Source organism: Sarcophilus harrisii, chromosome 2 (genome assembly GCF_902635505.1).
Source record: "Sarcophilus harrisii chromosome 2, mSarHar1.11, whole genome shotgun sequence".
Classification (NCBI taxonomy): Eukaryota; Metazoa; Chordata; class Mammalia; order Dasyuromorphia; family Dasyuridae; genus Sarcophilus; species Sarcophilus harrisii.
The window spans coordinates 17,232,145-17,376,323 of NC_045427.1; the positions used below are offsets into that span (position 1 = coordinate 17,232,145).

Below are 144,179 nucleotides of genomic sequence, written 5' to 3' on the forward strand. Positions count from 1 at the left end.
TTTCATAAATTTTTTGTAATACAAGTTATTTATTTTATCTTCTATGATCCTCTCTGTCCTTTGTTCACAAACATTTCCCCTCAAGAGATCTAAAAATTATTTTCCCATGTTTCTCTAATTTGTTTATGATGTAATCTTTTATTTATATGTCACATATCTACTGGGAACTAATCTTGTTAGACAGCATGAAATGTAAGTCAAAATCTAATTTTTTTCCATGTTGCTGTCCGATTTCAGATTGATACCTAATCAGGTTCCCCAGAATAATATGTAAGAAGTACAGTATCTTTCATCAACTAACAGATGACAGAGTCCAGCAGTACAAATAGCAACCATACCCTTCAAAAAATATCCTTGCAGTTCTTACAAATAAGTTGTGCTAAAACCAGAATATCATCACAAACAAAAAATGGTTCTCTTGGTTATATGTGCATAATATGGATCCATAAACATGTAAACATATGTTTTAATACAGGGCATACTGAATATCTGTATACTCCAAACTATTTGGAAACAAAAGCTTGAAAAATAGGGATCTAGGAGCAGGGGTCAAAATGAAGTGCAAAAGACCCCTTTTCATGCCTTCTGCTACTAGAATTGTTCTGATGAAGTTTTCAAGCACCTATATTGTATCTGCCAAAACTCATTCATAATACAAATGTAATTATTCATTGAATACTAAATAATTAAATAAAAACAGAATAATAAAAGAATAGTCTTTTGTCCTCATACTATTTCTATGTGATCACTATTTTTTAAAAGAGAATAAAATAAGAGTAATAATGAGGTTAATGATGATTCACACTTCTAGGGTGCTTTAATATTCTTAAAATAATCTTATAATTTTATTACATTTCATTTTTGTAATAAACTTGTGGCAGTAAAACCACTCTTAGTATTCCTATTTTCTAGATGAAAAAACTGGATCTTGAGGAACTTGTAACATATCCCCAGGCCACACAACTAGTAAATTCCTGTTTATAGTCATCTTGCGTCTTTTCAAAAAGTTATGTTTTTATCATTTAAAACAATGTTCAGAGGTCATTATTTTCTATGATCACAAGTGTGGAATGACATTATTAGACAAGTGAAATTAAAAAGAGGGGCTGGACCTGACGTGAAATTCTAATTTCATGTTAGCACATATTTCACTTCATCATATTGCCTCTTATAAGTATAGTATTAATTAATATTTTAAATTGAGTTTAAATAAATTGATACAAATACATTGAATTGAATTGCCATTTTCAAATGAAGGAAACAACCATTTGTTAAGAACCTTATATGTGCCAGGCACTTTGCAGATCCCTTTACAAGTACCATGTCATTTGATCTTTACAATAAATCTAGAAGGTACATACTATCACTATTTTTTTAATGGTTATGGAAACTGAGGCAGATGGAGCTTAAGTGATACAACTAAATAACTTAGTAAGTGTCTAAGGCTACATTTAATCTCAGATTTACTGCAGCAGCTGCATTCCTCTAAAGGCTGCCTGTCCTGGCTGAACAGTTGTTACCTTTATGGGATTTTTATTCCAATAGGACTTCAGACCTTCTCAGAATGGTTGCTTCATTTCCCTAACCCCACTGGTTAGATGTCTGCTTCAAGTGGACAGATACCTGCTTTGGCCCTCAGCTAGAACATATCAAAAATTATGAATATCTGTATAGCGCTCTAATTTTTGCCAAGTATCCATGTTCATTATCTCATTTAAACCTCCCCCTGACCCTATGAAATAAAAGTTGTTATTTCCCCAACTTTCGAGATGAGAAATGAGTCAAAGATTAAACTATTTGCCCATAGTCACACAGCTGGTAAGTGTCAGAGGAAGATTCTACTTCACTTTTCCTAAATTCAGGTCCAATACTTCAATCCCAGCACCCTCTAGAATCTCTTAATAACAGACCACCATCTTCTCAGTCTTCATTATCTCATTTATCTCTTTTGGGTGGGGGGGAAGGAGGAGGGAGTGGAGACCCCAGACTTAAGAGATTTTGCCTGCGTTTTCAATTGCTCCTACTTTACTTTTTCATGTCACTTGTCAAAGCAGCATCTGAAGAGACTCCATAGATGGATTTCATTCTTGGAAACGAGTCTCCAGAGACAGCTGCCAAGTTTATGTTGTGGTAACACTGGCGGTTTTCATGGTTCCTCATAGGATCTTTGCTGAACACATATCACTGTCGCTTGATTTTATAGCCCTTCTAAATCACTGTGTGTTTGTATATTTTATTGAGCTGTATTCCTGGAAGGAACATCATGAAACACAACACTCCTCAGGATCAGAGTTGGTGAAAAAGAAAAGTGTTTATTCTAAGAAAACTGCATGCTGAGTGCAGCCGACTGTCCTAAATAGTGGGATACTCTTGATTGCCATTCCCAAATTACAAACCCAGAGAACGGTGAGTCAGGGACATTGCCAACCAAGAGAATAGCTCAAGTGTAAGCAGCAAGAAAAAAGAAGTCAAAAGACCCCCTAACCCACTCACTGGATAATAAGATTATGTGTAATTGAGATTGGACTCATTTTGAAAATTCAACTTCACAGAAGTAAGTTTCAGTGATGGGAGGGAATATCATGTCTTACCTTATCTCAAGCATAAATTCTTGCCAGGTGTATAGTAAGAGCTTAATTGTCTCTGCTTTGTTCCCCATAATATTCCTCCACAGTATTTGTGCAGTCTACTTAAAGAATTCTAGTGACTGAGAACTCATTATCTATCAAGTTTTTCCATTCTGGTGTCACAGATCTCTTATTAGTAAGATGCCATATCGAGCTAAAATACACTTCTCTGTCACTTCGATCCTTGGTCCTGAACATGTACTCTAAAAACCAGAATATTCAGTAACTCTATCTTTGATGGTCAAACCTACAGCTCATATTGTGATTATATTTTTTCCTAACCTTTCCCTTCTTAAGGATAAATACCCCTAGTCCCTTCAACTGAAACTCTTATAATATTGTTTCTGTTTGCACTTTGGCTCCCAATGATAATTATATAACATTTGTATCAAGGCAAAGAAGTATAGATTGGCTGGTTGTTGCCATTTATTATTGGACAGGCCTAAAATGACATCTCTATGTCAGATCAATGGTCATTGACTTTGGCTAATCAGACCAATTTGAAGTCAAAAGCTCTACACAGGTTTGGCACAAGTAGTCAAAAGCTAGATAGATGATAGATAAATAGATACATAGACGATAGCTACATAAATACATAGATAGATGATTGATAGATAGATAGATAGATGATGGCTACATAAATACATAGATGATAGATACATAGATGGATGGATGGATAGGCAAATTGTGTCTCTTTTGCTGCTCATCATGGCCCTATGGGGTGGATGTCATTATTATACCTCCCATTTAAAGGAAGTGAATTTAACAAATAAATGAAAAAATTAAAGGAATTTAAAAGAAGCTGAAAATCAGAAAGACTAAATTAGTTATCATAGACCCTGTACAGTGAATGTTGGGTAAAAGATTTGAACCCAGGACTTTCTAAACTCTCTTTTTGCCTATTTAGTAATTTTCTTTTGGGATAAGATGAAGACCATCTGTCTGAGGAAAGAGGGGAATTTGAAAAGCACATTCATATATCAAAGAAAAGAAATAGAGTTTCTTAATATACTGAAAACTACATATTTGTTGGGTAGTTTAAACTTAAGCATGTTTAAGAGAAGAAACATATTATGTCGATATAAAGAATTTACTGTTAAGTTAGAAATTTTATTATTGTAAAAAAGAATGACAGTACAGCTCCTGCAAGGACAACAATATCTCAGAAGGAAAGGAAAGATGGCAGAAAGATGGGTTATAGTAAAGTTGAGATTTCTTATGTGATTTCAGAAATTGTCAAATTATTCAAATGGCTTTATGATCTCACAGATATAACTGCCACAACCAATAATTTAATCTCCTCATGTTTTACCACCTTATATGACTTGTTCCAAATCTTTCATAAACTAACAGGAAAAGGTCTATTAAATATGTTTAAAAAAAGGAAGAATCTTCCTCACTTGTTGTGTACTTCTCAAAGATACCAGTTTAACACATGGATTGGCCTGTGTTATCCAACTGCTGTATTTATCATAAACATCATTGTTGCTGTTATTGATATTTAGGTCATCTCCCTGTTATCCCTTAAACTCCCAATGTGAATTGCTCATATCTGTCTTACTTTTAATCAATCATGCCAGTTATGATTAGTATATGATGTACTTTCCTTGTTAAATGGCTAGAGAGCTAACCATATGGGTTCCGTGAAGACCAAGTTTCAAATTCTAATTTTAACACACACTGACTTTGTAACCAAAGCGAGTCACTTAATCCCTGAGTGCTCTAAGCAATTAAGAATTTAATTACACTGAGGAGACTGAGCCAAGATGGCAGAGTAAAAGCAGGAACTTGCTCAATTTCTCCCCCAAACTGCTCCAAATTCTTTTAAATAATGACTCTAAACAAATTTTAGAGCATCAGAACGCCCCAGAAATAGAATAGAATATTTTCCAGCCAAAGGCAACTTAGAAGCTCAGCAGAAAAGATCAGCGAGACAAAAGTGGGAGTCTCGGGGAACACTCCAAGACAGCCCCAACCCAGTTGTAGCTGGACTCAGTCTCACTGGGCAGTACTAATGGCTTCCAGACCTCTCAGTCAAGAGGCACCAAAAAGGATCTAGAAGACCAGCAGAAAAGATCTGTGGAACCATGGTGGAACCCCAGCATAGTCAGACCTGTCCTGGGCCCTAGTGTCAACAAGGTGGATTTAGGGGAAGGGATTAAAGATTTTCCATATCACCCATATCATTTTAGTGCCAAACCCACATCATATCTCCTGTATTATACTATGGCATCCTTAAGAAGAAGCATTTTGGGGCCTTTTTAATATCTACATGTCTTAACATAGCACATGGTGCTTAATACTTGCTTGATGATTGACAAAATAACTACTTAATAAGCCTGAGAGTGACTCTGTGTTGTGTGTGGTTGTCATTATTGTTGTGCTGGTGTCATTTATATTTTGGATTTATTTAAAAAGTTAAGTGACTTCCTGAAGGTCCTAGATGCAACCTTAGAGGCAAGAATTATTATTGTGTTTTTTTTGTTTTTGTTTTTGTTTTTTTTTAATTTGGGTTCCAGTAAGCTATTTACTATGCTTGTCTACATAGGAGCACATTTTCACTAGCCACACTCTTCTTTTTCTTTTGCTTCTACTCCCTCATTATTCTTCCTTTTCTATGTTTTCCTATACATCTTTGCAATTCAACAATCTATACATTTAATAATCAATATGTGAAAATCACTATACTTAGTAGTAAAATGATAAAGCCTCCCCTACAGCAATGTCCTGAAGGACACAAGTTGATAAATCAATTCAAAAACAAACATTTGGTAAGCCCTTCATACACATGCCAGGATAAACATCGAGAATATAATACAAATAGAAAGAAACCTGAGATTCCAATACAGGAAGACATACTGCATATAAAAAAAAAATTGTGGAATTAGAACTAAGTAAAGAGCCATGGATTTCTTATCCTCATTTTTCCTTGTTCCAGATTCACATTTTTTTCAAATGCTTAATATAGTCAGAATTGTCTTTTTTCTTTCTCATAGTGAGCAGTTATTGATGGATTTATTAACTATCATTTCCTTTCTTACATGACTGGTAAAGAATTCACTCCCAATTTATAGCCATAAAAAAGAGAGTTTCTTATTCTCCTTCTTTATTCCTATTAGTTTTCATCATTCTTGATGTTCTAGAGTTAAAAAAATCTTCCATATGTATGTTGATATTTTTTTTATAATTCTCAAAACTAATTTCTGGGAATTTTAATGCATATAGCATTACATCTATAAATTAATTAAGGTGACAATGTCATTTCTAATATATTAGCCTGTCCCAGTCATGAACACTGAATTCACTTTATTATTTAGTTCTTTATATAGCTCCATTAGGGGGAGGGGGGGTGTTAAATTTTTGCAGCTGTAAACATAAATGGAACCTGAATGCCATATAAAATTAATACCAAGCTACTTACTACATTATGCTGCTAATTTAAGTATTATTTTTCTGTCTGTTCATTTTCTTCTTTTATTATATGGAAATACTGATGATTTGTGGGTTTATTTTATGGTCTGCTACTTTCCTGGAGCTATTTATTATCTTAATTAGTTTTTTGTTGATTCTCTGGAGTTTTGAAAAGACATGATATCATCTGCACAGATATTTAACCCTCCTTTTTGCCAATGTTTGTTGCTTTAATTTATTTTTATTTTATTATTACACTTATAATTTCTAGAATTACATAAAATAACCATGTAAATAGTAGTTAGTTTTGCTTTATCCTGCTATAATAATAGAGAGGGTCTACTGCTTCTCCATTAAAATAAGGCTAAATCTTGGTTTTAGATAAATGCTTCTGATAATATTGAGACGTTCTTTTCATTTCTCTCCTTTGGACTATTTTTAATATAAATAAATGCTGGTGTGTTGAAGACATTTTTTCCTTTATCTATTGCTTTGATCTTTTGTTTTACTATTTTGTTATCATTTATGGGTTTCTTGAAGTTGGAGCTGATTTTTGTTTTGTTTTGGTTTTTGCCTTTCTTTGTATCACCAGTCCTTAAACATCTTGCTTGGTATGAAATAGTAACCTAAATGAATGCTAAAGATATCATTAATATTGAAACATCTTTGCATTTTTTAATTCAATTTATGTATAGTTTTTCATTCTATTACTACTGTATATTTTTATTTCATTTCTTGGCTATATTGGTATGCAGTTTTCTTTCTCTGATGATCCTTCCATGATTTTGGTATTCAGACTAAATATCTCTTGATTAGAGGAATTGGGTAGAACTCTTTCACTTTCTTCCTTGTGAAAATAATGTTTATACCTTGAATCAGAAGCAGGATTGGTACTCCTGTTTTGATGAGTTCTAGGGTATCTCTAGAGACACTATTTGGGTTCCAGATCACTTAAGGTTGCCCTGCACCAGACAATTCCCAATGATGAGAAGCTCCATAGGAGGTAGCAATCTGCATTGGTGAAGAAAGTTTTTTCTTTTGGTAGTATTCTCTATCAATGAAATAACAGGTCTAGTCTCCAAACCCTATAACATATAATCAAATTATTTGTTTTCCTATTACTGAGTAGAATTAAGTGATGAAGCTCTCTGGACCTGGAGCTCACTTTTCCATTCTTCTGTCACAGGTCTTTTATGATATATTTATTTTTGCTTTCTGATATTGGATTCTTTATGTTAGCAGTGAGTTTTTCTACCTCCTTTCCGGTTGTGCATTTTTGCTTTTTAAGGTATTCTTCTGTTCATTAGTTTTTTGTATTTCCTTTTGCACTGCTCACAATTCTCTCCCTATTTTTTTCCTTTCTCTCTTACTTGATTTTCAAAGTCTATTTTGAGCTTTTTTTTATTTTCTTGGAAGCTTCAGATATAGGCTCTTTGACTTTATTATCATTTTCTGAGTGTGTGTTTTGATCTTCCTTGTCACCATAATAACTTTCAATGGTCAGAAACTTTTTTTTTTTTTTTGCTTATTTTCCTAGCCTATTACTGGACTTTTAAATGTTTATTAAAGTAGGGCTCTCTTTCCAGGGTGGAGGATGCACTGTCCCAAGTTCTTGGAGTTTATGCAATTGTTTTCAGAAATCCTTCTAAGAATCTTACCACGAGCATTCTTTACTGCCCTGGAGCTGTTAGTTGTGTCCCTGCCCCTTGTGGAGTTGTAAGATCTCGGGTCCTAGCAGGACCTGGGGCTCTGCTAAGCCAGGCTGCACTGGGACTCCCACCTGGTTGCCACAGACCTTCTCAATTTCCTTCTGAGTTATCCCTGGTGTCCCCAGACTGAGAGGTCCAGAAGTCTCCAGCACTGCTGCTGATTCACCAGATGATGGTAGGCACCAGAAATTGGGATCTGGTCATGTGAAGGATTCACAATGCTCATTCTCTTTGGCAAAAAGATAGATTGGGGAATTACAGATTACAGAGGAAGAAATACAATAGATACCAAGAATGGTAAATATGAATTAGAGTGGAGAGCATATGACAGACAAGTTTTTTGGTGAAATTCATAATTATCCAGTAGAAAGGGAACACATCATGAGGTTGGGAAATGTCCTTGGCAGGCAGGCTAAATCTTGAAAGGAACTTGGCACCCTAAAAGAATTAGCTGTAAGGAAAAAAAGTGAGTTTAAGAAGCATAATAGAGTTTTGGGAGAAACCACATGGCATAGGGGATGGGTAAGGAGAAAGTCATCAAGAGACAAAGTGCCATGGCAGATTGACCCAAAGGAGGGCAGCAGCCATAGAATGGCCCATAAGTAAATTTTATAGGGAAAATTTAACCTCAGGATCATGACTGGAATTTCTAACAGGATATGGCAAGGTAAGACAGCTGGGGACTTGTATAGTAATTAGATCTCAGGGTTTTGACATAATTTGGATTTTAGACTGAATGAGGGTGGGACCATGAAGCTAAAGTGATTTCTATCAGTGCCTTCTCCATGCTTGCTTCAGGGATCAATTTTTTAGTTTCTCTGTCTCTGTCTCTCTCTGTCTCTCTCTCTGTCTCTCTGTCTCTGTGTATACATATACATAATATATATATATATATATGATATATATTATGTGTGTATATATATATATCTTTATATATATATATATATATACAATAAATTAGAGTTAATCCCAAAAGAAGATACTAGAATTAAGAATGATTAAAAGAATCTTTTGAAAATGTAAGATTTTTATTAGGACTTGAAGGAAACCAGGAAAGCCACAAGGCAAAGGTGAGAAGGAAGAGCATTACTGAAATGTGTAGTATCCAGTGGAAATGTCCTGAGGGAAAAGAAAGAATGTCTTGTTTGAGGAATAGGAGGAAGGTCAATATCACCAGATCACCTTACCTTCCATGATCCCTACTCCTAACCACATACAAAAAAAAAAAAAAAAAAAATCCTAAGGACTAATATAATGTTTTCAACTAATTAAGATAAAGAAATACATAATAATTAAATGACCTCTGAGATTCCTTATAACTCTAAATCTGTGAACTTTTGTCCTAGGATTTGGGTTCAGATTTCATCTCTGTGTGATGTTAGACAAGATACTTAACCTCTGGCTATCATTTTTCTCATCTGTGAATGTTTGGAAAGTTCTCTGTCAACTTGGAATCACCATTGAAAATCCTGTCATCATTGGTATCAAGCTGTGGCAAAGCAGATGGCAAACACAACTGGACAATAGACCTTTTAAAGTTGATGAACTTGGTGTCGATTGCTTTCATCTACTAGTCAATATTTGGTAGGAGATTACATGCACACTCAGGCAAAAACATTTTTTATGACATTGTACTTAATGGTTTATAAGACTGATGTTTTTGTTTATTTTATTTTATGATGTGTTTTATTTGGGGGGTTGCTGTTTTGTTTTTAATTCAATTTTGTTGTTGATTTTGCTTTTCTTTATTTGGAACGAGATGAACATAGAATCCTTTGATTGTGTCAGCAAAGGTTACAGGGATAAGGGGGATGAAGCAAAGGGAAGTAGAATCTCTTAACTAACATTGATCATAACCTGACTATGAGCTTCATTCATTCATGCAAGCATGGAAGAGGCACCTACTACCAAACAAGGTACTATGCTTATTTCACAGGATACAAGATTCATAGAATGATATGATTATAAACCTAAAGCCAGAAGTGACTTCAGGGTTCATCTTGTCTAACTCCCTTATTTAACAAATTAGGAAAGTAAAGCCTCAGAGATGATGTGACTTTCCTAATGTCACACAGCTATTTTTGAGCTGGTATTTGAACCTCAGTTCTCTGATTTCCTAAATGTTTGTGTCCAAAGAAGTTAAAACAAAATGTATCAATTAAAATGCAAAAAAAAAAAAAAAAATTCCAGTGCCAAGATGACAAAGTGAGGAAGGAATACTCTTGAGATCCATCCAAATTCCCCTCCAAACAACTAAAATAATGCCTCAGAATTGGTCTAGAAGCAGACAAGCAGCTTATTAGTCTAGGAGGAAAGGTCTCTCTCACTGGTATGAGAAGACAGTGAGGTCCAAGATCAGTAGCATCAACAACAGCAGCAGCAGGGAATCTGCAGCAAGGATCCAAACCTGGGGCAGTCCATCAGTCAGCTTCACCCTCTTGCAAACCAGCAGTCCTGTAGGCAAGTGAGCAGTCTGTGCAAGGCAGCAAGACCCCACCCCAGTAATCCCATCTCCAGCATGAGGGAAAGGTGATATAACCATACCAGATCTCAAACTGTATTATAAAATGCTAACTATCAAAACAAACTGATACTGGTGAAGAAACAGAGTGGTAGGTCAGAGAAATATATTAGGCACAAATTACATTAAAGCAAATCACCAAGTAATTTTGTAAATGATAAACCCAAAGATCCAAGTTTTTGAAACAAAAACTGCTGGAAAAACTAAAAAACAGTAGGGCCGAAATTAAATATAGATCAACATTTCATACCATATACTGAGATAAGCAAAGTAGATACATGGTTTATGGGTAAAGAGTGATACAAAAGCAAATTAGGAGATAATAGTTGATCTGTCAGATTTATGAACAAAGGAGAATTTGAACCAAAGAAGATATGGAAGGCATTACAAAATATAAAATAAATAATTCTGATTAAATAAAATTTAACAGTTTTTGCACAAACAAAATCAATGCAACCAAGCCCACATGGAAAGCAGAAAAATGGGGAATTTTTTGGCAACACATATTTTTAATAAAGGCTTCATTTCAAATGTTTAGAGAACTGAGTTAGATTTATAAAAAATATAATTCTCCAACTGATAAATTGTCAAAGAATATGAACAGACAGACAAAGAAATCAAAGCTATCTAATAGTCATGTGAAAAAAAATGGTCTAAATGATTATTGATTAGAGAAATGAAAATTAAAACAACTCTGAGATGCCATTTCACAACTATCAGAGTGTCTAACATGACAAGAATGGAAAATGTTGGATGTTAAAGGGATGTGGAAAAACTGGGACATTAATGCAATATTGGTGGAGTTGTGAACTGGTCCAACCATTCTGGATAGCAGTTTGGAACTTTGCCCAAAGTGTTATAAAGTTGTGTATACCTTTCAATCCAGCAATAACACTGCTAGGTCTACATTCCAAAGACATTCAAAAAAAGGAGAAAAGGATCTTTTTGTACAAGAAGTTTTTATAGCAGCTCTTTTCTGGTGACTAAGAACTGGACATCAAAAGGAATGCCATCAAATAACTAAATAGGCTGTGGTATATGGTTCTAGTGAACTATTATTGTGCTATAAGAAATGGCAAGCACGATGATTTCAGAAAAATGTGGAAAGACTTAGCTGATGCATGCTGAAATGGACAGAACCAGGAAAATGCCGTACACACTAATAGCCATATTTTTTAATGAATGACTTGGTTACTCTCAGAAGTATAATGATCCAAGACAATTCCAAGGATTAATGATGAAGCAAGCTATCTACCTCCAGAGAAAGAATTGATATTGATTGAATACAAACTGAAGCATATTATTTCTACTTTTTTTTTCCTTTTATTCAATTTTTCTTATACAAAATGACTAATAGATAAATGTTTTACATGATTGTACATGGATAGCCCATATCTGATTACTTACAATTTCAGGAGGGAGAAGTAGACAAGGGACAGAGGGAAAGAATTTGGAACTCAAAACTTCAAATAAAAGTCACAAAAATTGTGGGGGAGGAGGTAATTAGGGGAGCATGTAAAACTGGTCATATCCATGGATAAGGGATGAGTTTCTGTCCAAACTAGATAAGTATTTATGTGAAGTAAAACAGATAATTTTGATTAGATGTAATGAAAAAAAAATTGCACAAATAAAAATGCAAAAGAACAAAAGAAAAGAAAAGGGAATTAAATGTCTATATTAAAATCTAAATCCCTTGAGGGCTGGTTGTTTAATTGCTTAAGTATGAATTAGACTAAATGTCCCTAATTAGGAGAATTCCTAATTCTTGTCTATTGCTTAGCACAGTGCCTGACAATAGTAGGGGCTTAATAAGTGTTTATCAATTTGACTGACTGACTTTGCTCAAACAATTAAAGATATAGTAACTAATAGGATATGGTTTCTGGTCTCATGCATTTATTATCTAGTAGGTAAACCTCTAGTTAAATAGAGTTTTGCAGGACTGCCTCCATCAATGTTGCTGGGAGGTATTAGTATTATCCCTTTTCTTGTTGCTTACAAGTATGTGATGTCATGATGTTGACAAACCATTTCATCTCATTTGGGGCTCTAAATAGCTTTAGGAAGAAGATAAGGCAATTTTTGTTAGCAGTGTTAGAATTGGCAACATGGGAAAAAGCCATGGATCTGGAGTCAGGAAAACTTGTTATCAAGTTTCTAAGTATCAAGTATTTAAGATTTTCTTAAATGCCAACAAGTTGAGGGATTCTATACAGGTCACTTTATCTTGGATGGGTAGATGGATGTCAGATAGATAGTTGGATGGATGGATGGGATGGATGGATGGTTGGATGGATGGATAGATGAGAGATAGGTAGGTAATGATAGCTCAGGATTACAAAGCAGAGCTATATGGTAAAAAAGAATGATGGTTATAATCAAGAAAAGCACATGTTTGAACCTTGTTTCAGTCATTCCAAATATGGATCCAACAGAGACAAGTCACTTATCCTTCCTTAGCCTCATTTTCCTCATCTGCAAAATGAGGACAAACAATTCTTGTGCCTTCCTCACAGTCTTGGTTAGTGCCTCAAATGAGATTAAGTGCTTTGTAAACATTAAATAAATGTATACACATGTAAAATTCCTCTTTGATTCCTCCTTGGAGTGCAAAGTTGATCTTGGATCATTGAAATGTCACTGAAACATTTGCTTTGATAGGTCCTACTCATGTGAAATATTGGCACAACAATGCACTCTGAGTACACTATAGAAAGTCAGTCCAGCTAGGCTCAGAGTCCTGTCAGTGAGTTGGCTGCAGGATTGTAAATTATTTGGCCATAATCCCTTTTAATGAGCTCTACTTTTCTTGAAGGGGACAGGGAGGGAAGTGAACCCAAGATCTCTGACTTTAAATTCAATGCTATTTTCAAGAATACTTAGAGAAACTTTTTTCTTTGTGTACTGAAATATTCAACTGAATTGTGACATGCTTTCCTCAGTGATGAGAGTCCCCACATTTCCAGAATCATTGATCCTCAGACTATTGAAAACTTGCAAGAAGAGTATCCATCTAACAGGAATGTTGTTTAGCTCTGTAGCATAAATGGAATTAGTGTAGATATTTTTTCATATTTTTATTATTATTTATTCTGTTTATTTATGCAATAAATAACACATAATAATATAAATAACAGTATAATAAAAAGATGATTGCACATAAAAGTGTAAATCTATTGTGTACAACTTGATATTTCTTTTAAAATTCATAATAAAGTTATCATGTACTTTGTTTTTCTCTCCTTTACCCTAGAGACAGCTAGTATTAGACACTAATAGGGTGTGTGTGTGTGTGTGTGTGTGTGTGTGTGTGTGTGTGTGTATGTGTGTGTGTGTGTGTGTATGTGTAAAAGTACTTGATACATACTTCTGTTTATTAGTTCTTTCTCTAGAACAAGAACACAAAGCAAAAAGCCAAGAATCCAGATATGTATCAACCTCAGTGGAAAGAAAAATTTGGATCTTGCTCATGATATAAAGATTTTTCTTTATATTAATCTAATGTTTAGATAAGAGAGGAGTGACATTCCCACATTCTACTTCCCTACCACTGTTCTGTGGTTTTGAATCATCACCTCTACTTCTGTAGTTCAAAGTTTCCACAATTGCTAGACTGACTCTTACCCCATCAAGATTGTGTAAGATGTCTGGGAAAGACTCAGAAAGCAGAACTGAACTTGGAACCCATGAAAAAGCATTAGAAAATCTGGCCTTGTCTCTAAAACATTAGGGATGTCACCATCCCACAAAGTCAAAGGTGTCCATTTCATGCTCAAAGGTCATCTGGTTTTTCTCCAAAATTAGGGTACAGGCTCGGGATGTTGCTAATGTGAAACTTCTACTCAAGGATTCACTAGTCAGAAGTCTTTAGTCAGGAATTGGAGTCCAATGTGAAATCAAATCAGTTTGCAACCTCACCATTCAGTGACCAGCATTTATGAACTTTCTTAAAAGTCAAACTAGACCCTGGAAAAAACCAAGTCTGGCTTGATTTCAGGGGAAGGGGGAGATGCAACATGTACAGAGAGGAATAAATGCAAAGTAATATCAATGTGGAAAAGACAGCAGAAGAATCTGGTTCCAGTCTTCTCCTGCCAACTAATTTACCTTATAGCAAGACAGTTCAACTCTCTGGTAATTATTTTCCTCATCTGGAAATAATAATAAAATTGGGATTGGGTGAATTGACCTTAAAATAATCAACATTAGAACCAGAATGTCATAGTCCTTAGAGTACTTTACTTGGAGTCATGAAAGCATAATTTCAAATTTGGCCTTAGATACATATTAGCCTTGTGATTCTGGGAAAGCCTTTTGATTCTTATTTGCCTCAATTTCCCCATGTAGCACAGTACCTATCTCTGCATGTTAGCATGAAAAGCGTTTGGCAAACTAGAAAGGGCTGTATTTTCTTGGTTCTGATTTATTATTTCGTCAATATACAGAGTATCTAGTTAGGAAATTCTTTCTATCAATAGAATGACAAAGAACATCAATAAAGCACTTTATGGTTTAAAAACCATCCCATTTAGTCCTTACAAATAACTTGCTATCCCCATTTTACAGATGAGGAAAATGGTCACACAGTTGGTAAGTGTCTGAAGTCTTCTTTTAACTCACCTTCCTGACATTAATCCCAGAACTATGTCCATCATACCACTTAGCTTCCTCTACAGTTTTTGATAGATAAATTTAAGTTATAATCCTCAACCATCTGGTCCTTTAACCTCATCATATGTAGGTGGAGAAAATATGGTCCAGTGATATTAAATGACTTGTTTATGATTCTATAGCTAAGAACTAACAGTTGAAATCTGAATTTAAACCTATGGCTCCATTGATGTGTTCTTTCAGGGTAACATCATGGGATCTATGATTTTTTATAAGATAAATTGACCTAGAAAATATAAATAAATCTTCAATAAAAAAATTCCAGTTTATAACCTCTCTGCCAAGAGTAAATTCAAAATTTCTAACTGCTGGATATTTCTGCATGGGTATTTTACTAACATTGAAAATTCAATAAATCATTCATCAATCTCTTCCCAATTGTGTGCTCCCTAACCAGTTCCCAATTCCATGATTCTGGTTAATGGTGCCCATAATTCAGTCACCTGTGCACCTTGAAGGTCCATGGGTTGTCTGTCTCCTTAGTCACTTTTCCCCACATTCAGTAATTCACCAAGATATATAGATTATTCACAATATTCCAAATTTAGGTCTTTATCATTTTTCTCATCAACTACCACAATAGGAAGAATTTTAATTAATTTTCATGTTACAGTCACTAGGTACTGCAATCCAACACAAAGATCTTCCCAATGTACGTCTCTGAATATGTCATTTCCTTTCATGGGGTGCCCATTGAACATGAAATAAATGGAAATTTTGTTTAATATAACTTAAGTACAGTCTGACTTCAACATATTTTCCAGTGTCATTTCACACAGTTCACTTTCCCGTCAATGAAACTGGAAAGTTTGCTCTTCCTAGGCCATATTTCATATTTTATTTATTTGATATGAATCTTTCAGCTTAATAAGAAAGGAAAAGGAAGGAAGGAAGGAAGGAAGGAGGGAAGAGAGAGAGAGAGAGAGAGGAAGGAAGGAAGGAAGGAAGGAAGGAAGGAAGGAAGGAAGGAAGGAAGGAAGGAAGGAAGGAAGGAAGGGAAGGAGGAAGGGAGGGAGGGAGGAAGGAAGGAAGAAAAAACTGCTGAACAGTTCAATGGGATGCCCAATAGGAATGCTCTATTCACAGAGGTCATTGATTATCCTTCATTCTCCAAGAAGATCATGACATAAGGAAGGTGATGGCAAAATTGCAAGTGAATCGGATATGAGGAAGGATTGTGCAAAGTCACCAGCCTTACTCTCTCCTCCAGAGCTATCTGGGTTCAGTGGCAAGACATAAATCAGGATGACTATGAGGGCCAGGAAGGAAGGGACAAGGGATTCCTCTGCTTTATCTATATGACTTAAAGAAGGCCCATGAATAAAGGGTGTTGACTGAATAATGAAGTAGGTGAATTATCTCTTACTCTCCCTCTCTCCTGTCCTGGGCTCTTGTCTCTGACCTCTTTCCTCAGTGATTTGTTTTAATTCAAGACTGAATCTCTAGTGGTGGAATTTCTGAAATATGTTGGGTTCATGTATGTGTGTGTATGTGTGTGTGTGCACATTGTGTGTATGTTGAAGAGTGTAACTTACCCAGGATTACACGAGTTAAGGTTAGAACCCAATATCTCTGACTCCAAATCCAGCACTTTTCCCTACCCTCAGGAAAACCTGGATTCACAAAGTACCCCTAGTGGCAGCTAGGTGGTGCAGTGGATAGAGCACCAGCCCTGAAGTCAGAAGGACCTGAGTTCAAATCTGACCTCAGACACTTAATACTTCCCAGCTGTGTGAAGCTGAGCAAGTCACTTAACCCCAATTGCCTCAGGAAAAAAAATAAAAAATACTCCTGACTATTCTCAGCAATTGGGTCATAGGCAAATCTTATCTCTATGGCTCTCACTCAACTTATCAAAACTTAACTCCTGAGATCCAAATGGGCAGGAATTTCCCTGGGTACCATTTGATGCTGATGAAACCACAAACATGAACTGCATTTGCGCATTTGCCTTGGAGATGTCACACAAGCTAGGCAACAAGGCAAAAAGATGATGAGTCTAAAGACAGGAAGATCTGAGTTCAAATCAAACCTTAGATAATTAGGGTAACTCCGTTTCCTCAAATATACACCTAGGCTTTTTTGAGGATCGACTGAAATAATAATTGTAAAATCCCTAGCATAGTGCCTGACACATGGTGAGTGCTATATAAATGTTAGTATTATTATTTTGTGTAAGTTTGCACAGGCAAAAGAAAAACAAGACCATCAGAGAGACTAACTATCCCAAAGAGCCAGATGAGCCCTGCCAAGAGCCACGACCCCCCTGAGAGCTTTCCTAAACCACAAATTCCATTATTTCTGACATGTACTAGGAAGAATAAACAAAGATTAGTTCCTCTAAATTTTTCAGCCTTTCACAATCATCAAAGCCAAGTTTTCTAGGCATAAATACTTCACAAGTGCCTACTAAGTGCTTCAAAGTTTTATTTATTCTTTGAAACTCAAGCCATAGTTCACTTGACATTTAAATTACTAATATAACCACCTCCCATTTAGAAAGGGTCACGATTTAAAACAAATTTGTTGTTTTGTTATTTTTCAGTTGTGTGGGACTCTTTGTCACCCTATTGGGAGTTTTCCTGGCAAAAATGCTGGAAGGGTTTGCCATTTCCTTCTCCAGATCATTTTACAGATGAGGAAACTGAGGCACACAGGACTAGGTCACACAATTGATAAGTTTCTGAGGCCAGATTGGAACTCAGGATGATGAACCTTCCTAATTTCAAAACCTGTATTCTATTTACTGAACCACCTGGTTGCCCCCTTTTTCAAAATTTGTACCAAATGATGAGAAGCAATAGGATTTGGAGGGGACTGAGGGACAAACTTTTAGCCAAGCAACACAGTGTAGCTGAGAAAAGAGCACTTCGAATCTATTTTGGATATACTTTCTCTGTGCAAGCAACAGTCCCAGTTACAGTGGAATAAGAGGCAGATCATGAGGCTTTTAGTTGCCAAACAGAAGGATTTTTATTTTATCCTCAAGGCAATTGGGTGTTAATGAAGCTTCATAGGAAAGGGAGTGAAAGGACATAAGTACTTTAAGAATATCAATTTCATTAGCTATATGGAAGATGTCTTTGAGATAGGAAAGACCAAAAGCAATGAGATCACTGAGGAAGTCATTTCAATAGGCCAGATAAAAAGTGAGGAACTCATTTTGAATGACAATCATGTCAGTGAAGAGAAGAGGTAGTGTGATGGGAGATCATGGAGGTAGATATAGCAGAACTGGATTGGACTGGACATGGATTGACTGGAGATGGAGACTGATGGGAAAGTGAGGAATTGTAGACTCTGAGAACCAGAAGGTACATCTACTGCCAGGCGGGCCTTTCAAACATCAGGGAATCTCCATGATACCACAGTTCAAGGCTCAGCTTGAAGTTGCCCCAGCTCTTAGTCAATCCATTCCACTTTGGATAGTTCTAATTGCTAAGAAGTTTTGCTTTTTTAATTTTGCCTTAAGCTCTCCTGGAATCCAGACTCAGTTTTATCTATTGCTTCTTGTATTGCTCTAGGGGGTTAAGCAGAAGACTTCCTCTGAATGATAGCCCCTCAAAGGCCTCTGGATTGCTCATAGATCTGCTCCCTCTAAGCCTAGTGTTTTTTGTTTTTGTTTTTTATCTAGGCTAAGTATCCTGCTTCTCCAACTAACCTTTCTGTAAGGGAGTTGGTATTTTACAGAATTAATCATGGAAAATAAGTTAACCATAAGCATTCAGCTACACAGCTCATACTATCCCTTACAACAGAACTAATATATACCATGATTTCCCTACCCAACAGGGGCAACTTCCTTGCTTCCTGTGACAGATTCAAGATTTTGTCAAAAAATTTCAAAAGCACCCCAGGACTTGATTGTCCCATTTCCCTGGCTGCTTCCTGGGCTCCTAAGAAGGAAGCTGGGCAGTATAGCCAATGCAATTCTGTGAGTTCAGATCAAATCTCCTAACTGTGTGAGATTGGACAAGTTACTTAAACCTCTTTTTGTCTCTGTTTCCTCATCTGTGAACTGTGGATGCTAATAGCAGCAACTTCCTGGTAGGCATATATCAAATGAGCTAACATTTGTAAAATGCTTTGCAAATTACAAAAGAACATATAAATTCTACTTATTATAACTACCATCATTATTATTATTGTTAAAATTATCTAAGGGCACAAGTCCGACCCTTATAGAGTTGGAATCCCTACTTCTTCCTAGATTTCTGAAAATCATACAAGTCACCATTTCTACATCATCTCCTGTCTTGATAACCTACCTCAGCTAAACGTCAATGTCCTACTGGGTTATCTCCAGGGTCATTCTGTCATGGGATAAGAAAACTTTATACCTCCTGCTGCTTAGAGTTTCTTTCTTAGAGAGAATCTGAAAACAGGACATTCCACCTTTCCTCCATGCCCTTTCACTGTTTCCATTTCCCAGAATCCTTTATGGCCTCACCATCACCTCCTGCCTTCCCCAGCCTCTCTCAAGACTCAACTCCAACTCTTCCTTCTGCAAGACACTTTCCCCATCCCTCAACCTCAGAGTCTATATTTCATTTTTTCTAAAAATGACCTTCCATCTACTCAATATGTATCTTGTATATATTTTCCATGTTCTCTCCCTCATCACACGATGAGATCCTTGAGGCACAGCACTATATTTCTTTTTTTTTTTTTTTTAATCCATGATTCTTAACACAGTGCCTGACACTTACTAAGTGCTTTATAACTACTTATTGATTTGACTAGTGAGTAGCAACAGCAATAGTGGTATTCTTACTACTAATTATTTATTAATAGCTTATACTTAACATTTTAACAGTCTTATTTAGTACAATAATTATATACATTAATACTTATTCATGAACAATGGTAACATACATGAATGTGTATTAAAGGTATGTAAGAACCTTTCGTCTCTGTCTCTCATTCTCAGTCCCTGAATCTCTGCATTGGTCTCAGTTCACATCTTTGCTTTAACAAAGGGATATTTATTGAAGAAATATAGCAAGAAATGAAGTTGACTTAGTGGATAGAGTGCTGGACCCAAAGTCAAGAAGACTAATCTTTCTGAGTTCAAATGTGGGCATAAACACTTAGTTTTCAGACCCTAGGCAAGTCACTTGGTTATATTTGCCTCGATTTCCTCATGTATAAACTAAACTGGAAAAGGAAATAGCAAACTGCTCCAGTATTCTTGCCCCCCAAATTCCAACAACAGACCCCAAAACAAAACAAAACAACAATAACAACAACAACAACAACAACAACAACAACAAAACAAATATGTTCATGAAGAGCTGGACATAGCTGAAAAATAAGGAAATATAATCGAATCCCCAGTGCCTGGAGTTTGGGGAAACATATTCCTGCCTGGAGACAGGGGGTTTAAAATAGTTCCTACATAGCATTCAGGCAAATTAATTTCCAAATGTGAAGAGATAGATATATGGTCCTTCATATCTTTTACCAATCATCTGGGCAATTTGCTTTGGCCCTCAGATTTCAACATTTAACAAGTCCCAGCAGGACCTCAGGAGCATGATGGGTTTATTCTCTTGACTTTTCACAATTGATAAGATTACATCTTCAATCTCTTTCACTTAAAAACAGGAAAGTATAAAAACAAAGAAACAAGGGCTTAGGATATTCACTGGCCACATCTTGGTCCCAGACAGAGAGGAAAGGCCCAAGTCTACTCCCCTCAGAGATTGTCCCACTTATCTAAATAGCCACCTCTTCCTGTGGGCAGGAAAGAGCTAGAGCTGGATACCTTGCCCCTCCCCAACCTTCATAATGTTTTATACCTAAATACTAGATTTAGATATAGATAAAAATAGACTCATTGGGGTTTGAAAAACTGCCATTCAGCAAGATAACAAAAGCAAATACATTTAAACTAAATTTTAGAACCAGACAAAATCTTTGACTATTTGGGGCATTAACATCTTACTTTCCTGTAAACTTTCATACTCATCATTTTACATAAAATGTGATAATTATTCATAGTATCTGAAACTTAGAATTATAATGTAAAATCTCACTCATTCACATTAATTGAAGGGAAAGCTGATTTAACGAACTGTTGATTCTACTCTTGGGTAATGCATGTGTATTGGGAGACAATATAGATTAATGGGAAAAGGGTAGGATATGGCATCAGAAGGCATAAGTTTGAAACCGATTCTGCTCATTGCTCTCTAAGCTTACTCTGGTCAATTGACTCAAGTCAATTCAGTTCAATTCAATAAGCATATATGAAGTCCCTATTATGAAACAAATAGTGTGTCAGGGCTGAGAATACAAAGTCAAAAAGAGAAACAGTTCATGCCCTTGGGGATTTACACTTCACTAAAGGGAAATCATACAAGGAGAAGCAAATATAAGATGTATAATGACAAATACAACAATTTCAAGGGAGAGAAAGGGCCAATAAGAAGAGGCTGAAGAAGGCCTAATGTAATAAGTAGCACCTGAGCTAAGCTTTGGAGGAAGCCTTTGAGGTAGAGATTGGAAGTTCAAATCCATTAAATTTTCTGGGTTTCAGTTTTCTCCCCTCCAAAGTGAGGGTGTCAAACTACAGTGTTTATGACATGATCAGGTCTGAAACATTGGCTTTCTGTCAGATTGCAAATGTCATCTCTAACCATGGGCTAGCCCTCCAAGTTCATTTGACCCAAGTTAGGAAGCAATGTGCAGAAGTCAACATCAAGAACAACAGAGATATTTTTTGGTTATGCTTTGTTTTTACATTCAGCAGTGTATAGTGGAGAGAGACCTGTCCTTGATCTGTATTCAAGTTCTTCTTCTGAAACACCTAGGCTATGTGATCCTGGATAAATTACATAAGTTCTGTGCTCTAGGAAACTTTTGTTAAATTATAACTTTTTTAATTTTTAAAATATATACATGGATAATTTTTAATATTCATCCCTACAAAATCCTGTGTTCTAATTTTTTCCCCTCCCTTTCCCACCTCCCCCTTTCGGCAACTGATCCAATATGTGTTAAACATATGCAGTTCCACTATGCATATTTCCACAAATAGCATCCTGCACAAGAAAAATCAGATCCAAAAGTAGAAAAAAATGAGAAAGAAAAATAAATACAAACAAATAACAACAAAAAGAGTGAAAATACTATGTTGTGGTCCACATACAGTTCCTACATCTTCTCTCTGGGATGAAATGGCTTCCTTTATCATAAGACCATTGGAATTGGTCTGAATCACCTCATTGTTGATGAGAGCCATGTTCATCAGAATTGATAATCATATAATCTTGCTATTGTCGTGTATAATGATCTTCTGGTTCTGCTCATTTCACTTAACATCAGTTCATGTAAGTCTCTCCAGGCCTCTCTGAAATCATCCTGCTGGTCATTACTTATAGAACAATAACATTCCATAACATTCATATACCATAATTTATTCAGCCATTCTCCAACTGATGAGCATCCACTCAGTTTCCAATTTCTTGCCACTACAAAAAGGGCTGTCACAAACATTTTTGCACATGTGGGTCCCTTTCCCTTCTTTATGATCTCTTTAGGTTACAAACCCAGTAAAAATACTGCAGGATCAAAGGGTATGCACAGTTTGAGAGCCTTTTGGGCATAGTTCCAAATTGCTCTCTAGAATGGTTGGTCAGTTCACATCTCCACCAACAACATATGTGTCCCAGTTTTCCCACATTCCTTATCTTTTCCTGTCATCTTAATCAATCTGAGAGATGTGTAGTGGTACCTCAGAATTGACATAATTTGCATTTCTCTGATCAATAATGATTTAGAACACCTCTTCATATGACTAGAAATGGTTTTAATTTCTTCATCTGAAAATTGCCTGCTCATATCCTTTGACCTTCATATCCTTATCAATTGGAGAATAACTTGAATTTTTATTAATCTGAGTCAATTCTATCTATATTTTAGAAATGAGTCCTTTATCACAACCCTTGAATGTAAATATTTTCCCAGTTTATTGAGTCCCTTCTAATTTTGTCTGCATTGGTTTTGTTTGTACAAAACCTTTTTAACTTAATATAATCAAAATCATCCACTTTTTATTCAATGATGTACTCAGATTCTTCTTTGGCCACAGATTTCTTCCTTCTCCATAGATCTGAAAGAAAAACTATCCTTTGTTTTTCTAATTTGCTTAAAATATCACTCTTTGTGTCTAAATCATGAACCCATTTCAATCTTATGTTGGTATAAAATGTTAGGTATGGGTCAATCTAGGAAACTCTTTAAGATTTTTATTGGCAGAAAAAAAAAATGCTGACCTGGTTTAGTGAAGGGAATTTACTCACCCAGGAATTCCCTATACCAGTGAAACCCCAGGTTCATTCTCCATTCCTAACTCTTCATTCAAGCTTTAAGTATTATCACCCTCTCCCATCTCTTGTGGGCCAGGAAGCCAGCCAGTCCCTTAAATAAGCAGTCCACTCAATGTCAGGTTCTTCTATTTTGCCCTAGTTTTTTTTTTTCACCAAAAGGTATCATTGTGGAGCATCATGATAGTCCCACCATTGTTCCATGAGGGCATATTACTCTTGAAGATTGAATGTCTACTCTACTAAGATCCACCAGAATATTGATCCTGAAAAACGAAGGTCTTTTCTTCCATCCAGATTCCTGTCCTATCTTCTGGATTGTTCACCCATCCTTGTGCAGGTGATTCAAACTTTGGGATTTGTGCCCTAAAAAAGAGAAGGCTTTGGCATGAATATAATAAGTAATTATCATGTGAATGTTTTAAATAGAAATTAATAAACCTGAGATCCTTATAAGAAAAATGGTAGTCAGTATCACTGATTCACTTTGCATACTATATTTTGTAATCCTTTCCTTACTTATAAGGAAAGAAACAAGATTCACATCACCAATAAAATCCATGAGAAGAAGAGTAGAGATTTAAAGCTAAAATCCACTAGGGAATCCCAGAAAGACAGAGAGGGAGTTGGCCAAGTGAAGAGCATGCTAAACTTAGTGTCAAGAAAATATGGTTCAAATATCATTTCTGACAAGTTCTTGACTGTGTGACTATAATTTCCAGGCTAGCTTTCTGGAAGTCCTCCAGACAGGTCTTGGTCTCAGCAGAATAGTCACCATGAGGATGGTCAGGAATAGAGTCTAAAGACTTTATTGTCTCCTTCACAGTCTGAGTCTATCACAGTGTGTGTCTGTCCCAGTCTGACTGACTGTTCCCCCAATTCTCTCAGTCCTTAAACACCCTATTACAATTACATCATTATAGTATACTGAGTATGTGTGAACCAGAGAACCACTACATCACCATACCAAGTACTAAGTATATGTGAACTAGAGAACCATAATCTCATCAATCACACTGAGTAAACACCTTGTTTCAAGTATACTTCTTCAGAGTTCTGGCCCTCTACATGTGACCCTAAATAAAAAACTCAATCACTTTGAGCACGTGTTTCATCATCTGTAAAATGCACCTTTTCCAGCAGACTTTAAACTACAAATGTGACATTATAGAGGTGTTCCCTGGAGCCCATGTAAAATTGTGTTGACCATTATTACAGTTGTGGTTATTCAAAATTATCAGAGGATGGAGAGAGTTGAATCCAATAGACAAGAAAAAGTGATTTTTTTTTCAAAAGCGTGTAAATTAAGATGGCAAGCCCCCTAAACATAATCTAGTCCAAACTTTTTCATTACTGGAAAAGTTAGACAGAAGAACCACGCAAGTGATCAGTTCAAATCTAGGTCTCTTCTCAGGACAAATACTGTCTCAAGTGAGTGCAGAGAATGTTGACTCTGAATTTAGAGACCCAGAGTCAAACTCTTATCTCCTTCAACCATATTAACTACCAGTGCTCCCTAAGAAAGTCACCTATTCCCCCTCAACTACAGTTTCCTCATCTATACGATGGGGTCCTGAATTAAGAAATGCAAACCATTCCAGTGTTTTTGCCATGAACACCCCAAATGGGGTCGCAAAAAGTTAGGATTAAAAATGAATGTATAACAACAGCAGCAGTGCATGGAAGAAGGATTCAATTTGTTCTGTTTGGACATATGAGGTAGGACCAGATACAATGGGTGGAATTATAAATGGGATAATTTAGGCTTGGAGTCGGGAAAAAATCCATAATGACTTTTGATGTTGCTCAGTCTTAAGTCCTGAACGTATCAAGTTAGCACTGTCCATGGAGCTTTTTTGGAAAAGGGGACTAGAATGGAATTAGGCAAACAGGGTCCAGGGTCACACAGCCATTTCCTGAGACTAGATTTGAACTCAGGTCTTCCTAATTCCTGATTCTAGACCCAGCACTGAACTAGCCATCTCCGTGACCAGAGCTATCCAAAAGTGAAATGGGTCACTGAGAGATGGTGGACTGTCGCTCTTGGAAGTCTTTGAGCAGAGGTCAAACAACTACTCTTCACATATGTTATAGTGGAGATTCCTTTGATCATTGTCTTAGTGGGGTCACTGAAGCTTCCTTCAGCTCTGAAGCTTTGTTTTTCTATGGTTCTTCTCTTTATAATAATTAAAGGGACAGCCAGGACATGCATAACATAGCTAAGCAAAATGCATACTAAAATGTGGAAAGTGCATGTAGAGAAGGAAACAGTACTCTTATTCTAAGTTTGGAATAAACCTACATGTGGCCCTCAGAAGAGGAATCATGCAGAATCACTTGATTAGTTACTTACTCGGGGGACAAATGAGGATCTAGTTGTAGGAATCAAAGGTGGTGGAAGATTTGGCTTTATAATTAGCTAGAGAAAGAGAAGAGTTTGTTAGTTAAAGGATTTAACTACCAATTTGAACATAATGAATGAAGAACATGAGTCTTCCAAGTAGTTTTGTTCCTAAAAAAGGATAGCTTCCAATGTGATCTGTTATACTTCAAAGCTCAGACTTTAATTGAAAATTTATGCCTTTAGGCCACCTCTCTCCTGATAAAGAAGTGATGGACTCAAGCGATGAGACATGAAATTTTGGAAATGATCAAAGAACTTACAATGTAAAGGCTGAGAAAAAAAGTATATAAAGAGGTCTAAGAATGATATTAGGGAAATTAGAAAAGAAGTTGAGTGAAAAAGGAAAGAAGAGATTTTGTTATACTTACAAGAGAAAGTGGTGGTGTATTACTTTCCATTGAAGGTGTAGTCATAGTTGAACTGATTGGACCCATCTAAATTTTTTAAAAAGTATGTCAACAAAAGGAAACAATAAAAATCTATTACATGCAGATGAATGTCCTACTCTTTCAGAAGCAACACTGAAAAATCTTGAAAGCTCCAGGACGAAAAAAGATTCTGAGATCAACTTATAATTCATAGTAATTAGTTAAGCTATCTGCAATAATTTACCAATAAGCAATTATTAAAATGACTTCTCTGTGTCAGGAGCTTATTATACAAATACAAATTTCAAAACAATCCCTCATCTCAAAAAACAGCTTCCTTTCTTTCTTCCCTCCCCTCTCCCTCTTTCCTTCCTTCCTTCCTCCTTCCCGTTTTCCTTCCTTCCTTTCTCTTTTTCTTTCTTTCCTTCTTTCTTTTTTCTTTCTTTCCTTTGTTTCTTCTCTTCTTTCCCCCTCCCCCCCACTTTCTTTCTCTCTCTCTCTCTCTCTCTCTCTCTCTCTCTCTCTCTCTCTCTCTCTCTCTCTCTCTTTCTCTCTCTCTCTCTCTCGAATATTTAACACCAGTCTCCTGGATCCTCTAATGCTCAAACACAATATTCATAATTTTACTTTATTTAAATAATATATTGGTATCTTGACATCTAGGCTAATATCATGAATGCCTTTTCTCACCTGCTTCTTACTCTAATGTTGAGAACAGTAATCATGTTAATAATACTATTGGTTCTGGAAAGAAAATAATGATGGACTACTGAATGGTTCTATTCATCATCCCTGTAACTCCCTAGATCAAAATAATTTTTGCTGTCAATGATTGTCCTATGTGAATTACATCTCCAAATTACATTCTAAGTGTCCTGAAGGCAGACTTCACTGGCTCCTTAGTACCTGTGTAATAGAATCCAAAACCTTCACCTTATGCTCACTGCCAACAAAAGTCTTGCTCCAATTCATTCCCCCTATTTCTCTTTATGAGCCCTATATCTTAGCTAAAGTCATCTATGTTTTCCTATCTGTGTGCCTTTGATCATGTTATTCTTCCTTCCTGGAATATTTTCTCTCACAGCCTTACTCATTAAAAATCTTTTTAATCCTTTAAAGATAATGGCAATGCTACTTCCTTCAGGAAGCGATCCATGATCACCCAACCTAAGCATGAGCTCTCCTCTGTCTTTTTAGCCTTTTAGCAGGTTGTGTCTGTCTTCAGCTTCTATTTTTCCTTTTACCATAGTCCTTATATAGTTACAAAAATATACATATACATTCATATACTACATATGTAAATGTATGCTTAACACATAATGTTTTTATTGATATCTGATTTGGATAAAAGATAGCCAAGGAGGGAAAAGGCAGGGCTGAGGAACTATGAGGTGGAGAAAATTGGGGAAGGACAAAGGAACTGTAATACAATTGATGGCTTACCTCATGGGAATGAGTACTCTGTAAATCCCGTTGTCTCTTTGATTTCCATTGCCTTGATTTGGAGCCTGAGGTGGGGCAGGATTGGCTAGGGTTAAAAGTAGTCTGTTATTCAACTTTCAACAACAATTGTACATAATAGAATTTATGTCCAATAATTCTCAGAATTTGAGATCCTGGAGGCCAGGACCAGTTTCTCTTTCGAATTATATATCTCCACTGGCTGGCAAGATGCCTGGTACATAGGAAGTAAGAATTGGCTTACGATTTCATTGACAGAAATTTCACCGGTATAATGAGTTAGATAATACAGTGCATAGATGGATCTGGAGTTAGGAGGATCTTAATTCAAATCCAGCCTTAGACACTAACTAGGTGTATGACTCTGAGCAAGTCACTTAACCACAGTCTGACTCAGTTTCCTTATTGGCAAAAAAGATTAATAATAGCACTTACCTTTCAAAGTTGTAAGGATAAAATGAATATTCATAAAAATATTTTATAAAACTATTATTGATATAAGGAAATTATAGATGAGGGATCTTCTCCTACTAATGTAAGTTAGCACCTTCTCTATAACATAAGTCTTAGTTGCTTAGAACACCAAAATTAAATGACATCCTTGGAATCAGAGCCAGGAGTTTAAGAGATGGAACTTGGATCCAGTTCTTCCTGATTTTAAGTCCAGCTTTCTACCCACTACTCCACATCACTTCTTTCCAGTACACAATTCACATTTGGAAAGCTCTCCTGTGTTCTGTCATTCTGGTGTCCAGTTAAAACTAAATGAAGGAAATGGTAAGAATGCCAATAAGCAATCTAAGTAGAAAGTGTCTAAGGCCATTTGATTTTTCTGTCACAGAGACCTGAACATCGTTGGAAGTCATTTAATATCTTTCCTTTACTTTTCTCCTCTGTAAAATAATGATAATAACATTAATCCTGTCTACCTCTCAAACCTGTTGGGGAAAATAAGAAAAATTTATAGAAGCATAAACACATTTTATTATTTTTTACTATAATTCTTTGCTCCTTAGGAAGATGTAATCTAATTTTTTTATATCACTTAGTTTCTCTGTGCCTTAATTTCCTTCACTATGAAATTGGGATTCTAGTACTTGGACTGCTCCCTTGAAGAATTGCTCTGAGAATCAAGTAAGGTAATAACTGTGGAAGATAATATAAATAATAAAATGCTGTATTTACATTGTCAGCTTTTTCAGTAAGATTATTTTCCTCTTTGTATAGAAAAATGCTTTATGTAGAACAAGTCTTTTGGAAGTTGTCTTGATACCATGGTTTGACTTTGTGATATTTTCCTCCTCCTCCAATACTCAAAATACTTTTGAGCACATTTCTTTATTATTAAAAATAAAATAATATTTTTTTTTTCTGTGAGAGTTGTGGGTCCTCTCTCCATTTAGATAACCTTTCAGAAAATCACAAAACTGGAAGGAGAATCTCTGCACAAGGGAAGCAAACTTACCTCTGAACTTTTTTCCTCTTAGCTGTGCTCTGGTGTCGAACTATAATTGCAGCAATGATGACTATGATAGAGAGTGCAACCAGTATGCCCGTCACAATGGAAATATCTGTAATGTTAAGAATATAAAGCAGAGACTTCAGACACTGATAACATGATGGAGTAGTTTACAATGTGGAGGACAGAATGAATAAATCTACAACATTAAGAAAACAATGAGACTACAATTCTCCAACACTGAGAAATCTGAGGGAGAAATCTACAATGTACAGAAAATAATGAAGATTTCTACAATGTTCATGACATAATGGAAAAAAATCTACAATTTTGAAGACAGAATAGAAAAGACTTTGATTTTCAGACTAAGTGGAGAAATCTACACTTTTCAGGACACAATGAGAAAATTGACCACAATGAGAATTCAGAGTATAAATACAAGATATTGAGAACATGATAGAGAAATCTGCATCAAGAACAAACACTGAATCAAAAAAAAGGCACAGGTGGAATGGAGCAAATAAATCCCAGCTTTTCTCAAAAGCTTCACTCCTGGTCAAACCCTAGTATCTCCTTTTTAATACGGCTGTCCTTTGAGGATCATGCAGATGTAAACTTAGAATTGGAAGGCACTCTGAAAAACATTTAGTGCCATTTCATTTTGCAAATGGGGAAAGTGATGATTAGGGTGATAAAGTATCCTGTTTAAGGCCAAACATCTCGAACAGATTTAAAATAGAAATTTGTTTTTTTACTGTTCAACACTGCCCTTGATTACACAAGAAAGTGAGGCTGTTTGCTCACAGAATGCTGGATTATATCTAGAGAACGGCAAGGGCTGACTAGGGAGGGAAGGGGTAATGTGGCTACATGAAGACCTGGGGGCTAGGCTCATCAGGCTTCATCAGACTTTCAAAGGGAGGGTTTCCTTGGTGCACACACACATACACACAAGATTACAAGTCCCCCTTCTAGTCCAACTTCCTCATGTCACAGAAGTTGGAACAGAACTAAGGACAGTCAAGTAATCAGTTCAGTTTACACAGGCAATATTTATCGGGGGGGGGGGATTTGAAATCCAGTCCTGTGACTCCAGAGATAATACTCCTATTATAACATGCTATTTTCCCTTTGTTACAACATTAATAGAATGGTAAGGATGTAATTACTATTTATGAAATCTTTGCCAAATCACTTAACTTCCCAGGAGATCAATTTCCTTCTCTACAAAATTAGGAGTTGAATTAGATGGTCTCCGAGATCCTGTCCACCTTGAAATTTGTAATCTTAAGAGTTTATGAATCCCCTGTGCCCCTGTTTCTTCATCTATAAAATATAAGTGTTGGACTAGAAGACCTTTGGATTGGATTTGATCAAAAATCAATTTGAGCCCATTGATTTTAGGGCTCAAAATCTATGATTCTTTGATCTCATATTTAAGTAATCCTATTGCCAATCTAGATGATAACTTGCCCTAAATTACCCCAGGGGAAAATCAGTGCCACCTGTGGGAGGAGGGAGGAGCAATGAAAGGTCCTTAATTCTATGTCAACCACAAGGCAACTCAGAATAACAGAAAACAGTATGAAAGACCATCAACTTTGAACTTCTAAGTGACAGTCTGAAAAAGGCCATCAGTGTTGTTGGGCTTGGAAACTAGGAGTGGCAACAGGAAGATTGTGTCTGGCAGGAGGTAGAGCTCTGAGCTTCTGCTGGGGAAATGCTTGTTCATATCCATGTGGCACAAGAGCATTTGAGTAAGAGAGAATAAGCCAACCCAGGAATGGCAGAGCTTCCATCACCCATCACCTGGAAGCTCAGAAGGAGCTTACTAAACTGCAGGAATCCAAAGGACAAGAGAGAAGCTTGGGCAAACTGGAAGAGAGAGGTCAGGATATCAGGAAAAAAGTAACAAGACACCTTGTAGTATTTTTCAACAGTAATGACTGTCCCAGGCATATACAAAATGCAAGATGTTTATGGATATATATATATATATATATATATGTATATATATATATATATGTGTGTGTGTGTGTGTGTGTGTGTGTGTGTGTATTTTTTATTACTATTATTATTTTAGTTTCTGTTTGCCCTATTTTTGCTACTGTAACAGAAAAGAATATCCAAAATGTATTTGTCCATTAAGGGCCCTGTATCTGAAAATTAAGTTAAGCTACCAATCAACAGTTACTAAGTACCTACAATGTGCCAGGTACTATGTAAAGCAATAGTGCATTTTATTCAGCCATTTTCCAGTCATGAACCACCCTTCATGATCCCACTTAGGTTTTCTTCACAAAGATATGGAATGATTTGTTATTTCCTTCTCCAGCTCATTTCCCAGATGAGAAAAGTGGCATAAGGTAAATTGCCCATATTCACACAACTAGGAAATGTCTGAGACTACATTTGAGCTCAGAAAGACTCAACTTCTTGATTCCAGGCCCAGCTTAATATATTCTTGTTGCTTAAATTGAAGAGATTGTTTTCCCCTGAATAATCAGGGAGATAGAAAAGGATTTGTAAGTTAACATTCCCAATGTAGACTTAAAAGAAAAGAAAAGGTAGTTGGAATCACCCCAAATGTGGACTGAGAAATGGGATGATTTTACTGTGGAACTTCAAATTCTTAGTACCTCCATTATCATGGAAGATTCAATAACTGGTTATTAAAAGGATGTATTTTTATATTGTATCATGACATATACAAAAGTTTGATCGTGCCAGCTCAAACTAGTTTGTCAGGATTAATTGTTAAATTTTTAGTGTCAGTGCTTACACCTCAATAATTGATAAACAAAATAAGTCAAAGGTTCCTTCCTCCCTCCCTCCTTCCCTCCATCCCTTCCTTCCTTCCTTCTTACCTTCCTTCCTTCCTTCCTTCCTTCTTACCTTTCTTCCTTCCTTCCTTCTTACCTTCCTTCCTTCCTTCCTTCCTTCTTACCTTCCTTCCTTCCTTCCTTCCTTCCTTCCTTCTTACCTTCCTCCCTCCCTTCCTTTCTTTTTTGATTATGTAGACTTAAGAAAGAAATGAAAAAAAATGTTAATAACCTTGCTCAGCATTTTGCTTGGCATATATTATTTTGCATACATATTTTTGAGAGCTAATTGTTAAATATTCATCAGTCTAATCCTGCATGTGAAGGAGTTTACAATTTTAAAGAGTATTCACTTTTGCTTCAAGAGTTAATTTGTGTTCCAAGAATTAATTTGTTTAAGAATTTACTGCTCCTTTCTTTAGTGAGTTGCCAAGTGCAGGAGACCTTGAAAGATGAACAGGCTTCTGCTTGATGGTGTTTAAGAAAGAAAGCTAACCACTTCAATGAAGGAGTCAATGAAGGGAGAACTTTCGTGAAGTCTTCCAAACAAGAACTGGGACCTTAGAAGGTTATAGATTAATGAAGAAGGAATGTTATTTTTGATGGAGCATTTTGCTTGGCAAATACCCAGTTTATTTGTCCACAGTCTACATTTTATATAAATATAAATATTTGTATACTTATATGTGTGTGTGTGTGTGTGTGTGTGTGTGTGTGTGTGTGTGTGTAGTTTACTGGCTATATTTCTTAAGGACTAGGCCTTAAACCAAAACCAATCTGATTCTAATTAGCCACCAATAGATCCTAGGCCAAGCCCGATTTAGTATTGGCTAACAAATAAATCCATATCAAATATCTAAATTTTAAGAGCAAGAACTTACTGTTTAACCAAACTTTCTGGGAAAAATTGAAAACATTTTGGCAGAAAACAGGCATAAGTAAACATTGCATAAGGTGTACCAAGATAAGGTCAAAATGGGCATAAGATATAAAGAGTGATATCATAAGAAAATCAGGGAAGCATTAAAAAATTTACCTATCAGATCCATGGAAAAGAATGACGTGGCCAAGCAAGAGATAGAGAAGCTCATTGGAAGTAAAATGAATACTATCAATTTCATGAAATTAAGAAAAGTTTTGCACAAGGAAAATCAATGCACTCAAAATTTGAAGGAAAGCAAAAAAAAATGGAGGGGGGTAGAGGGCAGTGTCAGAAAGGTGCTGGAATAGACTTACAAGTTTCTCTAATAAAGGCCTCATTTATTAGACATATAGGGAACTGAATTAAATTTATTTTTAAAATATTAAAAGTCATTCCCCAATTTAGGATCAAAGACTATAAACAGGAAGTTTTCAAAAGCAGAATTAAAAGCTACCAAGAATTATATCAAAATATGCTCAAAGTTACTGTTGATTAGAGAAAGACATATTAACATAACTTTATAACACCTATCAAATTTAGTAATATGACAGAACAGGGAAGTGGCAGATGCTGGAGAGATTGTGAAAGAATTAAAACACTAATGCATTGTTGGCAGAGATGCAAACTGATGAAGAAGAAGAAGAAGAAAGATAAGGAGGAGGAAGAAGATCAAAGAAAAAACTATATATAGCAACTCTTCTTGTAGTAACAAAGAACTGGAAATTGAGGAGCACTTATCAATAAAAGAATGGCTGAACAAGTCATGGCATATGATTGAGATAGGATACTATTGTCCTCTAAGGAATGATGAACAGGATTATTTGGGGGAAAAACATGAGAAGATTTATAAAAAACTGATGCAAATTGAAATGAACAATACCAGGGGAACATTGTAGACAGTGACAGCAATATTGTATGTTGATCATCTGTGAAAGATTTAGCTACTCCAATCAAGATAATGATCTAAGACAATACCAAAGGATTTATGGTTTAAAATGTTATTTACCTCCAAAGAGAAAACTGATGAACTTTGAGTTAAGGCTGAAGCATGCTTTTTTTTCATTTTCTTGATTTTTTTTTTTACCTTTATTACTTGGAAAATATGGGAAAATGTTTTCCATGATTTCAAAAATATATTGGGAATTATATTCTCTACCTTCTCAATGGGTAAAGGAGGAATTGGAGCATCATAACTCAAAAAATTAAGTAAAAAATTAAAAGAAAATGTCTCTAAGTGTCTATCATGCAGCTACACAGGATGGCTATGACCCAAAAATAAATAAGTTGATTTAATATAGTTTAATCAGCAATTAGTTTATCTATAGAAATATTTAACTAGATTCCTTAGGAGATATATTAGATTATGCAAAATTAAAATAATTAGGTTAAGTTTTGTCAAATTTTATAACTGAATAAACCATGAAATTGTGAATTTGTCTTTAAAAAAAACTTTTTGTGATACTTACGGCCTATGTGTGTTCTTTCAATGTCTGAAAAATCTCCTTTTATTGCATAGTATATTTATTTCCTTGTGCAAGTCTAAGTCCAATTTGTTCTCCAGATTATGAGTTGTATTAGTCTAATCCCTAACCCTTCTTAAAAAGATTCTATAGAGCTTTTGAGATGAATAGTGAAAAGATGTCTCTTCTGACTCAATTATTTGACTAAGAATCTTATCTACTTTTATAATTTAATTGAACTTTTAAAAATGATTATCTCAGGATATAGGTCATCCTAACTGGAAACCTTATCTTATTGAAGATTATTGCAAGATATAGATGGAGTTTTCTCCTAGTATAAATCTCAAGCAACCCATATATAGACATATATATATATATATATATATATTTTTTTTTTTTCCTGGAAACTGTTTCTGTATTGGTCAGTCAGCAACTATTTCCTTGTATCTTTTTTTGAATTTAATATGATATGTAAATTACAGACACTCAGGTGGAGTGAGCCACCTTTTTTTTTTTTTTTTTTTTTTTACTCTCATCTTACAGATACTTTAACAAACTTTTAAAAATTATTTCATTTCTGGTTTTGTTCTCTGTCTCATCAATAATGGTTTCGGAAGTGACAAATATATTTGTCACTGCCCTTCACATGGTATTGAGCTGACTCCATTCTGCCCAACATGCTTAGAAACTTGAGGTTCAGAGCAGTAGTGAGTAAAACTCATTGCAAACTTAAAAGTACTATAAAAATGTGGGAAGTATCATTATTACTTGTGAAGCTGATTTATTACAAAGGCCAATCAATAAAATTCTTACTTGATTAGCATGTATACCTTAAAGACACACATGAATACCCACCCAAGCATATACTTCTCCAAAGAAGAATCAGAATGGATATGAATAGTCACACATTAATAGCTACAATAATAAAGTTAATAATACCCACGGAAAACAATGGTGGAATTGTCACAGTTGGGAGGTAGCCATCCTTCTTCACACTGACACTGAAGCTCATGGTCACAGACCTAGAAGAGCAGAGATATGGTTTATTAATATTTCCCATAGTTTCTGTCACTTATTGGGGATTTTAACAAAAGGATCAATGACAGCTGCTGTCCTGTTAGATACTCCATTACCCTCCCTGGCAGTCAATAGGTCATTCACATTACCTATGGTTTCTGAGAGATTATTATCAACTCAAGCATTAGATCATAGGATCATAGATTTAAATAGGGAAGATTCTTGAGAGATCATATATTTCAATCATTTTATTTTATAAATGGTGAAAATTGGTTGCCTTAGGTTGTACAAGTGATAGAATAGAGATTTGAACCCAGGATCTTTGTCTCCAAAAGCCAGTGCCTTTTCTACTGTGCCATGTTGCCTCTTTAAAGGACAGGATCGTATCTCTTCTCCAAACAAAAATAAATTGGAAATTGAGAAGCTGTCCCTCAATTGGGAAATGGTTCAATAAACTGTGGTATGTGTTTGCGATGGAATATTATTATTGTTCTATGGGAAATGATGAGCAGGATGCTCTCAGAAAAGGAAAAAAAACCCTGGTATGTTTTTTATAACCTCAAGCAAAGAGAAATGTACTGTATACAAAGTAATAGTAATGTTCTAGGATGACCAGCTATTAATGGCTTTGCTATTCTCAAGGGTACAATCATCCATGACTACTCTGAAGGACTTAGGAGGAAAAATCCTATCCATACCCAAAGGGACTGATTGTATGTGAATACAGATTGACACATTCTCCCTCTATCTCTCTCTTTTTAACTTAATTTTTCTTGAAGGTTTTTATTTTCATTGGTAACCCATCTCCCAAGTTTATTGTAAGGATGGAATGGGAAACTATTTAAAGTGCCATGAAAACCCTAAAGTTCTATAGAAATGATAACTAATGCTATTATTGTTTTGATATCCTAAGATTTATCTTAGTCAGATGATATGAAATGAATCAAGAGCAAGTTATATATCATTTCATTATTCCTTTATTTATCTTTTCTGTTGATTCCCAGGATCCCAGGATAAGGACTTGAAGAGTTCTCATAAATCCAGACCAACCCCCATTTTACAGAGAAGGAAACTGAGATCCATAGAAGATGAATGATTAATCCAAAGTCACAATGTAGTCATCATTAGAGGTAGAATTTGAACTCATGTCCTCTCCAGAATTAGTATTCTTTCCATATTGCTTTCCCAATAGACATTTTTTAATTCTCCCCTTTCCAATCCAAAAACCACTCATTTAGTTGGACAAATAAAAAAGAAGAAAAATGACAATTGAGAGACCCACCCTTATTTTCATAGTCAATTGTCATTGTCCTATAATCCTTTGTTTTCCAAATGTAATAAAAAAAACACCTCCTATCATTCAACTAAATTAGATTACTTCTTCTCCCTGTACCTCCCCAGTTCTCCTATTTGCAATCTTTTTTAACTCTGAGTGTTTTACTGAAACATCCTTCCTTCTCTTTCTCACCTCCACAATTTCTATTTAACTCTTAAAGCCAAACTCTAAACCTCCTTCAGGAAGCTTTCCCTGTTTCTTCCATCATCAATGATCTTCCCAGGGCTTACCTAAAATTATGTTTCCTCCTCTCTAATTGTTTTATCATGGTATATTGCCTAATTTTATAGGCATACCTTGTCTTATACTACCACTATTCCACCTCTTTGTAAAATATAAAAAAAGCTGAGGGCAAGGAGCATTATTTTTTCCAAGACAATTAGGTTTAAATGATTTGCCAAGGATTATACAACTAGTAAGTAAACTGTCTAAGGAGCATGATTTTCCCCCTGTGTTTACACAATGCATTGCATGCTGTAAGCCTTAAATAAATGTTTGCTGAATTGACTTAAAGTGACTTAAAATTGTCTGGGATTCAGGAAGTTTTAGGAATCAATAATCTGAACTTACCGCATGTCCTTTGCACTTTGAAGAACAGTTCGATGACTTGTAGGCATCCTCAATGTCTATACAATCTCCATTGATGCATACCTGGAGGGGTAGGAGGAAAAAAACCACAGAGGAATAAGACATCGCTCTCTTCTGGCTTCCATTCAGTTCAACATCCCCAGAAAAAATTATTTGCTAAAAGAATCACAACTTTCACTGATCCAACCATTCTAGAATGAAGTTTGGAACTATGCCCAAAGGGCTATCAAACTATACATAACCTTTAATCCAGCAGTGTCTCTACTGGGCCTGTATCCCAAAGAGATCATAAAAAGGGAAAAGGACCCACATGTATAAAACTATTTGTAGCAGCCCTTTTTGTAGTGGCAAGGTATTAGAAACAGTAGATGTCTATCAATTGGGGAATGTTACAGTATATGCATATTATAGATTATTCTTGTTCTGTAAGAAATGATCAGCAGAATGATTTCAGAGAGCTGGAGAGATTTTCATGAATTGATGTTAAATGAAGTGAGTAGAACCAAGAAAAAATTGTACACAACAACAATAAGATTAATCAGTGATCAATTCTGATGAACTTGACTCTTCTGATCCAGGTCAATTCAAATAGATGTGTGATGGAAAGAGTCAACTACATCCAGAAAGACTATGAGGATTGAGTGTATTTTCCCATAGTATTTCCACCTTTTTTGTTGTTTGCATTTTGCTTTCTTTCTCATGTTTTTTTTTTCCTTTTTGATCTGATTTATCTTGTGCAGCATGATAATTGTGGAAATATGTACATATTTAACAAATATTGAATTACTTGCTGTCTAGGAGAAGGGATGGGAGGAAGAGAGGGATGGAAAAAAAATTGGAACTCAAGAGTTTGCAAGGATGAATGCTGAGAACTAGCTTTGCATAAATTTTTGAAAATAAAAGGCTATTATTAAAAAAAAAGAAAAGAAGAATCTCAACTTTTAGCATGAGGGTGAATGACATAGATCACTCTTGGACCCTCCCTTCTCCTCATGTTACTGTATACATGTCCATTTTATTTTTAAAATGTGCTGAATACAGCCCCCACAAACCCTAACCCTAACCCTAACCCTTTAGAGTGTGCAAAGTGGAATGTAAATCCTAAGTCCTGACTCCACTTCCAGAATTCTACCCACTATTCCATGCTGACTTTCTTCCAGAAAAAGAATAGGATTTAGATTGGTAGATTCTATGACAAATGGATGGGCATTTGTTTGGTTTCCACAGTTGTGACGATTAAGTTGAAAAAATGATTTGTAGGGTTGAAACCTACAGGGACATTGTTGGCTGGAATCCTGACACCTTCTCTAACCAATCCTTGACTCCTTTTACCACAGAGTTTTATTACATTGGAAAGTTTAGGGAGGCTTGATTAGGAAGCTTTTCTGGGCTAACAGAGTTAAAACAAAGCCTTAGAAATAAGATCTGACAGTTAAAATCTACAGAAAACTCCAGAAGAGGAAATACCCTCCAGCAAGGTGAGTAGCCACCTCTGTAAGATGCAACTTTAGACTGGAGAAATAAGAAGGTAGTAATCTATTTAGAGTCACACAGATAGCAAATGATAAAGGTAGGTTGTCAGTTCTAAGGCTGGCTCTCCACCCATTACATTATATTTAATGCATTATTTAGTGTATGATCAGTGGATTCATCATTCAATTCACACATTTTGCAGCCCATACACATACATGCATAGAAACGTTATCCCTCTTAAACAAGCCATTCTGCTTATGGATATAAACCAATAACTAGGAATCAAAGACTCCTTGGAGCCAAGACCATCAATGTTAACATACACTCTTGTCTCCACATTTGGTTCCATTGGCCACCATAGAAACCTCTTGGTTGCTGTCTTCTGGTGAGAATGTTTTACAGGTCAGGAAAGACATGATCTTTCCCTTCCAGGGCAAAACATCTGATCCTCCATAACAGTATAATTTGCCACACAAAAAACTCCTAGGAGGAAAAAATAAGAAAGTTTTAGCAATAGGGAGAGTGAAGATGATGACCTAAAGCTGAGGTGTCAAATTCATTGGCTATGCTACCTCGATACATCCCAGTATGGCCAACCAGATTAAAATGCAATTAAAATAAGTTAATAAAATATAAAAATACATAAAGCATAGGTCATGTTAATTTGTGATTTTCTAAATCAATATTCAGCTCTCAAATATCCTTATGTATAGTTTAGTACTTTTTTTTTTCAATTTTTTAATTTAGTTTAAATTTTTTTTAGCTTAATTCTAGTGTATTTAAATTTCATACCACCAGTTTAAAGAGTAATCAGTGAACTGCAAACTCCTTTAGAGAGAGGTGAATAATCTTTGTTTTGTCTTCGTATCCTTAACATTTTGCATACAGTAAGTGATTGATAAATTCATATGAAATGAATGGGTAGCATGTATTAGATTCAACCACTTTCTGAGGAGATGGGGCTATATGTGTTCTGGTTCTTCTCTCAATGAGTCATGGGTCCTGTGTCCCCATGCTAAAGAACATACATGGAGTGGCCAAAAAATTCTTGTCAGCCACTTTCCTTAAGTTCCAGTCTAATTCCATCCTTACTCCTATCCCCTAATCTCTGTAAATGGATTAAATCAGGATCAATCATAACTTAATATTGATTGATTGACTGATGTTCATATACATCTTCATTTCCTCCTTCTGAGTCATTCCTTCTATCCAGTCAATTGCCTCATCTTTAATTTTCTTTTGCCAGAAAATCTCTAGGATCTATTTCCTTCTCTTTATTCAACCAAATACATTTTAAATTCATATCCTCTTTATCTCTTACTTTTACTACTATAATAGCCTTCTAATGTTCTCTCTTAATCAACTCTTTCCCCCCTCCAATCCATCTTGTACTCAGAGACAAAGGGATCTCTTTAGGATGAAATAGAAACTGCTTTGTTTGGCACTGAAAGTTTTCCCAACCTATCCCCTTCATTCCTTTCCAATTTTCTCATATATGACCCATATATACATACATTCTTTGGTTCAGACACATTTCCTTAATTGCTTTTTTTTTCACATATGCTATTCCATACCCCATCTTTTTGCTTTTGCATTAGCTGTAATTGATTCCTGGACTGTTCTCCTTTCTGATCTCTGCAGCTGTAGCTTCCTTCATGACATGGGTCACTCCCACGTTTTGCAAGACACCTTTGCCAGTCTTCCTTTTGTTGTTGCTTTAAATATAAGTTAACTTAAGAAAATGGTAGCCAGCTGAGGTTAAGTAACATGTTTCAAGAAATACAGGTAAATGTGAAAAGACGCAGAATTAGGACCTAGTTTCCCTTAGTTAAAATATGGGAAATGGGATACTCTTAAAAATTCATAGAATTGATGAAAAGAAATGAGGAACAGGAAAATGATGCTTTCTAACTTTATTCTCCACTTGCCTCCTCTCAATACCATTTGTTTGACTCATTTCCAAGTTTCTCTCTCCAAATAAGGGCTAAACCAGAGTTATCAAATAGCCATGCAACTGTCCCTTTATTCTTGGAACCTGCAGATGGAAAAAGTCAAGGTCCTTACCCTGCTTTACAAGGAATGTGCATGTCATCCACCCTTCGGCAGTAGCCATAAGTTGAACCAACATTGTTTATGTCGAAGCAAGATCTCTCAGCAGCTTGAGCCCCTGGTATCATGCAGTTTTGGGAGACAAGTTTGGAGAAAGACTGTTTACATGCACACATGTATATTATACATATAAACCCAAGTAATGTAAACTACAAGGTGCCCTACTCCTTGCAGATGAAAACACATCTTTGCAAAAATGAAAAAGAAAAGGAAAAAAAAGAAAAAGGAAAAAAAACACAACTTTGATTGCTTCATGAATTCATTCAATTAAAGACAAAAGCAAATCCTTACTCATTTTGAAAGGGATAATACATTGAATGTTCTGAATCATTAGATGAAATTGCATTACTCTGTTTATGAAATGTATTGGGATTTTCAGGAAGAATTAAATACACCTCTTGGCTTGTGTATATATAAGGATAGGATCGTATAAGCAAAAGCTAGACAAATTTCAAGAATTCTTAGAGGAGGAAGACCCTTGTATCTATAAACAGAGAATAACAACAGCTAAGAGGAATTAATTAACTCCCTATCCCTACTCTGGAGAAAAAAACATCAGAATGTACGTTGTTTGCACATCATCTCCCTCATTACAATGTGAGCTCCTTGAGAGTAAGGGTCATGAGATTTGTTGGTGGTAGTAATGACCCTAGAGCAAGAACAAGTAGCCTCAGAACTCTGCAAGGGCACCGACACTCAGAGCTAACAAAGCATTGGACACGGGGGGATTTTATTTTTATTTCATTTCATGAGAATTTTGGAAAGAGAGAAAATGACTTCCTTAAATCAGAAGCTGTGGATCCCTGCTTTAGCATATGTGGAAAGAGAGCTTCCTCTCTTCCCAGAGAACTGTTCAGGGCAGAGAATATGCCCAAGTTTAAGAGATTGTTTTTGTTTTTTTTTAATCTCTGTTCTTACTGTATCTTGTCAGTATATGTTGTAAAAGCTAATTAATATCAATTGTTTGATCATTATTAAGGAGAAAATTAGATGGGGAATCCTATAGAATTGGATTATAAACTCTAACTCCTCTCTGTGAAAAGGAATACTTACTTTCTGGGAACCTAATCTACCTATGAGTGATCAAGAAGAGAAAGTGGTCCTTGAAGGCTGGTACATACACACAAACACACACACACACACACACACACACGTATACATGGATTGTGTGTATATCTATTGACATGTGTTTGAATGTGTATGTGTGTTTGCATATGAGTATTAATAGGTACTGTACTAAGTAGGGTCATGGGCACCAGGTTTGTGATTCCATTGGTACAGGGATTGGTACAGGGAACTTTCAGATGTGGAAACTGCCTCTCTAATTGTAAGTCAGTACATTCTCTGCTTCTTATAGATTTAGAGATTGACAAAGTATTGAGAGATTCCATTATTTGACATATAGCCAATACATAAAAGAGAAAGATGTAAACACTGATTTTCCTGGCTTTGAGACCAACCTTCTAGATTGATGTATGCTGTATTAAATGCAAAACATTATATATATATATATATATATATATATATATATATATATATATATATATATATCCAGGTTAGACAGAGACAGTAGAAAACTCCAGGAGACAGCTAAATCAGCCCCTCTGCCATGACACAGAAGCCATTTTGCCCAAATATGAATTAAAATGATTCATCAAGATGTTCTTTTAATGAAATGCTGAGTATTTAAATCTTTAGATATATCTGTTTGGAGTCCACTATTTATCTAACTGTCAAGAAATAGTCCCTGAAAGATAGTATAAGCCCATTGCCATTAGAAATCCAAAGAAGAGTCTCCTAGCAATGGGAGGCAGACCATATATTACATTGAAAAGGCAACTTGGTTTGCTGATGCTCTGGCTTCAAATTATCTGTAGAGAATCACATCTTCAACCAGCCTCATGAGTCTCCTGCCTTCTTCACTCTTCCACTAAGACCAAGGACTCGGGCTGGTCCCAAGATCCTCCAGAGAACTAGACCAGATGGTATATTTTGGTACTCCAGTGTGGGGGCTCTAGAAAGCATAGAATATTTTGGCACCCCAATTTGGGGGTTCTAGAAAGCACATTACTTCATCTGCTTTAACTTCAGTTTCTTAGGTATAAAAGGGAAGGGGTTGCTCTAGTTAATTTATTAGGTCTTTTCTGCTTGAAATCTATGATTTTAAGACCAATCAGTGTAGAATGAGGAACATTTAAGAAGACCAGAGTCAAACTGTCAGTAGTCTATATAAAAAACAACAATTGGCCTATTTGTAAATTCATAGTAGTTGAAATGAATAGAGAAATTTAAGATTTCTAAAATGGTTAACATAGATTGTCTCTTTTGGTCCTCACAACAAAATTATCTAGTGGGTGTTACTAATATTCCCATTTTACATGTGGAAGAAACTGAGGCTGAGGGAAGTTAAGTGAGTTCACCACATGATTTGAATCTAAATCCTCTGTTCTAGTCACTGTATCAAATTGACACAAGGTTCTTCCTGACTGATTATCCATTTTTTTCAGAGGATTATGAATTCAGATCAGGCAATTTTGTGCAGGAAAGCTAAGTTTTCGATAAAATAGTCATAAAAATAGCTGGGTGATATAAACTTCAGCATGTCAATGACTATGAACCAAAAGTCAGCAAGTGGTTAGGTGGTGCTATAGCACATGGAGCACTGGGTCTAGAATCAGAAAAAATCTGAGTTCAAATCCAAACTCCCCCACTAAATGGCTCTATGACTCTGAACAAGTCATTTAACTGCTCTGTGACTCAGTTTCCTTAACTGCAAAATGGGATAATGAAAATAGTGCCTACCTCCTGTAGTTGTCAGAATCAAATTAGATATTTGTAGAAGAGCTTAGCACAGTTGTTCAGTCTTTTTAGTCATGTCTGACTGTTCCTGACAGTGCCTAGCACATAATAGTCACTTAGTAAATACTTGTTTCTTCCATCCTCAATAAATCAATAAACAATATCTACAATAATAGTAGCTAGCACTTTAAGATTTGCAATGTGCTTTACATATATGTTATCGTAGTTAATCCTTACAACAATTTTGTGAAGTAGACATATAATTATCACCATTTTTTTTTAATTTATTCTTGAGAGGTTAATGTATACAATCTACTAGAAAATGTATATGAGAGGTTAAAGTATACAACTCAAGAGATAAGGCCTTTGGGGGCTGAGGAATTTGGGTGCTGATGGTGAAGGGAAGGCCATATTACCATCTTTTAGATGAAGAAACCAAAGCACAGACATTTTAGGTGCCTTTCCTAAGGTCAAACAGCTAGTTAGTTAATATCTGAGCTAGACTTGGAACCTAGATTTTCTTGATTCAAGAATATTTTCTCCATTGCCCCACCTAGCTGCCTTTTGGTGTGCTAAACATTGTGTACTAAACATTAGGTATATAAAGACTAAATGAAAAGGATCCTTGTCTTCAAAGAGTTTACAAGGTTATAAACCTCAACATCTTTCAACTCTTACCTTCTCCCCAAAGACTGACACACTGGTCCTGTAAGGTCGGGCATTGTCCCATCCGACAGTAACCTTGCCCATTTTGGCAGGGAAATCCATTGACTCGGAATCGATCTTTGGGACAGCTCCCAGACTTGCCATCACACATTTCTGGCAGGTCACATTCATCTTTTGCTGGCCTGCACAATGTTCCAGCCTTTTTTATCTAGAAGAAAAGTTTAAAAAAATTAAGAGGAAGTTGTCTCTATTTCTGACCCTGCACCCAGGTAGCCATCAGCATGGTGAAGTGTTGAGGGAGAGGCAGCTGGGGCCAGGACACCTGGGTCAAAATCCTGTTTCTGCCACTTTTGATTTTTTTTGTGACTTTGCCACCTCCTCTGCTGCTTTTCATCATTGAGAATTGCATGGTGATGCTGTAGAGTTATCCATACATATAACCTGTAAATAAAAGGCTATTAAAATTAAAAAGAGAGAGAGAGAGAATTGCATGGTGCAGGGCAACCTTAAGGGATCTGGAACCCAAAATAGTGTCTAGAGAGATACTCTAGAACTCATCAGAACAGGAGTGCCAATCCTGCTTGTGACTTAGGCTATAAACATTGCTTTCAAAAGGAAAGAAGTGAAGGAGTTCCACTCAATTCCTACTATCAAAATATATTTAGTCTGAATACCAAAATCATAGAAGGATCACCAGAGAAAGAAAATCATATACCAATATAGCCAAGAAATGAAATAAAAATATACAGCAGTAATAAAATGAAAAACTATGCATATATTGCATTTTAAAAATTCAAAGAGCTTTCAATATAATATAATAAATCTACAGGGTCAAACTAGTATTGCTGTCAGATGGACACTCTTCCTGCAAGCTTTCAATAGTTTAAAGATCAATAATATGGCAATGTGGGGACTCCCTCCTTTGATGTAAGCACCTCACAATTCAGTTGAATAATTTAGCATATGCAAAAAATAAAGTTTCTCTAAGCATTCTTGGAAATAGTATTGATCCAAAGTCAGAGATCTTGGGTTCACATCCCTCCCTGACCCCTTCAGAAGAAATAGAACTTATCAGAAGAAATTGTGGCCAAATAATTTACAATCCTGTAGCCAACTTGCTGACAGGACTCTCTCAGCCTAGCTGGGATGGTTTTCTGCAAGTATACACAGAGTGACTTGTTGAGCCAATATTTGACATGAATAGGACCTATCAAATCATATGTTTCAATGACATTTCAAGAATCCAAGATAAATTTTGTATTCCAAGGAGGAAACAAAGAGGGATTTTACATGTGTGTGTCCATCCATGCATCCAACTATCTATCTGACATCCATCTATTTATCCTATCTAACTATCAATCTATCTTTTTTATTATAGCTTTTTATTTACAAGATATCTGCATGGATAATTTTTCAGCATTGATATTTGCAAAACCTTTTGTTACAACTTTCCCCCTCCTTCCCCCCACCGCTTCCTCCAGATGGCAGGTTGACCAATACATGTCAATCTATCTTTCAATCTATCTTATTTATTCAACCATCTAACTATTCCATTTTTCTAGCTCTCTACTATATTTTCTATCAATCTATCTTTTGATCTATCCTATCTGGTCTATCTATCAATCTACCTAACTGCTAGCTACCTACCATCTACCCACCAATCCACCTAGTTATCCTTCCAGCTATCTACTATCTGCCTATCTCTCTAAATATAAACCTATCTAAAAGTGCACATATTAGATAGACCTCTCTCTCTCTCTCTCTCTCTCTCTCTCTCTCTCTCATATTCTATATCCATAGACCTATATCCCTTCAATGGTCCTCTACTCCCAATGAAGTCAATTGCAAATTCAGTTTATTCTAGTTCATATATAATCTGGTCCTAGCATATTTTCCAGTTCTCTGCCAAAACAGCTCTCTTACATTCTAAAGATCTCTCAGCTTTGCAAGCTCCCTCACTGATTCACCCTGTTGATTTCCTACAATTCCTACAACTAAAATACCTGTGCCATTCAGTACTATGAAATTATGACTTCCCTGAGGGCAAAAACTGGTTTCCCTGCACTTTTCTGTATTTCCAGCATTCACCATAGAGATCATGCTGACACATAGTAACTATTTTACAAATTTTATTTTTATTTAATTGCATTCATTCCTTCATTAGATGTAACCCCCTCAATCATAGATATTGTATCTCTAGATATGACAATGGCTAAAGAAAGCCCCTTGGAAGTCCAGCTCTTTGATCCTCTCATCATCATATTTAGATCACTATAATTGGCTGTAACTGTTCTGCATACAGAACAAAATAAACATTTCAACACCAATCACAAACTTCACCACAGCCTTTTTAAGAAGTAAAGATATCAGACAGAGAAAGGGACACCCTGAAAAAGGAAGATCAGGAAAACTTCTGATCATCTCTATCTCACAAACAAAGAACATGCAAGCTGGAACGAATGAAAAACAGATTCCTTGATGTTGAATTTTTTATGGTTTTTTGGTGTGCTCTTTTCATGCTTTATACCACCTTAACCCATGGACTTTTGCTTTCAATGATTGATGCAAGGAATCTAGAATTCTGAACATACATTGGCTGTTCTTGTTATATTAATTATAATTATCATCATTGCTTACTTTGTTGGCCTCATTATTTTTATGAATGCGGGATATTGATCACCATCTTACCTGGCAGTTTTCACAGCATTCTCCAAATGCACACTTAAAATTTGGCTTGATTTTACATGTTACGGCATCACAGCAAACATTGGTACACTCCTACAAAAAATCATCGAGGGAAAGCATTACCATGGCTTCAGCTTTTTTTTTTAGTCCCCTCATCACATTCTGTTAGCTCATTTATTCTCAGATAGGCATGGAGATAATTGAGACCAGGTACTACATATCTATTTTATTTATTTATATCTATTATATCTATTCATCTTTTGTATTCATATAAGTATATAACTAATATTATAAATTAGATATTTATATAATATAATAAACATGTTAAGATACTTAAAATAATATATACATATATTTGTATTTTATTTATATAGTTCTGTTATATATTAATATATGTATATAACTAGTATAATAAAATTTGTTCAATATCGATATAATTATATAATCAATATATTATCATAGATACTATTATTATTTCATTTATATTTATTTTTATCTGTTTGTTTTTATTGGTATCCTTCTGCTATCCATCTCATTAATTATGGACCTTTTCATATAATAAGATAATATTTAGATACCTGATTCTATATGTACAGGTTATTCTCAGTTGAAGAAAATCCCTCCATCACTGCATGTTGGCACTTTCTCTACAGATAATGCTCCAAGAGAGTTGCTTAGAGGTAAGGGACTTGTCCACAGTCACACAATCAATATGTACCAGCCTTGGTTAGATTTGAATCCAGGTTCTCCTGGCTTAGAGGCCAGCCCACTCTCCTCTATTCCATAGTACCTCAATATATTACTATTTAGTTGAATTAAAATCAACTGAATTACCTAAACAAACTCCTTCAATTACTTTTATTACTAAGACTTAAATTGTTATTCATATAAACTCTCCCTTCCTACCCCACTCTCTCCTCCAAAATTAAGCAGAATATTTGACTTGTTCATCAAGGATATATTTATTACTAATTACTTTTATTACCAATGAAATCAGTAAAAATCAATGAAATCAATAATTTTCAGGGGCCTCAGTTTACACACTTGCAAGTCTCTTCTATCTATGTCTCTTCCTAGTTATTTAGTTAATTCCATGTTCCTATATAATCTTATTGAATTCCTTTCAATCAATATTTACTTAAACATGCAGAATATGTATTTATAAAATGGGATGGTTAAAGCACAGAAAAGAGACTTTTGTGAGGAATCAAAGAAAATAAACAATATGAAGCTGTTTGCAAATCTTCAACTGATATATTAACTTCAGCCATGATTAATTTGCAAATGGGCTTGTTCCTTAAGATTGTCTGGGTTATAAACTTCAGAGAAGGTCCTGACTTACACTGGTAGGACTTTCTTGATCTTGAAATTCCCTACCTGAAAGAAATCACATGATCAATCTATTTCTGTCTCTATATCTCCCTCACTTTTGTGAAGAAAAAGTCCCACCAACATGGAGAAGATTTGGTGATGTGCCTGCTTTGACTGGGGGAGATAGTTGCAGAACCACTGTGTGATTTGACTGATAAAGACTGTTCATGCAATCATGGAGGCTTTGAGTTCAGATCATGGCTCTGAAATCAGCTGTCTGATTGAGTAAGTAACTAAACCATCCAGTGCTTCTACATGATTCTTGAAATATGTCTTTCTTGGGGCAGCTAGGTGGTGCAGTGGATAGAGCACTGGCCCTGAAGTCAGGAGGACCTGAGGTCAAATTTCAGACACAACACTTCTTGTCTGTATGAGCCTGGGCAGTCACTTAACCCCAATTGCCTCAGCAAAAAAAAATTATATATATATATATATATATATATATATATATATTTCCTCCTGGATGATGTGAAGTTATAGAGAAGGGAATTTGTGTATTGGATTTTCAAATGTAAATAGAACCAAAAGTCCAATCTGTCCTCTATAATAACCATAATAAGTTAACATTTAAATAGGGAATTAAGATTTGCAAATCACTTTACATTCATTTATTATATCATTGATAACCACAACAACCCAAGAAAGTAGATGGCTTATTTTCATGTCCATTTGTACAGATGGGAAAACTGAGGCTATGAGATCCAGAACTCTCTCTACTGAACATCTGTTATATGCTACATTATATTCTGTAGCTTTCATGTCAGTGACAGTGATGAATGCTTGATGGGAGGGAGATGATATGGATTTAAATTACTTTTCTCTCCTGAAGTCTACATTATTATAGATGATAATGATGATATTTTGGCTAATAATAATAATATTGACATTGTCATTGGTGCTGTTATGAGCTTCAAGAATTGAGCATGGCCAAGGACTCTTGGGGGGCTATGGGAAGAGTGGAACCCTGCAAGGAGGAGAGGGAGCTGCAAGATATTTTCTCCTTCATAATTTCATAAAGCACAAGTCTCATAAGGAAGATTCAATTGGGAAGACAAAATAAGTGAATCCTAAGCAAACCAGATAATGAGGTCAACATTTCCAGAAGTCTTCCCACAGTATGAACAGAAAGCAATCATAGCAAAAACAATATATACCATCTTCAGGTTTGCAAAGTACTTCAAAGATATTAGCACAGCAGTCTTCAGAAGGAGACATTATCATTATTTCCACCTTACAGAAGAGGCCAAGGGAGTTCAAAGACTTCTCCAGAGTCACACAGCAAAGTAAGCATCTGAAGCCACATTTGAACTCACATCTTCTGACTCAAAGTCCAGTGTTCTACTCACTGCCCTGCATAGCTAATTCTAAGCAGATACGCTGTCTGGGAAATAGAAGAAGGAGTTTTTGAGTACCTCTGGGGATCCACAATCACATTCTTCTCCAGATTCTATGAGCAGGTTCCCACAGATGGGGGTGGATATTATGTCAGTAGGTAAAGGGACATTCTTCAGGCAGCTTGGGGATGCTGTTCTTAGAAATTTCTCAAAGCTGTTGCGACTACAGGAACTGAAGTCCTTGGGTATGTAAAGGCTGGTTGGATTAGAAATAAGAGTAGGATTATATACCCATGTGTGTGACCCTCACTACATTACAAACAAGGAAAGTGAGGTCCAGAGAAGCAAAGTGGCTTATTGAGCTTTTAAGAATCTAACACAAGATTATAGGATGACAGCTTCAAAGTTCAAAGGGATATTAGAGACCATTGAGTCTGTCCCCCCTCATTTTATAGTTCGTTAGGAAACCAACATTGGCCAAAGAGAGAAATGATTTTCCTAGATTAATGCATTTAGTAAGCAGCTGAGCTACAATTGGAACTCAGGTATTTCTTCTTCAAATTCCAGCATTATTTAATGTCCCTCTCCAAAATCATCAGAAATACTCTCCAGTGCCCCTACTTCTTGTGACAGAGTGTGCCACAGAATGTGGTTTGAAAATCAAAAACTCTGATCAGATTGTGTTCAAATTCTTACAAGGTGCTAAATCAATGGAATTGAGGAGACAATGGTTAAATCTAATTTAGCATTGATTTAATCCTACAACAAATAATGGTTTCATAGTGATGTAACGATTGGAGTATATTCAGTGTGCAGCATATAAGCAAGAAGCTCTCGGGGCCAAAGGGAACTCTGGAAGATTGAGAAGCCAGGATTCAGTTGGGCAGAATGAAGGATTCAGAGAGAGCTGGAGGCTGAAGCTGGCAGAGGCAAAGGACTAGTAACAAGAGCTCTCGGAATCAAGGAAAGCCAACCAGGCTATTTTGGAAGAGACAATAAAGGACTGGACTTCAACAGTTGGCTGTATTTGAGGTGATTATTACTCAGAACTAAAACAAAGGCTGCCCCTAGAAGCTCTGCAAGAAATCTGCTCCCAGAGAACAATTATATTTTTGAGAGAAAAGAACATTACAAGATTATGAAAAATGGAACCAGTCATTGGTATCTACCATGTCCACCCCCTAATGTGTGAGAAATATAAAGTGGGATGTGCTACAAGGAAGCCTCCCTCACCTGAGTGCCCGATCCATCACACATATTGAAGAAGGGCACTTGCACACATAGGTGTCATGGAACATTCCAAAATTATGGCCCATTTCATGAGCCATTGTTCCTGCAACCCTGAGGAGGTCGTAACTGTGGTCCTAGGGACAAAAAATGAACAAAATCAACATCAGGAAGACAGGTTAATTTTCTGTATCCCCCAGCTAGGCTATCTTAGGGACTAGGAACAAGAATCAAGTAACTGAGTTCTTAACGTATTTCTGAAATCTTGGGCAAGGACCTAAGGGAACAACCTGTAAACTTCCACAGCATTATCATACCTTTAGTGCTTAGTACATTGCTATCCTATGGTAAACCTTTAATAACTTGCAAACCACAAAGTACTACAAAGTGCTAGTTATTATTACTGTCCTATATTATAGATTCCTTAGGATTGGTTCATGAATAATTCATTAGGAAATAGTATGACTCCTGCAAAGAGTTTAGAAGGACTGAGACTGTACACCTACCCATTATTATGCAAAATGGGGTAAATCTCTTTAGAGATTAGAAATCCTCTTCTAAAAAGTGAAGAATTTGGAGAAAATGGTCTCTAAGATCACATTGATGAGGCTGTGACTTTGTTGAAGTTAATTAAGGGCATGGAATATGATATAATTCTTTCCTCCCCTGTTCCTCAGAGAGCCTGACAGGACTGGAAAGGATAGGATAAGATTCCCAGTGAAGAAAGCAAAAAAAAAAAAAAAAAATCAGGGAATGTATTAACAACACAACTCAAATACTCTGGTCTCTGTGGAGTAGCTTTAATCCTTATGAACTGGAGAAACAAATGTATACAACTTCATAGTCTCTACATGCACTTTCTTTGTCTTAAGGAAGATTATATAATAAATGGCAGAAAACCCCAGTTGATTTCCCAGCCTACCTGTATAATGCCAACAGAGTGGTATGGAGAGCACATTGTCGACATGAATGCCAAGCCCACAATGGGTCCACTGAGGTCTATCCCACTGGAAAAAAAAAAAACAATTATGTGACCTTGAGCAAGTCACTTAACCCCAAATGACTCAGCAAAAAAAAAAAGTGAAAATGTCACATTTTCAGTAAGTAAATGTCTAGTCTCATGAAATAATGAAGAAGTGGTCAACACAGAGGCCAGCAAAAAGAAGCTTCCTTGATGCTTCCTTCTGTGATTTCCTCCTGGGAAAAATCACTTTTCTGGAAAATGTTCCCTATTTTTACACCTCAGTGATCCCATTGTTCTTTTCAACAAGTTCACTTCAATTCAATAAATCTTACTACATTCCACATAATATACAGGTACTTGAGAGACTGCCCTTAGGGAACTAGCATCCTATGGATAATTGGAAATTCTCCCTTCAAACTCTTCCAGAATCTCATTTTCTTCTATCTTTTTAACATTTAAGAATATTCTTCATAATATTAATAAATAATTAATAAACATATATTATAATATAATATAATAAAAATAAACTACATAGCCATTTCTGGAATGCCTCCCTCACTCCAGAGAATCTTTAATTTAAAAACAAATGAAAATTAAAACCAATCAGGACATCTGATTTTACCTAATGACATGTGTGCAACATTGCACACTCATTAATCTCCATCTCTCCAATAAAAGAAGAGAATCATCATAATAATCTTCTTCTTCCTCTCCTCCTCTTCCTCTTCCTCTTCCTCATCCATCCTTCCTCTTCTCCTTCTTCTCCTTCTCCTTTCCCTTCTTCTCTCCTTCTACTTCTCTTCTCCTTCTCCTCTTCCTCTTTCTCCTCCTCCTCCTCCTCATCTTCTCCTTTTCCTTCTCCTCCTGCTCCTTTTCTTCCTCTTTTTCCTTTTCCTTCTCCTCCTCCTCCTCCTCCCCTCCCTCTTTAACCATTATATAACATTTTAAAGCTTATAATGGTTTTAATTACATACATATATATGTACATGTTTCTGTGTGTATGTATGAATGATCTAATTTGAACTACCAGCTACCTTGTGATGTAAGCATTTTTATTATCCTCACTTTGTGAAGCTAAATGACTCTACCAGTTTCAGCATTCTATCCACTGTGCCATCTAGCTGTCTCAATAACAACAGTATTTCTATAGCTAAAAGCACCCACAATTGGAGGCCTTTTATGTAATTATATTTCTGAAGCCTATGTAATAGTGGAAATATATCTAGCTCTTTAATATTTACTAAGAGCTTAGAATATATTTCACTGGTTTCTAAGAGAAACCTGGGAAGTCAGTTCTGTGGAGGTATTATTATGCCCATCTTCCAAATAAGTGTTAAATTTTAGTATTGGAGGTAGAATTTTAGCCCAAGTTTCCTCTAACTCAGGGCACTTCCCACCATTCCAGACTCCCTCTTACTCTCCATTCATGTGTTTGATAAATACATCCATAAATCCAAGACTCAATGAACATTCAGAAGAAGCCGCAGATTCACAGTCCAGGAAAGAAACATTTTTATGACTACCCTTTTGCATTTATGTGGGAGGGAAATTTTAAAAAAATACATAAAATTTAATGGACTAATTTTTTTTTAAGATTCCATGTAGAGACTCTGAACCATTCCTTCCTCAATCAGTACTCTGAATTTATAGTAAGTTAGGGACCTAAAGAGTAGGTTTCAATGAGCAAAAATTCTTTCCTTGCAAAAATTCAGAAAGCCATGTGTCAGATGACTGAATTTGAAGACTTGGGTTCTCACCAATTAATTTGTTTTCTCTCAGTCAAGACCATTGCCTTTATTTTTTTTTCCTTTTATTTTATATTCTGAACTCAACAAACATGAAACAAATTAGATATTTTTTCTATACCATTAGGAATAGAGAGGACCACATACAATCACTATTATAAATAGCTTTCTTTTCTTTTTACATATATAAATAATTCAACATGTAATACACACATACAAAGAGAGAGCGATACTGTTTTGTAAACTTTAGAATTATATAAAATTGCCAGCACTTATTAAATAATTATTATGAAAAAGTTAAAATTGTTAAATTATCCAGATATTCCCCAAATATCCAGGTACTAAAGAGTTAACTGACTGAGTAGTTGTTGCGACCCTTTCAAACTTACCTGATGAAGACATTAAATACTGTCTGTAAACATTTAAACACAACTTCTTTGGGCAAGATTTTTGCAAGTTTCTTTTTTAAATGCCTTGGGCAACCAGATTTATGCAGTGGACAATCGAAACTTACGTGATTAATTGGGCAACATCATGGCGCTTCATTTTAGGGAGAATGCCCCCTCGCCAATTTGAGAAATTCTCCAAAGTCACATTTGCATTAGGGCTTATTTTTATCTTATTTCCTTGTGTCCATATTTCCATCCCCACCAAAGCCACTTGGATATTGAGCTTTTTATACAGCTGTCAAAAGAAAGCATACTTTAGAACTAAGGAATTTAAACTTCTGATAACAGAGTAGTTATTCAGATTTGCAAAATTTTGCAGAAACTTTTATAAAATTGTATATCTTTCCATACATCCTTGTAAGATACATACTCTGAGCAATTATTTTGTTTATTCTTTGGTCTTTTAATGGCCTTATCAAAAGGCAAAAAGAAAAGACCTAGAGGAAAATTCCCAAAAGGTGCAGAATTTGCATGATGAATAAATGAAAAGATATGAACAAGACTCAAAAAGAATGGAGAGATGCATGGTTAGTTAATGGTTGGCATAGCTTAGAGAAGAAAAAGAAAGAAAGGGGAAGGAGGAAGGGAGAAGAGGAGGAAGAATAGAAGGAGGAGAAGAAAGAAACAAAGAAAGAAAGAGAAAGAAAAAAGAAAGAAAGAAAGAAGGAAGGAAAAGAGGAAGGAAGGAAGAAACAAACAAAAAAGAAAGAAAGAAAGAAAGAAAGAAAGAAAGAAAGAAAGAAAGAAAGAAAGAAAGAAAGAAAGAAAGAAGGAAAAGAGGAAGGAAGGAAGAAACAAACAAACAAAAAAGAAACAAAGAAAGAAAAAGGAAGGAAGAATAACAAGAACAAGAAGGAAAAGGAGAAGGAGGAAGAAGAGTAGATGAAGAAGATAGATTTGGAATTTATTGACAGCCCATATATTGTCTCTTTATCACCTTTGAATTTGAATAAATCATTTAAATTTTTGGATTCTCTATTTTGTTATTTGTAAAATCAAGTTGCTGGACTGGGTTTCCTCTGCCATCTCTTCCAGCTCTAAGTCTCTGATTCTCTAAATCGCTGGCTCTCAATCTCCTAGTTGAGTGAATGTGTGAGGTCCAGACATTCTACTTCCATAAACATCATTCATGAGATTGGCTAACCATTCGTTGAAGATGTTTGATGGATGCATTACTTTGGTTAAAAAATTGGACATAAGTCCTAAAGATCCTTACAGCTCTAGGAGTCTTAATTCTTCTGGTCACTTTGATGGAAGAATCAAGACGGGAATCTCATTAAATAATCAGTGTGGGGGACAGGCAGTACCCTAATTCAGTAATGTGCTTTGTTAGTCTATACCTCAGAGTTGTGCTATCAGGTTCCTTTACTAGTATAACTTTTTTTTTTGGTCAAAAGGATCAAGCAAATGAGGACAGTTCAATGAGCTTTACTTTACTAGAATGAATGCAAGTCAAAAAGCAAAGGATTATGACCGCCATTTTTGAATCTCTGATTTTATTATTACAGGATGATAAATCCACACACATATTTCCAGTTTCATTGGAAGATTGACATGGTCCTTACAAGTAGAAAATGAGTCGAAGAAATTAATTTTCAAAGAATCTTCAGATTTCATTAAGTCCAACCCTCCCACTTTGCAGAATGGGAAAACAAAGGCTCAATTTGGGTCTTAGATCTAGAGTTAGCCAAGACTTTAGATGTGATCTAATCCAATTATTTCATTTGAGGAAAGACTTAGCCAAGACTTTAGATGTCATCTAATCCAATTATTTCACTTGAGGAAATTGAAGCCTAATAAATTCAAGTTATTTATGTCAGATTATGCTGGTAATGAGAATTCAAGACAGATTATGAACCCAAGTCATGAAAATTTAGAGTAATACTTGAAATGGACCTTAGGAATATTAGGACCTTAGGACACACAGGTAATAGCAAATATCAGAGGCAGGATTTCAACAAAGTTCCTCCATCTCCTGAGTTAATGCTGTTCCTATTGTACGTCTTTGGCTCTTAATTCACTGTAATATCACCATGGCTGCTTAAGACTTAAGAAAAGAGATTCAGAACTTTAAAAAAAATCCTATTCTACATTCCTCCTTTAAAAACTGAGGCATGGAAAAGTAGCAAATACCCAAGATAAAGAAGGCCAAGCTTGGATTTAAACCAGATGCTTGACTCCCAAAGGGCAGTTTCCCCAATCCTATATGTTTCTTCCTTGGACATTAAAGTACAGAGTACCTGGTGATATTCCAATAGAAGTTTTCAAGGTAATTCAATAGTAGAGGCAGGTTTAAGAATCAGACCACAAATGGTTTGGGAATTTTTGTGGGGGCAGTATCTTGCAGATTGTGCTTTGAAAAAGATGGCACTGAATTTATGTTAGATTGACTATCAAACCACAATAACATTAACTGGAAGTGTCCTTTAGAGGCAATGAATATAAGATAAACCAGAAATTCCCTCTCTATCAGTGTTCATATGATGATGAATATGTTCATTCTGCTTCCCCTAATTGAACAGCAATAATGGGTATCCCTAACCTTTCTGAGAAACCATGAAAATGCCCTGGCAAACTGCATTCATTTTGACTTAAATAATACAAATCATACCATATTTACAAAGTTGACCATGTCAAACACCCTCTGTCTTATTTCTTCTGGATTTCGGTTGTACTTTCGGAACTGAAAAAAAAAAAGGAACAAGAGTGTCAATTTCAACAGAAACAAAATGGTGGACTCAACGTACCATACTTTGTGCTACATATACGTCTATCTATCCATCTCTTCATCCATCATCTATCTATCCATCTATCGGCAACAAGATGATATAATGAATAGAGATACATCGCCATGAGTTCAAATCTGTCCTGAGACACTAGTGTGACCCTGGGCAAATCATTTAACCGTGTTTGACTCAATTTCCTTATCTATAAAATGATCCAGAGAATCAAATGGCAGATCACTTCAATGTCTTTGCCAAGGAAGTGTCAGTCCCAAAGAATAAGAAATGTTTAAAATGAACATTATCTATCTATCCATCCATCCATTTATGCTTCATCTGGTCTTATAAGATTGTAAATAGTTAGAAGTGGGGACTGTATAATTTTTCTCTTTATGTCTCATACTTCTACCATAACATCTGTAATTTAATCAGGTTGGTAAATCTATTACATGGTTATCACCTTCCACTCATTCAGATGGAAACCAGCTTAAGGCTTAATGGATTACCATAGTCTGCCTTCTGAATCACATTCAGGTTTAAGGGCCACCCTAGGGTCATCCAGGTAGGAGATGTCAGAGAGAAGACAAAAACCTAGGTAATTCAACTACCACCATACATTATTCTACCATCTTTCAGATTTCTTTTAACACTCTGAATATAATAGGTATTTTATAAATCTTTGTTGAATTTATTGAATTCAACTTATGATAGTGTTCAAATTTCTTTCACAATCTTTAAATTTGTCTTATGAGAAAGAACTCTGGGAGATGACTAAAAACCATTACATTGAATTCCCAATCCCTATATTTATGCCCACCTGCATTTTTTATTTCCTTCACAAGCTAATTGTACAATATTTCAGAGTCTGATTCTTTTTGTACAGCAAAATAACGGTTTGGTCATGTATACTTATTGTATATCTAATTTATATTTTAATATATTTAACATCTACTAGTCATCCTGCCATCTGGGGGAGGGGTGGGGAGTAAGAGGTGAAAAATTGGAACAAGAGGTTTGGCAATTGTTAATGCTGTAAAGTTACCCATACATATAACCTGTAAATAAAAGGCTATTAAATAAATAAATAAATTTGTCTCATGAAACTTAATTCCCCAGTATGAGGCAGTATGGAAAGTATTGCCTCTGAAATGCTACATTTCCACCTTGCTTTTACTATAATATTCCTGGACAAAGCACTTTAGTCTTCTGGGCTTCAAGTTCTCCAAATATGAGATATAAGATTTGGATGAGTTGAGAGGCACAGAATGAGGATAAAGGGAGAAGGGAAAGAAACACAAAGAGAGACAGACAGACAAATGACAAATGACTTGGGAATTTTTGTGGGGACAGCATCTTGCAGACAAACAGAGAAAGAGATGAGAGAGACACAGAGATAAAGACAAATAGATAGAGATGGAGACAGAGAGACAGAGACAGACAGAGACAGAGACACAGAGATAGAGACAGAGATAATTGTATTTGGAATTGGTAGGACTGGGTCCAAACTTTAGTTTTGTGTCATGCTATCTAAGTGATTTTGGACTAGTTCTTTCACTTTTCAAGTCTTAGGTTTCTCATCAATGGAAAGAAAGGTTATATATGTATATATTACATTCTATATATAGTAGAATATGTTATATATATATATATATAATGTTATATGTGTATTATATTTACATTTGTGATAATATATAGTATGTTAATCATAAATGTATATAAATCATACATTGTACAGACAATTCAAATATATAATTGAAAATCTGAATCTACAGCATTGGGGACCATTGCCAACTGAAAAATCAAACGAAAAAATGAGAGTGCATATCTATCAATATAATGGCAACAAAAAAATATAAGATTAATGGAAAAAGAAAATGAGAGTTTGAAAAAAAAAACAGCCACCTGTTTTTCTTAGTCCCATAGATGATGTAAGGAAAGTACACTAACTCCAGGTTATCAGCTCAGTGTTCAAGTTGACCTTTTTCTCCTTAGAACAATTGGTGCCTAGGTGACACAAAACCCTTTCTCCCTTTTAACAAGGCAAACAACACTTTTCCCTTTGTTCTCTCAGGAGCTGTGTAAATTATTTTCTTTATAAGGGAATTAACCAGAACATTGCTTTATCTGAATACTCACCACTTTATTATCCAGAACCAAATAGTACTCGATACATTTCTTTTGATTCATGTCTTCTAGTTTCTAACAAGAGATATAAAGAGGAAATTATTAATATGCTATATATCATCCCAGTGCTTTGATAGGAACACCTGCACCTGTTTATAATTCGACAACATGACTCAACAAACATCTCTTTTCCTCAAATAACAAGTATCGACAAGTTTCCAAGTCATATGAGCAACAAGATGGAGGACTAGGCATTTTCTCTCATCTCCTGACCTCTCAAACTTCCCTAAAATATAAATTATGTTTTAAAGATAAAGTGACTTCAGTTGTCTCCATGGTCTAGGACACCAAGAATCTAAAAAATATGAACTGAAGGCTTCTAAGAAGATATATCAAAAGTTAAATCAAAAACAACAGAAGGAACATGGCCTCCAAATGTAATAAGTGAGTTCATTTCATCAATGGGAAAAAAAAAGAATGTTCAAGAGCAAAAAAGCGTTTGAAACATTTTTAGAAAGAAAACCAGAGCTGAAGAGATTGTTTCTTAAACAACCTAAACAATAGAAATTTAGGAAGAGTGAACAAATGCAGCAGTCAAAAATATTAGCAGTAATATCAGGACAATGGAGAAACCAATAGCAAAGCAAAACTCTAGTTGAGGAAATATCAAGAGACGGGTGGGAAGCATTGTAGACAGAACCTGGTAATACTTTTTCTTACAGGTGAGTCAATGATTTTTTAAAATCACATTATAATATAGGAGGATACATGAAAAAAGAGGAGGGGGGATAGAGAGGAGGATACAGACCACCATGGTCAAATCAAGAGTTAGTGATGAGGGTAAGGGAGCCCTGTGGTATTAGAAATTAGAAAAAAACCTATAGGAGAATAGATGAGGATGAGGTAGGGGGTGGGGAGGATTGAAAACAAAATTAAAGGAAGGAAGTTTTACTTTGGTAGTGGGAGAGACTTCCACTGATAAATGTACCTATGGGTGAAGAAAGATGGTCTGAGAAAGAAAATGGAAACTTATTCGGGCAGTGACTTGTGGGATTTGGTATCCAAAAATTCTACTCATGCTACATTAGGAGATACATACTTGGATTCCTTGAATACAGCCGGAACCTCAGGGAATGGGGGAACATCAATACAGAGAGGGCATTGGGAGAAAATAGGAAAAGAAAAATAACCACAGGAGGGTATAGGTCAATGGGAGGCCAAATAATGAAAAATGTGATCAGGGAATGTGGGCCACCCTAGGACATTGTCCTCTCTAGCACCTATGGTAACTGGAATTGTTTTAGGAGTAAGATAAAAAGGGAAAGGAGTATTCACAGAGCAAATGCTACTTGGCATTCACAGAAACCACCTACATGGGAGAGCCTAGAATGGACACTTTGGAATCTTTGATTATGTAAGGAATATAGAGAAAAATAAAGAGATTAGGCAATTATAGGATGAAGAGACAATGAATAATGAAGAGAGTGAAATCATTTTGGGAAAGGAGTATAAAAAGGAAATTTTAAAAACTAATAAACAAGACTATTGGAGGGAAGAAAAGGAAGGCAAATATTGACTGAGAAAAGGTGGAAGAGGGAAGAGAATTATATAACATAATAAAAGAAAGAGGAAAAAAGGAACTAATAATAAAAATCCCAAAGGGAAAGTAATAACAAATGAGAGAGAGAGAGAGAGAGAGAGAGAGAGAGAAAGAGAGAGAGAGAGAGAGAGAGAGAGAGAGAGATCAAAGTTGGAGAAGAGGGCCAATGGAAAAAGTGCTTTATAAAAAAAAAATAAGGTAAAATAACTGAAGGAAGTGTAATATTTACATGAGATGAGAGAAAATCATAACTTGAAAAAAATATTAGAAACAGATGGAAAAAATATAAATCTAACATAGATTTACATGTAAATGGTTTAAACAATTCAACAAAATAAGAAAAAAGGAGATTTGGATAAGAAAGCAAACCCCACAATTTCTTTCTTCCAAGAAATTTATTTCAAAAATAAAAACATACATAAAATAAAACTGAGAGGATAGAAAAAAATTATTATGCATTAAATGCACAAAAATAAGACAGGAGTTGCAATGACACTATCCGACAATGCAAAATCAAATATTCAAAAATGAAAAAATGAATAAATAAACAAGAAAAAGAATTATAGATAGCAAAACATTTTCAGTAATAAACTTATATTTCCCAGATGCTTTAACATCCAAATTCACAAAGAAAACCTTTTTTTTTTTTTGAGCTACAAGAACACATAGAGAGTAACACAATAGTGATAGCAAACCTCAATATACTTCTCAGATTTGGATGTCTAATATGAAGATAAACAAAAAGGAAAATTTGCAACTGAATTTAATAAGTCTCTGCTATGTGCCAAGGGCTGAGAATATAATGACCAAATAAAAATAAGTTCTGATTTCAACAAACCTGCATTCTACAGGAGGAATCAAATGCATATCTGTGGATAGCTGAATATAAAATAAATATGGAGCATTTAATCATACACTTACAATGTAGACATTTGTTTATTTATTTTCCCATCTCATTTGAGATTTTGCACAATATATTGCATATAGTTAGGGCTCAATCCAAGATTAACCTTAGGTAAACTTTGAAGTTCTTGGAGAATATCCTCTGTTTTTTTTTTTCTTCCCACTATGTCCCTTGTTTCACCTAATTGACTACTCAAGACTCATCCTCTCTAGACTCGTCTTCTCCAGGTTCATCCTACCCAGACTCTCTTTAAACTTCTCTCTAGTTCCTCCTTTTCCAAGATTCCTCCTGTGTTGCTTTTCACCAAGGAATCATTCTCAGTCAATTGTGAAATTTAGCAGTCCCTCATGAACTAACTCTTGCCAAGGTAGTAAATTAAAATTCATTACCCTTCCCATGGACATCTTCAATTAAATGTGAGACAATTCCCTAATCAAGAAGTAACAAGGTGGAAGTAACAAGGGTGGAATTTAAATTATAAATGACAAATAGTTAGAGTGTTAAGAAATAATATTAGGGGCTCTCCCCATCACTTGGGCTAAGATGAATGCATTCCAGATGAAAACATATTTCTTAGACTTGTACAAATGAAATGTCAATATAAAAAATGTGAGAACATATACATATATATGTACACAATTTATATATTGTGAATATATTAATATGTAATACATAATATATAAATGTATTACATATTAATATATTCACGGTATACACAATTTATATGTACTACACACAAACCATATAGCACCATTTAAATCACAGATGGATGCATAATCTATAGACTATTTTTCATGGAATTTTTTATATTACATGTTCATGCCCATATCTAGATTAACTAACTATGAAGGGCCTCATCATTCTACTTATTCTCCCTCCATTTTCCTGACCTTTAAGAAGGAAATAAAATAATAAAAAAAATCGTAGAATTAAAGCTAAAAACAAATATCAAAAGTCCTTTAGTCCAACCTGATCATTTTTCAGATAAGAAAATTGAAATCCGGAAAGATTAACTTATCTGGGATCATATAGTTAGTAAATAATGATTTGGGATTTAGCCAACAACCAACTGATCATCATGTACAATCTGTACAATTTTCTCAATATTATTATTCTCAATAATGTTAAGACAGTTATTATTACTGACTCTTAAATCTGTTAATCTCAATGGTAATAGTCTGATCAAATGGGCTGTTAGGTTGGCTGCCATTGTGGTTGTCAGTTGCGGTCCCAGCATAACCAGGAAAGTTTGGGTGAGTTAGGATAACTCTGTTGCCCTTAAGGATTGTTTTGACTGATTCCTTTCTGAACTGAGCATAATACATGGCAGGGGTAGGGAGGGAGAAGCATGATACTTACCACAGCATTATTCCCTGATCTTACAGTTTTCTCCAAGACCAGATCTTCTTCTATCGTATCCACTCCACAGGATGTCTCAGGAAGGTTCTGTTCCTGACTTTCATATGTGTATAGAGCATGCTCTTGCTCTTCCTGCTCTGCCAGCCCCAATGGTTCAATTAAGTACCTTTGTTCCTGATGTTCAAAGAATCCCCTGAAAGACATCAGAGCCAAGCTTTCCTCAAACATTGATTGATAGTTGGGTTTTAAGGAGAGATTCTTGGCCAATGGATTCTCAGAGCAAGAAGGGACCTCAAGCACATACACCTCATACACAGAAAGGAATTCTTCTATAGCATAGCCAACAAGTGATCCCCCACTGCCAGCCTCTTCTTGAGAACTCTGATAAAGTACAATTCTGGACCTCCCAAGAAAGTCAAGGGATCTTTGTTTTCCTTACATCAAGTCTAAACTTCTCTCTTCAACTTCCCCCATGGATCTTGGCTCTATCCTCAGGGTCCAAAAGTCCTAAAATAAACCTTTGTCTTTAATAGAGCCCTTCAAATACTTGAAAACAGATGTGAAGCCATGTCCACCAGTGCCACTACATTTCTTCTTTGGGATAAACATTCCCGGTTCCTTTAAACAAATCTCATATACCACAGACGTCAGATATCCTGGTTTGGCACCAAATTGTCAATAGCCTTCTAATGGCTCTGGAAACCAAATGGACTTAAAGAAAGCACTTGAACAAACTCTGTGACTTCAGCCAGGTACTTAGATGCACTCTTTGGCCCTGTGGGCTCATCTGTGTGGTGACCAAATCTTCATCGTAAGATGATGGGCCACTGAGACAAATCTATAGGCAACATTAGATTCATCATCACTCATCAGAAAAAGATTTTCTTTGTCTGGTTTTGACAAGTTTTAGAAAAATTTCTGTCACATCATGTATATATTCTCTCCCTCTGCTTACCACCCAGAGAAAAGAGCTGTAGATTCCTCTTTTGGATCACTGGATGCTTCAGCATCCCCGAGAAAGAGAGGATTCAACCATTACTGCTTCACTCTGCTTTCTCAGATCCTTCTTGGATTACTACTCTCCTTACACTCTCTGGGAAGCCACACTCCTAATCCTTGAAGGAAATGTACCTGCTTCTGGCTACAACAGATATTCTTAACCTGAGATTCCTGAACAGAGGATGTATGTACACGTGTGTGTGTGTGTGTGTGTGTGTGTGCGTGTGTGCACGTGCGCGCGCACAAAAGTCTGTTTCAGTATAGTTGGTTTCCTTTGTGATCTTATGTACTCTATTCATTGCAATCAATATTTATTATTTACTGGATCCTTGGTGGTACACCAAGCAACTAATGGATAAAGTGTTGAGTCCAGAGTCAGAAAGCCTCAGACACTTACTAACTATATGAACTTGGACAAGTCTCTTAACCCTATTTCTTTCAGTTATTTCATCTGTAGAGTGAGTGGGAGAAAATAATGGCAAATGATTCCAGTATCTCTGCCAATGAGAGCTTAAAAGAGGTCACAAAGAGTAAGAAATGACTGAAATGACTGAACAGCAAGAGTAGCACACTGGATAAAAAATGGGACTTGACGTCAGGATAATCAGTTCAAATCTGGTGTCAGATACTTTCTAGCCCTGTGATGCTGGGTAAGTCATGTAACCACTGATTGCTTCAGTTTCCTCATCTGTAAAATGGAGATAATAATAACATCTACCTGTCAGGATATTGTGTGTAACAACTGAGATAATATTTCTAAGGCATTTAGCCTGGCACATATTAAATGCTATGTAAATATTAGCTATTATTATAATTTTAAGACTGGGTCTGTAGGCTTCACCAGGATTTCCAAGAAGTCTCTTACACAAAACAAATTAAGAAGCTATGACATAGATTATCTAACACCCTGGTGTTTAAGAGAATCTAAAATTGCTTCTTAACTCAAGGTTCACAGTGATTCTTCTTCCTTTTCTCCTTCATGTTCTTCTATTGTTCTATTCTATAAACTCCTAATATGGGTCAAAATTCTCCCTCTTCTGCTTTTTTTTTTTTTTTTTTTTTTGCTTTCACATTAAAAGTCTTTTTTTGCTCTCTTTTTCTAAGAAAATACAATCACCCATGAGTGTGTGAATAGGCATTTCTCAGGCCCCTTTGCTTTCTCTCCAAAGAAAGGATCAACCTATACCTTGAGATAGATAATAATTACTTGTTCTATATGGTTTACTATTAATTTCTCCCCATACTTCACACATAAAAGATCATCAATCCTCATCTTTCTTTTTAGTTGTTCTTGTAGCCAACCTGGTTGTTTTTCCTACTCATCTAATTACTTTCCATATCATTTTGTAAATCCTTGATAAAAAGCTCAACCAATGAAGCCTTCTCTAATCCAATTAATATTTGAAGGTTATCAACAAAATGCTTTGAATGTATTCTCCTAGTTTTCTTTACTTGCACTGTATGACTGGCTGGCCTTACTTCTCCAACTGTATTTTAAATGACTTATCATATTCAAATCATCAAGGAAAACATACTATTGCCAGCTTTCTTTGGCCACACATCTCTATACTGCTCTTTGGGTCATCCATGATAGTAATCATCCTAAAATGGTGGTGTTCATATCTTATTCAGAGCTTATATTCCATTGCAAGGAGAATATTCATTCAACACACTAATGTTTACAATTAGGTGGGTAAAGATATTCTTTCTGCTGACCCAAATCAAGTGTTCAAACATGAATTTCTGAAGACATGATAACAAACAGATTGATTGATGAGCAGGAAAGTAAGGATTTGCCTAAGGGAGTATACACGCACCAATGACAATGCATAAAGAACTCACTAACCAATAAGGAAAAGACAGATAAACAGGATGCAAACAAAGTATAACATGACACTATAAAAGTATAATTTTGAGCACTAAAAATAAAACTAACTGAATCTAGTGAAGAAAACTAAGAAAAACAACAAGGCGAAAATATATGTATACAACACACACAAACACACACACACATATTCTCTCAACTGTATTGGGGAGGGGGGAGAAGATGATTAAAGAATGGATTAGATGACTTCTTGGAATGGATGCAGAGAAGTCAAGGATATTCTTTTAAATATCTGTTTTCACTGCCAAAAGACTGTGATTTGGGGGAACTAGAAAAGTAGAAGAAAATGCTCACAGAAAGTTTTATTTATGAGAAAAATAAGGAGATATCAAAGGATCTCTTCCCTTCAGCAGATGGGTCCAAGAGGATCTGGAAAATATAACTCCTGAGCTACTATCAGGAATCTTTGAAAAATGGAATGGAACAATAAAAATACTGCAGGATTAGAGAAGGACCAATGTCCAGATAAATTCTCAAATTATAAAACTGATGTTGTGCCAATTATGAACCAGATTTTTATTCCTGGAAAATTATGTTATCTTTTTTTTTTTTGTATAACACTCAATGTCCTTTAGAGAGAAAACAGAAGTTTAAAAAATGAGTATACTCTTACTATCTCTCCATATAACCTAAAAATCTACTTGGTTCTTTATAAATATAAAGGTTACTGAGTATTTAAAAGAGAAAATGGCTTCTCTCAAAAGCAGTTCATGCCAGAGTAATTGGACTTCCCTATTTAATAAGGTTGCCTGATTGCCATTTCTAAAGCTAGGGGCAGGTAGATGGAGCAGTGGATAGAACATGGGCCCTGAAGTCAAAAGGACTTGTGTTCAAATCCAATGTTGTACACTTAACAGTTACTAGCTGTGTGATCCTGGGCAAATCACTTAACCCAATTTGCCTGGCAAAAAAATAAAATAAAATCACCAAAATAAGAGGAATTCTATAGATCTACTTGACCCAGATGTTAAAAAAGCATTTGAAAGTCTCATATGTTATTGTTTATTGATGTAGAATTAGATATGGGCTAAACAATAGTCCATTTAGCTAGATCAGGAACTAATTGAATAAATAGCTCCAAAGAGAAGTCATTCATGATTCAATTTGAAAAGAAGTCTCTTTAGAGGGCTGCACATATCTGAATTTAGCATCATGGTATTTACCTTCTATAGTTCTGAACTGGATGCAGACAACTGGTCCAATTTTCAGAAGACCCAAAGTGGTGAAAGAGAGTGTGACAGAATCAGGATTCCCAACTATCTCTATATTCTAGATTTTTTGGTTGAAATTAGCAAGACAAAAATAAACAAGAATAACTAGAACGTATCACTCTTGGCTCCAGAAATTCAACAAGGTTGAAGATAGGGAGGTAGATCTAAAATTTAATTCATCTGAAAAAGAGAGTGTATTGAATGCCTAGGATATAACTACTCAAAAGCATGGTAGCATAATAAACAACCTTCAATTCCCAGATCAAATCAATTAGTTTGGCAGGCCTGTAGACTTCCTAAAAGGGAGTAATAGTAATAAAGCTAAAAAGCATGATTCCATTAGAATTTTATTTGATGTGAGTTCCCTGAGGGCAGGTCCTAGTTTTGCCTTTCTTTGCATCCTGGTAGTTATATATAATGGCTGATTTAGCAAATGTTTGTTCATTGATTGATTATGAAGGTTTTAAAATACATTATGAAAAGATTATGGTGTTTTCTACAGGCAATTAGGGAATAATTTGAAATTTTTGAACTTGGGCATAAATTAGTATTGTACTTATAAAGTTAATTATCTCCTCTATCTGGACCAATTCAAAGTATCCAAAAGGCAATTGGAATTGTGAGAATAAAGGTAAGAAAAAAACATAAGGTTGGATAAGTAAATTTGAGAATAACCTGCATAAAGATAATTGAATCCAGAAAATAATAATAATTAAAATAATAATTGAATCTACCAAAGATGATGAAATTTCCAAATGAAATATCATAGAAGGAAAAGAGAAAAAGATCCAGGAGAAACAACCATGGTTAATAGGAGCAACTTTAGTGAATATCAAACAAAGGACTTATGGTCTTATAGATAGGAGCAGAACCAGAAAGGAAAACCTAGAGAAAAGAAAATGTCAAAGAGAAGAGAATGATTAATAGTGGAAAAGATCTGAAAAGATCAAGAAGGATGAGGGTTGAAAAAAGGTCAATGAACATAGCAATTAAGAGATCCCTGGCAATTTTATAAAGTAATGTCTGTTGAATGATAAGAGCAGAAGCCAGATTGCAGAGAATTGAAAGACAGTGGGAAAAAAAGATCTACTTCTGCATATTTGTCTAAATTTCTCTCATTTTTACTCATTATTCTAGGTCTGTCCTTTCAATTTAAGAACAAACTACATCCATATTCTCTTTCTTCTTTGTTCCTTTAACTTTCAGAACAACAAACCAGATAAATTCCTATTTCATTACAACCCTTCAAATAATTCAAATCATAGGATTATTTATCCAGAGATGGAAAAGTTGTGGGTTATAAATCTCCTGTCCAGTATAAATCTCCCCTTTTACAAATAAGGAAACTGAGACTCAGGAAGATTATGATTTAAACAAACTCTCATAGATAGTATATCAGATTCAAGATTGAACCTAAATCATCTGACATCAGATGCAGCAGCCTGTGTATTATAGGTCATATTGTGATTTGAAAACCATCATCATCCCCACTAAAAATCAGCAAATCAATTCTCCCCAATTGCTTCAAGACAATTTCCTAAGGCATATTTTTTTTTATCCCTTACAATCCTTCTTACTTCCCTTTAGCTTGTTTTAGCTTGTCAGTGTCGTTACTTAAAGCTAGCAGACAATGTTGGGCACACACTACAAATAGGATCAACCTAAAGAAGAATACCGAATCTAGGAGGAAAAATATCTGAAATCCTTCCAGGTCCAATTTCATTTAAACTCTAATGTAACTGAACTTCTTTTTAATAAACAGCTAATACAAAATCAAGGTCAAAATGTCATCTCCATATATAGAGCTTGCTACGAGAAACTGTGATGATTAGGCAGCTGCCTTCCAGCTGTTGCATGGATAGACCATTCCATCTCTCCCCATGAGCCTTTGTCAGAATAGTCCCCCTTAGCATATACTCACACTTTCTTTATGTCTTCCCTTACAGAATGACCACCTTGGGCTTGTAACCCAAAGAAATCATAAAAGAGGGAAAAGTACCCCTATGTGCAAAAATGTTTGTAGTAGCTCTTTGTGGTGGAAAGTGAGTAGATGCCCAGCATTTGGGGAATGGATGAATAAATCATGGTATGTGGAAGTAAGGGAATATTATTGTTCTATAAAAAAAGATGAACAAGCTGATTTAAGAAAGCTGGAAAGATTTACATGAACTGATGCTGAGCAAAACAAGCAGAACCAAGTAACCAGGTTGTACATAGTAACAGGAAGATTGTGCAATAAACATGACAGATTTGGTTCTTCTAAGAAGTTCAGTGATCTAAGGCAATCCCAATAAATTCTAGTTGTAAAATACCATCTGCTTCCAGAGAGAGAACTATGGAGAATTAATATTAATCAACACATCCTATGCTCACTTTTTATTTCCTTCTGTTTTTTTCTCCTCTTTTTTTCCTCTTTTGTTCTGATTTTTCTCTACCAGCATGATTCATAAGGAATGTACGTATATAAGAAAAAGTGTTTTATGTGTAATGGGAGAAGATAAAAATTCAAAAAGTATTTAAAATTAAGTATTAAAAAGGAATGTCCAGCTTTTGTCAAAGCATAGTTTAAAAGTTAGATCTCCCTCATCTAGGAAAAAGTCTAAGGAGACTGCTTGTAAATCAAAACGTGGTATGTACATTTTATTTTTATTTTTTATTTGTTTTTCCTTTTGCTTTGATTTTTCTCTCCAAATATGATTCATAAAGCAATGTGTATTAAAAATAAACACCATAATTTTTAAAAAGAGCTAGACTTCACTAGGTATTTAGACAATCTAAGAAATTTGTCACCTCTAAATCTATGTTTTTTCTGATTATTCACCTTCTCTTCTTATTGAAACTTTCATACAAAAACAGATTTAGAGCTAGAATAGATAATAGAGGTCATCAATTCCAATTGCATCATTTTATAGATGAGGAAACTGAGACTGAGAAGCATAAATAAGTCTTGCCCAAGATAACCCAGTTAGTGATAAAAGCAGGATCTGAACTCAGGTCTTCTTTACTTTCAGCTCAAAACTCCATCCACCATACAATTTAGCTGTCTCTATTATTTCTCTATATTTACTTAACTGTATAATTGTTGTATTATGACAATAAAATATAAGATTTTTGAGGATAGAGATGAGTTTATTTTTTGGCTTGAAATCTCCAAAACCTGGCCTTGTACATAATAAATGATTTAGAAATCTCTGCTGATATAGTTTCATTGGTTAGTTGGTTGGATCCTTGAGGCTAGAGAATGTTTAAACTTTTTCTTTGTATTTCAGTGTTTAACTTAGTTTCACATAGCAAGTACTTAATAAATATTTACATAAGGGTTATTATGTGCCAGTGCTAAGTGCTTTTTAAAAATATCAAATTTGATTCACACCACAACCCTGCAAAACATGTGCTATTATTATGAAAAAATTTACAATTAAGGATAAGTAATTTACCTGGAGTCACACAGCTGTAAGTGTCTGTGATCAGATTTGAATTCAAGTCTTCATGACTCCATACAAAAAAAATCATAGCCTTGTGGGACTGAGTGGGATGAGGTGGATCTATGACCTCCTCAATTTTGAGTACTCCCATCACTGGTCCAGAGATTACAATCCACCTGTCCCTTCTTAGACCCCATTATGGAAGCTTCTTTCCACTGTATTTCTGTGAAGCCTGAATATACAAGAGATTTAGTCAATATGCTAAAGGTCATTTGTTTGTGGCCAAGTTCCTTCCTTATATTTCATTCTGCATCAACTGCCAATAATTCAGCAGAACTGGATTTTGAGTCAGGAGACTCATGTCTACAGTAGTTGTCTAATACAAAGAGAAGAAGCAGGAAGAATGGAAGGACAAAGAGAGAATGATATTGTGTGATGATGATGATGATTGACATGGACTTTGCACTTATCTCTTCCTTTGTGAGGAAGAAGCCCAACTTGCTATATTGGACATAAAATCCCAGGCTATCCTGTTTGTGGAGAGTGATTTGTATGGATGGAACTCTTTCAGCCTCCATTATCTATCCCTTAGCCAAACTGCAAAGAACTCACCTCAGACCCTGACAGGTACTAATGCTGGCTGTAGACATCTCCTCATTTATGATGTGTCCTTGGTAATAGCAGTTTTCCTGAGTGAAGATAGGGAAAAAGTGATTCAAGTGATGTTCAGTCTTTCATCCACATAAAACTACAGAATATAGATTTAGAAACAAGAATAAAATGAAGAAAAAATATTTGTATGGCCAAAAATACATTTGCAAAGTGTCCAGGCTCTGCTTCTCTCTCTGGTACCCCATTGACCTCAACACACATGTGCTCTGAGCAGCTGCTTAATGCCTAGTCATAGTTCTGGGACTGGGGCTAGATAATAGCAAAAAGCATCAAATACGCAACTCTGGGTAATTTCCCTCTTCACTGAAATAAAGACAATTTTATGTTTTCTTAATTACTCAACTATCTCAACTCTAGAGAAAAAACAAAGTAGAATGGAAATAGAGATTGCTTCACTCTCCACATCTCCATTTAGTAGAACAGTGCTGTTATAAATATGCTGTCAGGAGTGTATGAGATAAGGTGGTTTATTTGTGGTTCTTACAAGAAATGGCCAATCACCCAAGGATCAGTTGCTGGGGAAATCCATCCTAATAGATCTGAGAATGAGCATTTTTTCCTGTCCCAAAGCACAAGGTTCCTCCTCATCACTTCATTGGCTGAGGATGATGAAATTAACAGATTTCCTAGTCCTCCCATTGCATGTTCTTCCCTCATCATACAACCCATCTTCAAAAATCTCCTTTGGGGAGGAGAAGTTAATATTAATGAACAATGAGCATACACATTTGGTGTTTACAATGACCTTTCATCCATTTCTTGTTTTTTGCTTGATTTTTATCAATTTATCAGATCAGCAAATTAATATCTTGGTTTGTACAGCTAAGTCAGCTGACATAGCCATAAGTCTTTATCCCTATATGTAAATACAATTTTATAGATTTCTCACAGGAGCTTGACACATAATCAGTACTTAATCAATACTGGTTGTTTGATTAACTGATTGATTGATGGAAGGCTAGTTTTGAATTCAAGGAGACCTGGTTTCCAGTCCTGTTTATAGGACATATTAGCTGAATGATCTTGATCAAATGACTTCTCTCACCCCAGACAATTTTCGACGACAACAAACTACTGAGAAGATATCGATGTCTATCAGAAAAGGACTTTGCATACCAGAAGTTCATTAGCTAGATAAAATCACAAGTCTCAAGCAACCAAAAACTGACACCCACCCACACACCCACACACACACATACACACACTTCACTTCTTGGCTAGACAGTCTTCACTTAAAAATATTCATCTCCCCTATATTTCATAATTTTAGGTAAATAGTTGTTCACACATTCATTGTTCTCTTCTTCTCTTTAGTGGACCTATTCATGTTCAACTCATAAGATCAAGACTTCAAAGGATTTTAACTACCATTGTATCCAATCATCTCATTTTAGCTATGAGCCAAATGAGACCCAAGCAAATTAAGTGATCTTACAACTTATGAGTATTTGTAGTAGAATTTGAATCTAGGTCTCCCTGATTCCAGGGTGAGCCCCCATTCTCTAAACTTCATTACCTTTATTCATTAAGGAACCCAACCAATGTCTTCTGACAGGTGTGAAACAGAAAAGGATGTAGCCCAGGGGAACTAAAAGTTTTATTTAACTACAAGTTCTCTGAAAGGTTTCCTTGAGGGAGTAAAGCTTAGTGACAATAGACTGAGACTCCCTATCTTGTTGTGTACCATTAATTCTAGCCAGCTAGTTGATGCAGTGGTTAGAATTATGGACCTGGAATGAGGATTATCTGAGTTCAAATCCATCCTCAGACATTTTCTAGCTATGAGAGCCTGGATAAATCATTTAACTTTTCTTAGCCTCAATTTCCTCAACTATAAAATGGGGATAATATTAGTATAGTGGGGTCATTACAAGGATCAAATGAGACAGTAATTAATTGTCTACTTAACACAGTATCTAGTGACGAGGACCTAAATAACTGGGTATGATTGACAGAGAAAGGATGAAATATTGATGGCAAGCAGGAGGGGCACTGAGGGGGGTCATTTTAGCCTTATGGTCTCACCTTGCTGTGTCTAGCCAAGAAATCCAAGTTATGTCAAACCCCTAAGGTTAAATTTCCCCTATAAACTTATCCATGGCTCATGCCATCCATCATCTTGATCTATTTCTTGTCACTGGACCCAGATGGCTCTGGAGGGGAAAGTAAGGCAGGTGACCTTACACAGCCCTCCCTCACTTAAACCCAAATCATTTCATGATATGGCATCCTCTCCCTGATGTTATGGTCCTTCAGCCCTTCCCTATGCCATGTAGTATCTTTCCTCTCATTCCCAGTAGTTCTCATGGTGTTTCTCCTCTCATCCCCCACCATGCCTTATGATGTCTTTCTTCTTATAGCTAACTAACAAGTTTTATGGTGCTGTCAGCTAAGAACATATTCCAACCTCATGGGATGTTCCCTTTCCCCAGGGTTAATTGTAAGTTCCATTGGGGAATCTGTCTTTTCCAACATTAATTATTAAAATTCCTTTTTTACCATGTGCTCTCCCAATTTTATTTCATTTTGACCATTCCTGGTGTCTATTGTACCTCTTTATTTTTTTCTAATTTCTTTTCCTAAATAAATCTATCATTTGTCAAAGAGAATGGCTATTGGGAATTCTTCATGACTGAATGGCAACAGTCGGTGCCTACATCAATCTTCTAAATCACCTCATTTGGTTCCAACAACCTCATCATCTAGTATACAGTTAGTACCATATATATGTCAACTATTATTATTAAACTGCTTACACTGGACAAGGACAGAGAGGCTAAAAAATAGTGAGTCTCAGACAAGTGTCTCCATACACCTGGAAAAAGGAGATTCAGAAAGTAATGATGAGCCATATAATGTCCCCAACACAGCTTTGTGGGTAGAAAGTTGTCCTGGGTGTCAAATAGAACTGGGTTCAAGTTTTGCTCCTGATTTATACTAACTTTGTCACTCTTAGCAAATTATGGATCTTCTAAGTACCTCTGGCAGCTCTCCAAGTGTAAAGGCTACAAAACAGGTACTGACCAGCATTGGTGGAGGAATCTGACTGGGAGTTGTTTATGATCTCTATATATCTGCTTCTAGATAGATAAATATACATATAGATAAGTACATAAATAAATGAATGAATGATAAGTAAATAAGCAAGTAAATAAATAAATAGATGAATAAATAGATAGATTAATATAAATAAATAAATGAATAAATAAACAATTAAATGAATAAATAGATGAATGAATAGATGATAGATAGATAGATAATCAAATAAATAAATTTGTCCAAGCAAATAAATACATAAGGACATAACTAAACAAACCCACAGACAAACAGATAAATAAACTATGTGAAATTCTGATCTTTGTCTCAGTGATATACCCAGGAGATGCCCCATGACAGAAGGGAATAGCCTGACAAATAGCCTGTCAGGCTATTCCCTGACAAAACTTTTCTAACAGCAACGGCAGTGTTGATTTGATTGGGCTTTCAGAAATGGAAGAGGTGATTGGGGAGCAAAGGGGAACTTGGCTTGAGTTGACATAGACATAGTAGGTCATGTGAGACATTTTAATATATCTCTTAAAAGATCATATGATTAGAGAAAGCTCCCAAGGTCACTTATCTATGGCTATGGCATAAGACCCAGTAGAAGGTCAACACCTAGAGGGCAGAGGCAACTGTTCTCTATGTCTTCAGTGCTTAGACTGGAATGGACACAGAAAAAGGGCTCAAAAAGTGCTGATTGATTGACTAATTGGACACCCAGAATCCCAGTAAAGCACCTGAAACTTAGGAGCAAGGACAAGATCAGTGTAGGCGATGTATAGTCATCGCCTGGATTAGCCTAGGATAGCAAGAGGTTAAACAACTCATGAGGGATCACACAGTCAGAGGCAGGATTTGAACTCAGGTTTTCTAGGACAGCTCTCCGCCCACTATGCCATGCTATCTCTCATCTGGCACTTAGCCCGTCCTCAATAAGTGCTTTTGAATAAATGAATGTATCAGGGCAGCCAAGTGGTACAGTGGATTGAGTCACAGAGCCAGGAGAATCTGAATTCAAACCCAGTCTCAGACACTTACTAGCTGTGTAACCCTCAATTGCCTCCTAAAAACTAAACAAAATAAAAATAAATGAATGAATGTTCATCGCCATCATCATTGACATATGTGTTCAGTGAGAATCCCTGCACCCCACTCTGAAACCAATTGACTTGAGTGGATCCCCATCCAGGAAGACACTGTGATACGCACCATGATCTGAGGGCTTGAAGTGACTGCCTCTCCTGTGGATGAATATTGAACTTCCACATAATCTGGGGACAGGAACTCCCTAAAGAAAAAACACGGAGAAAGGTTATTGAGACTAATTAGAAAGAATAGATGGCAACAATATTTATGATAATAATAATGAACAATGATAAGCTATTTATTAAGCATTTTCTTCAGGGGAAAAATAAAACAAATTTGTGAGTAATCTGTAGCTGTTACACTTTTGCCTAGGCTTGTGATTTCACTAGTACTTGAGAAGTAAAGGAGAATGTGATAGGGTGATAAGGGAAAGGACATTGATTGTGAAGCAAGAATACTTGCATTTAAGTCCTAGTTCCAATATATATTCATGATTTTCCCCCAAATTTCCCACAAAACTCATAAGTCAAAGTTTCCTCTTTCATAAAATACAAATTAACATTCTCATTGAGATAAAAAGCTTTTGTTGTTCAGTTGGTTCACATCTTATTTTCCTTAAGTTTATTTGGAATTTTCTTGGCAAAGATACTGTAGTGGTTTGCCAATTTCTTTTCCAGCTTATTTTACAGATGAGGAAACTGAGACAAATTGGGTTAAGTGTCCAGGGTCACACAGCTAGTAAATGCAGAGGATGGATTTGAACTCAGGAAGATGAGTCTTCCTGATTCCAAGCTCAGCATTCTAGCCATTGCATCACCTTGATGCCTTGATTAATGTTTATGGTAGGTATAAGATTAACTTCTGGAAGCCTTATATCCCTAGTGTGTAGTATAGTTCTTGCTTAATGCATGTTTGTTGATGGAGTGATTATTAAAAATCAAGTTATTCTATGATCAACCACAAATGAGCATAACTTGGCCATACATGCATCCATGGCAAGTGATCCACACTGAGAAGCAGGGTTAGGACTTCCAAGATGAGCCATCCTAACTGTAACAGACATGTGACTAGAAACATCAGAAGCACCTACTTGTTTTTTTCCAAATGAAGGACCAGAGTTTTTCCTTTTAAGTTGATTTCATACTGCACCCGATCTTCATATCTCTCCTGCAAATATTTACAAGCATTAGTATGCCGAGGAGCAAGCATCTCTCCACAACCCTCTTGTGCCAGTATTCTTTGCCTGTTACAGGCAAAGGTGTGGCTACACACCCTAAGCAAGACAAAACAAATAAGTGGGCAGGGAGTTCCCTGAGTGGCAAATGATATATGTGCTATTCAAAGGAAAGAGATAAAGGTAAGAGAAGAATGAGCAAATCGGAAATATGACTGAGAAGTCTACAAAAGAAAAGAGATGAGATAACCCCCAAGAAAGTGGAAGCTCAGGAAACCAAATCATGAAATTTGCAGTGTAGCCATTTGCACTTTCGAAATTAATAACCATTACAAATAGGGAGTTGATTTACTATTTTGCTGAGTGTCTAGACTTTAAAAAGTGAAGAAAAAAAGAAAATGGAGAAAATATCAAAAATGCATTAAACTTAAAATTGTGTCAGGTATAAATTAAAAATGATATTTATTAGTTTTCAATATTTATAATATTTTGATTGATTTTTTCTCCCTTACCATTTCTTTCTCTAGACAGCAATCTGATATAGGCTATATAGCATATGTTTTTTGAAAGGCAATTGTTCAACTTTTACCAGCACACTACTGTGCTCATGCCATACTTGTGACATTATACAGAGAGGGAGGATGAAGATGAAGCTGGAAATAGAGATAAATATGTAGGTTACACCTGTAGTTGCAGGTAGAAATCTAGTTCTAAGATTAAGTATAGATGGAGATATAGACATAATTGTAGATATATGTATATATATATATATATATATATATATAGAGAGAGAGAGAGAGAGAGAGAGAGAGAGAAAGAGAGAGAGAGAAAGAGAGAGAGAGAGATCCATAGATATATATCTATATAGACATATAGAGAGAGAGATCCATAGATATATATCTATATAGACATATATTTATAGAGAGAAAGAGATATGTATCTATATAAATACAGTTGAGGATTTGTTTATAGTCTATTGTCATATAGATTTAGATATAGATGTAGACAAGGTTATTGTCAAAGAAAATGATTTATTTAAATCTCTTTGCAAACTTTAAAATAACATAAATGTGCATTCTTATAGCTCTGATGACTTTATTCAGCTATTCAGTTTAATACCATTAGGCACCTACCATGCAAGGTTCTATGATAGATCAGATCCTGAACATTCAAAGAATAAAATGAATCCTAGACCCTCCCTCCAAGGAGCTTGTATTCTTCTGGGTGACACACCACATAGACAAAGAAATTAATACATCATTTTTTAAAATAGCGGTTGTTATGGGCCAGAACTTGAAACAAGGTGATAAGTCAGTGGAATTGATAGAGACAATGGTTATTTAGCATGGTCCTTAACAGTTCTCTAGTTCAGTACATGTACTTAGTACTTACTACAGTTCTACAAGGTTCCCACCTTTAAGAGAGCATATATAAGCTAGGATCCTCAACCAGGATTCAGTCGGGGAGATTCAGAAGCCAGAGAAGGCAGTCGAGGAGAAGAACTAAGGAAGACATAGAAGTGACCTGTGGAGAACACTGAAACCAAGATCCAGAAGGCCTCCAGAAAACTAGCCGAGCCCCAAGTGAAGGAGATAAGACTTTGAAGGAGACAATAAAAGATTTGGACTTTAATTCCTGCCTGCACTTGTGATTACTGAACTGAAATGAAGGCTGCTCCCAGAAGCCCCCCAAGAAACCTGTTCCCAGAGAACATTACATCTTAGAGAAGAATATTACAAGTGGGAACATTAACAGTTGGGGTGAGGTGACTGTCAGAAAAAAAAAAGTTTCCACTGAAGCTGCACAGGAGCTAAAAGTTGAAGGAAGGTAGGGATTCCTAAAGATAAAGATGAAAAGAGAGAGAGCATCCAAGCATGGGGTGAAAGAGGCTGAGGGACAGGAGAGACTATGCAAAGATCAAGGAAGAAGAAGTAGATGAGTTTATGTGTAATAGAAAGTGAATGAAAAGAGGTAATATGCAGTTGTCTGGAAAGACTAAGGCAGCAAAAAGCATGATGAGAGGCAGCTTAGCACTATAGAGAGAGAGTCTTGAATCTCAAGACAGGAAACTATAAATGGCTATTTTGTTGGATATCCTTCGAGCTCTATCACAGGAGGGGCACAATATGAATATTTGGGGTGGAGATGGCTCTAAAGGTACCCATCTTTCATTTCTTTTGAGCTACTGCAATTCTGCTTTGCTCATGGAACATGTCATATATGACATAGAACATAGAGAAGACTAGGACATCATCATTGATGCATGCTGGGTGGTCCCTTGCTAGTGTCTCCCTGCCATGCAATTGATTCTAATCATTGCATCATTGATGCAAGGACTTTAGAAAGTCCTTGAGCGTGTCTTTCAATCACTTCTTCTGACCTCTTTGTGAGCACTTCTCTTATGCAAGTTCTCCATAAAATTGTCTTTTCTGCAAGTGTACGCTTGCATTCTAACAACAGCCCATTCCTTGAAAGCTAGAATGAACTACTAAATAAATGAGCATCCAGAAAGTGCTTCTGTTGATCCAGATCACATTCTAATTGGAGCAATTAACAGAAATAGGAGCCAGAGATGGAAAGTGTGGTGAGGAGAGGATGCTCACAGATATAGCTAGGGATAGTGCCATTTAAAAAAAAAAAAAAAGGTCCAAAAAACCAGGCAGAAAGAACAATAGGAAGGGAGATTTTTAAGAAGGGGAATGACATGATAAAATAGTGCTGTAGGAATTTTAGGGCAACAGTTTTATAGAATGTAGCTGTTTACAATAAATCGGTTCATCATATATATTTTCTCATGAAAATCCCCACCACCTTGCCTTTACACAGCAGATCTAGAATGCTTTCCTTCCTTATTTCAAAAAGAATTAATAGAGTCCCTCAAAATATAGTTTATATGCCCCTTTCTGAACAGAGACCTCCCTCTCTTCCACAGCTTGTGAATATGTGGCTATTGTTGTCATTCATGTGGTTGGATTTCTGTTTTAAGTCAGCACTTCTCAGCAGAAATCCAAACTGCTCAATCCCAGACATAAGAGGACAATGGAAAAGCCCAAGAGATGGAAGCCAGGATACAGCCTAGCTTTACTACTTGTGAGCCCAGAGCCTACAGGCAGTGTATCCCCTTCTGTGTATCCCCCTATAGACTGCCCATGATGCCGACTCAGCCTGCCTTTGTCTGCTTTGACAAATAAACTTTTTCAAGCTGGAAGCTCCCACTCTTTACTCCTGAAGCCATACCTTCTGGTTGACCATTCCTTCCATAACCTCCAATTTCAGGAGGAGGTCTTCATTCTTCTCCTTGATGGGTCTCCAAGAGAGAGGTCATATGCCAGTTCCCCAAAAGGTGCCTCTCCTTCCCACTTTTCAGCTCCCTTTTGTGTGCTAATTCTCCCCTTATATTGTGAGCTCCTTCAGGATAAAGAATGCCTCTGCCTCTCCTTGTCTCCCCATTCTTAATACAGTGTCTAACACATAGTAGGCACTTACTACACATTTACAGAATTAAATTTTCCTCTTCAATTCAGTGTTGGGCATATAATAGGTGCTAAATAAATGTTTATTTCATTAGGATGAGTTGAAATCTCTATTTCTATTCCCATCACTTAGCACAGACCCTGACTCCTAGTAAGCTCTTAATAAATGCTTCTTGACTAACTGAGGAAAGGTTCTTAAGGTAAAATTGACTTATTATTATCGAAGTTTAGTGTTTAATAATGTCCTATACTGAATTTTCTCTCTGATGTCTCACTGGGGTATGAAGAAAACTCTGGTTTTCTTTTCTTTTCTTTTTGTTTTAGTTATGTTGAGGATTTGTTTTTATGTCATATGCTTTCTGGTATACAAACATATGTATGTATATGTATGTACAGATATTAAATAATAATATAATAGCAAGTCTACATTCCTACATGCTAGTATTGTAAACTCCTCTCTGAATACAATGCCTGACACACAGTAGAAACTTAATAAATATTTATTGAATTGAATTTCCTCCCTTTTGGATACCCAGGTAAGTGCTATTGTTCCCTTGTACTAAGTGCTTTTCAAACATTAACTCATTTTCTGCTCATAACAACCCCATGATATAGGTGCTATTTATCATATTTCCATTTCACATTTGAGGAAACAGGCTAAATGACTTGTTCAAGGCCAGTGTCTGAGGCTGGATTTGAACTCACATTTTCCTATCTTCAGACCTATAAGCATTTGAATCACTAAACTATCGATTCCCTAACTGCACATGTGTAACCCATAACAAACAGCTGGCTTTTTCAATAAAGGAAGAGGAGAAAGATAGAGGAAAAGAATTTGAAACTTCAAATTAATATATATATATATATATATATATATATAAATTATTTTTACATGTAATAGAAAAAATAAAATATTTAATTAAGAAAAAACATACATTGAGTGCCTATTATGTTTCAGGCATTATTAAATACTAAGAATACAAAGAAAAATCAAAAGCATCCTCTGCCCTCAAGAAGTCTGTAATTGATTTGAACATATTTAGCCAAAAATTTAGCGTCATAAAATGTATTTTAAAAATATAATCCAGTGAAATTTCCTATGGATATCATACCTGCTTCTGGGGCTTCTTGTTTTCCTCCACATCTCTCTTATGTAGGGAATGTTGCTTCCGTGGATAAATGATATCAAATATCTTTTTCTGAGGGGATTCATCGACAGCTCTTACTAGGAGAAGTAAGAAAGAAGGTTATTGAAGCAACATTGGAATATCCCCATTCATAAATACACTATTTCCTTTTAATAATCAATCTTCATGTGACCCTCCAATGTTTGCAATGCTTGACGTACTTGCTATATTCAGTACTTTCAATGACCCTGTAGGAAGGTACCATCTAAGAAATTATACCCATTTCACAAATGAGGAAGCTGTGATCAATATAAAAGATTTTGCCCAGGGGCTCACTGTAATGTTCTTTTTGGTTTTCTGGAGGTCTTTGGACAGCCTTCTTTTTACTCAATTGAGTAATCATCACAAGAATGGCCAGGTGTTAAGTCCCAATCCTTTATTATCTCCTTCACAATCCAGTTTCCTTGCCTGGGCCCAGACTAGCTTTCTTGGAGGGCTTCCAGAGTTTTGGTTTCAGTGGAGAACCAAAGGAGGAGAGCCCTGACACTGCTGTGGTATAAGATGGGATAAATGAATTTGTCTCCTTGGCTCCGAGAGCTTGAGCTTCTGTCTCCAGTCCTCTGTCTTCTCTGGCTCTGACTCTGGCTGAGTTTGTCCCAGTTTTATATGCTCAATTCTAATAACATCATAGATGTGAATCTTGTGGACCTATATTACACATCCTAAGTACATGTACTGAACTCACCATGCTAAACTAGATAACCATTATATATTAATTCCACTTAGCACCTTGTAAGAATCCTTGTTTCAAGTACAAGAGTTCTGGCCCATAACAACTCACATTGCTATCAAGTTTTCAAATATAGGATTTTAAACTAGTTCTAAACTAAATCCATGGCAAAAGTTTTTTCCCCTTAATTCAGGTGAATTCAATTCAAACTTTGATTAAGTAAAAATACTATGTCATTTTTTAAGAGATAAAGAAATTAAAAATGAAACAATTTCTATCCTAAGTGAAATTATGTTTTATTGTACGAAAGCACCATATGCAGAGAAAAGTAAATACAAGGTAAGTACAGACTGGTAATGGAACAATATACCATACAGTCTCTGGTGACAATTATTTCACTAGAAATGAAATAAGTCACCTAGCTGAAATGAGCTACCTCGAAAGTATAGAGGGTTTTAGACTTTATTCAGAGTAGATACTTGATTGAATTAATGAAATAATAAGTACATGAAAGTCAATGTAAGAAGAAACCAAATAAAAAGGGAAGGCAGCTGGGTGCCATAAGGAATAGACTGCTTAACCTGAAGTCAGGAAGAGCTGAGTTCAAATTTTGATTCAGATCTGATTTTAGGTACAAGTCATGTCACGTGATTTGGGGCAAGTCTCAACTTCTCTGTCTCAATTTCCTCATCTATAAAGTGGGGACAATCACAGCACCTACTTTACAGGATTGTAATGAGGATCAAATAAAAAACCAAGTGGAAATATTGCAAATATTTAAAGCATTATATAAATTCTATTATTATCATTAGTTATTATATGGTAGTGGTCAGGAAAAACATAACTTTAAAGTCATATTCCATTTTCTTGTGATACACTAATTTTCCTTATACATACTATGTTGGGGCAGGGGAAGCAGAGATGAGAAAATGAAAAGGAATTAGCCTAATACAAAATAAAGAAAGAAAACAAATTTCTTAATTTAGAGCATAATCTTCAACTTTCTATGAGAGAAGCATCCTGACTCAGAGGATAGTTAAGATGGCCTGAGAATGGATGAATCCTGTGAAAGTTTGACCTCTGACACAAACTGGCTGTTTTACTGCTGGCAAATCTCTTAACGTCTCAGTGTCCTAAGCAACTCTGTTAGATTTGAAATAGCAGCACTGATCTTCCTTGGTAAAATTAATTTTTATACTGAAGAACTCTTACTATAGAAATGACATTATAAGTCTACATGAATTTTTTTTCAAAAGATTACAGAGGGTACCCCTACATTTTCTTTTCTTTTTCTCTTTTGCTGGAACTACAAAGATAAAAATGGTATCTCGAAGTAAAAAAATAAATGATACCTGTCCCCAAAAGCTTATATTATATTGGGAAAATATATTATGTCCAAAAACAAGTAAATAACATGTTTACATTAAAAATAATTATGGGACGGGGAAGAGTAATAACTTTGGGGGGATCAGAAAGGGTCTTGTCTTGGCAGTAACCTCTAAGCTAAGCCTAAAATGCTAGGAGAGTTTTGTTGCTTCCCCCCCCCCCCAAAAAAAAAAGTAGAAGTGACAACAAAGGTGATCATATGGATAGTGGGGAAGCAGAAAATAGAACTGATGGGAGAGGGAGTATAACATCAGTGAGGAAAGACAAAATAGAGCAACTTGAGGGCTTTTCAATGTCAGAAGAGTTCCCATTTTATTCAAGAAGGAAAAGAGAACCACAGAAACTTTTTGAAGAGGAGAGAGTAACATAGTTAGGCTAATACTTTAGTCAGGTCAATTAAAGATGTCTCCTTCTAACATAGTCTCTAACAAACTGAGAGACCCTAGAGTAATTGGAAGCCATGAGATGAAAGGGGGAGGTTCAGAGACTTTGGATCTTTGTCCTAGCTGTTACTCAGGTGTTACTTTTAGACACCTAGGGGAAGCCATTCTGCCATAATTTAATGTCAAAAGCCATAAAATCTAGGCTTAAATTATGTTTCAGCTACTTACTGGCCATGTGACCTTCTTTAAATCAATCAACAAGCATTTATTAAGTGCTTCTTATGTGTCAAACATTGTATTGAGTGCTGAGAATACAAAGAACAAAGCAATCCTGTCCTTAAGACAGGGATTATTAGAGAGAAGATTGTAAATAACAGGGCATACAAGATGCATGTCTTGTCTCAGAGGGGAAAATACTAAAAACTGAGGAGGACATGGAAGGGGAGGGTTAAGACCAGGAAAGGCCTCCTACAGCAAGTGATATTTAATCTGAATCTTGAATGAAGAGAAAATAACTAAGAGGCAGAAAGATAAGGGGACAGGGAATTTCAAGTATGGGAGAGTCAGTACAAAGGCATAACAATGGGAGGTAGAATATGGTGCATTAGGCTGGTAGAGCTGAATAATGGAATTTAGGAAGGAATAAAATGAAAAAAAGTGTGGGGGGAAGAAGGTAGGAAAGGGTCAGCTTCCTTCTGGAGTCTTAATTTTCTCTTCTATTGAGTGAAAGGGTCAGCCTAAATGATCTTAAAGGTTTCTTCTAAACTTCTCTTATCTTCATAACCCTCTGGATCTCAGTTTCCTTCTCTGAAATGAAAGTATGCTAGAGAAATAAAAGGATTTCTCCAACTTTCACATATTATAACTTTATTTTCCAGACAAGAGCTTAAATAATCTTTGTAACTAATTGGACTCAATGGTTTCTAAGGTACCTTCCAGGTTTCCCACCATCCTATATATGAATGGAAATACAGGAAGAAAATAAAACCAGAAATGTATATTCAAAGACAAAAGTTTACAGAGAAGTCTGTGAAATGGTAGAGCCAGAAAATCATCTTATTTTAGAAAACCAAAGACCAAGAGAACCAAAATGGAGGGCAGTTTCATGCAAGATTACCACCAACACAGAATAAGCAGAGTTACAGAAATATCTCCTGTTACATCCATGGCCTGGATAAACACATGAAAAGTTAATGTCCCTGAAAGAAGAACACAGGATTTAAGCTAAGGAATTAGCTTTGGAACCGGAGGACAAGGATGGAAACCACCTCAGACCTTAAAAAGACTAGACATGGCTTCATCATTAATTGGACCACAACGATTCACTACAAGAGTGTCTGAATCTAAATGTAATCAGAGAAGCCCAATGGTTGCCTTTTTAAAATGTAAACCAGATGCCTACAGATATATGATCAATGCATCTGAGAAGAGATGCATTACTTGGTCAGTGGAAGCAAACATCAAAGGAATCAGATCAATAAATGTATTGTAGAAGGTGGTACTAATTTTGTTATCAAGATTCAAGCAAAAAGACAGTTTGAAAAACTTTGGTGTTCTGAACCAGTCTCTAAGACCAGAAGTTCCAGAAGGGGTGCCCATCTATATTAGAAGAGATGTCCTACATCTGAGTGTACCACAAGCCAATGTAATCACAGGACCAGTCCCTTACCTTATACTCCATATAACCTATACTCCAAATATGGTTGATGGTTTAATAATTAATAAGATAACTTGGTACTTTTAGATATGTATATACAATGTTATGCTTGTGGGGTTTTTGTATTTCATTATTATTATTGTCATTGTTAGTGAGGTACTTTTTTCATATGTTGTTTTTGCTGTGTACACGTGTTATAATCTATATTTTGAGAGTCTTGGCTTGTTGTTTAATGCTTTGCATTATAATATATTTATTGTAAATCATATTAATATGGATTTTTTTCTCCAAGATGATTTTTCAAGAAACTAAAATACTTTGTTATGAGGAGAAATGTAATACCAGCTTAAATGCTGCTGCCACTATAGATAGTTACTATATTTTTAGTAGAGAATTGAATATAAAGACAGTTAAATTATCTTCATTCTGGAGCATGTTTCAATTATTATGGCTAGAAAAAGATTGTGAGAGAATGAAGAAAAAAGACTAAGAGAATTTCTTTCTTGATAGATTTAATGATTCAATTGTCAGAGATGAACAGACCAAAAGAAAAGAAAAAAAATTCTAAGAGAACTGTGTTTCAGTTCTTATCTTGTAAAAACAAAACAAAACAAAACAAAACAAAACAAAACAAAACAAACAACAACAACAACAACAACAACAACAACAACTTGGCTACCATCTTAAGAGAACCAAATTGTTATACAATTGTTATTAGTTGTTATACACTGTTATACAGTGCTACCAGACTAAGAAGTAACTACCTGCAGTAATGTGGTAATGACTAGCTTCACACTTGACACATTGTCATCAAAAATTATATATTCAGTGACCTCTAAATTTATTTTATCCAAAGAAATTAGGTGATTAACTTTGAACAAGATGAGTGAAAATTTATTGGAAAAGAAGCTTTTCCAATTTATTTAAAAATTGATATATAATGAATCAGGACAGGAATTTAGAGATATTATAATTTTAGTGATTATTTTTAAAAATCAGAACAGAGTATTTAATTATCTTAGAACCTGGGATAAATGATTTTAAATGCTTTTTTAAAGCATTTACTATGTGTCAGGGTAACTACATGGATCAGTACACAGAGCTCCAGGTTTTGAGTCAAAAAGACTCATCTTCATGAATTTAAATCTGGCCTCATATACTTACAAGCTGTATGACTCTGGGCAAATCACTTAATCCTGTTTGCCTCAGTTTCCTCATATGTAACATGAGCTGGAGAAGCAAATAGCAAACCACTCCAGTAGCTTTGCCACAAAAACCTCAAACTGGATTGCAAAGAGGCAGATACAAGTAAATAAATATAACAACAATATGACAAGCACTTCGATAAGTATTGGGGATACCAACAGAAAACACCAGTCTCTGTGTCCAAGGAGCTGACATGATTTAATGGAGACCGTAGACATGGGGACGTTCAACTACAGAGCATATTGAAAGACTTGGAGCTTCTTAGAGGGAGCAAAAGGTCAAAGGCACGGTTGAGGTATCCTTAATATATATCAGCAGATCAAATGCCATTGCCCTGGTTTGAAGGATATATAATCAGGGCATATGCTAAGACATAGTGAACTTTAGGTAATACTCTCTTACCCATAGGATGGTAATTGGTGATTTTTTTTTGTTATTTAAGCAGTATGAATTGTCAATTCCCTTTCCCCTGATTGTTGAAAAGAGGATAGTTGGTCTAAGAGTCAGAAGGTAGCAGGGGATCTATGTTACCTTCAGATAGGGATCAACATGCAGCCAGGAGGAGTCATCCAAGAACTGCTAAAAACTAGGCTCTGGGAGGATAGGAGTTTTTCAGACCTGCTCTTCATCACCTGCTCTTGGGTACCCACTGTAATCTGGGTGATCTAAAGGGTTAGGGTGGAATGGAAGAATTCTCCATGTCTACTTTTACTTGGTCCTTGGACTACCCAATGGCATCTGGATGGGGGGGGAGGGAAACAAGATGTTCTGAAATGATGAAAAAATAAGATTATAAGCCAGTAACAGGTAGAGAGAGAAAATGTTGCTCCTATTCATACCACATGTGGTGATGTCCCATCTAAAACCCAACTATATAGGAAAAGGAACCCTCCTTCATAATGTTTTAGGCAAGCAACACTTTATTATAGAATTCTATTTGAAAGGTATGTCAGAGACCATATAAACTAAGTCCCTCATCTTACAGATGAAGTTATTGAGGCCCAAGGAGTTTAATTGTATTGTCTCAAGTTACAAAGGCAGAAGTGATTATTTACTGATCTTCCCACAATCAAAAAAATCTCATTATCTGGACTGCTCATATGAGCCATCATTATGGCTGGAATGCAACCAGTCCAGATAATGAGATTTTTTGATTGTGGGAGGATCAGTAAATGGTTCCTCCATAGTAATTTTTCTACTAACTGAATTTTTCCAGTTCTAATGCATAAAACTTCCATGTGAGTACTTAAGGCTAATGTGGATAATATTAGCAATTAAAGGATAACATGGAACACCAGAAAATGTACTCCTCTAGAAATCATAGAACCAACAATTGAGAGAAGTGAGGTTATTGAGGCCAACCAATTCATTTTACAGGTAAGAAAACTGAGGTCCAGAAAGACTTACTTGCTCAGGATCAAACAACTAGGATGTGTCTGAGGCAAGATTCAAACCACATCTTTTAAAACCAAATCCAGGATTCTAGCCATTCTACTTCCCTACTTCCTGAAATAAGTGACTTCAGTTCTCAGGTCTGCTATTTACTAGCTATATGGCTTTGAGCAAGTCATTAACCTCCCTGAGCTGCAATTCTTCATCTATAAAATGAGTATGTGAAACTAGATCACCTCTCAGGGCTGAGATTCCTTCAAGACTTGAATCTCTGAACCGTTGATCATTATCTACATAGCACTTCAAGGTTTGCAAAACACATTGCATGTACTACCTCATTTGAGACTTACAATAAGCCTGTGTTGGAGGGATTATAGGAATTATGATTGTCCTCATTTTATGGAGGGGGAAATTGAGAATTAAATGACTTCTTCACAGTCATACAACTTGTAGTTATCACAGGTAGGATGCAAACCCACTCTTCTTCCCCCCACCCCAATCTAATGTACTTTTCTCTAGAGCTTACAATTGTTGAATTGGTTGAAGGCAAAGAAAGTCATTCATAAAGAAATCTTACAAAGAGCTTGAAAATTTTCCAAGATGTCTCCAATACATTATTCATCCAATCCCCACAAATTCATGAAAAATTAGAATTATTCCCCTTTTACAAATGAGGAAACTGAGGTTCAGAAAAACTATGATGTTCAGGCTCATACAACTAACAAATTCAAAAGAATTCAAACCTTCCATGTCTAGGCCATGTACAATGAGAGAAGATGAATTTGTTCTTTGACAAACCATCTTTCTTAGGTATTGGGGAACAACCCGATTTTATCATTAAATAGCTTTTTTTGTGAACAAGCCATATTGAATTTCCTTTCAAATATATTCAACTTTCTGGACCGAAGGAAGACACTAAAAAGAAAGGACTTTGGACATGAGGCAATTAGTGTTGATTCCAGCAGCTCCCCATGCCCTTAAATATTGTTTAGCTCCTGTCTCCTTATGCTACATGACAGTTTAGCTTCTTCCCAGCAGAATAAGTCCAGGTTAATTATTTTGAAGCAAGCAGAACAAACACAAGTAACTGCCATCCTGGGATTACACAAATCCAGTGTGTAACATAATACTCGTCCCCTAATTCATTTTAATTCTTGCTTTATCACCCTCTAGAATTTCCCATAGAACTCATGTTTACTGGATGTACATTGGAGACCATGAGGCAGAGGTCGGTTGAATGAAATATTTAATTGGTGAGGTACAGTTAATGTTTTTAGATATGACAATAGCGACTCGTGATTTCATCACCATGGGGAACTCCCTGATGTGGGACTTCCCTTCACTTATCCAGATTAGTAACTTTTCCATAATTTCTAGTCAAAAGAATTTCTCTGGGAAGTTAGGGAACTTCTCCATGGTAACACAACTTGTTGATGTGAGAGAAAGGGCTTGAAAGGGACGTCTCGTTGTCCCTAAGATCAGCTCTCTATAGTGCTGAATGGACATTCCACTGTTTTAGAAAGTATTTAGAGTCATTTCTAGTTAAGTTACTTACTAAATTTAAAAGTCCAAAAGAGGTTAAGTTTTGGGGATGAAAAATATTCACATTTGTATATGAGAAGTAGGACTATGCAATCAAAAATACCCTACAATTTTGAGGCAGAGGTCCTGAGTTTAAATCTAGAAGTCCTCCTTGCTTATTATGTGAACTGGGTGGGGGGAAGAGAAGGGGGAAAGCACTTCCATTAGCTTCACCTCAATATTCTCATCTGTGAAATGAGTTTGGATTGGATGACACTGAAATCTTTTTGTTGTTGTTGTTGTTGCTTTATTATTTTTTTGTTTTCAAAACATATGAATAGATATTTTTCAACATTCACCCCTGAAAAACCTTGTGTTCCAATTTTTTTTCCTTCCCTCCTCCGCACCCCTTCCCTGAGATGGCAAGCAATCCGATATATGTTAAACATGCAATTTCCACAATTATCATGATTCACAAGAAAAATCACATCAAAAAGATTTTTTTCTAAAAAAAAATTTAGAATTTTAATTCTAAAAAAATTAGAAAGAAAACAAAATACAAGCAAACAAAAAAAAAGTGAAAATATTATGTTGTGAGCCACACTCAGTCCCCACAGCCCTCTCTTTGGGTGCAGATGGCTCTCTCCATCATAAGACCATTGGAATTGACTTGAATCATCTCATTGTTGTAAAGAGTCATGTCCATCAGAATTGATCATCATATAACCTTGTTGTTGCTGATTTCACTGAAATCTCTTCCTTTTATGAAATTCTGATCACTGATTCCATGACCCTAAGTCTCAGTTCAGAATTAATCTGCTTCATTTTAGGGCAAGGCTAAGAAGTATCCAAATTGCTGAGAGAGAAAGGATCCTTCTCTCAGTAGAATGTAAGTCTGTCAAGGTCAGTGACTTTTCTATTTTGTTTTTATTCTGCTTCTTTCCTAGGATTCAGCCCACCACCCTGGTGTAGGTCCCCATCTCCTCATATCTGAGCTATCCAGGCTTAATCTGCCTGCCTCCAGGCTTCCTGCCTCCAATCTGCCTCTATTCAGCTCCCAAAGTGATTTTTCTTAAGGGTAAATAAACTCTAGTGGCTCCTTATCACCTTCAGAATTAAATATAAAATCCTCTCTTTGGTGCTCAGAGTCCTTCATAACCCACCTCCCTTTTCACTATATTTCTACTATTCTTAATTATGTTTCCCCCATACACTCTTTAATTAAGCAACATGGGTTTGCTTGCTGTTCCATTCCATCCACAGGCTACAGACATTTTCACTACCTGGAATGCTCTCACTCCCTTTTGGCTGCCCTGGCTTCCTCCAAGTCCCAATAAAATGCCATTTTCTCCAGGAAGCTGTTGTTAATTCTGGTGATCATTTTCCATTTACCCTATACAGAGCTTGTTTGGGCATCCTTCATAAACCTAAGTGGTTTCAATCACAAAGGCAAACAAACAAAATAATAAGAATTTTTGATTGGAAACTCTTATTATTTTGTTTGTTTGCCTTTGTGATTGAATTAAATAGTGCAATGCATAGTAATGATAATAATAATTATTATTATATAGCACTTTATATTCATATAGCATTTTACAGACAGACAGAGGCAGAAAGATCAAAAAACAGAGAGACAGAGACAAGCATTAACTCATTTGGTTCTCACAATAATCCTGTGTGGTAAATGTTATGTAATCCCCATTTTACAGCTGAGGGAATAGGCTGAGAGGCTAAGAGATTTGCTCAATCACAGAACCAGAGAGTGACTGAGGCACAATTTGAACTCAAATCTTCCTGAGACCAATGGTCTCTGCTATAGAACCTCCCTCTCTTGGAGAATTCCTTGCCAATAGACAATATGGCGGCATGGACAGGGAACTGAACTCTGCAGCAAGATAGCGACATCAGAACTTGCTTCTGAAACTTATTAGCTACGCAACCGTGGGGAAAATGACTTCATCTTTCTGAATCTCAGGCAACTCTCTGAAATAATTAGTCATGATAGAGCAGCAAGGTTGAGATGCTGGAAGAGTTTAATCCGGGGCAACATCAGTTTTTCACCTTGTTCACAGAGAGAACGGTTTTAGAAAATAGAGAAGCTACTGATTGATTGGGATCTGTCACCTTGGTAAAATCACAGGACAAGAAATAAACAAACATTTATTAAGGGCTACCATATGCTAGGTTCTGTGCTATACACTGAGGATGTAAAGACAAATAATGAAATAATTTCCATTCTAGTGGACATAAAATGATTATTGAGGTGGGATTCATCATACTAGGATATAATGAATACATTTACTGTATTTCTCTCTTTTACTGTCTTCATCTCTTTACTCATTTTTTCTCCCATTTTTACCCATTTTTTCCTCTCTCACTTCTTTTTTTCTCTAATTCCCTTCTCTTTTCATCCCTCTTTTATTTATCTATCTTTCTATCACTCTCTCCTTCTGCCCTTCCCTGCTCTATCTCTTCTTCTCAGTTTTTCTCACTCCACCTTCATTTGTCCTTTAATCTTTGTTGTTCTCTCTCATTAGTTCTTTCTCATTTTTTCTGTGTATACCTCTTGGTTACTTTTGTCTCTATGTATCTATATCTCTGTTTCCTTTTCTGTATTTTGGTCTTCTGTCTCTGTATCTCTGTTTCTGTCTCTTTCTGTTTCTCTGTCAATCTGTCCATTTCTCTGGGTCTCTGTCTCTGTCTTTATGTGTCTCCCTCCCTTCCATCCCCTTTCTCTCATCCAATCCATTTCCCTCCCCTCTCCTTCTCTCTTTCTATCTCTCTCTCTCTCCTCTCTCTCTTACTCTATTTGTCTCTCTGCTTCTATCTTTCTGTTTCTCTCTGTCTCTCTCTGTGTCTCTGTCTCTCTTTCTCTCTCTCTCTCTTTCTCCCTGTCTCCTCTCTGTCTCTCTCTTTCTTTTTTTTTCTCTCTCTCTCTGTCAGCATCATGAATGTTTGTTTGTATTTTTCCTTTAATGAAATCCCAAAAGTCCTTTTATCTCTCTGAGGAATGCAAAGTGCTTTCCAAACATCTGGCCTGATTTTCCCTCCTCAAAGGATATGGGAGGAGGCAATGGGGTCAGAATAAATTTGTCCAATGTGCACAAAGCTTCCATGGGTCCTTTCCTTTTTGTTGGTGGGTGGGGGTTGCTGGATGGGGGGGGGGTAACATGTCATTTAATTTTGATGAGATGCCCAGTAGGAAAATGTATCACTTATAAGCTTAGAGAGTCACTATGAACACTAAGGGGTAGCAAATTGGTGCAATGAATAGAGCACTGGGCCAGATTCAGGAAAATCTGAGTTCAAATCTGGATCCTGCCATTTAATTGTTGTGTGCCCTTAAAGAACATTATCCCTATTTGCCTCATCTGTAAAAAGGGGACACATTGGGAAAGGGAATAGCAAATCACTCTAATATCTTTGCCAAAAAAGTCAAGAAAGAGTTCAACATGAATGAACAACTGAATACCAGCTGGAGCATTGAGGGCTTAAGTGATCCATGTAAGGTCACTCAGGCAGTCATTCTGACAAGTGACTGAGAAACTAGACTTTCAGTCACAATCAGTCTAGGTATGAGTCCAGATGTCCTTGTGTCTCTTCTGTATCCCCCACACCCCACAGACTCTTAGCTGAACATTCAAGCTTTACCATTTAGACTGTTGTAAAATTGGAACAAGGAGAAGTAACTTCCCCTCTGTTCTGTGTGGGGAAAGGCTTCAAATAGGGATGCAGGTGGGAATATCTTGGGAAGCCAGGGGAATGCCACCACCTGCCAAAGATTCCATCAAGGAAAACATGATAAAACAGAAAAACAACTGGGCGTTCAGTCAGAAGCCCTAAATATAGTTCCTGACAATGCTGTTTATGAACTATGGGAAACTCATGGGAGAGTCACATGAAGCTCTAAGCCTCAGTTTCCACATCTGTAAACTGAGCGTACAAGTCAGTCACTATCCTTGTCACAGAGTTGTTGAGAAGGCACTTGGAAAATCCTCCAGGAATTCAGGTTTTTCCTGTTGTTCTGAGCTATATTGGGATTACTTTTATTCTGCTTGCCCTCAGCATGGGGATTGGAAGGATGCAGAGGTAGGAACAGTGGCCATAAATTGTCAAGATGAGCTCTGGACTGGAGATCAGGAAAAAAAAAACAATGTCCTAATAATAAGAGCTACCCAAAAGTGAAATAAGTGGCTTTGGGAAGTAATGAGGTTTGAATTTCTTTGAGGACCATTTTTCAGTTTATAGTACACAAACAATGCCTTTTCAGGTAAAGGAAATTTCTAGGATGGTCACTCTCTTCTCTGGGGCAGGCAGTGGTCAAGCTCTAACTTCTGCTCTTAGAGAAGTTTTGGGGCCCTGAGTGATGTGTTTTGATCTCAATCACACAGTCAGCATGGGCCAAGGGAGACCTGGGCTCCAGATGTTTCTGACTATATGGTCTCTGGTCTGTGGTGAGTCAATCCACAAGCTTTTATAAAGCACTAAGCACCATGCTGGTGTGGGCAGCTAGGAGGTGCAGTAGATCTGGAATCAGGATGCCCAATGTTCAAATCCAACCTCAAACATATATTAACTATGTGACCCTGTGCAAGTCACTTTACCCTGTTTATCTTAGTTTCCTTATGCATAAAATGATCTAGAGAAGGAAATGGGAAGTTATATTCACCAAAAAAATCTCAAATGGGATGACAAAAAATCAGACATGACTGAACAAAAACCTACAAAGCAAAGGGAGGGAAAGTTCCTACCTTCAAAGAACTTATATTGCAAAGGGGCGACCACATGAATATAAATAAATGCATACATGATACAAAGTAAATGGGAGATGAACTCAGAGGATAAGGAAGGCACCAACAGCTGGGATGGGGGAACAAGGAAAGAACTGGTGCAGAAGAGCCAATGTGATGGGAGCCTTGAAGGAAGCCTAGGATGCTAAGTGGGTGAAATGAGGAGATAGCCCATCTACAGGCATAGAAACTACACAGAACAAGTCATGTATGAGTAATACCATATAAACGTGAAGCAGAAGTTATGCATGTACATGTAGTAATTCTGAGTGTCATGGAAGGGTATTTGGAGGCCATAGCAATGAATCATTTCCTTTGGCAATGGCTTGGTGGGGGTCACCGAGTTAATTAAGGGCAGAGCCAGGATTCAAATTCAAGACACACTCTTTCCCTACCTACAGTGAGTATCTCCTTCATTCCTCTTAGATATATTTGTATTTTTGACATTATTCATAAACACACACACACACACACACACACACACACATCCTTCAGTAGGTACACATTCCAAGAGAATCAGAGGGGTCTAGTAAAAGAGAGAAGAGCCTTGGAGTCAAGACATCTAGCCTCAGTTCCCCCTGACAACTCCCTATGACTATAAGTACCAAAAAACAAACAAACAAACAAAAAAAAACAAATTAGCATCTGCACTAGTGGAATGAGTTTCCTCATTTGGAAGTTTCCTACTCCAGGAAAAAGTTCAGCTCTAATCCCTACCCTTCAGTAGATATACAAAGGATGCTGAACACACTAAAATGACTAGAACATTGCTTGGTCCTATCTTGAATTTTTCAAATTGGTGGCAGAAGGTCAATTATCAGTTTCATATTAAAATTACCTCTGCTAAATGATGCCATAATATTTTATAAACATGAAATCGTTTAACCAGATCAGTTTTAGGATCTAGAAGGACATTAAAAAGAGGCTGAGCATTTGCTCACTTCTCAGAGGAAGAAATGGACAAAGAAATAATATAACTTCTTCAAGAAGTTACAGTATCAAAATTAGATCTGAAATTTTAACATGGGGATGGTTGAGGGAATCAAATTGATTGCCATGAGGTGCCTTCCATCTCTAGACCTAAATTTAAGGAAAATTTATTTTTTCTATCACACACACTAGCATTTCTTTAAATATTCTCATTCCCCCCCCCCATTTTTGCCTGTGATTTCTAACTTGTCTAGCTGAATATCAATAATATAAAGCAAAGCTGTTTTTAGAGTAATGGGTTATAATGAATTAATATCTCTATTCTGCAGTTGAGGGAACAGAAGCTAAATGATCTGTCCATCATCAAAGAGCTAGTAATTGTCAGTGTCAAGAGGTAAACCCAGATCTTAATGATTTAAAGTTTACCCAGGGATCCTCAAACTTTGGCCCGTGGGCCAGATGTGGCAGCTGAGGACGATTATCCCCCTCACCCAGGGCTATTAAGCTTCTTTATTTAAAGGCCCACAAAACAAAAACTTTGTTTTTACTATATTCCAGCCCTCCAACAGTCTGAGGGACAGTGAACTGGCCCCCTATTTAAAAAGTTTGAGGACCCCTGCAAATCATAGCTTTGTTATCTCTCCTTTATTAGCAAAGTGAGCTTCCTGGCCTGTGGGCTAAGCAACCCAAGTATCACATTGGTAGAATGGTCCTGAAAACACACATACTATATAAAATATTAAGTTGGCTGAAGAGACCCTCACTGGAGGTCTTCAGGCAGAGGCTGAATGGATGACCACTCATCTGGGATATTGTAGTAGGGATCTTTGAACACTCACAAGTTCTATTCTTGAGGGTCTTCAGTTAAGCAGAGTGACTATGATGGAACCCTGGAAACTTAATTTTTAAAAGTCCCAGATTCCTATTCCCTGAAGATCTTCAGGTCTGGAGGTGGGATCACTTTCTGAGAGCGTTACAGAGGGGATTATCATCAGGTATGGCTTGGACTAGATGACCTGAGAGGTCCCTTCTCCAACTAGAATCCTGGGATGTAGCAACTCTGATTTATCCTTCAGTGACAGTGACATTCTTCTCCTTGATGAGGAGCAAGGTTGAATTGATGAACATTTATTGGTTAGGTTTTTGGATGAGAATCTTCTTCCAGCTCTACTAATACTGATTTATGATAGCCAAAATTAACCTCTTTCAGCTTTAAAAATACCATGTTGTGAACACCAAGGTAGTATGATGTAGTGAACAGGACACTAGAATCAAATTCCACCTCAGCCACTGACTACCTTTGTGCCCTGCCTCAGTTTGCTCATTTGTAATATAAAGACTTAGACAGCTTCTAAATCCCTTCCAGTTCTTGGTGTATATCCTAAGGACAGGAAGGAAAGATTATGGGAGGAGAAACTTGCTTCCCAGCCAGTCCCAAGGGCCACACACCCTGACAATGAGCTTACCTGGCAGTTGCATAAGGATACCGACTGTGGCCAGCAGTAGCCCGGGGAGCATACTGCCCAGCTGCCCAGTCCGACCCTCCTGACTTGGCTCCGCTTGGCTTGGCTTGACTTGGTTTGGCTTGGCTCAGCTCAGTTTAGCTCAGCTCCCCAGGGCACAGCTAGGGCTGCTCCCATGGGGCTTCCACATGAGAGAGAAGAGAAGCTCCGACTCAGCCTGCTTCTGCCCTTACATGAGGAAGTGTTTATTCAAGGTGTTGCACAATCTTTCAGTCGGGGCCTGGCACAGAGAAGCCACAGTGGCCCTGCAGGCGGAAGGCCTCATGGCTCACTGCTTCTCCAATTACCAGCCTCCACCTTTTGTCTTCTTCTTGAAAGGGGAAAGTGTCAGACAATATAAGGGAGGCTGCCAGCATTTGAGAAGGGAAGATAGAGAAGGAAATGGAAGGGGAGGGAGGGAATGTAAGGGAGTAAAAGAAAAGGAAAGAGGGAAAGGAAGGAAGGGAAAAGAAAGGGAAGGCAAGGCAAGGAAAGTTGTCAATAAAAGCATTTATACCTCAGAAATTAGGAAGCCCTAAAAAATTATGGATTGATTTATTGATTTATCCTCTGGCTCTAATGACTGGAATGCTCTCTCTTTCTTCCCTCTCCTTTCTCCTCTCTCTCTCTCTCTCTCTTTTCCTCCTTCCCTCTCTCTCTCTCAGTCTCTCTGTCTTAATTCCTTCCCCATTCCCAATTTCTTTCTTCTACCTACTAGTTTCCCTGTCTTCCTTCAAGTCTCAGATAAAATTTCACCTGCTAAAGGAAGTGTTTCCTGACATCTTTCATCTTAGTATCTTCCACTTGTTGGCTTATATAATTTTTTTTTCTATCCATACCTGGTTAGATATAGTTGTTTGCTGTCTTCCTCATTAGATTGTAAATTTCTCAAGAATAGGGCCTGTTTTATATCTCTCTTTGTATCCCCACTGTTTAGCATAGTGTCTGGCACATATTATGTACTTAATAAATATCTATTGGGGGCAGAGCTAAGATGGTGGAGAAGGCACACCCGACTTTCTAAGCTCCTTTCATAACCTCACGATCAATTATTAAATTCAGCCTCAAAAATAGCACTTGACTGGTAAAACCCATGAGGATTAGAAGTACAACAACTTACAAACTGAAGATAATCTGGAAGATCATCAGGAAAAGTTTGTTCTGAGGGGTGGGAACAGACCAACACAGGCAGGAAAATAGGAAAGGCTAGCAAACAGAGCTGATGGGAAAGGAGGTGGCCTCGTGGTTAGAAAATTACAGAGGTGACTCTGGCATAGGCTGATTGCTCTGCCTTGGTTGCAAAACAGCAGATCAGCAGAGAAATTAAAGCCAAAGGCAGAAAGTACACTAAAAAATGCCAAAACCTAACAGGATCTGGCTACACACACCCAAAACTGGAATTGAGGGACTTAGCACAGACCGTTACCCAGCTCTGCAGCCACATTCCGCAGTACGGGCTTGCTCAGGGCAGTTACAAATCTGTACAATGGGGGGCTCAGTCTGGGGCAATAGAACTTCTGCAGTATGACTTTGCTTCCAGAGCAGAGACACTTCCGGTCTGGGTGGGACTCCTCACTGGTCAGCTGCTAATACTCACAGCTCCCTGGTGGGCTTTGGCCTGGAGTACTGACACTTTCATTGCTCAGCATCTAGCCTCAGGGCAGTTGCTAATATGCACAGTGGGAGTTCTTCACTGGGCACTTCCACAGCTGGGGCCAGTGCTAACAAGGTCTGAATCACTTCTGGTGGTGGGGGGGAACTTTTTCCCAGAGCACTCCCATACCTCACTACTCTTTGCAACCTGTTTATATCTATTTCTGCTTTGCAGAGGAAGCTGGTAATCTCCTTGTCTTGAAGGCAGCACCTAAAGGTTTTAAAAAATGAGTAAAAAAAATCAAAAGGACAATCAATAGCTTCTATACAGAAAGAGAGCATGTTTGCAAACCCAAGGAGATTAATAGCAAACGGTCTCCAGACAATACCCCAAAGGGGAATCTTACCTGGCCTCCATCACATAATGCCTTCCTAGAAGAGACCATTAAAAGTCTTATAAGAGAGTTAGAAGAAAAATGGGGAAAGGAAAGAGAAGCTAAGCAAGAAAGTAACAACTTCCTGAAATGTGAATTGGAAAAGGTAAAGAATTCCCAGGAAGTGTAGGAAAACAAAATTTGTGAATTGGAAAAGGTAAAAAAAATTCCAGGAAAGTAGGATGTGTGAATTGGAAAAGATAAAGAATTCCCAAGAAAGTAGAATTTGTGAATTGGAAAAAGAAAATAACTCACTAAAAAAAAAAAAAAAAAAAAGTTAGTGAAATGGGAAAAAAAATCCATAGAGCAAAACAACTCATTTAAAAACTCAATTGGACATATACAAAAAGAAGTAAAAAAAAGCTAATGAAGAAAATAACTCATTAAAAATCAGAACTGAACAAATAGAAACCAATGATTCATTGAGACAGCAAAAATCAGTCAAGCAAAACCAAAAAAAATGAAAGATTAGAAAAAAACATAAAATATTTGCTTGGAAAAATGACAGACCTGGAAAATAGATCTAAGAGAGATAATCTGAGGATTGTTGGACTTCCCTAAAATTATAATTTAAAAAAAGAGCCTAGATACTATTTTACCGGAAATCATCAAAGAGAACTGTCCAGATGTAATAGAATCAGAAAGTAAAATAGGCATTGAAAGAATTCATCGAACACCTTCTGAAAAAGACCCTAAAATAAAAATTCCAAGGAATACTGTGGCCAAATTTCAGAACTATCAGATTAAGGAAAAAATATTACAAGCAGCCAGAAAAAAAAAAAAAAAAAACAATTCAAATACCAAGGTGCCACAATAAGGATCACCCAAGATGGGGCTGCCTCCACATTAAAGGATTGAAGGGCCTGGAATCTGATATTCTGAAAGGCAAAAGAACTTGGAATACAACCAAGAATTAACTACCCAGCCAAGCTGAGCATTTTCTTCCAGGGAAGAAGATGGACATTTAATGAAACAGATAAAGGAACTCTTGAGAATTGTATTTCTGTTGTGGATATACATAAAGACTACCTGTATAATTTGATTTTACTGATATAACATAAAAAAGGGAAATAGAAATGGAAAGGGGATAGTGTCAGAAAAAGGGGAAAGGGGGGATAAAAAGAAGGAAACTACATCCCATGATGAGCCAAGGAATCCTATCATATTTGAGGGAATTTAGAGAGGGGGAGGAACATTGTGTTAATCTTATTCTCATCAGAGTTGGCTCAAAGAGAAAATAATTGACATATTTGTTTTACAGAAAATTTTCTCTCACCTCATTAAAAAGGGGTAGCGAAAAAAGGAAAAGGAAAAGAGTAATAAGGGAAGGGTACAAGAAAGGGGAAGAGATTCAAAGGGGGGAGGGAGAGATCCTAAAGAGGGTGAGTGGCGTGATACAAGTGGGGCCCATAAGTTTAAAACTGGGAAAGAGGATTGGGGGGGGAGCAAGAAAAAGAAAAGTATAATGTGGAGATAATAAGATGGCAGAAAATACAGAATTAGTAATTTAAACCATAAATGTGAATGGGATGAACTCTCCCATTAAGCAGAGGCGGATAGCAGACTGCATCAAAAGTCAGAACCCTACAATATGTTGTTTACAGGAAAAACACTTAAAGCAGGGAGATACATACAGAGTAAAGGTAAAAGGCTGGAGCAGAGTCTATTATGCTTCAGGTGAAGCCAAAAAGGCAGGGGTAGCCATCCTTATCTCAGATCAAGCAAAAGCAAAACTTGATCTAATTAAAAGAGATAAGAAAGGAAACGATATCATGCTAAAAGGTAGCATGCACAATGAAGCAATATCAGTACTAAACATATATGCACCAAGTGGTATAGCATCTAACTTCCTAAAGGAGAAGTTAAGAGAGTTGCAAGAAGAAATAGACAGCAAAACTATAACAGTGGGAGATTTCAACCTTGCACTCAGAATTAGATAAAGCAAACCACAAAACAAACAAGAAAGCAATTAAAGAGGTAAATAGAATATTACAAAAAGAGGTATGATAGATCTTTGGAGAAAACTGAATGGAGACAGAAAGGAATATACTTTCTTCTCAGCAGTTCATAGAACCTATATAAAAATTAACCATATATTAGGACATAAAGACCTCAAATCTAAATGCAGGAAGGCAGAAATAGTAAATGCTTTCTTTTCAGATCATGATGCAATAAAAACTACATTCAACAAAAAGTTAGGGGTAAACAGACCCAAAAGTAATTGGAAACTAAATAAGGTCGTCTTAAAGAATGATTGGGTGAAACAGCAAATTATAGGCAAAATTAATAATTTCACTCAAGATAATGACTATGATGAAACATCATACCAAAATTTGTGGGATGCAGCCAAAGCAGTAATAAAGGGAAATTTTATATCCTTTTAGGCTTACTTGAATAAAATAGATAAAGAGAAGATCAATGAATTGGGCTTGCAACTTAAAAAAGATAGAAAAAGACCAAATTAAAAACCCCCAATCAAATACTAAACTTGAAATTCTAAAATTAAAAGGAGAAATTAATAATATTGAAAGTAAAACAACTATTGAACTAATAAATAAAATTAAGAATTGGTTTTATGAAAAAACGAATAAAATTGATAAACCTTTGGTAAAACAGATTAGAAAAAGGAGAGAGGAAAATTAAATTGGTAGTCTTAAAAATGAAAAGAGAGAACTTTCCACCAATGAAGAGGAAATTAAAGAAAAATAAGGAGTTACTTTGCCCAACTTTATGCCAATAAATTTGATAACCTAAGTGAAATGGATGACTACTTACAAAAATATAGGCTTCCCAGATAAATAATGGAGGAAATAAATTACTTAAATAGTCCCATTTCAAAAAAAAAAAAAAAAAGAAAGAAAGAAACAGAACAAGCTATTAATCAATTCCCTAAGAAAAAATCCCCAGGACCAGATGGATTTACATGTGAATTCTACCAAACATTTAATGAACAATTAGCCCCAATTCTATATAAACTATTTGAAAAAATAGGGAATGAAGGAGTCCTACCAAATTCTTTTTATGACACAGACATGGTACTGATACCTAAAGCAGGTAGGTTGAAGACAGAGAAAGAAAATTATAGACCAATCTCGCTAATAAATATTGATGCTAAAATCTGTCAAAAAGACTACAGAAAATCATCCCCAGGATAATACACCATGATCAAGTAGTATTTATACCAGGAATGCAGGGCTGGTTCAATATTAGGAAAACTATCAATATAATTGGCCATATTAATAACCAAATTAACAAAAAACATATGATCATCTCAATAGATGCAGAAAAAGCAGTTGATAAAATCCAACATCCATTCCTATTAAAAACACTTGAGAGTATAGGAATAAATGGACTTTTCCTTAAAATAATCAGTAGCATCTATTTAAAATCATCAGTAAGCATCATATGTAATGGGGACAAACTGCAACCATTCCCAATAAGATCAGGAGTGAAACAAGGTTGCCCACTATCACTGTTGCTATTCAATATTGTATTAGAAAGTCTAGCTTTAGCAATAAGAGTTGAGAAAGAGATGAAAGGAATTAGAGTAGGCAATGAGCAGATGATATGATGCTATACTTAGAGAACCCCAGAGACTCTACTAAAAAGTTATTAGAAATAATACACATCTTTAGCAAAGTTGCAAGATGCAAAATAAACCCACATAAGTTATCAGCATTCTTATATATCACTAAAAAAACCCAACAGTTAGAGTTATAAAGAGGAATTCCATTTAAAGTAACTACTGATAGCATAAAATACTTAGGAATCTATCTGCCAAGGGAAAATCAGAAACTTCATGAGCAAAACTACAAAATGCTTTCCACACAAATTAAGTCTGATCTAACCAACTGGAAAATATTAAATGCTCTTGGATAGGGTGAGCAAATATAATAAAGATGACATTACTACCTAAACTAATCTATTTATTTAGCGCTATACAAATCAGACTCCCAAAAAACTATTTTAATGACCTAGAAAAAATAACAGCAAAGTTCATATGGAAAAACAAAAGGTCAAGAATTTCAAGGTAATCAATGAAAAAGAAAATCAAATGAAGGTGGCCTAGCTGTACCAGATCTAAAATTATATTATAAAGCAGCAGTTACCAAAACCATTTGGTATTGGCTAAGAAATAGATTAGTTGATCAGTGGAATAGGTTAGGTTCAAAGGACAAAACAGCCAATAACTTTAATGATCTAGTGTTTGAAAAACCTAAAGATCCCAGTTTTGTGGATAAGAACCCACTATGTGACAAAAATTGCTGGGAAAATTGGAAATTAGTATGCCAGAAACTAGGCATTGATCCACACTTAACACCGTACACCAAGATAAGGTCAAAATGGGTTCATGACCCAGGCATAAAGAGTGAGGTTATAAATAAATTGGAAGCACATAGGATAGTTTACCTCTCAGACTTGTGTAGGAGAGGAAGGAATTTATGACCAAAGAAGATCTAGAGATCATTATTGATCACAAAATAGAAAAAAATGATTCTATCAAATTGAAAAGTTTTTATACAAACAAAACTAATGCAGACAAGATTAGAAGGGAAGTAATAAACTGTGAATTGAAAGGTTCTGATAAAGTCCTCATTTCCAAAATATATAGAGAATTGACTCTAATTTATAAGAAATCAAGCCATTCTCCAATTGATAAATGGTCAAAGGATATGAACAGACAATTCTCAGATGAAGAAATTGAAACTATTTTTATCCATATGAAAAGATGCTCCATGTCATTATTAATCAGAGAAATGCAAATTAAGACAACTCTGAGATACCACTACACGCCTGCCAGATTGGCTAGAATGACAGGGAAAGATAATACAGAATGTTGGAGGGGATATGGGAAAACAGCGACACTAATACATTGTTGGTGGAATCATGAACACACCCAGCCATTCTGAAGAATGATTTGGAACTATGCTCAAAAAGTTATCAAAATGTTCATACCCTTTGATCTAGCAGTGTTTCTACGGGGTTGTATCCTAAAGAGATCTTAAAGAAGGGAAAGGGACCTCTCTGTGCAAGAATGTTTGTGACAAGTCTCTTTGTAGTGGCCAGAAACTGGAAACTGAGTGGATGTCCATCAACTGGAGAATGGCTGAATAAATTGTTGTATATGAATATTATGGAATATTATTGTTCAGTAAGAAATGACAAACAGGATGATTTCAGAAAGGCCTGGAGAGACTTACATAAACTGATGCTGAGTGAAATGAGCAGGACCAGGAGATCATTATATACTTCAACCACAATACTATATGATGATCAATTCTGATGGATGTGGCCCTCTCCAGCAATGAGATGAACCAATCAGTTCCAATAGAGCAGTAATGAACTGAACCAGCTACACCCAGCGAAAGAACTCTGGAAGATGACTATGAACAATTACATAGAATTCCCAATCCCTCTGTTTTTGTCTGCCTGCATTTTTGATTTCCTTCACAGGCTAATTGTACAATATTTAAAAGTCCGATTCTTTTTGTACAGCAAAATAACTGTTTGGACATGTATGCTTATTTTGTATTTTATTTATATTTTAACATATTTAACATGTATTGGTCAACCTGCCATCTGGGGGAGGGGGTGGGGGGAAGGAGGGGAAAAATTGGAACAAAAGGTTTGGCAATTGTCAATGCTGTAAAATTACCCATGCATATAACTTGTAAATAAAAAGCTATTAAATATATATATATATATATATATATATATATATATATACACATAGAGAGAGAGAGAGAGAGAGAGAGAGAGAGAGAGAGAGAGACTTACTGCTTCTTAAGAAAGTGATAGAACAAATTCCAACGAACTTAAAAGTACATGTGTGTTTTTTTAAGCCAGCATTCAGCTGAGACGAGGCAGGTGCCACATGGTGTTTTCAGTAGGCACAGGATTACAGAGCTAAAGCCAGACAAGATATCAGAAATCATGGAGCTATATAGGACCATAGCTTCATACAATCATTGATGATGAGCTGAGAGGAACCCTAGAAATCATCAACTCCACAGATATTGGAACTAAAGCTTCGAGAGGTCATGTAACTTTTCTAGAATTCAGAAATCTATATACAGAGTGTCTAATGCAGGATTTGAACGCAGGTTTTCTTAGTTACATGTCCACTACATGATACGGAATCTGAGTGTCAGTGCCTGGTTTGGGTTGAATTCAGAAGTAGAAGATGCTATATAGCTCTAAGCATGGGGAGGCTTTGGGCCTTTATCTCTCCTCAACAGGTTTATGTTCTATAATCTGTGATTCCTTCTGTCACTATTGTGTGTGTGTGTATATATATACATATATATATATATATATATATATATATATATGTTTTATTTCCTTTTTTAAGGGGAAGGAGAACTGGAAGTAGCTGAGACGTTATAGATTCAAAAGAGGAGAAAGGGAAAAGTATGGGATCCACAGTCACTGTCAGGTTTTGTAGACAGCCACTCCAGCTATAGAGATCTGAAGGATTATCATCTGAAGGATTAACACCTGAAGATCACAGTCTAGCAGTAGTTGCAATGAGGATTTATCCAGTGTCTATGTCACCTTTGGAATTAGATAGAAGAAAAGCTATGTACAAAATGCTTCAAATGAGCCCATTCTACTCTGGAATCAGGATACATATGTAGGTATGAAAACACAAGTATATTTTTCTTGCTTCTCTAAATGGAGTCCAAGGTTCCTGTAATTTAACATGCATTTAACAGATCTAAAAATCATAGTTCCCTGTTCTTGGCACGAATTCATATATTACCTTTCCCAGTCATTTCCCATTACAATTCCCAGTCATTTATCTACATGTCAGGTCCTCTACTCAGGACAGTGTGAAGCTATTAAAGGGAGAAAATCCCTATCCTCAAAAGGTATACATTCTACTTAAATGATATGTTCATGGACAGGTAATTATAATATATACACATATATACATGCATGTATGTATACATACATGTATGTGTTGTATACACACAAATACACAATTTTTCCTTGATAATGGGTTGAAGTATAGGGATAAAACATCTGGGGGAATCAAGAGAAAAGGTAATATTTGATGAGAACTTTGAAGGATTCTGGGAATTTCAAGGGAATAAGAGATTGAGAGAGAGAACATTCAGAAGCCTGAAGCAAGGAGATGGAAACTGAGCAAGTCAGATTGATTAGATTTTACATCGCATGAAGGGGGATGATTTATTATGTTATGTATTTCATCCTTTGTTCTCAAGGAGGGCCAATGACATCATGAGGGTGATGTCTGGACTTGCTAATCAGCCTGATAAGACAGAATAAAGTCAAAATGTGAAGGTCTTTTAATATCAAATCCATAATTTAACAAACATTATTAATATGATTTTTGTTTTTACAAGGCACTGTTCTATCCATTGGGAATATGAGTACATATAATGAAACAATCCCTATTCATAAAATGCTTACATTTTAGGGGAGACAAGAAGGACATGAACAAATGTGTCCATATCATATAAACATAAAATGAATAAATGCAAATCATGAACTAAAAATAACTTGGGAGTTTTGAAGGAAGACCATAAGCATTTGGGAAGTTCAAGAATGAATCTGTATAGAAGATGGTGCTTAACTTGCATCACAAATCACTAATAATAATAATATTTATTTAGAATCTGTCATGTGTGATGTGCTGTACTAAGAGTTTTACAATTATCTCATTTGATCTCCACAATAACCTTGGAAGGCAGGTACTATTATTATCCCCATTTTGCAGATGAGAAAACTGGGGCAAACACTGATTAAGTGTTGTACAGCTAGTAATTGTCTGAGGTCGTATTGAAATTCAGGTCTTCCAAGACTCTAAGTGCATCATCATGGCAATCTTGACTGCTCCTTTAGGAGGACTTTTGATTTTGTCCAAGGAATCAATAAAAATTTCTTGGAATTCCTTGAGCAAGAAGTTACATGGAAAAGTTTGTTTTTCTTGTGGTTGTTGTTCAGTCATTTCAGTCATTTCCAACTCTTCTTGACCACATTTGGGGTTTTCTCAACAGACATGGGGTTTTCTCAACAGACATACCGGAGTGTTTGCCATTTCCTTCTCCAGATCATTTTGTAGATGAGATTGATGCAAACAGGGTGAAATAACTTGCCCACGGTCACACAGATTGTGAATGTCTGAGGCCACATTTGACCTTCAGTCTTCCTGTCTCCAGATCTGATACTCTATCTGCTCTGCCATCTACCAGCCCCCATTTGGAGGATATCACTTTGCCATTACTGAAAATGCATTAGGGTGGAAAAATAGAGCAAATCACAAATTCTTGTGTTAAGGACAGATCCCAGTATTGACATTGCTCAAAACTATTTTTTTATGCACTGATTCTTTTTTGAGCTCCAACCTTCCCAAGATCAGTACGTACTTTCCCATGAGGGAGTAACCAAAGAAGCTGGCCACACCCAGTACTATTAGACATCAGGGAAGGTGAGAAGTTTGGCCATTCATTGAGTTACGGGATTCGTTATACACCTGGAGCATGGAAAGAATTTGGGACTTTGGTCTGCTAATCCAATTGGACCAAAGACCATATCCACCTCCCTGTCCAGGAGAGAGCAAATTCTATTGTCCCTGTTCATAATATGTATAATTAAAAGGACCTCTTGGATTCAGTTAGCACCCTTCTTTCAAGGTGTTCAGAATGCTTTACATACCCAGGGCACAGCATTCTCACAGTAGCTCTCTGAAATATGGTGGGGCACGACTGAGGATGGAGGGCAGAGAACATCCTCATATAAGCTTCCCTAGAAATTATAGTCAGAAAAAAACCCAAATCAAGCATGTTTCTAAATGTACAGTCCAGAAGCATCAAAAGCAGATCTCTCAATCTGAAATCTTGTGTGCAAATGATCATATAAGCAGATCTCTAAAGAAAAGTTTTTTAATGAAAATAGTTAAGGAGAGATGCCCAGGTGCCCTCTTTAAATTACAGTAAGTAGAGATTATGAAAGAGGGAAAAGAATATCCATGGTAAGACTCAATGATCCTCTCAGCCAATCAGTCAAAAAGCTCCAATTAAACTCTGACTCTGTGCTTAACTAAGTACTGGAGGATCCCCCAAAAGTCAAAAGGCAGTTCTTCCTCTCAAGCAATTCTCATTCTAATGGGGGAGAACTCACAAACAAGTATGTATAAGTAAGCTACCTACAGATCAAATTGGAAATAAGAGGGGAAGCACTAGCAATAAGGGGGAGAAAGAAAGTCTCCCTATTCAAGGTGAGATTGTAGGTGTGACTTGAAGGAAACCAGGGAAACTGGATAAAGAGAGAGAATCCCAGACATTGGGGACATCCAGTGAAAATACTCAGTGTTTGAAGAGGTAATAACTTATTCTAGGAACAGTAATGAGGACAGCATCATTGGTTCTTAGATTATGTGGAAGAGAATGAGGAGAAAGAGACTAGAAAGGTAAGAAGAGCAAGGTTATTTGTTGTGTCCTGCTTTCTAGATCCCCCAAGTTGGGGTGACAAAATGTATCATTGCTTCTTAGATCCCCCACACCCAGGGGATTAAAATATACCTTCCAAGTGGAGAAGTGATGAGGCAGGACTCCTGAGGATGGTGGGAAAATGGAGTCCATTTATTTCAAGGACTTTCCCCTTTATATAATGTAACAAAAACAACACTGTGCACATGGGACCACATAAACAACTTGCTATTGTACATACTTTGCCACCTGCTATCACTCTGCCTCAATCTCCACACAGTTTGTCACTGCCCCCTGACTTCTCAGCAAGACTGAGAATCCTTAGGGGAGATGGGGAAACAAACCAGACATTGTCAGCAAGTTTCCTCTGAGCCGAAGGGTCTTATACCTCACCCAGAGTTTTCCTACTGTCTGTGGCCCTCTACAGTTATTCAGAACTTTCAAAGTAAAACAGGATTTTATTTGATCCTGGAAGTGTTGGGAGACACTGGTGTATTTTGATTGGGCAAGGTTGAGGTTTTGGCAGAAATGGCCTATACTCTAAGAAGATCCCTGTGACCTTGAAAGATTGACCGAAATGGACAAAAACCTAAGGCAAGGACACCAAGCAGCAGCTATTGCAGGAATCCAGGTCTAAGGTAAGAAGGCTGGCACGAGGTCTGTGCCTATGGCACTGATTCCATGGAAAAAATACTCAAGAAGAAGTTAATAAGAATATTTTTAAAAATCATATCATTATTTATATAATGCTTTAAGTTATTCTCTCAGTTTTGCAGAAATAGAAATTGATTCATATAGAGATAAAGATTATGAATATATATTGTTTTCAGGTTTGCAAAGCACTTTATAAATATTTCAATTTACCTTCACAACAATTCTGAGAGGTAGGTGCTTTTTGTTATTCCCATTTTACAGATGAGAAAACTAACACAGGCAGAGGTCGAATGACTGCCCAGATTATGTTTGAAGCTGGATTTGAACTCAGAGCTTCCTGCCTTCACTTCTAACACTATTCATGGTGCCACCTAGCTGCTTCAATGAAGTTACTCCACCAACGTCATTGGCAAATGACAGATGTGAGATCTGAATCCCAATCTATCTTGACTCTAAATTCAGCATCACATTGTACCAACTTGCTTCTAAATTGCCTCAAATTTCTATAAGTATATGTACATAAGATCAATTAATAAATCAATCTACAAACATTTATAAGCCACAAAGTGACAAAAGCCAGTCTGCTTTCAAGCAGCTTACATTCTATTGTAGAAAATGACATGTACATACATGAGTACATACATGACATATATACATGACACATGACATATACAGATGTGGAAGATAAAAGAGATAAGCAAGATGAATTTGGTATCTTTAAACAAAGAGGTAAGTTTGACTTCTGTGGTATCAGTGAGAAGTTGTGAGATGAGGCTCAAGACTGTAACTTTGTGCAAAAGGGAGTCATTAGAGAGAGGGAGGGGAAGTGGAAGAACAAAGTGTATCAAGATTTTCTCTTGGGAGAAAATACAGAAACTGGAGTGGACCACCTGGTGAAGAGCAGATTTTCTTTTCGTCCCCATCCCATTTCCATTATGATCTTCCCCTCTAGTCACCTTCCATTTTCTGGAGAATTATCATTTAAACCATGTTTATTTACATGCTATTTTAGGCCTTCCAATTTTCTTGAGGGAAAGGATTATGTTTGCATAATTAGAATTTAGCACAGTGTCTGATACCTGGAAAAATAATTTAAAAAGTCTTGTTTATGGATGCATTGATTGGTTGATATTCAATAGGATCAACAGACAAGCTGTTTAGAAGAACATTACATGTAAAATATATCTAGATTTTAGCAAAGTGTTTTTGTGTCCTTGTGTAACCATAGAAAAATGTAGACCTGAAAAAATGGCGTTAGTTCAATAGAGAATTGGTTTAAAAGTCTTATTTACTAATAGTCTAATAGTTCAAGTCAATAATTAGTATGGGAAAAGAGCAGAAATCTGCCCTTGACTCTGTAAGACTTCATTGTTTTTATCAGTGACTCAGAAAAAGTCAAATATACCAGTCATCAGATTATCAGATGACACCAAATAAAGGGGAGAAAATATCTCTGTAAGCTAGACTACATCATATATAGGCTACGTCATAGGCTACATCAGATCTAGCAAATGAAAGAATATAAAGTCAGACTTCAGTTCAAAAAATCAACACCACAAGTAAAAATGGGGGCAAGCATTTCTGGATAGCAGTTTCTCTGAATATGACCTGACATCCATTAATGAGCTACAACTGAATGATGAAATTTGGAAGCAAACAATACTGGGGAAAAAACTAATGTCATCTTAACTATATTATAAATTATGTTATTCAATTATGTCCAATTCTTTGTGACCCTACTGAACATACTATCAATGGAGTTTTCTTGGCAATGATCCTAGAGTGGTTTGCCATTTCCTTTTTCAGTGGATTAAGACAAAAAGGGGTTATGTGAATATTTCCATGGTCATAAAGCTAGTAAATGTCAGACTGGATTTGAACACAGGCATTCCTCATTCTAGGTCCCATGCTCTATCTACTCAGCCATCTAGCTTCCTCTGTGTGAGTATTAGCTTTCTATTACAAATTAGCATTGTCCAAAACAAAAGAAGCAATAAAACTTTTTTTTTAATTTTTTAATCAGACTCTGGTCAGAACTCTTGCATGTTAATACAACAAAGCAGTTTTTATTCTTCCCCAGGAATACCATTTTTCCTTCACCATCCCCTACCAGTGGTAGATTTTGACTCTGAAATTTAGTAAGAGAATGGAGGTACAGCTATATCAACTCTCTTCCCTCACTCTCATCATCTCCCACTCCCTTCTCCTTTTCCTTAGTCTGAAAAAAGGTGACCTTCTCTTTGCATTTATCTCTATCCAATCCCATCTTCAACAGTATATATTATCTTCAATCATCCCCATGTTCTCAAATCTTCACCCTTTCCCAATATCTTCCTTAGATTCTTAAGAATCTTCCTTAATTAATAATCATAAGAATCTTCCTTAAATTAAGTCTAGAGCATGTGACTGCCATAGTTCAATCAACTCTATTCTCCTGCCTCTAGGATAAAACATAAACTCATCTGTTTGAATTTTAAAGAAAAACCAATCAAAAGAGATATTTGTAAAGGGCTTAGGACAATATCTACTATGTTTAATAAATATGTATGGTCCCCTCTCCCTCAATAAATCTTCTCAAAACCTATCCTCAATCTGATCTTTCCAGTCTTATTGGACATGACTCTCTCTCCTAAACTCTTCAATCTGGGCAAAATTTTTTCTTTCTTTTTTCTTTTTTTCCACCTTCAAAATATTCCATTTTCACTTATTGTACCATTGTACTGGCCACCTTATATATATATAGAATAAACTTTCTCCACACCCTTATTTCATAGAATACTTTCCTTCTTTTAAGATACATGAACTTTTAGGAACCATGGACCACTCGAAACCTTTAGTGATCTGTGCAAATGATTGCATTGATAACTTTACATATATTTGTATTAACTATTTTATATTTAAATCATTCTTGATTTCTACATATAGCCCAGATTTATTATCAATTTACTGGCTCAGTGGGCTAAGCATCTCTCATAATGTAATCATTCGCATATAAACATTTCCATCTATTTAATGGCAGATTTCCCTTCCTCTTCTCTCTATTTATTGTCAAGGGAAATTGGTTTAAATGACCCCGGATGTCATTTAAGAAACACTTTTTAAAATAAATAAATAATTTGCTCATTATTTACTTATTTTACAAGCACTTATTATATTCTACCTCCCACTGCTACCTACAATTGAACAATTAAGACAAAATAAAGAGAAAGAAAACCCTTATAATAAACATTCACAGTCCAGCCAAACCAAACCTTACATTCACCACATATGAGGAGATTATCATCAGAAGCCTGATACAATCAAGGTCATATCACAGATGAACAGATGCATTTGAAGGATCTCATTATCTATGAGGTCATCATTCTTTCCTTTGGACATTGTACCAGACATGATCTCCATGACAATGATTTAAACTTTGAACAAGTATCCATCCCTGTCTTTTATGACTTTCTGGAAGAGGCGTCATGGGGTAGTGGGTAGAGTTGACTTCCAAACTAGGGAATCTTGGATTTAAATCCAACTTTTGACAACACTTGGCTATGTGACATTGGGCAAGTACTGAAACTCACTGTGCTTTAGGATCTAGAATCCAGGTTATTTTCTCAGATGATAGGATGAAAAGAAAGTGCTGCCTTTCATTAGAAGAGAGAATTTCTTCATCTGAAGGCCTCTGTACCAATAAAATCACAGAAGAGGTTCTTTTATTCATCCAAGATTTCAAAATGTAATTGGAAAAATACAAGTAACTTGCCCAGGGTCACAGCCTCAATTTCTTAATCCATAAATAAAAGAATAATTATTTCACCTATCTGACAATGTTACCATGAAGATCAAATGAGATAATGTCTGTTCAGCATTTTACATATCTTAAAGTGCTAGGTAAATACTAAATGCTAGAAAAAATCTAATGTTAGCTATTTTGACTCAAAATCTATCTCTCCACTAGTGGATTCTGCTGTGAAGGAAGAGGATATGATTTAAATATATGCTTGAGAGACTCCTAGTTGAATGGAAGCAGCATAGTACAATGAAAAGAGTTCTAGACATGTAGCCTAAGGATCTGTGTTCAAATTCTTCTTCTTCCATTCACTAGAAGCATGACCACCAATTCACTTTACCTCTTTAGACCTCAGTTTCTCCATCTGTATAATGAGAAAGTAGAACTAGATATTTTTGAAATACTGATCAGTCATTAACCCAAGTTGTTGTAATTCTTCTGAGATTATTTCTTGTTCTTCCAATTTGAAAGTTTTTGTTTTTTAAAAAGTTTGTATTCTTCTAAACATTCAGTCAATTGTGTGTCTGTAAAAATTGTGATATACAGTAGAAAATTAGTAATCTATTTATATACTTACAGTTTGTTTGGCATTTGAAGGTTTGCAAAGCACTTTACAAATATTATCTCCTTTGGTTCTCAAAGTCACCATGAGAGGGAGGCACTAATATTATCATCATTATTATATTGATGAGGAAATTGAGGCATACAGAGGTTAAGAGACTTGCTTAGGTCTCATAACTAGTAAGTATCTAAGGCTGAACTTGAACTTAGGTTTTCTAGACTCTAGATCAAAATTTACAGTATAGTTGCTTAGTGACATGGATAGGTTGTTATTGTTCAGTCATGTCTGTTATGTCTGACTCTCTGTGACCTCAATCTTTGATGGGGAGGAGGAGGAATACTGCATTTGCTTGTCATGTCTTTCTCCACCTCATTTTATAGATTAGGAATGGAGGCAAACAGAGTTAAGTTACTTGCCCATGATCTAGGACGTGTCTGAGACCAGATTTGAACTCAGGAAGATGAATCTTCTTCTTTCCAAAACCAGTTCACTGCCACAATTAGATGCCTTAATGACTAGATTAAGTAACATGTATATAATCAAAGAACTCTTGCTATTGGATGCAGGACATGAACCCAAGCCTCCATGACTTTACAGCTAACTTCTATCAAGAACTGATTGTTCTCCCACTATGTATATTCCATTGTGCTAGGTACTAGAGGTACAAAAGTACCTGATCTCAAAGAGATTTGTGTTGTTCACTATGTAAATTGATGAGGATATAAATGGCAATGTGAGAAGGAGTCAGTAACTTCCATTTTCAACATGGTGGCTACAATGATTTCCTAGAGTATAGTTTTCATATAATTATTCATTTTTTTTCTAAATTAACTTTGATTTTGACCTTGGCTAACTTGTACATGCTTTATGATCTGTTATAACTACCACTTCTGCAACTAGTCACTTCCTGTCTGGCAACAGGATCAATTGATCTTTTTTGTTGCCATGCCATTTGGTGCTCACAGGGTTTCTTGCCTCTCTTCTTAAAGCATTCGTGATCTAAAGACTTGAGGTTTCTCATTAGTCTACATGTTATTGGTCCCCTTCACTTCCCGAAACTGGACTATATTTTACAAAATTCTCTTTGCCATCTGCACTGACCCTACTTTGTCATCAAAGCTACATTTTATCACAGAATATGTTGACTTGGTTTGAAGGATCTTGTCAACTTCTTCATTAATTTTCTTCTTTTTCTTTCTTGTGGCTATTTGTTTTTAAACAATCTATTTTTTATTGTAAACTTAACTCTCATCGACAAATGTGGCCATCCAAAAACAGAAAGGACAACAACAAGAAGAAGACTGTGTATTTTCATGTCATCTGTTTTTTAAAAGTATGTTAAATTTAATGTCAATAAAATATTTGCCAAGTTTGTTTCTGGGTGCCCTTCTGATTCCTTTTTTGTTGTTTTCTCCTGTGATTTTTGATATTCTATTGATGTTTGTTTGCTTTTTTAGCATTTCCTGATAACTTATCACTGCCCCCCCCTTGAAGCTGTCCTTTATAGTTGAACAAAATCCATCAACAAATTGATCTGCTATTGAACTCTAAAATCCTATTCAAATCTAGGACCACATCTTTCCCTCTACTCTTAGCCTGCTCATTGTGGCTGAGGATCTAATTTGCACTTCATTGCAGGGATCAGATTCCTGTTTTGCTCCTTATGACTGCATATCTTTCTGGTACCCTATCCCATACACAAGTAGATCCAAACCTGGGATCTATCACCAATCTAATCACTGTTATTCTACTGTTATACTTCCTCCCCTTTGGCTCAGTCCCCACAATTTCCTAACAGTACTCTTGATTCCTGGAACTTTGCTTACCATGAGCCAGCACATTATTTTGATGTTGTGTGTTGGATGTCTCCGGGACAAACTTTGCTGCCCTCTATTAGACATTGCCAACCCCATTTAATAAGATACTTAAGAATGTTATGGTTTGTTGCTAAAACAATCCTCAAATATTTCACTCTTTGATCTTTTCGCCTACCTGAAACATCCCATAACCATCTGCCTTGTCTTAGTGCATGTTTTTAGTCTCTAATTTTTTTTAGTTTGGATATCTAACTCTTATTTGATCTCTAAGAATGGCACACTCACTTCTGTGAATATAATTACAATACTTTGGAGAAGCTTAATAAATTTATATTGACACATTGATTGACTGATTGATATACCCTGGTAACTGGATATGTCTCCTTTCCAAGAATCATCTTGAATAAATAAACCATGTCAACGCTATTTGACTGAACAATTTGTGACTATTTTCCTGACCATTCTAACCCATAAAATAAACCCATAAAATAAATAACGATACAAAATGTCTCTCAATCCTGTGTAACCATGACAAAGCAGGAGAAAAGCAGACAGAGATCTTAGGATAGGAAGTATGATATTTTTAGTTCCTTGATCAACGTTTGCTTAACTGTTGGTAGTCCAGATGCAAGATCTTTGTCTGGTGACCAACACATGGACCTACTCAAAGAGGAAATAATTTATATCAATATTGACATTCTTATTCTAACTGAAACCAGAAGATAAAGAAAAAGGGCAGCTAGCAAGGCCTTCACAGAGAGAAAAATAAATGGTTTGGCCAAATTGACTTTATCATGCATCCAAAAGCAACAAGAAACAAATTCATGGGGTATTTGGTCACCTCACACTAAAGTATATTTAATGATCATTTTGGAAAATAAATAACATGAAAGCACTTGTAACTTTGCACTAATATCTATTTCATGGGATAAAGAGATAAAAGAATTCTATGAACAATCAATTTGTAATTTGGTTGTTTTTCAGTCACATCCAACTCTTCATGACTCCTGTTGGGGGTTTTCTTGGTGGTTAACAATTTTCATCTACAGAACATTTTACAGATGAAGAAACAGATAAATGGGATTAAGTGACTTGCCTAAGATCACATAGCTAGTAAGAGTATCAGGCTGGATTTGAAATCAGGTCTTCCTAACTCCAGGCCATCACTCCATCCACTGCACCACCTCGCTACTCCAAATAACTTAATAACACCATCCAAGTAATTGTTTAAAATAATTCATAAATATAAATTACATTAATTAATTAATGTTATTTATTTCTTCAAAATTTACTATCTTTAATGCAAAGATAGACATAGGGAAAAATGGATGAGGCTGAAATATAAAAAAGAAAAAAGGCTTTGAAGACTCCATGGATATTTTATGGGCTTATATCATGAATCCTACATGTTGAAGGGATACATTAGAAGTTGAGCTAACTCTCTGTCCTTCTCCCCCTTTTCTCCTTCTCTTGTTCTTTTTTTCTCTTCTTCCCTGTCCCCCCTCTTCTGTTTCATCATCTCTCTGAGTCTGCTTCTCTGGCTCTCCTTCTGTTTCTCTCACACACACACCTATCTACACACACACACACATATGTATGTATGTATTTATATACGTATGTATGTATATTCAAGCAAACTGACCATGGCTCAACAGAGAAAGAAGCTTCTGATCCTGCCTGAATCAGTTGTCTGAGTATACTCATATTACGAACCTATTAGAAAAATTACAAAATGGGAAATCTCAAAAAGAATGTCAACCTAAAATTCTAAATCAAATGTTTGAAGCTGAAAAAATTCAAAAATAGACTAAAATTGATATGGACATTGGTCCAACATTCTTTCCTGGTAATACATTAGTTATAGATCCAAGAATTTTGTTATCTACAAATTTAATAAACATTCCATTGGATCATAATGAGATTTACACAATACTTTCTGCTTTACAAAACAAAGGAGTTAATACATTATTCCTCCTCAAACCAAGCAACTTATTCAATATGATCCAACTAGTACGTGATAAAGTCACTATGTCTTCTCTCTTTGAAGTCAGATCGTTTTCACTGTACATGGCAGCTCATTGTGTCACTATCCAGATTCCTGTCCATAATTCCCTTTAGGCTATGTCCTCCTATGTAACATTAGTCCTTAAGTTCTAAGAGGAAAAGTCACTCAATCCCACCAGCCCCAACATGGTTCTAAACAGCCCATGAATCTAAGATATGGTAGTTTCACAATGAAAATCCTATTCACTCAACTCCATTGGACTTTTAATGCCTCCTCAATCAGCTGTGAAGGACTCTAAATACTTAACAAAAGTCTATGTATTTTAATATAATGACAACGCTTCTGAAGCTACTTCAGCTGGAGAACAATACAACTAGATTCCTATTTTATGATGTTCAGTTTGTCAGCCTCTGGAAGAACAGTGGCAGGGAGAGAGTGGATGGATGAGAAAGTGCAATAAGTAGTTAATGCAATAGCTCATGAGAGCAATAATAGTCTTCCATATAGCTAGCCACAATCAGTCTAAATCCTCAGGTTTGCTTATTTTATCATCTTACATTCCGTTTGTGGTCAGTAGATAGTGTAACACAAAGGTATTGACTTTCAGGTGAGGGCAATGTGTTTATAAAATAGCATATCATGTTTTAATACCTTTGTTCACATGAAATTCCAGTTTCTCTACCTAGGTTTTCATTTTGCCCTTTTCTCAGTAAGCTGAAATGTTGGCAGCATGTTTATGAAATCTCTTATCTACTACAGATGATTTGCCTGAGAGCCAGCATGGAAGAGTGGGAAGAAAAACATGAAGAATAAAAGATCCCCTAATAGGTAAATGGTCAAAAATGTAAATAGAGAATTTTCCAAAGAAAAAAAGATGTAAACTATTGATGATCATTTGATTAAAAAATTCAAAAAGATGTAAACTCTTGATGATCATTTGATTAAAAAATAGCAAGAAGAGAAATGCAAATTAAAACAATCTTGAGACTCTGCTGTAGCCATGTCAGGTGAGCAAAAATTACCAAAAAAAAAGTCATTGTTGAAAGGATTATGATATGACGGGCACAATAATGCACAGTTTGTGGTACTGGGGATTGGTGCAGTCATTCTGGAAAGCAATTCAGCACCAAGATCTTTAGGGGATTAATCTATGAATACCGTAGAATATGATGCCATGTTTGTCCCAAAAGTACTAAACATAAATTGAAGGGATATGTATATAGATAGATAGAGATGATAGATAGAGATTAGCTATAGATTTGGAAAGCTATAGATCAGACAAAAATGAAAGAGATAGAAAAAAGAGATGGAGATGGAGATAAAAATAAGCAACAACACTTCTTGCTGTGGCAAAGAACTAGAAAGTAAAAAGACAATAATCAATAGGGAAAAGATGAATGAATTATGCTATCTAAATGTAATCAAATTTATGTAGATTAGAAATTTAGAGAAACCTGAACAGCCCTATAAATGCCTGGTGCTGTTAAGTATAAAGAATCAGGAAAATACTTTATACAATGATCAGAACCATGTAAAAGAAAGTTTTTTTTTAAGATTTATTATTTTAAAGATTTTAAAAGATTTATTAAATAAATTAACATTATTAAGGGCATACTATGTTATAGTACTGTGCTAAATTGATCAGTTTAAGTACCTATTATGTGCTAAGCTTCTGAGTGTGTGTTGGTGGAGAAAGGAGAAGGTGCTGAAACAGATGGCCCCTGCCCAAACTAAGCTCATAAACTAATGAAAACTAAAACAAGAAAACAATTTTATGTGAACAAGCTATAAATGGGGATTAATAGGAAATAATCAATAGAGGAAAGGTATAGCTTTAATCAAGGTGGATTAGGAAAGGGTTCTTATAAAAATAGAATTTTTAATTGGCTCAAGTCCCATTTTGGGCCAAGTGGGACTTGAAAGAAGAAGGAAAATCAGTGGGTATAGATGAGGAGGAGAGTATCCCAGACACAAGCGACGTGAAAATCTCCAAAGTTGGGAGACAGAATATCGTATGTGTTAAAATTTTTTTTTTTTTAAATGAGGAAGCCAATGTACTAAACTGGGTCTGGGTTGTATAAGATATATGGCTGATAATATGAGAGTACAGAAGGTCACAAAGGGCTTTGAATGCCAAATGATTTTGTATTTGATCCTGGAGGTAATGGGAAATAACTGGCATTTATTTAGATGTGGTTGTACTGGACCCACAGTGATCAATGAACTTGATGACAAACCATACTCTCCATGTCCTGGCAGAGATGATAGATTAGAAGTACAGAATAGGACATGGTTTTTTCAAATATGGCTAAAATGTTATTCAATTTGGTATGGTTTTGCCTGACTATATTCATTTCCTATTTTATTTTGATGTGAAGGATAGTTGGTGAGTAATGCTATTGAAGAAAAGAACATCAATGAAAAATTTACAAATAAAAGGAAAGAACAGAAAAAATATATATAAAACAAGACTAGCAAAAGGGAAATTTTATTAATACTGTGTTAAGTTAGATATGTGCATCTCAGAACCTATGGAACAGAAGCTTATAATTTCATATTCAGTCCTATATTTTTATATGCTGATGCTTCTCAAATTCATATTTTAAAGGACTTTTTTTTTAAGAAAGAAAAGAAAACACTAGGAATCTGGAAACCTGTGTTCAAAATCTGTCTTTCACACAAAAAACTCACCTCATGATTGTGGATAATGTCATCTCTCTGGATGATCAATTTCATTCTTTGTAAAATGAAGGATAGTTTTCTTTTCTTCTGAAAGCCACATTTTGCTATTGTCATGCTCAACTCTTTGTTATTCTATTTGTGGTTTTCTTCACTGAGATACTGGAATGGTCAACTTTGTATGTGAATGAGATAAGCTCTCCCATAAACATTAAATAGAAATCAAACTGGATTAAAAACTACAATCTTACAATATATTGCTTACAAGAAATATATTTAAAGCAGAACGACACATATAGATTTAGGTACAAAGCTGAAGAAGAATCTATTATGCTTCAGCTGAAGTATAAAAAGCAGAGGAAGTGATCCTGATTTCAGTTCAAGCAAAAGCAAAAATAGCTATAAATAAGAGAGATAAGGAAGAAAACTATATTTTGGTAAAGGGTACCATACATAATGAAGTAATATCAATACTCAACATATATACATCCAAATTCCTAGAAAAGTTAAATGTTCTGCAAGAAGAAAAAGACAGCAAAACTATACTATTGGGGATCTCAATCTTGCTCTATCAGAAATAGATAAATTAAACCACAAAATAAACAAGAAAGAAGTTAAGGAGGTAAATAGAATTTTAGAAAAGTTAGGTATAATGGAGAAATAATGGAGAAAATTGAATGGGGACTGAAAGGAATATACTTTTTTCTTGGTGATACATTGAACCTACACAAAAACTGACCATGTATTAGGGTATAAAAACTCAAAATCAAATGCAGAAAAACAGAAATAGTAAATGCATCTTTTTCATTTCATAATGCAATAAAAATTAAATGTAATAATCATACTGGATTAAAATAGACCAAAAGTTAATTGGAAACTAAATAAACTAATCCTAAAGAATGAGTAAGTGAAACAACAAATCATAGACAGAATTGATAATTTCATCCAAGAGAATAGTAATAATGAGACAACACACCAAAATGTATGGGATGCAGCCAAAGCAGTTGTTAGAGGAATTTTTTTTATCTCTAGATGCTTACTTGAATAAAATACAGGAAGAAAAGATCAATGTATATGGTATGGCAAATCCAATTTACAAATATTCAAGAGATATCTCAAATTAAGGATAGAAGTATTTATTTTTAGAATCTTACAAGAAGTGAAATTCTCCAAAGTGGACTCCAAACCAGTCTAGGGAGGTTAATTTCCACAGAGATTGAAATGAGTTATATAGTAGTGACCACAAGAATAATGCTTGGAAGTAACATGAACTTGTTAAATTTTGACATGAATTTTATGATAGTCAGTTTTGAAACTGCTTACAACTGTTTCTCCTATTTCATTTCTCCAGATAGATTAAATCAAAGTTATAAATTCAATCTACCTTAGTTAATGATTTTATAAGAAACCATATAATCCCCTCACAAAGAGATTTGTTTAGAATTACTTTGTTTAGAAGTAAGTAAACCATTAAACTAGGATAACCAAGAAGACTTGGCTTACTTTGGGCATCCTCAACAAATAGAGATTACCCAGTTTATGGATCCCTTAGAATGTCTCCAGTTCATTAATTAGTAAACTTCTTCTAAGAAGTAAAGTTCTAGATCAGATATTTCTATTAGAGGAGCAGGTCTTTTGTTCTCCTTCCCAGAGCCTCGATGATTAACAAACCCTTGAAATTGGGTCTGGAATTGATGAGGTTTAGGTTTTGGGGTTCCCTTCAGAATTATCAAATGACTATTCTTGGGAAGTGCTCCATTTCCCATTACACTCAAATGAAATTTTGAAAGTAAAAGGGGAGATTAACAAAATTTAAAGTTAGAAAACTATTGAACTAGTAAACAAAACTAAACATTGATTTTATGAAGAAAAAAAACAACAAAATGAACCTTTAATTAATTTGAATAGAAAAAGAAAAGAAAATCAAATTGTGAGTATTAGAAATGAAAAGGGTGAAATTTCCACCAATGGGGAGAAAATTAAAACAACAATCAGGAGCTATTTTGCCCAATTGTATCCCAATAAATCTGATAATCCAAATGAAATGGACAAATACTTATAAAAATATAGATTGCCCAGATTAACAGAAGAGGAAATACATTTCTTAGTCCCATTTTAGAAAAAGAAATTGCTATTAATCAACTCCCTAAGAAAAAAAATCTCCAGGGCCAGATGGATTTACATAAGAATTCTACCAAACATTTAAAGAATAATTAATTCCAATACTATGCAAATTATTTGTAAAAATAGGGAAAGGAGTCCTATTAATTTTCTTTTATGACAGATATGGTGCTGCTACCTAAATCAGATAAAGTTTATGAATATTGAGTCAAAAATCTTAAATAAAACATTATCAAAGAGATTACAGCAAATTATCACTAGGATAGTACATCATGAACAAGTACGATTTATACTAAGCATGCAGGGCTGATTCAATATTAGGAAGTATATTAGCATAATTGACTATATCAATAACCAAAGTAACAGAAATCATATGATAATCTCAATAAATGCAGAAAAAGTATTTGCAAAATCCAACACTAAAAACACTAGAGAGCATAGAAACAAATGGAATTTTCCTTAAAATGATCAGTAGCAACTATTTTAAACCATCAACAAGTATCATATGTAATGGGGATAAACTACAACTATTCCCAATAAGATCAGGTATGAAAAAAGGTTGCCCGCTATCACCATGACTATTCAATATTGTATTAGAAATGTTAACTTTGGAAATAAGAAGAAAAAGACATTAAAGGAATTAGAGTAGGTAATGAGGAAACCAATTATCACTCTTTGCAGATGATATGATGGTATACTTAAAGAAGCCTAGAGAATCAATTAAAAACTACTAGAAAAAAATTCATGACTTTAGCAAAGCTTCAGGGCACAAAATTAATTCACAGAAATCATCAGCATTGCTATATATTACCAACTAAGTCCAGCAGCAAGAGATACAAAGAGAAATTCCATTTAAAATAACTGTAGATAGGGGAAGCTAGGTGGCACAGTGGATAGAGCACCAGTCCTGAGACTGACATGTACAGAAAACAGCAAAGATGTTAGTGTGATTGAAACATGAAATGTATGAGGGGAAAAATATAAAACAAAGAGAGAAAAAGTTTTTGTGGTAGGATTGGAAAGAGCTTCAAATAGCAAATGGAAGAGATTGAATTTCATCCTCAAAACAGTGGGAGCTCCTGAATCTCCTTGAGCAAGGGAGTGCTATTGTCAGATCTGTATTATAAGAATATCCACTTGACAGTTGTTTAGAAGATGGATTGGAAATGGGAGAAACTGGAACCAAGAAGAACAATTAGACTATTAAAATAGACCGGATGAGAAGCGTGACGTGATCAGGGCCTGTAATAGAAAGTAAGGACGTTTCACAGCCAGGAAGTTGGACAACTCAGCATTTTAGGGAGAAACTAGTCCTTAGCTAGTCAGATAAGGAAGATACTAAAGATTCTTGATCATAACATTATCTGTGGAAAGTGGTAAATGAGAAAGACCATTCTTGCAATTATGCAGTCTTCAACATTCCTGAGTAAAGCCAGAACCAGATTAAAATGTAATTAGAAAAGATTGAACATTTATTAAGAAATATTTAATATTTTATCAAAAATACAACATAGATAACATTATATTTTTAAAAATGTTTTTATTGGTGTCTTCTCTTTTGTACACCATCCCTGTTATCCTGCTTCACTTTCTCCTCCCTTCCCATTGCATCATCTCATATAATAGAATTTTTGAGAGAGGGGGGAAACAGTATAATTGATTGATATATTCAAAAACTCTGAAAATATATGCAATGTGTAATTCTTGGGATCTCCCACCTCTACAAAGATTGTCTTATGTTTCTTTGAGTCTCACTTGATCTTTATAATTTTGTTACATTTCCAGTTGATTCGTTGTATCATTCTTTCCATTTACACTGTTGCCCTTACTGTGTGTTTTCTTGGTTCTGCTGACTTCTGCCTGCATCAGTTTATTTAGATCTTCCAGGCTTCTCTGTATTTATCACTTACACAATTTCTTACAAAGCTGTAATATTCCATTATATTCATGTACTCCGATTTGCTTAGCTAATCCCCCAATTTCTGGGCACCAAATTTATTTCCAATTATTATCCATTACAAAAACTGATGCTATAAACATTTGGGTGCATAGATAATATGCATTTTAAATCTAAGTCAACATACACCCACAGAGATTCTTCTGTACAGATTTGTGGCCCCTGTTTCTATTTGAGTTTGACAGACTGAAGTAGAGCATGACTCAGAGATAGAGGAAACTGGGGTTAGAATTTCAAGTACTATAGAGTCCATTAATTCTTTCCTCATACTGAAATCTGGGAAGGTATGTATTCTTTTTCAAATACAAAGATTACTGGAATAAATGGAAGCAATTTCAAATGTTCTCAGATCCCAGCTGTGCCCAGAAATATATTTTATTTTACAGGGTTTTGCATGAGTGACTCAGTTTCATGCTGTTTATTTTGCTGTCCAGCTCTATCCATCTGTGAAACCCCTGAAAACATCCCCCCTATTAGTGATGTGGGGCAACAGATCATGAATGAGACCAAAGCAGATGGATACACATGAATGAGATTAAAATGTTAGAGGCCACAAAGGAACTGGAGGGTGATCTGTTCTTCATCTTAGGGTGTCAAACAAAACAAAATAATAAAAAGGTAGATATCTAAGAGTTGAGAAAGAGGGTAAATTGTGAGCAAACAGCTCAGCAGGAGGTCTAGACTTGTCTAACAAGAGTGCAACAATCCAAAGGAAATCCACTAAGCAAAAATTTATTCCTTATAGAATGTAAGCTTCTTAAGGACAAATATTATGACTTTACATACACATACATATGTGTCTATATCTTTGAATACATACATGTTTGAATTCCCGGCATCCCATGCAGTGACTGGCACATCATACTTAATATATGCTTGTTGACAAGGTACCTCCAACTTTCCAGTCTTCCAGGCTTGTAAACATGGTTTTTATTATATTCCTCATTTTTCCTCATCAAACAAATTCAATCAATGTTCAAATCATACTCTTTCTAATTTTACAGCCCTCACATCCTTCCTTTCACTCCCATAGCTCACTTTATTTCAGGCCCTCATCATTTCTATCTGTATTATTTAGATTACCCGGACTATTCAACAGCCTTCTCTTGGAGCTCACTACCTCAAGTTCCTCCCCAGTCCTTTTCATCCTACCCATATTACCAAAGTAATTCTACTTAAAGACTGATCTGATCATGTGACTTTCCTATTTAATGAACTTCAGTGGCTCTTAAAACAGAAATTCCACTATTGATTTTTTAAAGACTTCCACAATCCAGCTCAAATTATCTTTCCAGCTTCATTGAATATTACTCCCTCCACTATGTTCAGAGATTCAACCAAACTGGCCTCTTATTCCTCACATAAGATATACATCATTCATCATTTTGTCTCTACACTGGTCATACCTTACACCTGGAATCAATCTTAGTTTTATGATTCTGGCTAACTTATAACTATCTCAGTTTTCCAAAAGGTAAAATGAAGATAATGAAAGCATTAATTTCCCATGATCATTGTGAGGATCAAATGAGATATTTGTAAAGTTCTTACCACAATGTCTGGCACATAGTAACTTCTTAATAAATACTTCCTTCTTTTCTTCCTTCCTTCCTTCTGTTTTCCTTTCTTCTTTCATTTTTTTTCCTTTTTTTCTCTTTCTTCCTCTCTTTCTTTAAGAAGCAGCTTAAGTGTCATTTTCTCCATGAAACATTCCCTGAATCCTTAGCTGTTAGTATTCTTCCTTTCTATCTAATACTTAACTACTTTGTTTATAATTATATTTGTTCACTTTATATTTGTGTAGGATAAATATATATCCACAACATATTATACATATGTTTATACATATTATACATGTTTATGTGAACATATATACTTTTTCTTCCTAATTACAATATAAATTCATCATAAATAGGGACTGTTTCATCCTTTGTACTTGTATCACTAGCAATTAGAATAATCCCCAGCATAGAGTAATAACTTAATAAATAGATGTTAATTGATTATTTGGCTGATTGAAACATATCCCTGACTTATACTTTTTAGGGGGTCTATGATAGAAGAGAGGGTAATGCCTTAGTCTGTCCCATCTCATGGTTGTCTTAGTAAGTGAATATTTTCAGTCCTGCTTGAAGATTTAATTAATCAAGCATTGATTTCCCACTTACATTCAGATGGGTAATGTTCCTGGAATAAATAAGTAGAAAGAGATAGGATTTAGAGGTAGAGGACCTGATTTGCTATTTTTATAACCATTGGCAAATCCTTTAATCTCCCAGGACCTTATTTTCCTCATTTCAAAAGTGAGTAGATTAAGTCAGAAAAAAAGTACCTTGTATCTCTAGATGTATAATCCTCTAATTATAAAAATTCTCTGAGGAATCATTTCCTTATCTTTAGAATCAGGAAGTTGGAATAGATTTCCTCTTAAAAACCATTTCTAGTTATGTTGGACCCAACTCAAACTGATTTGAGAGAGTGGATTATGAAAACTTCAGGGTGAGAATTTACATTTAAAAGCTTAGGAAAGACAACAAATTAGGCTCGAGTTACTATTTTGTTAATTGAGAGTTAAGAAATTAATGAGGAAAATTATAATAAAGCATCTTGACCTTTAAAATGGGTCAGACATACATTATTTTTTTCCATTTTACCAGCATGTCTCTATTCCATTTGCTGGGATTTTAGAAATTAAAATAGACTCAGAAGGTCTTTCCAAAAAAGTCATGGCACGCAGGTAGATTATTACTTTTCCATCATAATTACAAAATTTTAAAGCTAAAGGAGAATTTAAAAGTAACCTGTTTTTGTAATCTAGTAACTTTGTACAAATAATAGAAACAATGGAGTAGTTTTCCTTTTTTTTTTTTTTTTTTTTTTTTTTTTTTTTTTTTTTTTTTTTTTTTTTTTTTTTTTTTTTTTTTTTTGCTAAGGCAATTGAGGTTAAGTAACTTGATAGGATCAGGATCTCACATCTAGGAAGTGTTAAGTGTCTTAGACTAGATTTGAACTCAGGTTCTCCTGACTTCAGAGCTGATGCTCTATCCACTGCACCACCTACCTGCCTCTAAACACTCCTTTTGATAGAGCCTAATATAAAATTTTGGCAAGTGAGATAGTACAGTGTATAGAATTGGAGTCAGGAAGACTGGACTTCAAATCTGATTTCAAACACTTACTAGCCGTGTGACCCCGGAAAAGTTGCTTACCCCTCTTTGGCCTCAGCTCCTTTTCTATTAATGGGCTGAAGAAGGAAATGGAAAACTACTCCAATATTTCTGTGAGAAAATCCAAAATGGGATCATGAAGAGCTGGACACAACTAAAATTACTAAGCAAAAACAACAACAAAGATAACATCAGGTTTTGCTTTTTGGCTCCCTTATTATATTGAGCTTGCTGTCCATTAAAACCCCTAGATCTTTTCTAGTTATACCTCAGCCATCTTGGACATGTGAAATTAAGTATTTTGAACTCAAATATAAAACTATTTATTTAATCTTATTCATTTCTATTAAATTTCATCTCATTACATTTTTACCAATGGTTGATTCAGTCATTGTTTAGATCCAGTTTCTGTTATCCAATGTCATGGCTATATCATTAAGCTTTTTATTATTTACAAATTTGATTAACATCTCATCTATCTTTTTCCAAGTCATTGATAAAAATATTTTTTCTTTGCCCAGATGATCTATAACAGGAGTGCTAACCTCAAGAGGCATGGTTTCTGATAATTAAAAATCAATTTATAAATTAGGCTAACTGATAATCAATAAATTGATGGTCAGTGATATCTCTTGATAACCAAAAATGATAGCTTATATTTGCTGTAATTTTTTTACAGTTTTATTTCTATGAAGATGGTTTCTGTAACTTGGGGGAATAATGTTCCCTCATGTTGTATTTCCTCACATTTATGTTTTGTAATGGTGGAGTATAGGCTATAAATCAGTCAGTGATAACAGGTAACAAAGTTAAGTACATTTTCTGTGAGGAAGAGCACCTATTATAAGCAAATTTTAAAAATATTGAATCCACTCTATTAAATAGCTTAATTACACTTTCAATTCAAATTTATAAAACCATTTGATGATTCAAACACAAATATCTTAACTCTATGATTGCCCTCAAATGATGGACTGGGCTAACATTTCTCCTCCATATATATGAGTTCACTTCCCAGACCCCAAGTGTATTCTTTCTGAAAGACCTTTGCACTGTCCCATACAGAAAATTATATGACAATTCATCTTTTATCTTTAGGTAAGTCCCCTGCTTCTGGCTCTCTTTGCTAAAAAGGATCTAGCAGTAATTCGTAATTCAATTAGTAAAAGGCATTCAGCTCCAGAGGGTAATATGCTCATCTCAGTAGCTTTTGTGATTGGTAGTGCTCCTTTCCCAACCTCAGATACTTCCTACCCACTTCTCTGTAACAGGATGAAGGGTAGGAATTATTTATGTATCACCCTTGCATAGCACTGTTCCTGTCACAGAATAGGTCACTTCATAAATCCTTGCTGAATTAAATTGCTTTCTAGTGAAAATAGAAGCTTCTCAAGGAACTGGAAATGGAGACATAATATCACGAGGATCAATTCTCCATGAGCACAAGATGAAAGGAACAGAAGAGTGTAATGGGCTGAAGCTCAAGTTGATGCCCTGAGGTCCCAAGCACATGAGGCTAAATAGTAATTGGACCATACTCTATTAATATATATCTGCTTGGAGAAAGAATGGCCCCCACCCACTCTTTGTGCAAGTCCTGATGTGCTGTATAGGAAATGACAATTTTGGTGGGTGGAGGCAGAGGGGCGGAGAGAGGAACGGAAAGAGAAGGCTGGCTGGCTTCTGGTCTGACTGGCTTCTTGACCCAGCTGCTGACATTGCTAATCCCCCTTCACCTCCGATCCTCCTTCACCTCTGATGCTTCTTCACCTCTTCACCTCAATAAAGATTGAAGTTTTCCTTTAACCTGAATTCCTGACTCCAGCTGATTTTAAAATACACAGTCATCAGAGAAAAGGAAGAAGACTCAAAGAAAGGGAAGTTTGTTCATTATAGAGAAGTTTTTCCAGATGGCACAGTGGATGAGAAAGGGAAATTTGGAATGGCTCTTTTTTGAGGAGAGGAAGGGGGATTAAGTGGATAGTGATGAAAAAGTAGCTGCAGATGTCTGAGAATAAGAAGAAACTGTAATTTACTAACCCATGGGGGAATGAGTCCAGGCAGAAGAGCTCTTTGAAGGTAGGAAGGTGAAAAAAACTTTCAAAAGTCTCATCTGATAATCTTCCCTGATGGTCTTGTCTCAAAGTTTCCATCAACCATTCAATCAGCAAGTATTTAAGTAAATAGACATTGGAAACAAATACAATAAATGAAACAATTCCTCCATGCAAGGGCACTGTGTTCTACTGATTTACATTCCACCATGAATGGTCTTGATTTTACAGACAAGGAAACTGAGGTTCTGAAAGGAAAAGTGACTTGTCTATGGTGAAAATGCTAATAGCTACTAGAAGCAAAACTGTCCAGGGACTGCAAAAGCCCTGAGAATGTGTTAAAATTAGTAACAGTTGGACCTATGTGATTCTTTTTATGGTAATGAATAACCAGAAGCCAAATGGGAACCCATTGACTGGGGAATACTTAAGCAAATTGTGGTATATCAATCTATTGAAACATTAGTGTAATAAGAAGTAATTAACAAAGAATACAGAAAAGTTTCAGAAGACTTCCATAAATTGATATTATATGAAATAAGTAGAATCAGGAAAATAATATACAAAATGCTTACAAAATAAGTAAAGTACCAAAGTCTTTATTAAGTGTTTACTATATTCCAGAAACTCTAAAATAATATAAACACAAAGAAACTGAATGTTGCAGAATTACTATGATCGGGTTTGCCTCTGAATAAGAGATGACTAAATCGACTGAATTGCTACTTTGCTGGGATGGGGAGGAGTATGGGGATGAAACACTCCCTATACTGTTAGACTCTGTTCGTATTTATTGATTTTGTTGAATTGACTTTTATTTTTCCTTTTTGCTCTTTTCATATTTTTTTTTAAATTAAAAAGGATGGCTCTGGAGAAAAGACATTAGGAAATTAAGATAATGAAAAAATCTATCATACTACTTTTAAAAATATAGATATAAATAGTATATTTTTTCTATGGAGTCAGGGTACATGACATTACCAAGAGAACCGGATGATCATTGGCACAAACAACTGGCTCTCCAAATAAATGTTTTCTCCTAGTAACCCTAGGTCAAGTGCTTCTCTACTCTTAAGGTAAAATATTATAAATATGAGCTATTGCTCCCTGGTGTTCTGACCTAAATCTTCATTCAATTTTCAAACTGAAAAGGACTTTTAAGGTCCTTCCATAACTTCGTAGACTATTAGAGCTGAAAAGGAACTAATAATTATCTGATAGATTTTCACAGATGAGGATATGAGGGCCCAGAGAAGGTCTGGTTCCAGCTTGAGTACTTCCCTTTACTGAAGAACAATAAACCGACCCAGCTCATTTTCACCCTTAGGAGGAAGTATTAGGCACCTTAGAAGTAATCGAGCCACCATGTTCCCCAAACTTAGTCACGCTCCTGTCTGACCACTTTGCAGTCATGACCTGAATCCCATGGGGAAGGGCACTGGGAGTTCCTGCCATGTGTCTGGGTCAAGCTCAGAGGTACAGATAGCAGTTTGTACCACAAAGTGTGCTGTGAGTGGAAAATGGAAGGCAGTTCCCAGGAGGGAAAAAAAAAAAAAAAACATCAGACTCAGCCCATTGCCCTGCATCCCAAAGGGCAAAGGAACAGCAAGAGGTGATGAATGAGTGCAGCCCAATCAGAACACAAGACACAAAAGACACCAAGCATCAGGTATCAGCCTGAAAGAAAACTCTTCAGCTGTATGATGGGGACTGAGTACAGAGGGATTTGAAAAGCTCCCAAAAAGCTTGGTTTTCTCACTGGAGTCTCGTGTCTCTGAGTTCTCTACAGATTGGAGTCCAGATACCTTAGGGAACATAGAGGGGCAGAAGGGTCAAAGTGCTGGACCTGGGACTAGAATTATAGATTTAGAGTTCAACAACCATTATTTTAGAGGTCATTTAGCCTACTAACCTCATTTTATAGGGAAGAAAACTGAACCTTCAAAAAAATGACTTATTTAAGATCAATAAATAATACAGCCCAGATTTGAATCCAGGCCTTCTGAAACTGAGCCTTTTAAAAAAATGACTTATTTAAGGTCAACAAATACTCAGATTTAGGAGTTCGGATCTCAGACATTTACAAGCTGGGGGACCCTGGTATATTTCACAATCTTGTTTGCCTCAGCTTCCTCATCTGTTGACCAGATGTTGAATCCGGGTCTTCTGATTACAAAGTCAGTATTCTTGGTGCTGTCCCATGCTGATTTTAAACTGGACTCCCATTCTGCCTCTTTCACATACTACCTGTAATCTTTGGCAAGCCAACTTATATCTGGGGCCTCTGTGCAATGAAAGAGTTGGACTAAAAGACCTCTGAAATCTTTTCCAGATTCAGTTTTGTGAGCCTCAGTTTTCTGATCTATAAAATGGAAATAATTTCCACAGTATCCCCCTTTCAAAGCTACAAGACACTGATAAAATGATCTATCTACAGTAATTTATAAACCATAGGGCTCAATAGAAATACTAGCCAGTATTGGTCTGGCATAGAGTTAGTGAAGCATAGAGAACAGAGATCCAAACTGTGAGTTAGAAAGACAAAGATTCGAATTCTGCCTCTGACATGTAGAGGCTGGGAGATCACTTGGAAATCACTAATGTTTTCAGAGGGCCCCAGACAATTACTTAAGAGTAGTTCAAGGGCTTACCTGCATTGGAAGAGGGAGTCTCCTATACTATTTACAGTTAATCCTTATCCTAATGCCAGGTGGTGCCCAAGTGTGCAGAGTGCTAGACCTAAAGTCAGCAGGACTCAGATTTAGGAGTTGAGATCTCAGACATTTACAAACTGGGGGACCCTGGGTATATTTCACAATCTTGTTTGCCTCAGCTTCCTCATCTGTAAAATGAGCTGGAGAAGGAAATGGCAAACCACCTCAATATCTTTGCCAAAAAAAATCTCCAAAAATGGGGTCATGAAGAGCTGGACATGACAGATCAGCAACAACAACAAATACCAATGGCATTGCTAGCCCAGGCTGGAAATAAATAAGCAAAATCAAGATGACATGAAAACTACTCCGGAATTTGATCTCTACCCATTGTTCCACCTAGGGAGAGGCTTCCTCATTGACCTCCCCCATGAAAGTATCATGAATTCCTGATTCTAGCTCAATGTTCTGGGGAAAGTTCTGGATTTGATGCCCTTAGTCAACCCGGTTATTTTATTTAATACCTTTTTGACACAGAGCAAGCCATTTCTACACTTTGTGCCTCAGTTTCCTCCTTTGTAAAATGAAAGGACTGGACAAGATGGCCTCTGAGACACCTTCCAATACTAGCTATAGGGTATGATCTCATGCGTCTTGTCTAATTACTTCCCTCACCTGCAATGTTCCCTTTCTTCCTCTCCACTTGTTCCAAAACTGCTCTTCAAGGCTCTGCTTAAGTCCCACTTCTTCCAAGAAGTCATAGATCTCACCAGTCCACCAGGGCTCTGAATTTCTACAGCACTTAATAGCTGCCCCATGCTGTTTATTCATAGATCTCTTAGGAACAAAGAGAATTCTCATTAAAGGCACTCAGCTGGGGGGAATTCCAGCTGACTCAATGGCATGGCAATCCCACAGGACGCTGGGGTATTATCTCAGCTCTCAGTCTACAAGATCCATGCTCAGTTGGCTAATCTGGGTACCTGGAAATGGGTGTGTCACTGCTCATGACTATGGGCTCAACATCCCTGGCAGGGACCCTTCTAAAAAGACAGAACATCTCTGTGGGACAGGAGAGATCATGAGAAAGAAGTGAACTGGGCAGAGTAGGACATGGAGATGCCAAGAAATTGGAGTGACTGACCTTAAGGTGCTCAATTATATATGTGTGTAAGGCAATTGATATCTAGAGAGGTAAAATTACTTGCCCAAAGTCCCACAGGAAGAAGGGTCAACAGCAAAACTTGAACCCTGCTCCTCTAATTTCAGAATCAAAGCTCTTCCTTCTTTCTTGTTGCCTCCCTAGTATAGTGCTTTCTAGAATAAACAGCCGCTAAATACCTCTACTATACCAGACAATCTCCTAACTGATTGGACTATGAAAATAAAATGAAACAATCCTTGCCCTCAAGGAGCTTGTATTCTCCTAGGAGATTTGACACCCTGATGAATATAGAAAGCAATGATGGGGGCAAAAAGACTGGAGCCATATTGTGAAGTATTCTAAATGCCAAAGAGAAGAATTGTGTGTCTTATTTCTGAAGAAAGAGGGAGCCACTGAGGCTTTTTGAGCTGAAGAAGATCACAGTGAATGCACAATGCAATATTTGAGTCTTTACACCATTTCTTGCACAATGTTGTTGCTGAGTAGTTTTGTCTGATTCTCATAACTCCATTGCAGGGGATGAGGTTTTTAGCAAAGACTTTGAAGTAGTTTGTACTGTCATGCCGCTAATTTTACATACAAGGAAACTAAGGTAAACCAGGCTAAGTGATTTTCCCAGGGTCCCACAGCTAGGAACTGTATGAAGCTGGATTTGATCTCAGGTACTTATAGTAGGACTTTGGTAGGTCACCTCTTCCCTCTAGGACTTAGTTTCCCCATCTGTAAATGGTGATAATCATAATATGTGACAGGGTTGTTGTGAACAACAAACTAGATAGTAAATAGTATCACGTGCTCCAGAAATATTACAATGCTTTGTCAATGTTGATTATTATTAACATCTACAAGATCATAGCAGCAATCCTCCTAGAGAAGGCTTTGGAAACCAATGAGATAAGGGGTGTTCCCGATCTCGGTGAACTTCGGAAAAGCTCCATGCACTTGAGGAAGTGAAGTCTTACTATTATTAGAGTCTTGGAATGTTATTTAAAATCTGACAAAGGACTTCTGTTCTTATCATGGAGGGAAAATTCACCTTTTCCAAGAACACTCAGGATATGAGCTGTGACTGGTGGCGTGGCCCTCCCATCGGTACATCAAACAAGGCAATGAGCTAAAGAAAATATCCCTAGTCCTTGGGGATGTGGTAAGGGAAGGTAATATCCTGTGAGCACCGATGAGGCCACATTTTGGATGGCACCTTCAAGCCAATAAGGGGGGCCTCCTCCAGCTGGCAGGTGGGTTGAAGAGAGGGAGAGGGGACCGGATGAAGAGCTAATGAACAGTAGACCCCTTACTCAGTTCCCAACCTTCTTCTCTGTCCTAAATACTTCCAATAGAAGCTAAAGTTACAGCAGGGGCTGACCCTTCTCCCTCAGGGTGGCACAGATAGTGTCAGCCATACTCTACATGATCTGGTCCCCATGCATGGAGGGATAATTAAAAAAAAAAACAGCCATCTCTCAGCTTCTGCCACATCCTTGGACATTGTGGGAAGTCCATCTGGCCCCTTGAGGTGCCCTTCACCCTCAAGCCTCTTTAGTCAATTCTTCACAGGTGGCAGCTTCAGAAACAAACCCTTTTGAAAACCCAGCCAAGCAATCTCTGAGCTAGATCCGGGACCTCTGAGCCAAAGTCAAGTCAAGAAACTTAGCTCTGTTAATTCTCTGAGCCAGCTTCTTCTGCTCTCTCTTCTTGTGACCGCCCTCTGGTGACTCACTAGGCCTCTATCTAGCCTAGTCAAATATAAGAACACCGATTACAGAAAGACCCTGTGGTAAAGGCAGAATGGTTGATCTTTTGTATCTGTCGACCTCTTGGATCAGAGTCATGTTATTCCTTCTTGGTTTCTTCCCATCTAGAACCCAGATTCCCACTATATCCTACTGGTCTACCCTGAACACAATCCCAATCACCATCATAAATTTTTCTGCCTTGAATTGGTATAATTTGATATGTTCCTTCTCTCAACAAAATTATCAACCAGTGGGAGATGTTTTAGATTGTAAGTGCCTTAAAGGCAAAGACTATTTTCTTTTTGTTACTTGTATCCTCAGTCCTTAGCACAAACGAGACACTCAATATATGTTTATTGAATTGGATATGTAGGATTGCCCTAAGAATTTTGACAAAAATTGACACTTAACCATGGAATAGTGGGAAAGTACTGGGCTTGATAGTGAAACACTTATAATATATATGCTCTTGGGCAAGCCCAAGGAAGCGCCCAGAGTCTCAATATTCTTTTGGTAAAATGAGGGGATTGTATTAGCTGATCTCTAAGGTCTCTTCTTTTTCTAATTTCATAGTCCTATATTTCCTTGTGCCTGAAACAACTCCCTAGGTTATCTTATTTAGGTGGTTTGATATCTTCTCCAGTGAAGGGAATTCCCACAATGGATAAATCCTGTTCAGGACTGTTATACACACATATGGGCTTAAAAATTTACAAAGTTGATCAATTGTGATGGACTTGGTTATTTTCTACAATGAGGTGATTCAAGACAATTCCAATAGACTTGTGATGGAAAGAGCCATCCATATCCAGAGAGAGAAATGAGGAGACTGAATGTGGATCAAAGCATAGTATTTTTACTTTTTTTTATTGTTTGTTTGTTTGGGTTTTTTTCCCTTTCTCATGTTTTTTCCCCTTTTATCTATTTTTTTTCAGATGATGAATATGGAAATATGTTTAGAAGAACTATACACCTTTAACCTATTATTGCTTGTTTTCTTGGAGAGGAGAAAGAAGTGAAGAGAAGGAGAAAAATTTGGAACACAAAATTTTGCGAATGTTGAAAACTATCTTTGCATGCACTTGGAAAAAAATAAAATACCATTTAAAAAGTTTTTTTTACAAGTTCACAAAGTAATTTCTTTACAAAAACTCTTTGGCAGAGATGATAATACAAATACTATTTTCATTTTACAGAAGAAGAAAATCAATCTCAAAAAGATGAAGGCATGTGACAGAACTTATACCATTAATATCAGTGCCTTCATTCAAAGCTATGGCCATCATATTTCCAATCTTAAGTCCTTACTCCATGCAACCTTTCAAATCATCATCAAAAGAGCTTATCCTAGAATCAACAGAGCAGTGGAGTGAGTCTGCTGGAAGGTTTCAGAGACAGAAAGTGATTTGACCAATATTGGAACAAATGGGAGGTTTCGCTTCCACTTTCTGTGCTGATTGTGGGTGGGGTATAGAAGAAGCCAAGGACAGAAAGAAAAAAGTAAGGATGTTTGAGATAAATAGCACCACCTACCTGACTTAATGATTGATTACAATATCCTTTAAAGTCCCTGAAATCTGTCTTAATTTCTAAGTCTGTAAATTAATGAATTCTTGTGAAGATTGTCTATATTTCAAGAAGGATGTCAGAAGCTGGTAATTAATAATAGGTAGGAATAGGCAGTTTAGCAGCTAGAGTGTTGGATTTGAGCTCCAGAAGACCTAAACCCAAATACTGCTTTAAATACTTTCTACAGGTCAGGAAGAGTCTGACAGGATTGAAAAATGACTAAACAATAAGCAACAAAAGATATGTCTTTTTTTCTTTTTTCCTCTTTGTTATTTTATGTAAAATTGGGTCTAGGTGAGTCAAAAAAGTAATTAATAAGTATTTATTATGTCTTTAGTACTATGGTAAGTATTAGTGATATAAAAGCAAGCAAAAAGAAAACCAGTTTCTGCCCTCAAGAGGTAAACAACTAGACACCCAAAAAGGAGTCAAATGGCAGAAGGGACAGAAATAAATGTACCTCTATGGGGGTAAGGTGCTGAAGAAGAGATGTTCTGGACTCCCTTAAAAAATCAAGGTCACAGAAGAAAGTCTCCAATAAGAAAAGGGAAAAGAGGATTTGCTCAGCAGAGGGATGTTCCAGGGTAAGAAGACTGAAGAGAGTGATGGTGTACCAAGGTGACAAGGCCCTAGGAGTTGAAAGAAGTTCTAACATGAGACTGGAGCAGAGACATGTTACTAAGGTTGAAAATATCTGGATAATGTAAAAACAACAAAAAGAGCAGTATATATATTTTTTAAATTACATATTACGTTGACTTCTGACCTTGCCCTATAAATTCAGGGTAGCCCTAGGTAATTAAATATGTATGAGTCAAACCTTATCAGATTATCAACCAATCTCCCTGTTTGATACATTCCAATGACTTTCTCTGAGTATGTTGAGACAAACAATTGCAGACTTGTCCCATTTATCTTCAGTTCAAAGATTTTGCTGCTGCACCCTTTCCAAATATGTGTGTGTATATATGTTTTTTATGTATGTAGGCATTGCTAGTTGAAAAGATATGTCACTGGATTACCCTATTATTCTTCCTCATCAAACAATAAATCCTTTCCCTGTCCACTTTCACTAATTCCTCTACCCATGTCATCTCTCCCTGTTCGATTCCTTGAGACTGGAATTCTCTTACTTTTTCATGTGCATCCTTTATACCTAGAGCAATGTCTAATTGTAGGCACTTAATACAATGGTTTTTCATTCAAATTGATCAATTAGATAATGCCTTGGAAAGAGCAAACCATTGTAGTCTTAACCCCATTATCTATTTCTCATTCAAGCATACTTTGGAATCATGACTTGGAAACAGAATTTGTCCAACAAAACTCTGATTTTAGTGGAATCATGGCCATAATTTGTGTGTGTGTGTATATATGTATATATACACACACACACACATATACACACACACATATACACACACACACACACATATATACATATATATATATATATATATATATATATATATTCAATCAGGCAAATCAATTGAGAGGATGTATTACCACAAGGACCCTGGGAAACCATGAACATGCTATTAAAAAGGTCTAAGGTCAAGGAGAGGAAAGAATTATAAAGGAGTTTGATATAAAAAGTGTGTCATATGGGAACTTCCTATTTGAATTAATTGTTACTTAAATGCTTTTATTTCTATATGACAGAATGACTGGAAGTATAGTCAGTATTCTCTCTAAATTTTGTCACCCCAGGCCAAAGTTCTTTTCATTCCAACATAGTATTCAGGTATCTCCAGAGACTAAATGGATATAACTGGGGAATAAGTGGATCCTTTTTATTGTTTGATTGATGCGCTTCATTTTTGCCTAGCATCCCCAGCACTTAACATAGTGCCTGGCACACAGTAAGTGCTTCATAAAAATGCTTAATTGATTGAAACAGAATAATAAACTAACTTTATAAAATCAATCAGAAAAGTCAATGTGGGACAGTGGTTTTATTCTGCATTAGCAACTCTGCTTCCAAGATAAAACCAAACTATTGGAACTTTCCACTGAAACTTCAAAAAGAAAATTTGAAACTTTATTTTGTTTTTTTTATTATTTTTTGGGAAAGTTTACAAAGTTGAAGAGAACTTTCCTGAAGGATCATGTTTCTCTCATTCTTGGCCCTGGATCCCTAGAGGAAGTGCCCAGATGCTCTGCTAAAAGGCCGTGTTCTCCCAGTGGTTCCAACCTCGTTACAAAGAGGGAGTGATTTCCTAGAACACAGTTGGTTATGAGTAAATGTTTCTTTTGATTAACTCCTTTTTATTATTACTACTAATAAGCATGTAATGAAATTACCCGGATCTCAGGAGTGAGCCTTACCTCATAAGATGTCTGGCCAAGGTCCCAGAGAAAAACTGTGGGACTAAATATAGAATATTTCTCACACACACACATAGAGAGGGAGAGAATATAAGAAACATATGAAAGCAATAATGGCTAGAACTGACTTTATTCTGGATCATTATATAATTAAGAAGATGAAGCAATTCTTCACTTACATAGTCCCCTTCCCCACCTCCCTCCTTCTTAAACCTTCTCCATTCTTACTTCCACTTTATCTGTCAGGTCCCTTTCTCCTCCATCTATTAACCCACCTCAGGCTCCCAAACAGCCATTTTTTATCACCCCACAGAAATGATCATAACAATAACTACCATTTGTAGAGTGTTTCAAGGTTTCTAAAATGCTTCCAAAATGCTTGATCCTTACAAGAACCCTAAGTGTTGGGGCAACTGAGGTAGACAAAAAGTAAATGATTTGCCCAGGATCATAGAATTAGTAAGGGTCTGGGGCTGGATTGGAACTTGAGATCTCCTAACTTCCCGACTATCCATTGTACCAGTTGACATGTGGCAAGTACTTAAATAAAAGCTTGTTGATTTCTTAGTCAATTTCAAATGTTACTGTCATTGCAATTTATCTTGAAAACTTCCAACAAAAAGGAAACCACAAACCCTGCCCTTCTCCTCCTCCAAAGTAGTTATCCCACTTAAGGAAAGTTGAAATTATTAAACTGTTTCCTTCTATGGAGATAAAATGAATGTATCACTTTGCTATTCTCTTCAATACATTGGCCCCCTAGGGCCAAGGGAATAAAGTTAATCCCACTTTCCCTTTATGGTCCTTCAAAAACCTGAAGACAACTATTAGGCCCTTCTTCCTTCCCTCCCATTCTTATTTCTAGGATAATGATGCCTAGTTCCTTCAACAGGTTATTGGTGTTTGGTGTTGGTATTTGGTGTTGGTGTTTGGTGTTTGTTGTTATTGTTGTTGTTGGTGGTGGTGGTGGTGGTTGGTTGTTGTTGTTGTTTTTGTTGTTGTTTAATCAAGAAAGTAATAGTCAGCACTTGAACCCAGATCCTCTGACCAATTCTATTTCTGTTACTGTACCAAGTTGTTTTTTGCTAGACCTAAAACATATTACCAAACTGCTTTATGCTCCAGTGACTTTATACCTTAGGAAAGGTAGCTCATAATTATAGAAATCCTTGTTTCGTTTTTTCAGTCCTGTCCAACTCTTAGTAACCTCGATTGTTTTGGTTTGGTTTGGGGCAGATATAATGAAGTGGTTTACTATTTCCTTTTTTTACGTTTTACAAATGAGGAACTAAAGCAAGCAGGTGAAGTAACTTATTCAGGGTCACACAACCACAAAGCGTCTGAGGCTGGATTTGAACTCTTGAAGATGAATCTCCCTGATAACAAGTCCAGTGCTATATCCACAAGCCAACAAGCTGCCTTGTGCCCCTGATCCCTCCAGGGGAGCTATTTCCCACCCCCACTAAGAGGAAGTAAATGTTCAAAAGCTTGGCATACCACCTAAAAGAAACTACCAAGCCCCTGTTCATGTGAGTCAGAGCTGGCTAATATTTAATCTCAGAAGAACAAACAAATCTACGCTATTGCCATCATTTACAAATCCATACTTATTAGCATTTGGAGTCCTCAGGCAAGATCTCTCCAAAGTCTGGTTAATGAACAAATCCAGATTCATAGAACTGCCTAGCAAGAAGGAATTTTAGTGAACGCTGAGCCCAAAACTTTCATTTTTTCCAGGTGTTGAAACTGAGGCCCAGAGATGGGAACATACTTAAAAGTGAACAGCTAGAGGCCTTTCTTGTCCTCCATTCGTTTTGAGCAACTTCCCCATCTTCATCTCAACATTAAGGGTCAAAATGGTGCATCTGACAGAGTTAGCTTTAATCAAGGAGAAAAGGGTTCAGCTCCCACTTCTAACACATCTTATCTGGGGGACCCTGGACAAGCCTTTTAACCTCTCAGTGGTACAGGCCAGACATGTCAAATAGGCCGAGAGGCTGGGTGCCTGTTGCCCCCAACATTCCCCAGTGAGGCCGAGCCAGACTAGAATGTAATTGGGAAACATTTACAAAAATAAATAAATTAGTAAAAATAAATATATAAACATGTGTGGTTTTCTGAATCGGTCTGTGGCCCACGTGGATTTTTTGCAAGTACCGTTCAATGGCTCCTGTTTCTATTTGAGATTGACAACCACTGTTCTAGGCAATTCTAAAACACTAAGAGAAGCGACCAATTAGCACCAGAAGAAGATGTTATCTTTTCCAAGAGAGCCCTATACTTGTGAAATCAGACCAAGGATGAAACAATCTACACCATGTAACTTTTCTCTGCTATTTGAATTTCCCCAAAGAATATTTGATGTCATCCTTGAAGTCATCCAGGGATGTTTTTACATGAGGGCAAATATCCAGAAAATAGAGATTAAGAAGTTTCTGGGTCTGATTGGGATGAATGCTTCCCTTTACTCTTTCCTTTACTTGGAAGGGGGTTGCCATCCTTCTTGAAGTAATTCCCCTGTTTGTACATTCTATCTCATCTTTAATAAGTTGCTTAATCATTCTGAGAGAGAAAATGACTAACTTCTGATGAATACTATAATAAACTTTGCTCTTTAGGCATTTACAGGAAAGTAATCCATTGGAAATTGATATCTGAACTGTACAGACATCTGTTCTTTAGAGAAGAAATGTCTGTAGACTGGGGTAGGATTTGAACTGAATATTAGAGATACTCATTGAACAATTACACCATCCTTCATTTCTTTCCCATTAAAGTTAAAACTGTTCCCAAGATTCTGTTTTAAGTTCTCTTGACTCTTTTCTCTCTATTTTCTCAGTCTCCCAGTTATTCTGTCAAATGAAATAATTTTTTAGAGTGCTTAGCACCTTACCTAACACATCTGAAGATCTTCATAACATACTTGCTCCCTTCTAGCTTCTCTATCTCTGTTTCTATGTCTTATCTCTGCACTGAATAGAGGAAACTGTCCAGGGGTTTACATCAAACAGGCATTATCTGTATTTCCTCTGTGAGACTGTTGCCTGGCTTACAAATGCAGGCTGCTCTGACTCCTGGGGTGGGCAATTTTTCTTCATAGTTGTTAGAGTATGAAGAGTTTCTAAAGGAAACAGAAAAGATGCATCAATTGGGGGGAAAAGGGATACTCAATGATCATAAGGAAAATGAAGAATAGAATATTACACTGAAGAAAAATTCCAGTGACTCTCTATTCTCCTCAAGATCAAATATAAATCTTCTGCGGCTTTTAACACTCTGTATAATCTATCTCCTTCCTATCTGTTGAGTTTTTTTATATCTCTTTTATCCCCACGTAGTCTTTGACCCTAGTGGTACTGGCCACCTGGTTACTTCTTGCATACTCTTGGCTAAATATATTCCCTGACTATCCCCTTACTTGGAACTCTCCCCTCATTTTAATTTCTTGGTTTCTTTAAAGTCTCAACTAAAGTCTTATATTCTGCAGACACAAGATAAGACACCAGATTCTAGACTCCATCTTTGACCAGCCACATAGCCCTCCTGCCTCCTTCACTCCTTCACTAAGACCAAGGACTTGGGTTGATCCCGAGGTCCTCCAGAAAGCTAGCCCTAACATGACACTTTGCCATCTGGTCTCCTCCCTCATCATTTTACTGAATCTGCCCTGTGCAAAGTTATCAATAAATTCTTAATTGCCAAATCCAATGTGCTTTGCTCAGTCCTCATCCTTCTTGCCCTCTCAACTCTTTTTGACACTAATAGTCACCATCGCCTATATATTCTCATCTTTCCAGATTTTTAAGATTTTGCTCTTTACTAGTTCTCCTTAGCTAGTCAATCACTCTTCAGACTCTTTCTGAATCTTCATTCATATTATACACATTAACTGTGGGAATCCCCCAAGGATCTGTCATGGATCCTTCTTTTCTTCTTCTAGTCCATATTATTCCACTTGGTGATTTCATTGGTTCCGACTGGTCTGGCTATCATCTCTATTCAGAAAATTCCCAGATAATATATCTAGTCCTAGTCTCTCTTCTGAGCTATAATCAGGAATCAGCTGCTATTCTTGGACTTCTTGAATTTGGACAATCCATAGCCCTCTCAAACTCAACATATCTATAACAGGAATTATTGTTTATTACCTAAATCTTTTCTCTTCAAAAATTCTCTGCTATTATTGAGGGCACCATCATTCTTATAGTTACTCAGCCTCACAAACTCACCATCTTCCACTTTTCATTCCCACTCACCACACATATCCAATATTTCCCTACTTCTCCTTTCATATTTTTCATATATGTCTTTTTCTCTCGGTACCCACAGCCATAACCCTAATTTAAGCTATTCTCACTTCCCTCCTGAAGTATGATTGCATTATCCTCGTATCTGGCTCCCCTGTCTCAAGTCTCCCCATACTCCAGTATACACTTCTTCATGGAGCTGCCCATCTCCTTGAGTATCAAATATAAACTCTCTGTTTGGCACGTTCTGAAGCTCTCTGTAGACATAAGGTTAGACCTTTCTCACATATTGTATGATCCAGCTAGTCTGACTTCCTGTTTCTCAAAGCTAAAGCTGAAAAATCACTTGCAGAGTTTTTTTAAAAAGGGATTTCTTCCATGTGTGAATTGGAAGATTCCTTCCAATTAGCAAAACATAGAATTATTGGATTCCACAGTTCTGTGAAATGTGTGAGAAATTGCCCTGAAATATTATTACAACACACAGGAACATCAACATGCAAATTATCTTGCACAGTCAATAAATGTTGTGTATTACCTATAATTGACTGATTTACACACAGATGTTCTCTCAGTGGCCAGGAGATGGCAAACTTTTGCAGCATCCCATTTAAAAACAATGGCTTCACTTCCCCCAACTCCTCCCTCAAAAGTGAGTGTGTGTGTGTGTGTGTGTGTGTGTGTGTGTGTGTGCGCGTGATCTTGATCCCACTGTATAGGTAAAGGTAGAGAATGAGTAATGCATTTCTCAGAAGTGTTTTTACAACAGTATCATTAAGGGGAAGTCACAAACTATAGCTAACAATCTGCAGAAATGGCCTCAGAATAAAGAAATTGTTTTCCAGCCAAGGATCCAACTGCCTACCTCAAGGCAATTCTACCTTGGCACTAAATATGCTGGCCATCTGTGAATTTGCTGATAACTGAGGCATTGGCGTATTCTTCTGAGTTTTCTTTTCTGAGTCTCTTTTAAAGGCTGCCATCTTCCCATGGCCCTTGAGACCTGCTAAAAATTGCACTTAGAAAGGATTCCAGCAGCTCAAACATGTCTGTAGAGAGTTCAAAGCCATGTACAGGAGGACTGATGAGCACTTTGAGACTCCATTTAGTTCTCAGCAAAAATGGAGGATTTAGGCTAAATAATTTCAAAGGCTCCATTTACTTCTACACACCTTTCACCTGACTACTTGACCTGTTGGGATTGATTGATAGAATAGACTGGCATTTTGAAGAAGAGCGATAGAAACCAATTATTATTGAAATTTTCAGGGGATGAAGACAAAGACTAGACCTGTGATTTTATTGGAAACAGTAATAACTAATGATAACTAGACAATGATTGTTGTCCTTCATTCTCAAAGAGTACCAGAAAGGCTTCACTATATCAGAGCCAAGTTACAGTGTGTCCAAGGTTGGCAAAGGACTTCACATATTAACTCATCTGTGAGAAGGTCGGATGAATTAACATATAATGTACTTAGCAAGCCTAAAAGCCATAGATATACATATATATATATATATATATATATATATATATATATATATATATATATGCTTGTTACAAGTAACTAGCATTTACATAAGCTTTAGTAGACTTATAGCTATCATTTATTGTAGAGAGTTAGAACTCTGGATAAGTCTACTTGAAAGAAGTCTATTTGAAACAAGGTGTTAACTCTGAGGAATTGATGAGACAATGGTTCTCTAGTTTACATATACTTAGTACTTAGCATGATGATGTAATAGTTCTCTAGTTCACACATAATCAGTATGCTGTAATGATGTAATTGTAATAGGGTATATAAGAACTGGAAACAGGAAGTCAGACCAAAGTCAGACTGGCAGACTGCTGGAGGAGACTGGGTCAGACTATGACAGACTGTGTAAAAGACAATAAAGACTTGGACTCTATTCTCGACCGTTCTCCCCAGGGTGTCTATCCTGCTGAGACCAAGGCCCTTCCAGAGGACCT

General features: G+C 36.1%; 1 protein-coding gene across 1 annotated transcript; it reads right to left on the reverse strand.

Moving 5' to 3' along the window:
• Positions 1-23,182: 23,182 nt before the first annotated feature.
• Positions 23,183-96,397, reverse strand: ADAM28 (ADAM metallopeptidase domain 28). The gene is made up of 22 exons (XM_023495299.2): positions 96,197-96,397; positions 80,721-80,833; positions 76,052-76,128; positions 75,085-75,163; positions 70,774-70,850; positions 62,642-62,834; positions 58,791-58,853; positions 56,543-56,614; positions 53,997-54,166; positions 51,696-51,780; positions 50,780-50,910; positions 49,625-49,802; positions 46,845-46,934; positions 44,169-44,364; positions 40,647-40,749; positions 38,906-39,065; positions 37,092-37,172; positions 35,112-35,190; positions 28,971-29,076; positions 27,488-27,572; positions 26,045-26,110; positions 23,183-23,638 (listed from the first exon to the last, which is right to left on the reverse strand). The coding sequence occupies exons 1-22, from the start codon at positions 96,246-96,248 to the stop codon at positions 23,618-23,620; spliced, it is 2,277 nt and encodes a 758-aa protein (XP_023351067.1). The 5' UTR covers positions 96,249-96,397; the 3' UTR covers positions 23,183-23,617.
• Between the last annotated feature and the right edge of the window lie 47,782 nt (positions 96,398-144,179).

Bases quoted from the DNA above. Each gene is read 5' to 3' on its own strand.
- ADAM28 (XM_023495299.2), bottom strand. From the start codon at position 96,248: ATGCTCCCCGGGCTACTGCTGGCCACAGTCGGTATCCTTATGCAACTG. The intron at 44,365-46,844 runs GTAAGATGGTGA...CTTTTCTTCTAG, and splicing joins AATGCTGTGAAAACTGCCAG to ATAAAAAAGGCTGGAACATT. The intron at 29,077-35,111 runs GTGGGTATTATT...TTAACATTACAG, and splicing joins CAATTCCACCATTGTTTTCC to ATATTTCCATTGTGACGGGC.